Source organism: Pongo pygmaeus, chromosome 7, assembly GCF_028885625.2.
Source record: "Pongo pygmaeus isolate AG05252 chromosome 7, NHGRI_mPonPyg2-v2.0_pri, whole genome shotgun sequence".
Taxonomy (NCBI): domain Eukaryota; kingdom Metazoa; phylum Chordata; class Mammalia; order Primates; family Hominidae; genus Pongo; species Pongo pygmaeus.
Window position 1 is genome coordinate 156,723,232 of NC_072380.2, and position 136,512 is coordinate 156,859,743.

The following is a 136,512-nucleotide window of genomic DNA, read 5'->3' on the forward strand; positions in this document are numbered from 1 at the left end:
GAGGAAGCGGTGAGCCAGTCAGAGACCCAGCCCGGGGGCTTGTTTCCTGAGGGGACTGCCGAGGAAGCTGCTTGTTGAGCTTCAAAAACCCAAGGCGCAGGCCCAGGGTGCTGAACAAGCAGGACAGAGAGGCTGTGGGAGAGGAGGCTGCAGAAAGGCCAGGGGGCTGCAGGGTTGGAGGCTTGGCCTCAGGCTGGGCAGTGTGTGGTGGGGCTGCTGAGTGGAGAATCGCAGGTGGGCGGGCACCCAGGAGTGTGCCTGCACACGGGGCATCGGGGACAGGGACAGGAGAGCAGCGTGAAGTTGGGAGGGCCAAGGTGGCCCTTGGAAGTGGAGCTGGGGGGTCTTGAGTGCCCCCCACAGGGCTGGGTGGTGGGTCCACAGGGGAAATCCGGGAGGCCATGTGGTTAAAGGCTGCAGGATGTAACTGGGCGATTATACACACTGGGGAACGTGCTAGAATATTTTGTGTGTTGTGTTTTATTAACACCAAAATGTGCCACATCATGGTTTAGAAGAGGTGGAGGGTGCAGGCAGGAGGCTCCGAAGGCCCAGGCAGGGCCGCCAGCCTCTGGCCTCTCCATGGACTCCAGTTGGAGAGCCTGTCCGCTCAGTGATACCCCAGGCAGCACCAAGAATAACATGCCCACAAGAACATCATGGCCAAGAGATGCTCAGGCGCATCCCGCTTCCAGGCACCTTTTCCACCTGGCCAGAAGTCCCTGCTGTCATACCTACTTGGGCGGTGGTTTTGGTAACCAGTGGGCTGTCCAGCAGTGAAAGTGGGGTCACTTTCCTTCCTTTCCCAGCTGCTGGAGTCGGAACTGCTGCCTTTGTTTGGCGGCCTTGTTTCTTAAATCAGTTCCCTCTTAGGATTCATTACACACAAAAAAATTAGTTTTTGAAAAGAAATAGGAGAATACAGAAACATGAATTTCACAAGGCTAGCGTCTAACAGTGGGGGCTTTCCACACACGTAGTGCCAAAATGTGTCATTCTGAGTCAATTGCAATTTCTCTCTAGGGGTGAAAAGAGATAAAAGATAAGCCAAGAACCCTGGACAGATTCTTGGTGTTGGTGACAAAGAGGAAAGGACCTGAGAATGGGGCTGGTGGGGAGAGGGGGGTGTCTGCTGGATACCAGGAAGACAAGGACCACTCCCACCTGCAAGGGTGCCCAGGACCTAGCTGAGCTCAGCCTCAGCTGCACCTTGTCCCCTGCCCTCACCTGGCCCCATACTTGTCAAGGATAAGCACTCCACAACCAGCCCTTCTAGCGCCTGGCTTGGGCTGGGCCTGTGCAGGCGGTGCTCATGAGGGCGGGGCCACAGGTTGTCTGGACCATGTTTTATTGTGCTGCAAAGCCCAGTGCCCCCTCCCCACTCTCACCCAGTGCCGGCCAGAGCCTTGCTGGAGGAGACGGCAGACCTGGCCAAGGCGCCCCTTCGGGCTTCCCCGCGTCCGGTTCCCAGAGGCCTGCCCTGTCCAGCTTCCTTGCCACTCCAAGGGGCGTCTTCTGGTCCAGCTCCACCCCACACCCCCCCTTGCAAACTGCCCGCAGCCAGCCCAGTCTTCCCCCACAGCAAGAGACGGGCCTCCAAGAAGGATGCTGGGAGGCAGCAAGTGGGAGACTCCAAGTAGGAAAGGAAGTGAAGCCCTGAGAACGGGGGAGACCCTGAGAGAGGGAAGGAGCAGGGAGGGGGGAGGCCCTGAGAACAGGAGGCCCTGAGGAGGAAAAGGGCCCAGAGAATGGGGAGTTGAGGCACAGAGGCGAGACCCTTGCAAGAGGATAGGGGACTTAGCGGGGTGCACGGCTCATGCCTGTAATCCCCCCACTTTGGGAGGCTGAAGCGGGCGGATCATTTGAGGCCAGGAGTTGGAGACCAGCCTGGCCAACATAGTGAAACCCTGTCTCTACTAAAAATACAAAAACTACCTGGGCGTGGTAGCACACACCTGTAATCCCAGCTACTCAGGAGGCTGAGGCAGGAGAATCGCTGGAACCCGGGAGGCAGAGGTTGCAGTGAGCCCAGACCGCTCAACTGCACTCCAGCCCTAGGTCTCAAAAAAAAAAAAAAAAAAAGGTGGGGGTGGGGTGGGACTGAGGCACAAAGAGATGGTGGAGCCAGACGCTGCGCCACGCAAGGCTGACGGTGCAGAGATGAAGGTGCTGACGGGAGAAAGGCACTGGTGGCGACGGGATGGAGCCCCAGCGTCGGGGAGGCCAGTGGGCAGAGACGGCAGCTGCCAGGTGAGCCTCCAGTGGAGTGGAGCCGAGGTCTGGCGCACTCAGCCAAGCCCCAAGCGGCTGTGGCCTGACAGTCGCTGCTCAAGCACATGAGCAGTGCTCTCTGTTCCGCGGGGCTTCCGGATGACCGGGGCAGCGATGTGGGCACCCTGGCCAGGGCTGCTAGGCCAGAAGACTCACTTCTTGCCTTTGAACGTGCCCAGGATCTTGGGCACGAACTTGCCCACCTTGCTGTCCCTAGTGCCCTCCTCCGCGGGGCCTTCTCCTGCCCCAGGGCCGCTAGCCTCCTCTTTCTTGCAGAAGACCTCGAAGCGGCTGTACACGCGCTTCTCCTTGCGCATGCTCTCCATGCGGCGCAGCAGCCGATCGCGCTCCTCCGCGCTGGCTGGCAGCGTGCGGCTCAGCCGGCCCTGGGTCCCCAGGCTGTCCGAGCGAAAGATGGCTGAACACTTGTCCTTGTCGGACATATCTGGGGCTAGGACGCCAGCAGCCGGTGGACGGCCTAGCTCGGGGCTGCTGTGGGTCGGGCCGGGGCTCGGGGGAGGGACCGCACGGTGCTTCTGGCCGTGGGCGCTGATCTGCTCCAAAATGGCCTTCGTGTCATCCCGAAGGTTGCTGCTGTACAAGGCGTTGGCCGTGGCTGAGGACAGGCGCGCCCGCGGACCCCGCTCTTCTGTGGCAGCCTCCGTGCTGTCACCCCGGCCCAGTGACAGCCGCCGCGGGCTCTCGGGTTGGCCATTCTCCTGTGGCACTGGGAAGCCACTCTCATCCTCCATGCGCCGCTCGCCCTTGGGGCTCAGCAGCTGCCTAAGACGCAAGGAGCCTTTACGCAAGACTTCCATGGGGCCGCTCGGCCCCTCCTCCGCGGGCCCGGCCTTCGGGGACTCCCCGGAGAAGGTAAGGGTGAGGCTGCCCCTGCGCTCCGGCACGGGGGGCACCGGACTGCTTCTGCGCTCCGGCACGGGGGGCACTGGACTGCCCCTGCGCTCCGGCACGGGGGGCACCGGACTACCCCTGCGCTCGGGGTAGGCTGAGGTGGGGCTCCCTTTCTGCTCGATAAATCCTGTAGTTGGACTTCCTCTTCGAGTGGAAAACCCAGGCGTGGGGCTCCCCTTCCGCTCAGGGTAAGCCGAGGTGGGGCTTCCTTTTGGCTCATTATGGAGCACCTGGTGCGCCCCGGGCCCTTCCAGAGGCAGAGGGCTGTCCAGCCCTTGCGGGGAGGTTGAGTGGCCCTGGGCAGAGAGAAAGCGGGAGGGCAGGCGGTCGGAGCCGCTCCGGCCCAGCGTGTCGAGCAGCTGCGCCGCGGTGAGCGATGCGGCTCCCGGCTGCCGCTCCGCCTCCTGGTGCAGTTGCTGCGCAAAGGAGTCGCGCAGGTCCAGCAGGCAGCTCTCAAGGCTGCGGCGCTCGCCCCCCACGCCACCTGGGGCCGCCACCTCTTCCCGCCACGCCTGGGACACGACGGCCTTGCTGTGGCTGGCAACGGTGATGGCGCCCGCGCCGCCGCCGGGATCACGGGCTGGGCCCTTGTACTTCTCCAGCAGCTCCGACACCTTGGTGGAAGCCGCGGAGCGCACGGCCTCTCCGCCGGGCCCCAGCGTCTCGCTGACCGTCTGCTCCTTGTGCAGCAGCTGCACCTTCTCGGTGGTCGCCGCAGCCCCGGCAGCGCCCTCCGCCTGTGACGTGCTGAAGATGAGCGAGGAGCGCAGCCTGGAGCTGCGCTGGACCAGGGGGTTCAGGCGCGAGCGGAATGAGTCCTGCTTGGCCAGGCCAGGCTCGTCCGGGCCCTCGCGCTCTGGGCCGTTGCCGCCGCTGCCCGAGCCCGGCACCGGGACCTTGGTGGGGAAGGCTGCAGGGACGCGGAAGGCCGAGGGGAGCAGGTCGCCGGCAGGTGCCCGGCCCCCGGGAGCCAGCACGTCGTCTTCGTAAGCCTCCGCTTCCATGGGCGCCGGCAAGCCGTCGTCGCCCCCATCCTCGCCGTGGCAGCCGCTCAAGTAGGAGGCCAAGCGCCAGCGCCGCAGCCCCGCCCGCCCCTCGGGCCCGCCCCTGCGCTCCGGCTCTGCCTCGGGAGCGGGGTCTGGGCCGGGTCTCGCCGCTGCCTGGCATGGGAAGCGCTGGGTTAGGTTGGGGCGCAGGGCCCCGCTGGGCTCCAGGCCGCGGGGTCCGGGCCCGAAGGCGGGGTCCGAGCCGTGGCGCACCTCGCGGGACGCGCTGGACGGCACGTAGTCCAGCCGCTGGTGCCCGTCGGGTCCGAGCTCCGGGAAGCGCGGCCCGGCGCCCAGGGTGAAGTCATCCGGGTCCGCGAAACCCGCGCGGCCCCCGCGAAGCTTCTCGAACAGGCCCTGCGGGCGCGCCGGTGCGAGCTGCGGGTCCCACTGGTACTGCTGCTGGTAGAGCTGGTCGCGGTGGAAGTGGCTGGTCTGGAAGCGGAGGTCGTCGCCGTGGCTGAGGAACGTCTGTCGCGACACCTGCCGCGCGGCCGCGAAGTTCTCCACGGCGCCCGCGCCCTCGGTCGCGAAGCTGTGCCGCTTGAAGGCGTCCATCTCCAGGTGCCGCGCCTGGAAGAAGCCCCGCGCGCCCGCGAGCTCCCCAGCCGGCCCCGCCTCGGCCTCCAGGCGCCGTGAGAGCGGCCGCAGCCCCGCGTGCGGTTCCAGCGCGCCCCCCGGCATCCGCGGCGGCTCCTCCCGGCGGAAGGCCGATAGGAAGTGGCGGTCCGGGTCGAGGAAGGAGGGGAAGCCCAGGCCCTCTTCCCGGGGTGGCGGGAACAGGAGGTGCGCTCGTTTAGGGAAGGAGAAGGGGGTTGGCGTCCCGACCCCAGGGACGCCCACGAGAGGCCCGGCCCCGGCATACGGAGCCAGGGCATAGGCGTCCATGCGGGCCAGGGCCGCGGCCGAGGGCACAAGCGGCTCGGACTGCGCGAAGAGGATGCGGAACTCCTCGTCGAAGCTGGAGACCAGCTCTCCTTGGAACACGTGCGCCAGGCTGCGGTGGATCTTCTCAAAGGACCACATGAAGCTGTGGGGGGTCAGGGCCAGAGTCAAACCGAGCTGGAGCGAGGGCACTGCAGCCCCGTGGGCAGCGGGTGAGGCGGGGAGGACGCAGGGATGTGAGGTCTGCAAGGACCTGGGCCCGGCTAGGCTGTGCAGGGGTCTACAGGACAAGGGCTCCTGGCGAGGAGGGCCCTGGTGTGGAAAGGGGGTGTTGGGGCTACAGGAGGAGGCCCCAGAGAAGGGGGTGAGGGAACCCCGCGGGCGCACCTGTAGCTCCCACTCATCACCACGGCACAGTCCACCAACAGGAACTTCTCCTTGACGTGGCCCTTGAAGGACTTCCCAGTGCGGCAGTAGTAGGTGGGGCCCGCCACAGTCCGTACACGCAGGAACTGGGGAGGGAGGGGAGTCAGATCTCTCCCACGGGTCCTCCCCAATCTCCCACTCCCGGGAACTCACATCCACGTGGTGCAGGTTGACACGGCACTTGTCGGCCATGTCCAGGAAGTGCTGCGCATTCATCTCATCCAGCAGGATGTAGACTGGGACCCGACGGGCCGCGGCCTCCAGCACTTCGCTGAGTAGGTCCACATCAGTGAACATGTCCATCACCACGGCCACCACCTGCAGGGGCGGGTCAGGAAGGAGAGGAGAGGCCCCAGCTGTCCCCACACCATTGTCCAGCCTCCCCTCCACGCCCGGGAGGCGTCTGGATCACCCACAACCACTGTGAAACTAACTAGTCCATCCTAGGGAGTGGGACCACGTCTGGGAACATGGGCAGGAAGAAGAGACCAAACAGAAGAGGTGTGGAACGGCTGGCCATAAGAGGGAAACCGAGGCAGGTGTAGGGCAGAGAACCCTGGACGAGGGTGGGCCAGGTTGGGGCACGGCAAGGGCCCCTCAAAATCCCCTCCATCCTACAGACAGCTGAGCTGCCCCCATTCCAGGGCAGCTGTCAGGGCCGAGTCCCAGGCTCCAGTTCTGCCCTGGGACGGGGTTGTTGCCCTGGGCAGGGGAGAAAATCATGGGCCTTTAGCGTCTGGACCTGATGCTTCAGTCGCTATGGTTTAACAGCACCCTCCGCCGTCTGCTAGCTGTTTGGTGAGGGTTAGAAGCCCTCAGCTGGCCAAGGGCCACCGGGCAAGATGAGAGGTAATTATCTGAACAATGAACCCAGGCTGGTAGGGTGCCCACCCATCCCAGAGCCCCCGAGTTTCTGGGCACTGGCCATGACCACGTGCAAGCAGACCTGTGCAGAGCCTGCAGCCCCTGATGACCGAGACCTGGCAGCCCTGAAGATCTTTGCCAGGGACCCCCACTCCAGCTGGAGCTCAGGGCTCACCCCACAAGTTGATCATGCTCATGCATCTCCTCCACCCTCGTGCCTCTAGCCCAGGCCCCTCCCCCACTACCCTCAAGCCCAAGATGGCACCTGCTGGGCGGAACGGATCATCCTGCGGGCCTCATCCTTGATGCTGGGGCTGTCGGGGGGCGGTGGCTGCACCAAGGTGGTCACCTCGGTGCCCTGGAAGCCGAAGGTCAGAGGCCAGCCCAGATCAAGCTCAGGCACGGCCTGGTCTGAGTTCACCGGCCAGTATGTACCCGAGGAGCCATCCATGTCCACGTCGAGAAGGCTGCCTTCAGGTGGCTCTCGGGTAACATACTGCGGAGGCCGAAGGTGTCGGCTCACATGTTCCAGCTCTTCAGGGCACAGGAAGTCCGGTGCCCCCTCGGTAGCCAGGAAGCGGCTGTAGGCCTCCGAGCCACCCTCGGCCAGTGCATCCACCGCCAGGCGGTAGTACTCTTTGTAGTGAGGCGGCAGGTACCCGGGTGCCAGCGGGTTGTCCCCCTGCGAGGAGCTCTGAGAGCGACGGGCCATGTTGGGGCCAGGGGCCTGGAGGGGCAGGGAGACACATGACTAGGGGTGGGGCCACTGGGACCCCTCCTACCCTCAAGCATGGACACACTGTGGAAAGGGCTGTCAGTGACTTGGGTAGGCTGGAGTTTAGCCCATGCCCAGGAGGCCTTCCAGGGCACCAGCCGAGCCAGGCTCACAGAGGGCAACCCAGACCCTAGGATGCCCCTAGCTGAGGGGACACTGGCAGAGGGCTGGGGCACAGGTATCCCAGCTCTGTCTCTCCTTTCTCTGGGAGGCTGAGGCAGGAGGACTGCTTGAAGCCAGGAGTTTGAAACCAGCCTGGGCAACACAGCAAGACCCCATCTCTACAAAAAATTTTAAACATTAAGGCAGGCATGGTGGCGTGCACACGTAGTCCCAGCCACTTGGGAAGCTGAGACAGAAGGATTGTTTGAGCCCAGGAGTTGGAGGCTGCTGTGAATTATGATTGTGACACTGTACTCCTGCCTGCGTGACAGAGTGAGACCGCATTGCTACAAAAAATAAAAATAAAACGAACCCCCCCCCAAAATATTTTGACTGTTGGCTTAAAGACAAACAATCCAGGCTGCATTCATCATTATAATATTCACTTTTTTCTTATTTTAAGACATTCATGGACCCCTGGCACTGTGCCTACTGGACAAGCTGGTGCTGCCCATGCCGCCCATGTGTCTGTCTCTGACTGCCTGGGAGACCGTGGGTAGGTCACTGCACCTCTCTGGCCTACCTCTATTGCACGACAGCTGAGGGTCCGCATGACACCACGCCTAGCCCAAGGTAAGCGCAGCAAACAGGGCTGTGACTACCCTCCTCCTGGAATGGCAGCCTTAAGCCCCACACATAGTCCCGGGCCACACCTCCTCCCCATCCTCAGGGTTTCACAATTGGGTTCCCACAGCCCATTCTATGACTGCCCAGCCCTGGAACACTGACCCCTAGACTCTGTCCCTGTCTACCAGCTCCCCCTTCTTCTCTTGGCCCACCCTTGACCTCTTTCTTGTCACTGTCCCTCTCAGATAAAACCTCTCTGGGCCACAGTCCCTTGGTGCCCACAGGGCCCTGCAGGGCCTGCACTCCATATTGCCCAGATCTGGCTCTCCACTTGCTCAGAGTCCTGTCCCCACCAGCCCCCGTCCAGGGCAGCAGGGACCTTTCTAGGTCCTGGGCTCCCCACCACCATCCATGCTTGGCTGCCCCACGGCCCACTCTGTTCTCCAAAGGGTCCCTGCAGGGGGCCTGGCCTCTCCAGAAAGGTGTCAGATGGGGAGCGCCCAGGGCCCACGCACACAGGGCCACCGAGCTACCTGGGTACCTCTCCCTGGAAGGAGAGCCCTAGGGACCGCTCAGTCCATCCCACTGCTCCTCGGGTTGGGGAGGGAGGCAGGACACCTGTCCCTGCCTAGCACACAGGTTCCTGAATGTTGGCCCTGGCTAGGAAGGTGCCCAGACAGAGGAGCGTGCCCTTGGGCGCCGACAGCATGGATGCCGGCCAGCTGGACTGCAAGGGTGCTAGCCGGAGCCACTTGGCTGAGAATGTTGGGGTCAGAAGGCAGCCGTCCTGCCTGGTGCCCCTGGGGGTGACATAGAGTTGGGACGTGGGAAATACCTGGTGCCACTCAACGGCCCTAGATGCCAACCGGCTTGGGAGAAGCTGTCCCAACGTTTCTTTGTTGGGGCACTGTCCTCATGGTTGACATATGGGGCTGGTTAGGGCACACAGTTCTGGTTGTGCAGGGGCAAATCAAGGCCGACCACATGGGGGTGAGGTGTAGGCCTGTCTGGCTGGGCTGGGGCGCCCACTCACCATTGCCAGCCTGGCTGTAGGGGTGGTGTCTGACCATACAGGGCAGGGGAACAACCCTGCTGATGTTGTTTGAGGGCACTTCCCGACGCTGGGGGGACACTCTAGAAAGGACCCCCACTGTCCCTTTGGATTTCACAGTGTCCAGGCTCCAGGCTGTGTGTAATGGGGGCAGGGACCATCCAGACTGTGGAAGCCTCCGTGGCCAGGAGCCCTCCCAGCAGACACGCCTCGTCCTCACAGGATGATGCCCAGACCTCCAATGGCTTCATTCCTCACATCGTTTCCTTTCATGGGTACGTGTCTCCTGGGCCATGGACGGGGCCGCAGCCACTCCCGAGCCCAAGATGGAGCACCCCAGTGGCCTGCATGCCCACACATTTGCCTACCAAACGTCTGCCCAAGAGAGGGAGGGCGCGGAACCCACCCATGGCCAATGACTCAGCACGAATCCACTCTTCTGCTGCTGACCCCTGACCTCTGACTCGAAGTCAGGGCCCTCAGCTGGCCTTCAAGGACCCCATCCTCTCCACCCTGGCAGGAAGTGGGGTTCCTGAGTATGTGGAAGGAGGACCCCATGGAAGGATCCGGAGTTCCTACACAAAGTGGGGTGAACCTGCGCCAAGTTCTGATGGGCGCAGGAGGGCGCGGAGGCTCTAGGCGGCGGAAAGGTGGGGTGCGGGGGACGGGGCTCACAGACCGGAAGTCGCTCAGTGATAACTTGCGGAGTGGGCACCCCAGCCCCCAACGGGGTCAGTGCACCCTACGAGCTCGCGGCTGCGGCGGCTAGGTGCCCTATCCGCCCACCCCAGCCCAGGAACGTGGGCGCGAGGGGCAGCACTCCCATCACTCGCCCTGCTCGCCACGCGGGGATCCAGGCCGCACCCTGGCCACCCCAGTCCACGGCGGCCCGGGCGGGCGTCCCCAGGGAAGGGTCCAGGCCGTGCCCAGCACCCAGACTCCCGCTAGGCCGCGAGGGCGGGAGCGAGTCTGGACGGCCAGGCAGGCTCGACCCGGATCCCGGGCCCCTTCCCACTCGGCTCTTCTCGGGCCGGCGTCGTGCGGGGGCGCTCGCGTCCATATCCGCACAGCGGCGCCCCCTGTCCGAGCAGCCCCGCCGCCCCGGCCCCGCCCACGCGGCCGCGCTCCACTCCCACCGCCCCTCTCTGGGTCGCGCGGCCCCGGCCCAGGTGTGGGCGCAAGGGTAACCCAAGTGGGACCGCGCCAAGGGTCGCCCGCCCCCCGCCTCGCCCCGCCCCGCTCGGGCCGGGGGAGGGGGCCCTACCTGGCCAGGTGCGCGGGGTCTCGGCACAGGGGCAGCAGGAGCCGACCGCCGCCCAGCGGCCTCGCGGTCCGGTCGGTCCGGCAGCCACTCCCTGCCGCGGCCCGCCCGGCCTGATTCACGCGCCCGCCCCCGCCCCGCCCGTCGCTCCTGCCTCCTGCCTGCCCGGGCAGCACCTGGGGGCGGGGCAGCCCCACCCGCGGCGCGCCCGCATTCCTACGCCCCGCGCCCGCCGCCAGCCCCAGCCCGCACCCCCGGCCCGCGCCCCGACCCGCCCGTGCCCTGCGGCCGCGCGCCCGGAGACCCCGGCCCAGCGCCGCCGGAGACCGTGAGGCCCCCACTCAAAGACCCCGACCCCCGGGAGCCCAACTGTTGACCCAAGGCTCAAAGTTCCTAGCCTGACCCCTGACCCTCGCCCCGGAAGTCGGGGTGACTCGGAAGTTCCGGCTCAGTCGCTAGGAAACGAGCCAGCCCGACGCCAGGGGCGGAGCTCTGGCCTCCTCGCTGAGTTGGGGGAGGCAGGTGCGACAGGTGAGGACGGTGGGGCGGCATCGAGCCCCGGGCGGGGCCGGGTCTGGGAGCCCCGAGAGCACAGGGGATCCCCTCACCACACACCGGTCTCCCACCGCACCAGCGCCCCACACGTAGAGGGGACCCCGCCCACACAGAGGACCCCCAGACCCCAACCCTCACCACACACACTGATGCCCACAAGTACCTGGGGTCCCCCATCTTTCTCCCTCATCCCCTCATACCGATGCCCACACTTGTAGGGGACTCTGCCGCAGTGACCCCCCATGCACATGCGGACCCCGAATGACCTGTCCCTCATGTACACCAACCCCCAAGCACAGGAGACTCTTCAGGAAGACAGAAGCCACGAGCACACCGAGTCCTGCCCATGCCAGTCACCCACGAACACGCTGACATCCGCACACCTAGAGAACCCCACCTGCATATGAGATTTCTCAGACACCAACCCCACACACAAACAGGGGAAGCCATATTCACACTGACTCTGAGAGCACAGGTGACCTCCCTCACACATACGGAACCCTGTGTACACACAGGGACTCTGCAAAAAGCAAGCCCCAACGGACAAGGGACCCAGTGTGCACACCAAGCCTCACATACCAGACACCCCCCCATGTACACAGCAACCCCCACACACCACCCCGAGCTGCCCCTGGGTGCTCCAGTCCCCCAGGTCCCCCTCAGGCCCTCACTTAGGGCCCCTCCCCCTCTTAGGCCCTGCCCTACACTGGATCATCTGTCCAAACCACCACCCCTCGCTCCTGCCACTCCCACCCCAAGGACTGGCCCTGCCTCAACCCTTTCTGACGGTCATCAGTCGCCTTTCTCTTTGTCCCTCTTGCCATGTAATCCTATTTTCTGTTTTTCCCAGTTTCATTTGTTCTTTCCCCAAACACTCAGTGACACCCCACTGGTACCAGCATGCTGGAAACATGGGTGGGGGGGTCAGACCACTGCCCAGACAACTGTGCTGCAGCGGGCGAGGGGCATGGGGCACCGGGGAGGACCCCGACAGGCTGCGGCAGGCAGGAGGAGCCTCCCAGGGAAATGAACTTGGGGGTCAGCTGTGTGGACTAGGGAGAGGGGTATTGCTCCAGGGCCTGACACCACCATCTGCCAGGGCCGGGACCACATAAGGTCTGAGGGTGTGGAGGGGTGAGTGTCTTGGGTGGGCTGGGGAGCAGGCTCGGTTGGGCTGGGTTCCCAGGGCAGTGGAGAGGCATGGAGGCTTCAGCAGAGAGGGCCGTGCTCATGCTTACGGTGAGAACAAAGACTGGCCCACTGGCAACCCAGCAGCTTGGGGCAGTGAGAAGAGTGCTGGACTCCAGATCCTGCGCCCGGCAGGATGGGCTGAGCCTGGGGCGGAGGGGCAGGCAAGCCACGGCCCAGGGGATGGGATGTGGCCAAGTGCTCTTGCCAGGCGTCCCGGCTCAAGCTTCTGGGCACACACCCGGGGCGGGCAGGCAGACAGGACACCAGCTGGGAAGCCTCAGGGGAGCCAATATTCCTGCTATCATCCACTCAGTCCCCCATGGTGTGCCCTGTTCCCCACTGCCACTGCCCCTGCCCTCTGCCACTCTGAGCACCCTCTCCCTGGTCCTTCCCTACCCACCCCCCAGGAGAATGGACAGTAAGAAGGGGAGACCCAAAGCTGCAGCTGGGAAGTGGCAGATGCTCCACCCTGGGCCCAAGACGAGAGCTGCTGCTGGTGAGTGCACTCTCTGACCTCCAGAGCACTGTCACCCAGACACTGACCTGTGAGACCTTCTATGTAGCCGCCGAGAGACACCCTCTCTGAGGAGAGCCCTTCTTCCAAGAGTGGCTTTCAGGGGACCTCTGAGTTGGGATTAGGTGTGATTGACTGAGGGTTCAGAGCGCATTCATTCATCTCAGACTTTGAGCCTGAATCTATTTTTTTTTTTTTGAGACGGAGTCTCGCTCTTGTCACCCAGTCGAGTACAATGGCGCAATCCCTACTCACTGCAACCTCCGCCTCCTGGGTCCAAGTGAGTCTTGTGCTTCAGCCTCCCGAGTAGCTGGGATTATGGACGTGGGCCACCACACCCTGCTAATTTTTGTATTTTTGTTTTAGTAGAGACAGGGTTTCGCCATGTTGACCAGGCTGGTCTCGAATTCCTGACCTCAGGTGATCCGCCCGCCTCGGCCTCTCAAAGTGCTGGGATTACAGGCTTGAGCCACCATGCCCGGCCAAGCCTGAATCTTATACCCCTGGGGTTGGGGTGGGGGCCTAGGGGTAGCACTCAGATAAGCCCAGCTTTGGAACACATGGAGGTGGGAAGGGGGCAGGAGCCAGTGGGAGGGGCTTAGGTGGCCAGAAATGGATTTTGAAACAGGAGGGTTCAAGTCCAAGTTGGGGATTCTCAGTCTAAGGGGATTCTCAGTCTAAGCGTGTATTCTCTGACTCTCTGCTCCACCTGGGCCGCCCTGTGCTGCCCTCTGCCTGCGGCTTTGCTCCCAGTCACCTTCTCCATAGTCACTTCCAGGTTGGATGGTGACAACTCACCTGGGCTGGGTTTTCCTGTGGGTCAGGAAGGAGACTTCCCCCAGTACCCTCCCCCACCCGACCCCGCCTTCACTGTTGTCACTCCCTTGCCCCAACTCCCATTTATTCTTTGTGCTGGCTGTGAACACGTTCCAGGCTGCAAATCTGGGGTCCTTCAGCACCCAGGCCTGCACTGGGGTCTGTGATTGCTAAGAGAGCACCCCATCCTGCTCCCCAGACTGCTCCTCTGCTTAGAGTGGGCCTGGCCTAACACCCCTGGATGCCAGAGAGTTCCCAGATTCCTGGGAATCCTGGATTCCCAGGAGCAGGTGGGATGATGGTGACTGCTCCTCCACGCCAGGCTGGGGTTAGATCCTAGTTCCCCAGAATAGCCCCAGCTGCGTCTGAGGCCAGCAGCCCTCCTGGAATGAGGATAATGGGCACAGGCGCCGCATGCTGCTTCCGCAATCTCTAGCCCTGAGTACACTGCACTCCAATAAACAGGGGGCAGGGCAGGCGGACCAGCAAGGCAGCCAGGAAACTGGGTTGCGAGGGTAGGGGCTGTGCTCTTCAGTTCTGCTACCTACTGACTGCACACCCAGGCCTTCGCCCTGCACCGCAGCCCATACACTGCCCTGGACAGCTCTGGCCCAGCATGCCTGGGTCTGCTGCAGGGACACCTCTGTCCCTGAACAAGTATCTGCCCTCAGTGCCCGTTTCCACCAAGCACTGGGCCAGCCTGGGCAGGCTTGCTGTCCCTTGGTCTTGCAGTGCCCTGTGTGGTGGGCACCAGCTTCACTTGGCAGATGTGAAGATGGGCCCACAGATGCCCTGCATCCAGCCTGGCTTCCTGGGCCTCCACAGGCATCCCTAGGTTGCTGCAGTGGCCACCGCACCAACACAGCAGTCCAGGACCCCTCCCGCCACCCCATCCAGGCCTTACCTGGCTTTGGGTTTGCAGTTCTTCAAGGCCCTCACTCCGGAGCTGCTCCAGGGCCACGGCCAGCTGCAGCCCCTCCACATGTACCCAGGCCTGCTCCTCCTGTAGCTGCTGCAGCCACAGCTGCTCCTCCTGTAGCTGCTGCAGCCACAGCTGCTCCTCCCGCCACAGCTGCATCTGCAGCTGGACCTGCTGCCACCGGTCCTCCAGCAGCAGCTGCTCTTGGGCCAGGCACAGCTGGACCTCATGGAGCCTCAGCAGTTCGGGGCCCAGGGCCGGCATGGGGTCCCCTGCTCCACAGCCTTCCATGTGCCCAGCAAGGATCAGCACCAGCTCAGACCCCGGAGCAGCGGCCGGCACCGGTCTCGAGGCTGCCTGTGGCTGCTCTGGCCTGGCCACGCTGGGGTGTCCCTGAGGTGCTGGCTCGATGCTGGTCACGTGCCCTGTAGGGGCCACCCCCGCTTCGCCCTGAGGGCCCCCTGAGGTGGGGGGTGGGGGCTCTACCTCAGGGCCCTGCTGCCCAGCTGCCGGCTGGGCCCTGCCTGCCCTCCTGGCCCGGGGTTTGCGAACTCGACTTCGTTTCCCAGACATGGCCCTGGATCCAGTGCCTCCTTCACCAGGTGTCTGCTCCCCAGGGGCCCTGGCTTATGGACCAGCCGGCCTCAGGCCAGCTCAGAGGGCATCCCTGGAGGCCACAGTGGCTGTGTGCTCCCACGCCAGGCTCGGCCCCCTGTTCCAGGTCCTGCCCCTTGCTGGAGGCCGCAGCACCGCAGCTTGGGACTCTGGCTCTGCCTATGGGCCTCACTGACCCCACTCGGTGGGGCCGGGCCACACCAGGGAGTTTATAGGGACTCCGCGGCGTGGTGGCTCGCCTGGGCCGAGAGGCTGACTGACGCGCTGACACGGCGGCACAGGGCTTTACAGGCCACCGGCCCTGCTGGCGAGACTGGGAGGGAGGCTGAGAAGCCGGAGGAGGCAGCGCAGCAGCCAGAGCGCTGGCTGTGCGCTGTGCGCAGCAACGGGCGTGTCTAGTCCTGCCCTGGGCGGCACCAATGCCCCCTGCCCCCGCCCCCGCCCCATCCCGGCTCCCCCGGTCCCACAGCTGGTCGAGGGAAACTCAAACTGCAGGCCACAGGGCCAGGAGCTGCATCCTGGCTGCACTGACCCTCAGGGCCCAGACCCTCCCTGGCCACAGACAACCTGAGCCCAGCTGGCCACGGGAACCCCCAGCCCACGCACTCTGGAGGGCTCCAGGGCAGCTAGCACGCTCACAGGAGCCCCGCTGGGGTTTGGGCTTGCCCGTGGTGTTTGGTGGAGACAAAGGACCCAGGGACACAGTGGGAGCTAGGGCAGCGTTCGGGCCACTGCGCCGTGGCTGACTGGAGAGACTGGGCCTTCAAAGGTCTGCGTGGCGCTTTGTGAACTGATGTGGGGCCCCGAGAAAACTCCTGGCCGTCATGGAGGTGGGGCGGGGGTTCTTGGTGCCATCCTGGCTGGGGGCTGGCTGGCCTGCGCGCTGCAACAAGGGCCTGACTGGACCAGAGCTGCCTTTGGGTCTCGGGGCCGGAGGTGGGGGTGCAGGGCTAGCCCCAAATGCCGGCGTCCTCTGGGCTTCTTGTTGGGAGGGGTTTCCCCAGCCCGGGGCTGCTGACTCACACCCACGCCCAGGGCCCCATCCCAGCCGGCTCAGCCACACTGGCCAGACTGGTTTGCCTGGCGCAACCCTGCCTGGAGCAGTGCTTCCGCTCCTGTTCAGTCCTAGCCCCAGCAGCTCAGGAGCAGAGGGACAGCCACCTGCCAGGGGAGTGCCAAATTGGACACACAGAGACCGGAAGGGCCTGGGGGAGGGATGTGGCACAAAGTGGGGGACAGTGTCAGGGGTGGGGCAGGCAGCACTGCCAGCCCACAGGGTCCTTCTAGCAGAGGCACAACCTGCCCATCGTTGGGCCCACAAGAGCCCAGGTGCGTTCCTGCTGGCTGGCTCTCGCCTGTGCCTCCCTGAGACCCCCTGTGCAGTGGAGTATGTGCTGCTGGAGGAGCCCATGCTCCTTAAGGTTGTCCGTGTGCTTCCGTCGGGAGGAGGCCCGGGTGGGGGGCTCCCTATCTGCCAGGATGCACGGCCCTTTCGGTGCCCCGTAAGTGTCTCTTGAGACTAATGGGGATGGGGGCCTCTCCTCTCACCCCAAGCTCACTGACCGTCGTTTTCCCTTAGGGAAGCCCGGGGAGAACCGCCCGCCCCAGAGGAAAGCGGGCCGGCAGGCGAGGGAGCCCGCGCCGGCTGAGAGCCCACAGGCCCCCACAGGTGAGAGCCCGCACGTCCGGCGCTGCTGGGGGTGAGCGGGTGAGCTGTTGGCAGCGGGCTGCCCTGGGCCGGGACACGCTGGGTGTGGGCGCGCGCTTGCGTGTCATGTGCACATGTGCTTGTGCGCGTGTGCAGGTGCGTGCACGTGTGGGAGTGCGCGTGTACGCGCACCTGTGAGCGCTCGGCGCAGGCCCGCGACACGCCCGAGCTCCTCCCGCCGCGCCCTGCTCTCGCCCACCTCCTGGTGCTCCACCTGCCCGCCGCCCGGGTGCGTGGCCTCTCGGGAAGATCCTGCCCTGCGCCACTCGCCCTCGCGGGAGTCGGGGCCGCCTCCATCCCGGGTCCGCCGCCTCGTGCCCGCCCCGCGCGCGCCGCCCTCCGGTGGCAGGAAACGGGGCCCTGCGCGTCGCCTTGGGCCCGGATCGCCTTCTCAGGCTCTGCAGCTCCGACCCCTGCGCTGCTCCCGACTGGGGTCGGCAGCTCAAACCTTCCTCCGGGCCCGGTACCGCCCAGAGGCTCAGCGGCGCCTCCCAACGCGAACTCGTCGTCGGTCTCCACGCACTCGCTGCCCTCACTGCTCATTCTGTCGTCGCCGCTGCCCGCCCTCCTGCTTCTGCGCTGGTGCCACGGGCCTGCCTCACCCACGGATCCGCCTGCTTTTCCCTGGGCTCCTCTCCACGGAGCCGACCGGGCCTCGCGGCCACATCAGGTCTGACCCTGGTGCGCCCCTGCTGGGCATGGGCCATGCTGGCGGCAGCCTCCAGATGCAGGCCTGGCACCAGCAGCCACCTGTCCTCCCCTGCCCAGGCCCGGCACCGCCCATCGCCTGATCGCCTGTGTACCCCGCCACCCCACCCCAGGTGTCAGGATAAGGAGCCTGACCTTGTCCCGAGGACGGAAGTAGTGGCAGTTGTTTGATAGAGCCTCAGGGGTGCGGGAGCACCTCCGAGGAAGGCCTCCTGGTATGTCAGTGGTGGAGCGTGTCCAGTAGCTGGGGATTTGGCCTTGGCAAGAGGCAGCTATGAGAGGAAGCACGAAATACAAGCAAGGCCAGGCCCTAGGAAACTCTGGGGAGGATGTCCCTTCTGTCACTGAAGGCCAGCACCGAGGCTCTGCCTGGGTCCGTCTCCAATCATTCCTGTGTCTGGGTGTCACTTTCTCCAGGTGCAGGCTCCTGGTGGGAAACCAAGAGGCCGCTCTTCTGCTCTCAGTGTCAGGGAAAGGCAGGGACGCCCCCATTTTGCTTTCTGTAGTTTGAGGTGGACTCCTAGCCTTCCTCCAGGACAGCCCCACCTCACCGGCTAGGCGTCTTGGGGCCTCAGCCGCTCTGCGGGGTGTGGGGCAGACGGGACCAGGGAGCTCCATCTTGTCGAGGGACTCAAACTGCAGGCCACAGAGCCAGGAGCTGCATCCTGACCACACTGACCCTCAGGCCTTCCCATCAGGAGCCTGCACCTGGAGAAAGTGACACCAAGACACAGGGAGCCCCATGACCCCTGCCATGGTGCCTCTTTTTGTTACAAAGTGGGTTTCCAGCTCAGAAGCAGGGCTGCAGGGGGGTGCTGGAACCATACAGGTGGGGTTGGCAGGGGGGATTCTACACATCTGCTAGGAAGTCTATTTCAGCCAGAAGAGACTGTGTCCCCTTCAGAGCAGCAGGTGTCGAGTGAAACTGCCCTGCCTCCAGACGGTGGGCTCAGGGCTAGGCACTTAGCGTTGAGGACGTGCAAGGCTCCAGCCCACAGCTGTGGCCACCCAGCTCACGTGCCTTTGGAGGAGTCCATGCCGCTGACTCAGCGCTTTCTGTGCCGCGGGGACACCTGGTCACCATCACATGGACACGCTATTTTTGCACTCGGAGGCTATTCCAGGAAGTCCCTCCAGACAGAGCACGCCTTCCCCAGCCTCCTCCTCCTCGGCCTGCAGTCCTGCTCTCCCCACGTCTGTTGATCTGTAAAGAGGGCTTGTTGTGCGTGGGTGGGACCTGCTCTAGATCCGTCTTGGAAAATGAGCTCCTGCCGTTGGTGTAGCCACCATTCCTGCCCCCATGCCACTCTGCCCCAGGGCCTGCTGGCTGACATCCATGGTGCAGTTATGATGTCCACGAGCCTGTCTGTGCCCTCGCTGGGCCGACTCTCTCTAGGAGCGTCCCCACAGGATGCAGAGCCTCCCCTTGAGCTTGGTGTTCCCTGCTCCTCACAGACCCACCCCTTAGCCTTTCCCAGCTGTCCACATCACCACTGTCCGGGGCTTGTTCACTTCAGGCCCTGGAGAGCCAGCCCAGCCCTCACTGGTGTCCGGAGTCGGTGATACACAGCGCTTGAGTGACTCTTCCCACCCACAGGAAGTGGGTGATGAGGTGCCCCCCGGGGGCTGTCCCTTGCTGCTGCCCCCCAGGACCTCCCTGCATGGGACGACAGCGTGCGGGGGAGGTCAGGCTGGAGTTGGTGTGGGAGCCTTTCCCAGCCTTTCCTCTGCATCGGTGCCCTCCCCAGGAGGCATCTGAGCTGCAAAAGGGGCGAATGCGATGTAGACACTTGGGCCCCAGGAATCGCCTGTGTCGTCTGGGCTGGGCCCCGCAAACACCGCAAACACCTTTTCCACCACGCAATAGATGGCTACTGGGCTGCCCAAGGGTGTGACTGTGGAGCTGGGAAACCCAGCCTGGGAAGGCAGCATTCCAGGAGCTGCTTTCCAAAAGAAGAATAGCCTCCACCAGGAAGGTGTGACTGAGCCCCAAAGCCCCAGAAACCTGTGGGAGGCTCCACGGGGGGCCTGCCAGAGGATACACACCCACCCTACCTCCTGCACACAGGATCCTCCGACCAGACAGTGTGGTCCAAGCAGCCTGGCAACTTTCACCTTAGCCAGCAGCCCTAGGCCACACTGGGGATGGTCCCAAACATGGCCTGTGCTGCTGTCATGGTGCTAAGGGGCCTGGCAAGCACGGGGTCTTTCTTGCTGGATGGAGGCACAGGTGCCAGAATCTATCTTTTACCCTACAGTGTCCTGGCACAGCCTAGATCTATGGACCCCTTCACCGGGTCTTTATCCCCCACCCCCCAGAACTTCTGGAACCATTGAGATGCCCAGGAGATGGGGGGGGGTCCCTGTGCCTGTGTCCCCTTGCTGCTATAGCAGCCGCCACATCTCATCTACCAGCTCTGCAGGGTGGCCACCGGGCACGGCCTCGCCAGGCTGATGAGGAAAGCCAGCCGTGCTGTGGGTTTCCTTGCCTCTGGGTCTCCACTTCTGCCTCCCTCTTCCACTATTTTTGGTTTGGGTTTTTGTTTTGTTCTGTTTTGTTTTTTTGAGATGGGGTCAGCTGTCTTGCCCAGGCTGGAGTTCAGGGGCTATTCCCAGGTGTAACCCTAGCTCACTGCAGCCTCCAACTCCTGGGCTTAAGTGATCCTCCCGCCTCAGCCTGAGTAGCTGGGACTACAGGTGTGTGCTCCCACGTCCGGCAAGCCTCTTTCAGTGTAACTGTATGGGTTTTTCTCCATCTTTTTTTCGTCTTTACAATTTTTTTTCTCAAGGACTTGGGCTGTTTGACTTGAGTCTTCCAGTCTGGATTTTGCTGATAAGATGGAACACCTCGAGAATGCATCTTTGTTTAGCATTTAGACATGCATCCCCTCCTCGTTTGCTCAGTGGAATTGCAATTGCACTTGGAAATGTATCGTGTTGGGTGTGTTCTTTAAGCTGAACTTTTGTAGATCTGGCAGGACATTTAACACCAGGCCACGAAGCCTGCTTCAGAAGTGACTGAAGCGACATCTGCTTTATAGTGTATATTTAAAAAATGATTTTGTTGTGTGAATAATTATGTTGCCATTTACAGATAAGTGAGATCAGAAACATTAGTTTCATATATTGTAGTTTTTAGTTTCTGAATACCTATTGGATTCTTTTTCTTTTTTTTTTTTTTTTTTTGAGATGGCGTTTCGCTCTGTTGCCAGGCTGGAGTGCACTGGGGCTTGGCTCACTGCGACCTCCGCCTCCCAGGTTCAGGCAATTCTCCTGCCTCAGCCTCCCCAGTAGCTGAGACTATAGGCACCCACCACCACAGCCAGCTAGTTTTTGTGTTTTTAGTAGAGACAGGGTTTCACCACGTTGGCCAGGATGGTCTCGATCTCTTGACCTTGTGATCCGCCCGTCTCGGCCTCCCAAAGTGCTGGGATTACAGGCATGAGCCACCACTCCTGGCCGCTGGATTCACTTTTAATAAAGTTTAGTTCCTTTTTGAAAATTATCCATATTTGTGTCCATTTCATTAATATTTTCCTTAATATACTTACGATACCTATTTAAAGCTCTTTTCTGCTAAATTTCACATCTGGGCCACCCATTCATCTGCTTCCAATAGCCAGCTTTTTTCTTTTCTCTCTCTTTTTTTTTTCTTTGTTTTTTTGAGACAGCATCTTGCTATGTTGCCCAGGCTGGTCTCGAAATCCTAGGCCCAAGCTACCCTCCTGCCTTGGCCTCCCAAGTAGCTGGGATTACAGGCGTGAGCCACCAGGCCTGGCTCCTCTTCCACTTTTATGGACCCTTGTGATTGCATTGGATCTCCCCAGGTAATCTGGGGTGGTCTTCCTGACCTAAGGTCAGCCGATGAGCAACCTTAATTCATCTGCAGTCTCCATTCCCTTTGTGCTGCATCACCTCAAGTATTCACAAGTTCCAGGGGGCAGGAGGTGGACATCTTTGGGGGACATGATTCCGCCCACCAGGAAACCCAGGAGCAGCCACAGCCCCAAGACGAGGCAGGGAAGGAGTGCTGCTGTCTGCCGGTGAAGATGAACCGCTTCTGACCCTCCCAAGCGAGGATATTGAGAAGAAAGAATTTGCCAAGGTGCTAGTCACACAGCAAGTACAGAGGCTATGTTCATCTGCTGCGGCCAAAAGACCACTCACGGCGTGGCAGCTCTCACTGGCCCTGCTGCCTCTTCAAGTTTACTGCAGTCCGTCACCCACGGTCATTATTTATTTGTTTTTGCAAAGGCCAGGCAGGTGAATCTAATGGAGATGGAAACCACCACACCTGCTTCCCTGGTCTCTGATGTTGGTGTTAACTTCTGCAATTCCTCAAGCAAAGCACTCCTTCTATCAGGCTCACTGTCTTGCTGGAGGGAGGAAGTTCCACAGGCTTTCACATGGTTCTTTCTACTGTAACGACCCTTACTCCTCTGGCCAAGGAGCCAACGTGAGCATTCAGCTGGCAGGTAAGAATGTGTATCCCAATAAACAGGGCAGATCTACAGACCCACTGGACCCATTAGAGATGGACTCGGGCCACGGTGCCTTCCATGACTTCAGTAAACAGAGGGGCGTGGTGATCCTGTCAAAGTCCTGGCATCAATGTCAGTGTCCGGCTACACACCACGTTCCCGTCCTCGAAAAGCCTCTCTGTACACCTCTATGTTGGTGACACTTAACCCTGGCAAATGGCCACAGGCTCCTTCGGGGACAGAGTAGGAGCGTAACTGGTGGGAGTGGTTGGCATGCTTTGTATTGGGAGGGCCGCATGCCCTAGGGCTTCCAGCCTCCTCTTCAGTTTGGAAGCTGGGAGTCTGAATTTCACTCAAATCTGGAAACTGGGTGAGAGACTGTGGCAGCTGCTGTCTGGCTGGCAGAGCCTGACGTGTCTCTGATCATACTCACTGGGTCAGCAACACCCTACTGACCTTGTCCAGAATCCCACATCCCCGTTGATATTAGGGCAATAAGTTCCCTGGCTGTTTTCCCCAATATCAACCCGAGCTTACAGAAGACAGTCACTACAGAGCTCCTGCCAGGAGTTCACTCATTCGTGCATTTCTTCCTTTTTTTTTTTTTTTTTCCTTTTTGAGATGGAGTCTTGCTCTCTCGCCCAGGCTGGAGTGCAGTGGGGCAATCTCGGCTCATTGCAACCTCCGCCTCCCGGGTTCAAGTGATTCTCCTGCCTCAGCCTCCCAAGTAGCTGGGATAGCAGGTGTGTGCCACCACGCCCAGCTAATTTTTGTGTTTTTAGTAGAGATGGGGTTTTATCATGTTGCCCAGGCTGGTCTCAAATTCCTGACCTCAGGTGATCTGCCCTCAGCCTCCCAAAGTGCTGGGATTACAGGCTTCAGCCACCGCACCCAGCCTCATTCATACATTTCTTATTGTTGTTGTTTGAGACAGGGTCTTTCTCTGTCACCCAGGATGGAGTGCAGTGCTGTGATCACGCCTCAGTGCAGCGATCATGGCCCAGTGCAGCCTCAACCTCTTGGGCTCAAGCAGTCCTCCAACCTCAGCCTCCCGAGTAGCTAGGACTATAGGCACACAGCACCACGCCCCGGCTATTTTTTTTATTTTGTAGAGATGGGGTCTCACTATGTTGCCCAGGCTAGTCTTGAACTCCTGGCCTCAAGCGATCCTCCCACCTCAGCCTCCCAAAGTGCTGGGATTAAAGGCGTGAGCCACCGTGCCTGGCCCTTGGTGGAATCTTTAGGGTTTTCTATTCATACGTATAAAATCATATCATTGGCAAACAGAGATAATTTTACTTCCTCCTTTCCAATTTGGATGCCTTAGATTTCTTTTTCTTGCCTAACTGCTCTGTCTAGAACTTCCAGCACTATGCTGAATAGAGTGGAAAGAACAGGCATTTTTGCCTTGTTCCTAACCTTAGAGAAAAATCCTTCAGCCTTTTACCATTGAGGATGATGTTTGCTGTTAGTTTTTCGCAAATGCTCTATATCAAGCTGAATAAATTTCTGTTTCTAGTTTGTTGAGTGTTCTTTGTTTATTTTGGTTTTGGTTTCTCTCACTCTCTTTTTTTTTTGAGCAGAGGACAGGGGCACAGTCTGTCACCCAGGCTGGAGTGCAGTGGTGCAATCCCAGCTCACTGCAGCCTCGACCTCTGGAGCTCAAGCCATCCTTCCATCTCAGCCTCCCAAGTAGCTGGGACTACAGGTGTGTGCCATCATGTCTGGCTAAATTTTTAATTTTTTGTAGAGATGGGTTCTCACTATGTTGTCCAGACGGCTCTTGAACTCCTAGGCTCAGGTGATCCTCCCACCTTGGTTTCCCAAAGTGTTGAGATGACAGGTGTGAGCCACCATGCCCAGGCTTTGTTTGGAGATGTTTGATTACTGATTTAATCTCCTTGCTAGTTATATGTCTATTCAGATTTCCTATTCATGATTTAGTCTTGATAAGTTTTGTGTTTTTAGGTATTTGTCCACTTCGTCTAGGTCTCTCAATTTGTTGGCATATAATTGTTCAGAGTACTCTCTTATGATATTTTTTATTTATTTTATTTTATTTTATTTTATTTTATTTTATTTTATTTATTTATGAGATGGAGTCTCGCTCTGTTGCCCAGGCTGAAGTGCAGTGGCACTATCTCGGCTCACTGCACGCTCTGCCTCCCAGGTGTTCACGCCATTCTCCTGCCTCAGCCTCCCGAGTAGCTGGGATTACAGGTGCCCGCCACCACGCCCAGCTAATTTTTTGTATATTTTTAGTAGAGACAGGGTTTCACCCTTTTAGCCAGGATGGTCTCGATCTCCTGACCTCGTGATCCACCCGCCTTGGCCTCCCAAAGTGTTGGGATTACAGGCGTGAGCCACCACACCCAGCCTATATTTTTTATTTCTATAGAATCAGTAGTAATGTTCCCACTTCCATTTCTGGTCTTGGAAATTTTAACCTTCTCTCTTTTTTCCTTAGTCCATCTAGCTAAAAGTTTGTCAATTTTGTTGATCCTTCCAAAGAACCAACTTTTAGTTTCATTTGTGTTCTCTACGTTTTTATACTCTCTATTTTGTCTGTCTCTACTCTAATCTTTATTATTTCCTTTCTTCTGCTAGCTTTGGCTTTAGTTTGGTCTTCTTTGTGTATTTCCTTAAGTTATAAAGTTAGGTAGGTTATTGATTTGAAATCTTATGTATTAATTTCAGCATTTATAGCTGTAAGTTTCCCCCTTAGCACTGCTTTTGCTGCATCTCCTAAGTTTGGTATGTTGTGTCTTTGCTTCCATTTGTTCCTAAGTATTTCCTAATTTTCTTTGTGATTTCTTTTTTGATCCATTGACTGTTGAAGGGTGTATTTTTTTTTTTTTTAAAGAGTATATTGTTTAATTCCACCATTTTGTGAATTTTCCACTTTTACTTCTGTTATTGATTTCTAGCCTCATCCCACTGTGGTCAGAGAAGAAACTTTGCACAGCGTGATTTTAAAAAACCTATTGAGAATTAATTTGTGGCCTAACATATGGTCTACCCTTGAAAATATCCCATGTACACTTGAGAAGAATGTATATGCTGTTATTGGCTAGAGTGTTCTGTATGTCTGTTAGATCTAGTTGGTTGATTGTGTTAAGTCCCTTTCCTTTCCTTTCCCTTCCCTTCCCTCCCCTCCCCTCCCCTCCCCTCCCCTCCCCTTCCCTCCCCTTCCCTTCCCTTCCCTTCCATTCCCTTCCCTTTCTTCTCCTTTCTTTTATTTTCTTAGACAGGGTTTCACTCTTGTCACCCAGGCTGGAGTGCAACGGCACAATCTCGGCTCATTGCAACCTCTGCCTCCCAGGCTCAAGCGATTCTCCTGTCTCAGCCTCCCAAGTAGCTGGGACTACAGGCGCGCGCCACCACGCCTGGCTAATTTTTGTATTTTTTGTACAGACAGGGTTTTACCATGTTGCCCAGAGTGGTCTTGAACTCCTAAGCTCAAGTGATCTACCCGACTTGGCTTCCCAAATTGCTGGGATTACAGGTGTGAGCCACCATGCCCAGCAAGTCCTTTATTTCTTTACTTATCTTCTTATCTTCTGCCTGGTTGTTCTATCCATATGGGGGCGGGTATTATCTCCAACTATTATTGTAAAACTGTCTATTTCTCCCTTCAGTCCATTGTGTTGGCTTTTGCTTCGTATAAATATAAATATATACATAAATATATATATATATATTTTTTTTGAGACAGAATCTCACTCTGTTGCCCAGGCTGGAGTGCAGTGGCATGATCTCGGCTCACTGCAATCTTCACCTCCTGGTACCTGGGATTATAGGTGCTCACCACCATGCCTGGCTAATTTTTGTATTTTTTGTGGAGACGGGGTTTTGCCATGTTGGCCAGGGTGGTCTCAAACTCCTGACCTCAGGTGATCTGCCCACCTGAGCCTCTCAAAATGCTGGGATTACAAGTGTAAGCTACCATGCCTGGCCTGCTTCATATATTTTGATGATCAGACATTAGGTACATACATATTTATAGTTATTATATATTCTTGCTATATTGAACTTTTTTTTGATATATAATGTCCTTCTTTGTCTCTTGTGAACTTTTTTTAAATTTTATTTTTATTTTTATTTTTTATTTTTTTTGAGGTGGAGTTTCACTCTTGTTGCCCAGGCTGGAGTGCAATGGCACGTTCTCGGCTCACTGCAACCTCCGCCTCCTGGGTTCAAGCATTTCTCCTGCCTCAGCCTCTCAAGTAGCTGGGATTACAGGCACCCACCACCACACTCAACTAATTTTGTGTTTTTAGTAGAGACGAGGTTTCTCCATGTTGGTCAGGCTGGTCTCGAACCCCCGACCTCAGGTGACCCGCCCATCTCGGCCTCCCAAAGTGCTGAGATGACAGGTGTGAGTCACCCTGCCCAACCTCCCTTGTGAACTTTTTTGATTTAAAAATCTATTTTGTCTGATACGAGTACAGTCATTCCTGCTGTCTTTTGGTTTCTATTTGCATGGAATATCTTTTTCTATGTTTTCATTTTCAATGTTTGTGTTTTTTAATTTAAAGTGAATCTTTTGTAGACAGCATGTACTTGGATCAGGGGTTTTAATCCATCCTGCCAATCTCTGTCTTTTGATTGGAGAGTTTACATTTAAATTTTTTTAAACTACTTTAAATGTAAATTTAAATCCATTTACATTTAAAGTAATTAGTGATAAGGAGAGGCTGGGCACAGTGGTTCATTCCTGTAATCCCAGTGCTTTGGGAGGCTGAGATGAGAGGATTGCTTGAGACCTGGAGTTGGAGACCAGCCTGGGCCACATTCTACAGAAAATTAGCCAGGCATGGTGGCATGTGCCTGTAGTGCTAGCTACTCGGAAGGCTGAGATGAGAGGATCACTTGAACCCGGGAGTTTGAGGTTACAGTGAGCTATGATTGCACCGCTGCACTCCAGCCTTGGTGATACAGCAAGACCCCATCTCTAAAAAACAAAAAATAAAATAAAATAAATAATTACTGACAAGAAAAAACCTACTTTTGTCATTTTGCTATTTGTTTTATATATGCCATATAACTTTTTTTGTCCCTCATTTCCTGAATTACTGTCTTCTTTTGTGTTTAGTTTATTTTTTTGTAGTGAAATGGTTAAATTTCTTCCTCAATTCCTTTGGTATATATTCTATAGGTTTTCTTTGTGGTTACTATGGGATTTACGTTTAACACCCTAAAGTTCTAACTCTGCAATTTGAATTTATACCAGCTTAACTTCAATAACATAAAAAACTCTGTTCCTTTACAGCTTTGTCTCCACTCCTTTCAGTTGCTGATGTCACAAAATTACATCTTTATACATTGTGTACCCCAAAACATAAATAATTCTTATAAATGCACTGGTCTCTTAAATTATCTAGGAAAAAAAGTGGAGTTACAAACCAAAATTATAGTAATAGTAGCTTTTAAACTAATAATTTAAAAATATGGGCTGGGTGTGGTGGCTCTGGCCTGTAATCCCAGCACTTTGGGAGGCCGAGATGGGTGGATTATCTGAGGTCAGGAGTTCAAGACCAACCTGGCCAACATGGTGAAACCCCATCTCTACTAAAAATACAAAAATTAGTTGGGTGTGGTGGCAGGCACCTGTAATCCCAGCTACTTGGGAGGCTGAGGCAGGAGAATCACTTGAACCTGGGAGGCAGAGGTTTCAGTGAGCCAAGATCACGACATTGCACTCCAGCCTGGGCAATAGAGCGAGACTCCATCTCAAAAAAAAAAAAAAAATTTATATATCTTAAATCCTATAGAAAACAAACATAGACTTAGAAGTTACCCACATGTTTACCTTTATTGAGATCTTTATTTCTTCTTAACAGCTTTGAGTTACCATCTAGTGTCCTTTCATTTCAACCTGCAGGACCTCCTTGAGCATTCCTTGCAGAGCAGGTCTAGTGGTAACAAACTCCTTCAGCTTTTATTTATCTGGGAATGTCTTATTTTCTTCCTCACATGTGAAGGATAGTTTTGCTGGATATAGGATTCTTTGTTGCCAGTTTTTTTTCTTCTTTTAGCACTTTATTTATTCTTCTTATTATTTTTTTATTTTTAAGAGGGACCCTTGCTCTGTTGCCCAGGCTGGGGTGCAATGGCACAATCTCGGCTCACTGCAACCTCTGCCTCCTGGTTTCAAGTGATTCTTCTGCCTCAACCTCCCAAGTAGCTGAGATTACAGGCACCCTCCACCATACCCGGCTAATTTTTGTATTTTTAGTAGAGACGGAGGTTTCACCGTGTTGGCCAGGCTGGTCTCAAACTCCTGACCTCAGGTGATCTGCCCACCTCGCCCTCCCAAAGTGCTGGGATTATAGGCGTGAGCCACTGCACCCAGCCCTTCTTTTAGCCCTTTAAATATATTGGCCCTCTGCCTTCTGGCCTCCAAGTTTCTGATAAAAAATCTGCTTGTCATTTTATCGAGGATCCCTTGTATGTGACAAGTTGCTTCCCTCTTGCTACTTTCAGGATTCTCTCTAACTTTGCGTTTCAAAAGTTTGACTATAATGTGTCTCAGTGTGGGTCTCTTTGAGTTCATTTTACTTGGAGTTACTTGAGCTGCTTGGATGTTTATATGCATGTCTTTCATCAAATTTGGGAAGTTTTCAGCCATTATTTCTTCAAACATGGTCATAAGCTGCATAATGACATTTTGGTCATTGATGAACTGCATATATGATGGTGGTCCTCAAAGATTATAATACTGTATTTTTGCTGTACTTTCTATGTTTATATGTACTTAGATACACAAATACTTACCATTGTGTTATAATTGCCTAGGTATTAAATACAGTAACATACTGTACATATTTGTAGCCTTGGAGCAATAAGTTATATACCATATAGTTTAGGTATACAGTAGCTATACCATGTAGGCTTGTATAAGTCCTCTCTACGATGTTCACACGTGTTGAAATCACATGAGGATGTATTTCTCAGAACATATTTTTGTTGTTAAGTGATGCATGACTGTATTCTCTCTGCCCCTTTCTCTTTCTTCTCTTTCTGAGGTACCTAAAATATATATGTTGGCCCGTTTGATGGTGTCCCACAGGTCCCTTAGTCTCTGTTCATTTTTTTTTTTTTTTTTTTTTGAGACAGGGTCTCACTCTGTCACCCAGGCTGGAGTGCAGTGGCACAGTCGCAGCTCACTGCAACCTTGACCTTCTGGGCTTAAGCAATCCACCCTCCTCAGCCTCCTGAGTATCTGGGACTACAGGTGTGTGCCACCATGCCTGGCTAATTTTTGTTTTTGTTTTTGTTTTTATTTCTTGCAGAGACAGGGTTTTGCTATGTTGCCCAGGCTGGTCTTCAACTCCTGGGGTCAAGTGACCTACCTACCTCAGCCTCCCAAGGTGCTGGGATTACAGGTGTGAGCCACCACACCTGGCCTTTTTGTTAATATTTCCATTTCATTCATACATTATTTTCTTGACTTCTTCCATGTCTTCCTTTAGTGCTTGAGTTCTTTAAGGTAATTGTTTTAAAGTCTTTGTCTAGTAGCCATGCCATCAAGGTTATTTTTAGGGAAAGTTCCTTTTTTTTTTTTTTTTTGAGACGGAGTCTTGCTCTTTCTCCCAGGCTGGAGTGCAGTGGTGTGATCTCAGCTCACTGCAACCTCTGCCTCCCGGTTTCAAGTGATTCTTCTGCCTCAACCTCCCAAGTAGCTGAGATTACAGGCACCCTCCACCATACCCGGCTAATTTTTGTATTTTTAGTAGAGACGGGGGTTTCACCGTGTTGGCCAGGCTGGTCTCGAACTCCTGACCTCAGGTGATCTGCCTGCCTCGGCCTCCCAAAGTGCTGGGATTATAGGTGTGAGCCACCGCTCCCAGCTTTTCAGAGATAGTTTCTGTTGATTTATTTTTGTTTTGCTTTGAATTGGCTGTACTTTCCTGTTTCTTTGTATGCCTTGTGAACTTCTGTTGAAAACTGGACATTTGAATCTAATAATGTGGTAACTCTGGAAATCAGACTCTCCTCCTTCCCCAGGGTTTGCTGGGTTTTGTTTGTTTTCTTTTCTTTTCTACTGTTTGTTGTAGGCTGTCTCTTTCCAAGGCTCAGCTGGGGTATAAACTTAAGGTCTTTCTGGGACTCTTCTGAGCCTTTCTTTGGCATTTATGGTCACTTTCTAATTTCCCCAGTACATACAGTTGTTTCGAATGTCCTAGCCTTTCATGTTTGGCTCCTAAGAAGAGAAAAAGAGAAAAATTAAGAGGGAAAAAAGGCACCAGCTCTTTAAATCCCTGGAAGTCACTTCAGCCAGAGCGGGAGGGGCTTGCAACAGTGTGGGGAGGGGCCATGACAATGGCTGCTGCTGCTTTGTCTGCCCCTCAGGAGCCATTGTTGCTTAACAGGTAACCACAAACTTCATGACTATCTTATCATCCGGCCGTTTCTGTGGGTCAGGAGTCCTGGCACAGTCTAAATGGATCCTCTGGCTCAGCACCTCTCACAAGGCTAATGCCAAGGTGTTTCAGCCAGGGCTGCATTCTCATCTCAAGGATCGACTGGGGAAGGATGCGCCTGCAAGCTCCCGTGCATGTTGATGAAATTCAGTTCCTTGCAGGCGGTTGGGCTGAGGGGCCCCCATGTCTTGCTAGATGTCAGTTTTGCTACATGAGCCTCTGCCTAGGACATCTTGCAACATGGCAGCTTAATTCATCAAAGCCTGCAGGGGAGAGAGTCTGCCATCAAGACAAAGGTAGCAATCTTATTTTTTATTATTATTATTTTTTTGAGATGGAGTCTTGCTCTGTCGCCTAGGCTGGAGTGCAGTGGCCCGATCTCAGCTCACTGCAAGCTCCGCCTCCTGGGTTCAAGACATTCTCCTGCCTCAGCCTCCTGAGCAGCTTGGACTACAGGTGCCCACCACTATGCCCGGCTAATTTTTTTGTATTTTTAGTAGAGATGGGGTTTCACCGCATTAGCCAGGATGGTCTTGATCTCCTGACCTCATGATCCGCCTGCCTTGGCCTCCCAAAGTGCTGGGATTACAGGTGTGAGCCACCGTGCCCAGCCGGGTAGCAATCTTATGTAACGTAATTACAGGAATGATGGACATCACATCCCATTACCTTCGCTGTGTTCTCTTGGTTAGAAGCAAGTCACAGGTCCCACCCACACTCAAGGGGGAGGAATTACACAAGGCGTGAATACCAGGAGCAAGGATAGCCGGGACTATTATAGAGCTTTCCCCCATAGCACCATAAATCAGTCACTGATTCAAAGCATATATTGCATCCCATAAGATACAATGATATATTCTCAGGATACAATCTCCCAACTGGCACTGCGACCAGGTCTTAAGGCCACTAAACATTCTGTCACGCCAGCTCCTCTTGAGCCAGGATACCTAGCAAGACCAGTGCTTTCCATGGGAAAGAAGTTAGCTGGAAAATAAGTTCCTTAGCATCAACGTTGTATATGTTACCATGATGTGGAATAAATATTTTATTTTATTTATTTATTGAGATGGAGTCTTGCTCTGTCCCTAGACTGGAGTACAATGACGTGATCTTGGCTCACTGCAACCTCCGCCTCCCAGGTTCAAGCAATTCTTGTGCCTCAGCCTCCTAAGTAGCTGGGATTACAGGCGCCTGCCACCACGCCAGGCTAATTTTTGTATTTTTAGTAGAGATGGGGTTTCATCATGTTGGCCAGGCTGATCTCAAACTCTTTACCTCAAGTGATCTGCCCGCCTTGGCCTCCCAAAGTGCTGGGATTACAGGTGTGAGCCACTGTGCCTGGCCGGAATAAATATTTTATAAACTCATGGTGGCATGGGCAACATCATTGCAGTCGAGAACAAATTCATATCTAGAATCCATTCCTCCAGTGAGGACACACAGTGCCTCTTCATGATGGAAAGGGTTCAGTGTGGTCAGCCTGCTGGCAGGTGGCTGAGTCCCCAGAAGTGGAGCCATGCTGGGGGCTCAGTGTCCATCTCTGCTGCTGGAAGTTTCAGCATTCAGTGGTGGCAGCCTTGGGGGGAGGAAGATCTATGTTGTAGAGCCCATGCAAAGCCCCCATCTCTGCTGCTGCTCCTTGATAAAGCATGAAGGTGGCTGGAAAGCATGACTGCCATCCACAGTGCATGGCGTCATCCTCCTGATGATCCCTCTTGGTACGTCTCCCCAAAATGCATGACTCTGGTGGACATTTACAAAGGTGAACAACATCTTCACCTTCTGTGCTGTGCACCCACATCCTCTTTCCCAGATATGCTTCTTACCAATCTCCCAAGCCTGCTTTTTTTGTTATCTAGCCAAACCATTAACTACCACCAGGAACAAAGTCAATATTTTCTTCCATGGATCTCTTAGTCCCGACAAAGTGGACAACAAAATTCACAGCTCAAACTGCTTCTCATTGCCAGGCACACTCCTGACTTAAGGCTGAAGCTCAGTACACCACGAGGGACTGTCTAAGAACCAGGGCTGCTTTTCTTTCCTTGTCAGTCAGGTGACCATGAGGAGCTTCCCATGATGCCATTGGTGTGGATTAAGAGGGAGGAGGTGATGGAGGAGCACCCCGTGTCACAGGCATCTGAGCTGCCAGGACCTTTGCACATCCAGTTTCTTATGTTTCATCTTCATTCGATGATGAATTGCTGGTACACATGCCCAACCTCATGGCTTGGTGGGTCTGGTACCATCGGTTCATGATGACTATCGCAAATGGTGTAGTTATTGGGTGTCTTGTGGTTAGGCATCAGTGCTTGCCAGGGCCCCATAGCAAACCAGAGTTTTTTTCTCAAAAGAAGAATAGCTTAGGCTCACACCTGTAATCTCAGCACTTTGGGAAGCTGAGGCAGGAGGATTGCTTGAGCCCAGGAGTTTCAGACCAGCCTGGGCAACACAGTGAGACAGTGTCTCTACTAAAAAAATTAAAAAAAAAAAAATAGTTTTGGGTGTGGTGGTGCACACTTTTAGTCCTAGCCACTTGGGAGTCTGAGACAAGAGGACTGCTTGAGCCTTGGGAGGTCAAGGCTGCAGTGAGCTGTGATTGCAATACTGCCCTCCGGCCTGGGTGACAGAATAGGACCCTGTCTAAAAAAAAAAGTTTTATGCAGATGAGGGCATGACTTTGCTCTAAAACTCTAGGGTTGGCCGGGCGTGGTGGCTCACGCCTGTAATCCCAGCACTTTGGGAGGCTGAGGCAGGTGGATCATGAGGTCAGGAGATCGAGACCATCCTGGCTAACATGGTGAAACCCCGTCTCTACTGAAAATACAAAAAATTAGCTGGGCGTGGTGGCAGGCACCTGTAGTCCCAGCTACTCAGGAGGCTGAGGCGGGAGAATGGTGTGAACCCGGAAGGAGGAGCTTGCAGCGAGCTGAGATTGTGCCACTGTACTCCAGCCTGGGGGACAGAGCGAGACTCTGTCTCAAAACAAAACAAAACAAAAAAAAACCTCTGGGGTTCTGTGCTGTGATTTTCTTACTGGGTTTCTCCAGAAGCTTCAAACAGTATTCATATGTGCAACTGACAGTCTGAGTGTCACTGATCTATTGGGTCATAGGGCTCAAGTGGTGAAGCGGGTGGCATTGAGTGCTGGTCTTACTGCAGAGCCTTTTCTTGCCCGGGGGCCAACTCAAAGCCAGCAGACCATGAACTACTTGGTGAACGGGTTGCAGGGCTCCAGTGTCACCTGTGAAAAAGCACATAGGCCTGCAGATATGCCCGGTTTATAGTGGCAGGTAGTGTGAGGTACACAATGTGTCTTTGTTTTTTTTTTTTTTTTTTGAGACGGAGTCTCGCTCTGTCTCCCAGGCTGGAGTGCAGTGGCACGAGCTCAGCTCACTGCAAGCTCCGCCTCCCGGGTTCACGCCATTCTTCCGTCTCAGCCTCCCGAGTAGCTGGGACTACAGGCACACGCCACCACGCCCGGCTAATTTTTTGTATTTTTAGTAGAGACGGGGTTTCACCATGTTATCCAGGATGGTCTCGATCTCCTGACCTCGTGATCCGCCCACCTCGGCCTCCCAAAGTGCTGGGATTACAGGCGTGAGCCACTGCGCCTGGCCACAATGTGTCTTTCATCTTAAAATTTTTTTTTAGAGATGGTGTCTCACTGTGTCACGCACTCTGGAGTGGCATGATCATAGCTCACTGCAGCCTAGAACTCCTGGGCTCAAGCAATTCTCCCACCTCAGCCTTTTGAGTAGCCGGGATTTTACAGGCCATTGTGCCTGGTGTATTTCATCTTTTAGGCGATATTCTAACATGCCCCAGGCTATTGGATTCCTAGAAACTTCACTGACATTGTAGGACCCTGAATTTTCATGGCTTCATTAAAATGTCATTTCTTACTCAGGCATCCAAGGTATTTGCTACTCTGTGTTCATTTAGTCCAATCAGGATAAATTCACCAATATAGTGTATCAGTTCATGCTTGTGGAGGTGAAGACAATAAAGGTCTCTGGGTTAGATTACCTCAGAGAGAGGTAGCACTGACCCAGCAGTGAGATAAGAATGTGAGGGTGTTTCGTCAGCCCTATTATGTAAAAGTAAACTGTTTCTGGTTATCCTTGCAAATTATTATTTTTCATGTTCTACAAGACAAAACAGGTTGGGCGCAGTGGCTCACGCCTAAAATCCCAGCACTTTGGGAGGCCAAGGCAGGTGGATCACCTGAGGTCAAGAGTTCAAGGCCGGCCTGACCAACGTGGAGAAACTCCATCTCTACTAAAAATACAAAATTACCCAGGCATGGTGGCGCATGCCTGTAGTCCTAGCTACTCAGAAGCCTGAGGCAGGAGAACTGCTTGAACCTGGGAGGCGGAGGTTGTGGTGAGCCGAGAATGCGCCATTGCCCTCCAGCCTGGGCAACAAGAGCGAAACTCCATCTCAAAAAAAAAAAAAAAAAGATGAAACATTTTATCTGGGTGAAGGGATGATTTAACTCATGAAACTTGAGAACACAAGAACAACAAAAATACTTTCCTTGAACATTTTCAGCTGGAATGACAAGGCATTCTCCTACATAAAACATTATAATTTTCCCACTCCAAAGGAATCCAATAAATAATTTTACAGTGAAGGGGCCTGGATGAAAACTGGCAGTGACACCGGGCCCCCGACAAACATGAGTCACAGGTCCCTGTGCAGGTCCCAGCATCCAGTCCTCCAAGAACCAGCACTGCTGGAGCCTCACTGTGGTTTCTTCCTTCCCCGATGGGACCAGCTGGAGTTTCCAAGCTGCTTCACAGAGGCCAAAGATGACAACACGAGAGGTGGTCAAAGCCAAGGTTTCCCTGCGCTGCCTTTGTCTTCTTCCCATGGCCTGGCCTGAGTGCTGCAGCTGGGCCCCAGGAGACGAGCTCCTCGCCCAAGCTGGAGAGCAACCGCTGCACCCACCATGCCGGGAAGAGCTCCGGTGGGCTTTCTCCATAGCAATTCTTTGCGATGGGGTCCCGGTCGGTGGGATGAGGCCCTGGGATGAGGTCCTGCATTTGGCTGGACATGACTCAATACTGATCTTCGACTGCCATGAAGAGGTTCTGGAATACCACGATGCTCCAGGAGAAGCTCCTGGCTGGGCTGCAGGCAGCAAGAGACATGGCCAGCAGCCATCACAGCAGCACTGCTTCACACTAGGGATGCGGACGTTACAGCCCTGCACCAGCAAATCCCTCCTCTCACAAACATAGCCTGGTTCATCCACGATGAGGAGCTTCCCTTGCACAGAGTTCTGGCACTGATTCCTCAGGCGACTGCTACTGCCCAGGTTAACCTGCACTTTCCACTTGCTGGGCTGGTCATGGTCTTGAACCTGGAGGAGAGTCCTATGTCTCACTTCCACTCTTCCTGCCTGAAGGTGCTGCTGAGGACATGGATGAGGATAGCCTGGGCAAGGGCCCCACATGCCCAGCAGCCCCATCCTTGTGAATTATTATAGGGAGAAAAGCATTTTCCAGGCCAATGGCTCACTCCAGGTGCCAGGGGTCATGTTGATTTGCTCTGGAAAATATATCACATCTGTAGCAGCAGGTGCAGTTGTAATAGCCACCTGCTGAGCTTTGTGAAAATCCACAGACATTCTCCAAGGATGCCCGCCTTCCGCCTCGTCCAGCTAGGGAGTCAGGTGGGGGCTGTGCTGGAGATAACCAGCCCTGCATCGTTCACATCTTTTGGGTGTAGCACTAACCTCGGCATTTTCACCAGACATGCAGATTTGAGTTCATTAACCTGGTAGGAAAGAAAAATTGCAGGGCTTCCATTTAACTTTTAATACCATGACAGCCATAACCCTGTGGGTCGCAGGCCATAACCCTGTGAGAATGCCTCCGGTTTCTGGGATGTCTTTTTAGCTACACACTCAGGAGCTTGCAAAGTGACCACAGGCAGGCTCTGCAGAACTCCCAGGCCCAGCCTGAGATGAACTTGGACCACAGTTGCATGATCCCAGGCCCAGCCCGAGATGAACTTGGACCACAGTTGCATGATCCCAGGCCCAGCCCGAGATGAACTTGGACCACAGTTGCATGATCCCAGGCCCAGCCCGAGATGAACTTGGACCACAGTTGCATGATCCCTGACCCAGCCCGAGATGAACTTGGACCACAGTTGCATGATCCCTGACCCAGCCCGAGATGAACTTGGACCACAGTTGCATGATCCCTGACCCAGCCCGAGATGAATTTGGACTACAGTTGCATGATCCCAGGCCCAGCCCAAGATGAACTTGGACCACAGTTGCATGATCCCTGACCCAGCCCGAGATGAACCTGGACCACAGTTGCATGATCCCTGACCCAGCCCGAGATGAACTTGGACCACAGTTGCATGATCCCAGGCCCAGCCCGAGATGAACTTGGACCACAGTTGCATGATCCCTGACCCAGCCCGAGATGAACTTGGACCACAGTTGCATGATCCCAGGCCCAGCCCGAGATGAACTTGGACCACAGTTGCATGATCCCTGACCGTCAGCTGCCACTTTGACTGGTGGACCACCATGGTGTTTTGGGGCCCCAGAATTTGGCACTCACCAAAATCAGTGTTCTGTGGGCCCTGAAAGCGCATGATGTCGCCCTTGTCTGGAGCCACCCCAAGGGGCAGTGGCTCCCGTGGGGAAGGCTGGGAGGGCAAGTCCTGCGCACCTGAGAGCCCAGGGAGCCTGGCTTTCTTGTCAACCACAGGTGAGGACAAGGACAGGAACACAACCAAATCAGTGGCACAACTGTATCTTTTAGGGTCTGTCTCCTGGCACGTTCTGGTGCCAAGTACTGCATCTATCAGAGTACAGTCAGGAAACAGAAAACTTACTACATTTAAATATTTAAAATTGTAGGGATTGCATGGTGGCTCACGCCGCCCCGACGACCCAGCCTGAACCACTGCGTCAATGCGGGTTTCACCAGGAGCAGGAGAGCGCGAAGCGGAGACTCCTGGGGCGCAGAGCCGGGTGGGGCTAGAGGTGGAGCCGTCCCCGGGGCCGCGCGCCAGAGAAGGGACCCGGAGCATCTCCCGCGGGCGCCCTGCTCCTCCAGCTCCCCCCACCCCCCGCCACGCTTTACCCCCGGGGCCCCGCGCCAGCCTTGTGGCGGAACGGCCTCCCGTCTCCCCTGGGAGTCCCGGAGACGCCCGGCCCCTGCCCGCCGCTCCGGCCCCGGGAAGCTGCGCGCGGGCACCATGCCTCCGACTCAGACCCCGTCGGCTCCACTGCTTCTGCCTTTCTGACCCAACTTTTGTTTTTCATGTGTCCAAATCTTGTAATATATTTATCTGTTTTTGAACAATTACATACTGACAGCCATAATGACAACTCGGCCTGGCGGGGTAACTCACACCTGTAATCCCAGCACTTTAGGAGGCCTATGCGGGAGGATCGCTTCGGCCCAGGAGTTCGAGACCAACGTGGGCAACATAGTAAGACCCCAGCTCTACCAAAACCATTTTTGAAAAAGCATTAGCTGCCTGTAGTGCCAGCTACTCCGGAGGCTGAGGTAGGAGGATCGCTTGAGCCCAGGGAGGTCGAGGCTGCAGTGCTCTGAGATCATGCCACTACACTCCAGCCCATAAACATGGAGCCTTATAGCTATATGCAAGGTTTTAAAAATTAAATTTCAAAAGAAAATAAATCTCAGGTTTTTTTTGCAGGAAGTGTTAAAGGATCTGCAATAAAAAGCATAACATATATTAGGATAGAAATATATCCTAACATATATGATGTATACATTCTATAGGACAGATATAAAGAAGAGTGGGCTAGATATTGTATTTCAAGGAGAGTAACACAGTATATCATTTCTACTTATTGTAGAGCTTGTGTGTGTCTAAAAAGTGTGATTATGGGTGTCCAATCATTTATGGTATTTGTATCCCATTGGTAAAGTAAGAGTTTACTTTAAAATGTATCAATATACCAGAAATCTGATCCTTTGTAACTATTTAAACTTGTTAGGGAAAACTTTAGATGTCAGCATAGAAATACACCAGGCGTGGTGGCCGGCGCCTGTAATCCCAGCTACTCGGGAGGCTGAGGTGGGAGAATCGCTTGAACCCAGAAGGCAGTGGTTGCAGTGAGCCGAGATCACGCCATTGCACTCCAGCCTGGGCAACAGGAGTGGAACTCCATGTAAAGGAAGGAAGGAAGGAAGGGAGGGAGAGAGGGAGGGAGGGAGGGAAAAGAAACGAAAAGAAAGTTTGAGGACCACAGTGTAGACGGCTGGGTGTTCAGAGCTTTACTCAGGAGCCAGGCTCTGTGTGGCCAGCTGTGCCCATCTGCCAGGCATGCACATCTCACTAGGCAGCCAGGGCATCCACTGCTTCCAAAAGCTTCCCAGGTCCTATCCCTGTGCCCTCGTCAGCGTACTGCACTGTCAGGATCATCTCAGGGGTGTTGAGACCACCAAGCTCCCTGTGGACATGACAAAATGGGAAGATATGCTGATGCCACTTCCACGGAGGGGCAACTTGCTTCTGGTGAATGTTGATTGAGGAAGGAAAAAATATTTACCAGATCAGTCACTGCATAACAGGTGGTAAATTGTATTGATTTGTTTCATTAAGGAGAACACACTTGAAACAGCAGCTGCAAAGGGAGTCACCTTCTGATTAAGCTGACAATGACCTAGGCATTCCCCAAAACCACCATTTTCTATTGAAATAAAACTGGAGAATGAAGTCTCAGACTGTGCAATTAGTCTACGCAATCCCCTCATGATGCTGTATTTTCTCTGACAGCCTGTTGTGGTAGGAAGTTCATGACCCTCCCTCTTTTCTTTCCTTTCCTTTGTTTTCTTTTCCTTTTCCTTTTCCCTTTCTTTTCCTTTTCTTAAAACTGAGTCTTGCTCTGTCACCCAGACTGGAGTGCAGTGATGCGATCTCAGCTCACTGCAACCTCTGCCTCCTGGTTCAGTAGATTCTCCTGCCTCAGCCTCCCAAGTAGCTGGGATTACAGGCGCCCGCCACCATGCCTGGCTAATTTTTGTATTTTTAGTAGAGACAGGGTTTCACCATGTTAGCCAGGCTGGTCTCAAAGTCCTGACCTCGTGATCTGCCCGCCTCGGCCTCCCAAAGTGCTGGGATTACAGGCATGAGCCACTGTGCCCGGCCTGGCTTTTCTTATAATGATGGTAAGAATATGATAATGGTAGTTAACATCTGTTGAATGCTTATTGTGTGTGAGACCCTGCTCTAAGTATTTTATATTTATTAGCTGATATGGTTTGGTCCCCTCCAAATCTCATATTGAAATGTGATCCCCAGTGTCAAAAGTGGGGCCTGGTGGGAGATGTTTGCGTCATGGGGGCGGATCTCTCATGAATGGTTTGCTGCCCTCCTCACCGTAATGAGTTCTCTGTGAGCTCACAAGCTCGCACGAGAGCTGGTTGGTTAAACAGCCTGGCATCCATCTTGCTCTGCCACTTGCCATGTGGCACACCTGCTTCTCCTTTACCTTCTACCATGAGTAAAGGCTTCCTGAGGCCTCCCCAGAAGCTGAGCAGATGCAGGTGCCATGCTTGTGCAGCCTGCAGAACCGTGAGCCAAGTAAACCTCTTCTCTTTATAAATTACCCAGTCTCAGGTGTTCCGTTGTAGCAATGCAGAAACAGACTAACACATTAGCCAAGTGATCCTCCAAACAGAAACAAAATCCACAAGCCCTAGAGGCAGGCAGAGTGGTTATCCCTCTTTTAACATATGAATACAGTGGGGACTTAAACTGGTAATTTTTTGTTATACAAGATATGATAATTCATTTCAACAGAGTCACAGAAAGTCCCTCAAGCTTTGATTTGGGAATTTAAAAATATTTAGCTGATCTGGGAATAGAAGGGTGATTCTCCTTCAAGGGCCGTGCCTTTGTTTAAAGTTCTATGTTCCTCTGATACTCTCAGCAGTCAGAGAATGGAGACAGGAAACACGCACTTCTATGGAGGGCCCGCCAGAGGGACTCGGCGGCAGAGCATTCCACCTGCGCAGGAAAGGTGGACAGCTACTGGGTAGCAGAAAAAAAACGAACAAAACCTGACTCATACAACCTGTAAGCAACGCCCCCAAATCAAAGGAAAAAGCTGCAGATCACAAATCATCCAATATTCCAGTACTCCAGTATTCAGAAATAAATGTGCAGACCAGGCGCAGTGGCTCCCACCTTAAACCCCAGCACTCTGGGAAGTTGAGGTGGGAGGATCACTTGAGCCCAGGAGTTTGAGACCAGCCTGGGCAACATGGTGAGACTCCGTCTCTACAAAAAAAAAAAAAAAAAAAAAAAAAAAAAAAATTAGTGCCTGTAGTCCCAGCTCCTCAGGAGACTGAGGTGGGTGGATCACCTGAGCCTGGGGAGATCAAGGCTGCAGTGAGCGGTGATGGCACCACTGCAGTCCAGCCTCAGCAACAAAGCAAGACCCTGTTTCTAAAAAAAAAAAAACGAAACAAAACTGAAAAAAGAAATAACAAATGTGCAAACATTTGATGAATAATCCAAATATTTCTCTCTCCATTTTTACAGGGGTAAATTTCCATAATTATGAAGAGGCAGAAAGAGATGGAGAGAGAGAATGTTGTAACAGCAGAGATATTTTATACATTTCATTTTAAAAATAAAATGTTAAATTTAACAAATGAAAATAAACTAGTGAAGCTCAAGGAATTGCTGGATGCATAAAAATCTCTTTTAAAAATTGTGTACAAAAGAACATATGTAATATATATGCCTTAGGACAATAGAATGTAAGAGCTCGCATGTCACCAACACTATTGCATCCCCACCTAACTCCACTCCTCCCTGCAGATGAATCCACTCTTACAAATGTTTTCACCATTCCCTTACTTTTAAAATATAATTTTCAAAAAATAAAAAATAAAATAAAAATTTCAAGAATCATACATATAGCCGCGCCGGGTTTGTTGGCTCATGTCTGTAATCCCAGCACTTTGGGAGGCTAAGGCGGGCAGATCCCTTGAGGTCAGGAGTTCAAGACCAGCCTGGCCAACATGGTAAAACTCCGTCTCTAGCAAAAAATACAAAAGTTAGCCAGGCATGGTGGTGCACGCCTGTAATCCCAGCTACTTGGGAGGCTGAGGTGGGAGAATCACTTGAATCCTGGAGGCCGAGGTTGCAGTGAGCCAGGATCACACCACTGCACTCCAGCCTGGGAGACAGAGTAAGACCTTGTCTCAAAAAAAAAAAAAATCATATATTTATGATTATATATAATCCTGTCATCCTCACCCAATCTGAGAATGTCTATCTTTACATTTTGCAAAATTACTGGATATGAAATGGGCCTCTATGGTAATTTTAGTCTTCATTTCATGGAATATGTTTTCAAAGGTTTATCAGCCAATCCGTTTTCCTCTTCTGGGAAATGCCCGTTCATCTGTCTGCCCATTGCTGTATGGATTACTTACCTGTTTCTTTGACATATGCAGAAGTTCTTTAACAGGTTTATGTGTTGCAAATTTCTTTTCCAAGTTTATATGGTTTTTCACTTTTGGTATGTTATTTTTAGATAAGCAGAAGTTTCACATTTTGACATGCTTTAGTAGTCTTTTCCTTTGTGATATATAAAGTACATATTTTAAAAGTCATCCCTTGTTTTATGCAGCTGTGGTTCATGTTCATGGCTGTTTAGGTGTCTGTCATGTGCATATAACATTACTGATTCATTCTACTGCTGGTAGACGTTTGGATTATTTGTAGATTTTGGTTTTAAAAATAATACTAGCATGGATTTTCTTGCACATGTCTCCTGGTGCACACATCCATGCATTTTTGGGGGCACGTACCTGGGAGAAAGGTTGCTGAGGCACAGGTGTGCCAAGCCGTCCGCTGAAGTGGGTGTTCTGATTTCCCTCCCCACAGCAGTGTGGGGACCGGTGTTCTGCAAGCCTCCAGTGAGTAGTAGCAGCCTCTCTCTAGCCGTTGTGCGTGGTATTAGGTGAGGTTTTAGATTGGATTTCCCTGGTAACTAATGAGATTAATCACATTTCCATATATTTATTGGGCACCTGGGTAGGCTTTTGTGTGCATTCAGGTATGTTACTAGTTCTCTATCGTGCTGCTGCCTTTTTTCTTACGGCTTTGTAGTATTTCCCAATATATTCGGAATACAAACCTTTTGTCAGTTACATGGATTGCAGATACCTTCTCCCACTCACTGGCATTTTTACTTTCAATGGTGTCTTCTCGTGAATAGAACTAACGGATTTTTGCTGGGCACTGTGGCTCATGCCTGTAATCCCAGCACTTTGGGAGGCTTAGGTGGGTGGATCACCTGAGGTCAGGAGTTCAAGACAAGCCTGGCCAACGTGGCGAAACCCTATCTCTATTAAAAATACAAAAATTAGCCAGGCGTGGTGGTGGGCACTTGTAATCCCAGCTACTTGTGAGGCTGAGGCAGGAGGATCGCTTGAATCCGGGAGGTGGAGGTTGCAGTGAGCCAGGATCAAGCCACTGCACTCCAGCCTAGGCAATGGAGCAAGACTCTGTCTCACAAAAAAAGGAAAAAAAAAAAAAAAAAGAACTTACTGATTTTAACATGTTTTCTTTTGGGTATTTTTTTGTGGTGGTCTCTGAAATAAATCTTTCCAACTCCAAGTTCCTGAAGCTGTTCTCCCATGTGATCTTCTACAAGCTTTATGGTTTTGCCTTCCCGTGCGATCACCAGTCCATCTGGAATTGCCTGTTGTGAATGGGGTAAAGTAGCAGACACCTGTCCTCCCTCTCCTCATACAGGTTTCTGATTGGACCCCACCACTGACTGAAATCTCTATTTCCCATGGCTCTGTAGGCCCCCTGGCCAGGAAGCGCCCACATGCCTGGGGGCTGTTTCTGAACCCACGGCCACTGGTCTCCGTGTGAGAACATCGCACTGTCTTCACCGACATGAGGTCCTAATATCAAGAAGAGCAAGTCCTCTCACCGAATTCTTCTTTGAATTATTTGCCATTCTTGGCTCTTTCGCAGATATATTCCAGAATCCCTTGGTCAATTTTCGTACAAACAAAGCAAAACAGCCCTGCTGGGTGACCTTCATTAGGATTTCGTTGACCCTATAGCTCAATGTGCGGAGAGTGTCACCTCTACAGCAGTGTCCACTCAATCTATGAATATGGTATATCTCTCCTTTTGTTTTGTTTTGTCTTAGTGCTCTTCAGAAATGTTTTATGGGTGTGTGTGTGTGTTCGCTCATGTGTATAGAGATCTTGTGTGCATCTTTGTCAGATTTAATCCTAGTATTTGACAATTGTTTCCCTTTTTATTTTCAAGTAGTTTTGGTCTCGCAGAAAAGTAACAGAATTAGTATGGGGATTTTCCATAGATGTGTAACTTACCCAGCTTCCTCTAAGGTTAACGTCTTACATAGGGACAGTACAAGGATCAGAATCAGGAGGTCAACACTAGCATAAAAACATTAACTAAAGACCTTCTCAAATTTCACCGGTTTTTCCAGGATGCCATATTGCATTTATTTGCTGTTTCTGCATAGTTACCTGCAGTCTGTGACTGTTCCTATAGTCATGACTTTTCTTTCGTGACCTTGACTATTGGAAGAATGAATCTGGATGTGGTGGTGTGGACCTGTGGTCTTGGCTACTCAGGAGGCTGAGGCTACAGCGAGCCAAGATCGAGCCACTGCACTCCAGCCTGGAGGACGGAGCGAGACCCTTTTTTTTTTTTTTTTTTTTTTGTGAGACGGAGTCTTGCTCTGTCGCCCAGGCTGGAGTGCAGTGGCGCCATCTTGGCTCACTGCAAGCTCTGCCTCCCGGGTTCACGCCATTCTCCTGCCTCAGCCTCTTGAGTAGCTGGGACTACAGGCGCCCACCACCATGCCTGCCTAATTTTTTCTTGTATGTTTAGTAGAGACGGGGTTTCACCATGTTATCCAGGATGGTCTCGATCTCCTGACCTCGTGATCCGCCCGCCTTGGCCTCCCAAAGTGCTGGGATTACAGGTGTGAGACACCGTGCCTGGCATTTTTTTTTTTTTTTTTTTTTTTTTGAGACAGTGTCTTGCTCTGTCACCCCGCTGGAGTGCAGTGGCTCGATCTTGGCTCACTGCAACCTCCACCTCCCGGGTTCAAGTGATTCTTCATGCCTCAGCCTCCCATGTAGCTGGATTACAGGCGCCGCCACCACACCCAGCTAATTTTTGTACTTTTAGTAGAGACAGGGTTTCACCATGTCAGCCAGGTTGGTCTCAAACTCCTGACATCAGGTGACCCACCTGCCTCGGACTCCCAAAGTGCTGGGGTTACAGGTGTGAGCCACTGTGCCCGGCTGAGACTCTGTTTCTAAAAATTAAAAATAAAATAAAGCAGAAATGATGTTGTGTTTTTGACGTACATCATGTCATGGGGCTTACGGTGCGGGAACGTCTCACTGCTTGTGACGTTGCCCTCGATCACTTCGTGGGGGGGTTTCCGCCAGGTTTCTCCTTTGTAAATGTACTATGTTTTCCTTTCGTGGTTGATACTTACCTTGGGAGAGATATATTGAAACAAGAGAAATTCTGCTTCTCTTCAAACCCCTGCCCACTGAAACATGCGTCGGTGGACATACGTCGGCAGCTGTCAGCTGCAGCCGCTGCACTTCTTGTGTGCCCAATGGGAATCTGCTCCTTCCCTGCCCCCTCCTGCACCCATTGATGGGATTCTACTTTCCCTCCACTCCCTCTAGTGTGTATTTAATCCTTTATTTCTATCACTATGGACTCACTGACGTTTATTTTGTGGGCTTAATCCAAGTATATGATAGTTTTTTGATGCTAATTAAATATATTAAATTTTCTTTTTGTTGCTTGTGTACAGAAATACACTTTGTGAGTATGAGGTTATATTCAGAACCTTCCCAAGATTGCTTATTGATGATAATCATTTGTGATGAGTTCTTTTGGATTTTTATGTGCATCATCTGCAAATGAAGATGACTTTGACTGTTTGCTGTCACTCTTTGGAGCTGGGCCCCCCCCTGTTCCCATAAGGGTTATTTTATTTTGTGAAGGTTGTGATTCTGACCCAAATAGGGCTACCAGATAAAACAGGGCTCCCAGAAACCGGGACATCCATTTAAATTTGAATTTCTCATATATACATATTCTATATGTATAATATAAAAATATATATATTTTACTGAGACAGGGTCTTGCTCTGTTGTCCAGGCTGGAGTGCAGTGGCATGATCATGGCCCACTGCAGCATTGACCTGGGCTCAAGCCATCTTCCCATCTCAGCCTCCTGAGTAACTGGGACTACAGATGCGTGCCACCGCACCCAGCTAATTTTTAGTTATTTGTAGAGACAGGGATCTCCCTACGTGGCCCAGGCTGGTCTTGAATTTCTGGACTCAAGTGATCCTCCCACCTTAGCCTCTCAAAGTGTTGGGATTACAGATGTGAGCCATTGCACTTGGCCCTATATATATATTTTAAAAGAGAGACAGGGTCTCACCACGTTGTCCAGGCTGGCCTCAAACTCCTGGGCTCAAGTGATCCTCCCATCTCAGCCTCCCAATTTGCTGGGATCACAAGGCCACCGCACTTGGCCTAGATTTGAATTTCAGATAAACAGGAATAATTTATTCAGTGTATGTCCCCCAAATTGCATCCTGTTTATTAGCTAAATCTGGCAACCCTAAACCCAAGCCATACCCAGTGCTCTAAATGCAGGTCTGTCCCTTGGCCCGTCCTCTGCTGAGCAGCTGACCCTTTGCTCCGAGCCAGGCCAGGCCCACCTGCCTGGTGTTGGGACCACCCTGCTGTACTGTTCTGGAGACCGCATTCTTCATTTCCTCAGTAGCTTTGAATGCCGTCAGACACGTGTTTAAAAAACACTTTGATTTCGTCTGTCTTCTCTCTTGCTGTCACTGGGAAGGCTGCACCTCCTGCCCTGCCATCTCTGCTGCAGAACCAAATACTCTTCCTGGCCTACTGTTTTCCCTGCAGAATTTTGTGGACACTGCTTCATTTTCTTCTAACATTTAGTGTTTCTGTAAAAAGCCTTAGGAGGTGGGCGTGGTGCACAGGCGTGTGCCTGTGGTCCCAGCTACTCCGAGTTTGAGGTGGGAGGACTGCCGGAACGGGGGAAGTGGGAGCAGCAGTGAGCAGAGATTGTGCCACTGTGCTGCATCCTGGGTGAGAGTGAGACCCTGTCTCAAAAAGAAAAAAGCCTCAGGAGAGCCGGACTTTCCTGTCATAGGTGCTTTGCTTTTTCTCCTCGGGTGCTTGAAAAACATTTTGTTTTGAGGCTCAACTTCACCGAGTTGTGTCTGATGCCCTTTGTTTTCTGGGATTTTCCCCCCTTTTGTCTTAAGATTCATTTCAGGATTTCCTGGGTTTTATCGTGAGTGTTTGCTCTTTGTATTGTCAGTCTCTGCATCCTAGACGCACGTTATTGTTATGACTGTATTATCTCTGTCCACTGCCACTCGGTGTCCCGCCCTCCTGACGGCGACTCTCCCTTTATTCTCCTTCGCTGTGATTTTCCCACATGCACTCAGCTCTCCACCCTGCCCCGCTGGCTGCTCCGGTCCGTGCCCTGGGCCTGCAGGGCCTTCCTCGTCTCCCAGTCTCGCCTTATCCCGCCATTCTGTCCTTGCTCCCGGGGAGCCTGGTTGTGGGAATCATAGTACTTGGCTCCCCAGCGGGCGCACCTGTGGAGACCCAGCTGAGCTGCCTGCTTGCTTCTGGCCTGGGTTCCCGTGGCCTTCTGCACAGCTGTGGCTTCCTGCTGGGTACCCGCGTGGCCCGACAGTCTCGCCTGGCCACCCGTGCCCTGGTACAAGTCACACCCACGGGGCGCACGCTGAGCCTTCACTGTGGCAGAAGCGCCACAGGCGCCCCATTGCTAGACTCTTAGAAAGCTGCCAGTATCGTTCCACGTTAGAGCATGGGGCTCAGGCCGGGGAGGCTGAGTGGTGCCCGGACTTCCCCAGGCCACTAAGGGCAGGGCTGGGCCCGACGACCTCTCCTCCGCCCCCTCCTCCCTGCGAGGCGGCTCCAGGCTCGGGCTCAGCGCTCTGTTGCAGCCGCGGTGGGGCGAGGGCGAGGCCGAGCCGGAGAGGACGGAGCTCCCTCTGGGACCCTGGGCTCCGCGCCCTCTTCTGAGTTCAGCGGGGCTGTGATGAGCCCTCCCAGGCCTGGGGCCTCCCCGCTCAGCCCAGCCTTCGCTCGCTGGGGCCTGGATGCAGGAGGGGCCTTCGGCTTTCGGGGAAGGGAGTCCCGCGGGGCACAGCACCGCTTCCTCACCGTTCCTCCCGGCTCCCGAGCTGCGGGCTCGGCGGGGCTCGCAGGATCCCCGGAGGCGTGGGGCGGGGGAGGTTCCCGCAGACCCGCGTCCTCTCCGCGTCCCGGGCTTTCGCGCAGCCTCCTCGTGCGGCCTCTGCGGGCGGGAACCCCGGCTCGGCCGCGCTGGGGGCTTTGAGAGCCGTTTGGGTCCTTCTGTGGGGGCGGGGGCGCGGCAGGCGCGGCTGGAGGCGAGAACGCGCCCCCGTGAGCCTCTCCCCATCCCAGGGCCGGCCGAGGACCGAGCGGCCAGAGCGATCCAGGGCGCCTTCCGGCAGCTCCGGGCCAGGAGGGAGCTCGCCCGCCGCCGGGAGGAGCGCCGGGAGTACCTGGAGCAGATGGAGAAGCTGCAGAGGGAGGTGAGGACGGGCGGCCGCCACCCCCGGGGGCCAGGGCGGGAGGCAGGAGGAGGAAATGGCGAAGCAGGGTGCGTGGGGTGGGGGGTGAAGCTCGGGCTGGGCTCCGACCTCAGAGGCGTGGACCGTGGCCTCGGGGCTCGGGGCGGTGGCGCGGAGCGGGCGGTGACTTCGGCGGGCGCCTCCCAGGCCCACCTGGCTCTGGTGCGCCGGGAGCGGGAGGCCGCGCGGCGGCTGCGCGAGCAGGAGGAGGCGGCGCAGCGGGAGCGGCGGGAGGAGCTGCAGCGTCGCCGCCGCCTGCTGGACGCCGCCTTCGACGGGGACGTGGGAGAGATCCGGGCGGTGCTGAAGGAGGTCAGCGGGGCCGGGAGGAGGGCGAGGGCGGGGGGTGGGGTTGGGGTGGGAGGAGCGGGGAGCGGTGACCGCGGCGGGCGGCGCAGGTGGAGCAGCTGCTGACCCGCGAGGGCGTGGGCCATGACGAGGCGGGCAAGGCGCGGCGGCTGCAGCGACGCGTGGCTCTGGTGGAGTGCGAGGACGGCCACGGGAACACGCCGCTGTCGGAGGCGGCCGCGGGCGGGCAGCCCCTGGCCATCCAGCTGCTGGCCGAGCTCGGCGCCAGCCCCAACAGCAAGGTGGGCGCCGTGGGCTGCGCGCCGCAGCGCTGAGGGGCGAGGTCCAGGGCCCTCGGGGGCCTCCTTCCCCCAGGGGCAAGGCCTGGATCTTGCTCAGGGGGCCCGTCTTGCAGGGCGCTTTCGGTCGGACGCCGCTGTACCGTGCAGCCTTTGGGGGCCACCTGGCAGCTGTGGAGGTGCTTCTGAAGCTCGGAGCAGACCCCCGGGTGTACGCAGAGGACGGGAGCACCCCTGAGCAGGTGTGGACCCCGGAGGTGTGGACCCCGGGAGGTGTGGGCCCGGGAGTTGTGGGCCAGGCAGGTGTGAGTCTGGCAGGTGCACACCCAGGCAGGGAAGGCTCACCCGACCGGCTCTGTCTCTGAAAGCTGTCAGAAGCCTGAGTGGCCTGCTAGAGCGGTTTCCTAGCCCTGCCGTGCCCCATTCCCTTCCTGGAAGTCCTGACTTTAAAACCTTGTCAGTCTGCAATGGAAGTGGCAGCGACTCCTATTTTGTGAATGCCTTTGGTGTCAGGTTTTGTGTCATTTCCTTCCATGCTTTGCCTGAGGAAGTGGTATTACTGATGGAGAAACTGAGGCTGGTGATTCCAGGGTTGGCAGAGCTCACAGCACTGGGGGCAGCACGGGGCCCACCCATCGGTCCCCTCACTGTCAGCACATCGGTTTTCCGGAGAACTTGAGCCACACAGCCCAGCCACAGAGCTCCTGCCTAGAGCCTTTGGGCTATGTTAGAAAGGACAGTCCGGCTGTCTGGCCAGGCCTGATGGCTCACGCCTGTAATCTCAGCACTTTGGGCGACTGAGGCGGGTGGATCACTTCAGCTCAGGAGTTTGAGACCATCCTGGCCAACATGGTGAAACACCATCTCTACTGAAAATACAAAAATTAGGTGGGCGTCGTGGCGCACGCCTGTAGTCCCAGCTACTTGGGAGGCTGAGGCAGGAGAATCGTTTGAACCTGGGAGGCGGAGATTGCAGTGAACCTAGATTGAGCCACTGCACTCCAGCCTGGGCAACAGAGTGAGACTCAAAAAAAAAAAAAAAAGGGTCTGCCCTGGGCCAGGCTGGAGACACAATGCCTGGACTTGTCCTAGGCCCAGAAGTGGGGTGGGGTGAGGCTGACTCCGCCTGTTGGAGCAGTGGCTGGAAAACCAGACCACGAACCTCGCCTGCCTTAGTTTCATTTAAATCAACTTAATTTGAACCCCAGTCCCTCTCCCATCTCAGTAACCCCACTCCTAACCTCACCCCACATCCCACACAAATCTGGAGGTGCTGCCTGGAGTCTGGGTTCTGCCTCGGGCCCACGGCAGACACCTGGGAGGTGCATCCACTGGACTGCTGCCAGAGTCTTTGCCCAGCTAGGGACCAACCCCCAGACTCTCCTCCTGTAGGTGCTGCCTGGGAGCCTGTCCTGCCCCTCTGTTCTTTCTCCTTGTCTGCAAAAGGGTCCTTCTTCCTGGGCTGGAGGGGAGGGGCAGGGCCGACATGGTGGGCTTAGGGAGGGGCTGAGGATACGGTGAGGCGTCCAGAGGTGCAAGTGGGAGTCAGCGGTGCTGGGGTGTCCAGCAGACCTGCTGCCTGGGGCATGGTGGCCCGGAGAGCTGAGAAGGGCAGCAGCTGGGGGTGCTGTGGGAGCCCTTGGGTGCCAGGGGACCGTGTGTTCACTCCATGGTGCTGGAGCATTGGCCATCCACAGGCAAAGGGGTTAGTGTGGACCTGAACCACACACCTGTAAAAAATTAACTCAAAGTGGATTATAGATTTAAATGTAAAGGGTAAAACTACAAAAGTTTTAGAACACATAGGAGAAAAATCTTTGGGGCCTAGGACTTGGAGGGATTCTTGGACATGACACAAAAAGCACAATCCAAAAAACAAACAAACAAAAAAACCACATTGATAAACGGCACTTCATCAGAATGTAAAATGTTTGCTTTGTAAAAGATCTGTCAAGAAGAAAATAAGGCACAGGCAGGAGCAAACGTTTGTGAACCACGCATCTGACAAGGGACATGTATCTAGAACATAGAAAAAACTCACATCACAACGATAAAACATACAATCTAGGTATAAAATGAGCAAAGACATGAAGAGAAATTTCACCAAAGAGGATCTAATGATGGCAGATGAACACCTGAGGAGGTGTTGCATACCAGCTCACACCTCCCAGGACAGCCCAGGTCAAACTAGTGCTGGGGCCGAACGAGGGCAGGGATGTGGGGAAGCTGGCCCTGCCACACCTCGCTGGGGGGACACAGCACAGTATAGCCGCTCTTGCAAATAGGCAGGTGGTTTCTTAAAAAGCGAACACATTTACCATGTAACACAGCATCAGACTCCTAGACATTTGCTCCAGTAAAAGGAAAACTAGGTCCACACAAAAATGTGTACACAAATGTTCACAGCAGCTTTATTTACAATAGCCAAAAAGGGGAAACGACTCAGATATCCTCCAGGAAGCGAGTGGCTCCACTAGCTTGGTGCATTCCTGCCACGAAACATGCTTGGCAATAAAACGGTGTGAACACATGATCCATGCAACAACTAGCAACGTGGAGAAACTGGAAGGGAGCTTCATAGAGTGGGGGAGAACGGCACAGACTGCGTGCTCCATTCATGTAACACATTCACATGACAACACTGTGGAGACGGAGGACAGATCCGAGGGCTGCAGGGGTTACAAATGGGAGTGGGGACAGGAAAATGGGGGAGAGATGGGGCCGACTGGGCAGGAGTAGCACAAGAGACCCTTGGGGTGCCAGGACAGTCCTGTATCTTGATTACGATGGTTGTTAACACAAAACTGCACATGTGAGAAAATTGTAATGATACACACACACACACGAGTAGATGTGAAGTAGTTGAAATCCACTGTGAGCCCTGTAGATTGTACTATGTCAGTATCATAGTTTGTATGTTGTACTGTAATTATGTAAGAAATCATCATTGGGGGAGCTTGTTAAGGGTATATGGGAACTCTACTATTTTTGTAATTTCATGTAAATCAAAATAAAAATTCAAAATAAAAATTTAGTTAAATTATCAGGCATGCTAAAACACACACACACACACACACACACACACACACACACACACACGAAAAATGACCCAGAGTGAAGAGGAAAATCAATCAAAACAGACTCAGGGATGACAGAGGAGATGGAATTAGTAGACAAGAACATTAAAAGTTATTATAGCTGAGGCCAGGCGCTCTGGCTCACACCTGTCATCCCAGCACTTTGGGAGGCCGAGGCGGGCAGATCACAAGGTCAGGAGTTCGAGACCAGCCTGGCCAACATGGTGAAACCCCATCTCTACTAAAAATACAAAAATTAGCTGCTGGGCGTGGTGGTGGGCACCTGTAATCCCAGCTATTTAGGAGGCTGAGGAAGGAGAAGTGCTTGAACTCGGGAGGCAGAGGTTGCAGTGAGCTGAGATCGCGCCAACTGGGCTTCAGCCTGGCTGGCAGAGTGAGATTCCACCTCAAAAATAAAAAACTATAGCTGTATTACACACACACACACACACACACACACACACACACATTCCTAAACTTCTAGAGATGAAAACTGCAACGTCTGAGATGAAAAATACATTGATACACTGGATGGGATTAATGGAAGATGCAGATTAGACACTGAAGAAAATTAGTTAATCTGAAGATATAGCAATAGAAACTATCCAAAATGAAACAGAGAAAAAGAAGGTTGAAAAAAATTGAGCAGGGCTGGGCACGGTGGCTCACACCTGTAATCCCAGCACTTTGGGAGGCTGAGGCGGGCGGATCACGAGGTCAGGAGATCGAGACCATCCTGGCTAACACAGTGAAACCCCGTCTCTACTAAAAATACAAAAAAAATTAGCCAGGTGTCGTGGCGGGCGCATGTAGTTTCAGCTGCTTCGGAGGCTGAGGCAGGAGAATGGCGTGAACCCGGGAGGCGGAGCTTGCAGTGAGCCAATATCCCGCCACTGCACTCCAGCCTGGGTGACAGAGCGAGACTCCGTCTCAAAAAAAAATAAAAAATAAAAAGATGGATTGTCATTTTGGATTAAAAAAAATGTAGCTAACTATGTTCTACCTATAAGAAACAAACTTTAAATGTAAAAGCACAAATAGGTGAAAATTAAAATGATAAAAACAAATATGCCAAGATAACACTAAACAGGACGCTGAAGTAACTGTATTAACATCAAGTAGATTTCAGAAAAAAAGTATGTTACTAAGGATAAAAGAATCATTTAATAATGACAAATGTAGGAATTCATCATGAGGACATAAAAATCCTAAATGTTTATGCAGCTACTAACAGGGCTTCAAAATGCATGAAGCAAAAACTATGAGAACTACAAGGAGAAATAAAGAGAACCACAATGGTAGCAGGCGATTTTGCCATCTCTCTCTCTCAATAATTGATGAGACAAGTAGACGGAATATCAGCGATGATACAGAAGAGCTGAACCACGTTGTCCCATCGCCATCTCTCCATCATTCATCGATCATTGTTTCCATACATTCACCCACTTCACCCATCTCACCCCAGTATTGGTTTGTGCTTTCATCAATTCATAATTATCTTATTAACTTATAAGTCATTTATTTATTTATTTAGAGATGGAGTCTTGCTCTGTCGCCCAGGCTGGAGGGCAGTGGCGCAGTCTCACTGCAACCTCTGCCTCCCGGGTTTATGCGGTTCTCCTGCCTCAGCCTCCAGAGTAGCTGGGACTACAGGCATGCGCCACCAAGCCCACCTAATTCGTTTTTTTGTATGCTAAGTAGAGACGGGGTTTTGCCATGTTGGCCAGCTGGTTTCGAACTCCTGACCTCAGGTGAGCTGCCTGCCTCGGCCTCCCAAAGTGCTGGGATTACAGGTGTGAGCCACCATGCCCAGCCATGAGTCATTTATTTATAAACTTATAGATAAATTTATAAGCTTATATATAAATTTATGAACTTACAAACTTATATATAAACTTATAAACTATCCACTCATTAATGTGCCCATTCCACCCTTACACCATGTTTAAATAATTATTCACTTATTTATCTACTATTCATTCAGACATCCATTCATCCATTCATCCATTCATACACACATTCATGCAGTTTACTTGACAGAAATTATGAGAAAGCAAAGAAGGACTGTGTCTCGTTCACCCCTTAATCGTATGCCCCAATACTGGTTGACCATGATAGGCACTGAAACATTTTGTTGAACAATGAATTCGTCCATCAATTCATCCATCCAGTTGCTCAACTAACCATTTGCTTATCTCATTTATCCATTCTTTACACTCATTCATCTATTAATTTTTCATGTATCAGTTCATCATTTAATCAGTTCATTCAATTAATCTAATCTTCATTCTCTTATAGTTTAATTCATTAATTTACTCATTCATTCTTTATTGCCTATTCATTAAGACACTGGTAAGTTCACTCATTATATTATCCTTTTATTTTCTCTCTTCATTCATTTTCCATCTACTCCAGTTCTTCCACTTACAGACAGAACTTTGGCAAGTTCTGAAGCTTATTTGAACCTGTTTCCATATATTCAGAAATGGGACTAATAACAGCTTTTTGAAGATTCATGAGATAATGAATGAAATTCCTTGGCACAATTCCTGGCGCAGAGTCAGTTCTCAAGAAATGGTAGCTATTATTATTTTAAATGAGTATCACAATTTCTTTTAAGTTACAAAATCATTGCCTCATTCATATGTCTGTTCATTCTTCCATCCTATTTATCTAGTTATCCATTCATCCCTTCTCCCATTTTAGCCACTCCTTGATTTTATACATCTTCAGACTTTCCTTTTTAATTACAAATGACATACAGAATATTGCACAAATCAAAGTGTGGCTCAATTATTTACCACAAAGGAAATACTCATGTAGTAACTACCTGACTCAAGAAATAAAATATCACCAGAACACCACACCTCTCCCCAGATAATCATATCCTGAATTTTATAGTGCTTGCTTCCTTCTTTTTTTCAAGTTACAAAACTTTACTGAAATATGTATAAAGTTCCCAGTTTAATCCTCTCAACAAACCTGATTGTAGTATTATTAATATTCCTACATTATATACAAAGACTTTATTATATACAAAGAAACTTAAGCACAGAGATGTTAAGTCATCTTTTTTTAACTTTTCTTTTAGGTTCGGGGGTACATGTGAAGGTTTGTTATGTAGGTGAGATAGTCATGGGGATTTGTCGTACAGATTATTTCCTCACCAGGAATTAAGCCCAGTACCCAATAGTTTTCTGCTCCTCTCCCTCCTCCCACCCTCCACCCTCAAGTAGACCCTAGTATCTGTTGTTTCCTTCTTTGTGTTCCTAAGTTCTCATCCTTTAGCTCCCATTTACAACTGAGAACATGCGGTGTTTGGTTTTCTGTTCCTGTGATAGCTTGCTGAGGATAATGGCCTCCAGCTGCATCCATGTTCCTGCAAAGGACATGATCTCATTCTTTTTTTATGGCTGCATAGTATTCCACAGTGTGCATGTACCACATTTTCTTTATCCTGTCTGTCACTGATGGGCATTTAGGTTGAGTTCATGTCTTTGCTATTGTGAATAGTGCTGCAGTCAACATATGTGTGCATGTGTCTTTATGGTACACTGCTTTATATTCCTCTGGGTATATACCCAGTAATGGGATTGCTGAGTCGAATGGTAGTTCTGCTTTTAGGTCTTTGAGGAATTGCCATACTGCTTTCCACAGTGGCTGAACTAATTCACACTCCCACCAACAGTGTGTGTGTGTTCCCTTTTCTCCGCAACCTCACCAGCATCTGTTATTTTTTGACTTTTTAAAAGTAGCCATTCTGGCTGGTGTGAGATGGTATCCTCATTGTGGTTTTGATTTGCATTTCTCTAATGATCAGTAATGTTGAGCTTTTCTTCATATGCTTGCTGGCCACGTGCATGTCTTATTTTGAAAAGCGTCTGTTCATTTTCTTTGTTCAGTTTTTAATGGGGTTTTCTCTTGTAAGTTTGTATAAGATCCTTATAAATGCTGGATGTTAGACTTTTGTCAGATGCATAGTTTGCAGATATGCTCTTCCATTCTGTAGGTGGTCTGTTTACTCTGCTGATAGTTTCTTTTGCTATGCAGAAGCTCTTATGTTTAATTAGATCCCACTTGTCAATTTTTGCTTTTGTTGTGATTGCTTTTGGTGTCTTTGTCATGAAATTTTTGCCCGTTCTTATGTCCAGGATGGTATTTGCCTACATTGTCTTCCACAGTTTTTATAGTTTTGGGTTTTACATTTAAGTCTTTAATCCATCTTGAGTTGATTTTTATGTATGATGTAAGGAAGGGGTCCAGCTTCAATCTTCTGCATATGGCTAGCCAGTTATTCCAGCATGGTTTATTGAATATGGAGTCTTTTCCCCATTGCTTGTTTTTGTCAGCTTTGTTGAAGATCAGGTGGTTGTAGGTATGCAACTTTGTTTCTGGGCTCTCTATTCTGTTCCATTGATCTATGTCCTTGTGTAGTACCATACTGTTTTGGTTACTGTAGCCCTGTAGTATAGTTTGAAGCCAGGTAACGCAATGCCTCCAGCTTTGTTCTTTTTGCTTAGGATTGCCTTGGCTATTTGGGCTTTTTAGTTCCATATGAATTTTAAAATAGTATTTTCTAGTTCTGTGAATAATATGCTTGGTATAATAGTTTGATAGGAATAGCGTTGAATCTGTAAATTGCTTTGGGCAATATGGCCATTTTAATGGTATTGATTCTTCCTATCCATGAGCATGGGATGTTTTTCTGTTTGTGTCTTTTCTGATTTCTTTGAGCAGTGTTTTGTAATTCTCATTGTAGAGATCTTCTACCTCCCTGGTTAGCTGTATTCCTAGGTATTTTATTCTTTTTGTGGCAATTGTGAATGGGATTGCCTTTCTGATTTGGCATTCAGCTTGGCTGTTGCTGGTGTATAGGGATGCTAGTGATTTTTGTACATTTATTTTGTATCCTGAAACTTTTCTGAAGTTGTTTAGCAGCTGAAGGAGCTTTTGGGCTAAGACTATGGGGTTTTCTAGATATAGAATCATGTTGTCTGCAAACAGAAACGGTTTGACTTCCTCTCATTCTATTTGGATGCCTTTTCTTTCTCTTGCCTGATTGCTCTGGCTAGGACTTCCAATGCTATGTTGAATAAGAGTGGTGGGAGAGAGCATCCTTGTCTTGTGCCAGTTTTCAAGGGGAATGCTTCCAGCTTTTGCCCATTCAGTATAATGTTGGCTATGGGCTTGTCAGTGCTTACTTTCTTGCTTTTTTTTTTTTTTGAGACAGAGTTTAGACAGAGTTTTGCTCTTGTTGCCCAGGCTCTGGAGTGCAATGGTACGATCTTGGCTCACTGCAACCTCCGCCTCCCAGGTTCAAGCAATTCTCCTGCCTCAGCCTCCTGAGTAGCTGGGATTACAGGCAGGTGCCACCACACCCGGCTAATTTTGTATTAGTAGAGACAGGGTTTCTTCATGTTGGACAGGCTGGTCTCGAACTCCTGACCTCAGTTCATCTGCCCACCTCGGTCTCCCAAAGAGCTGGGATTACAGACGTGAGCCACTGTGCCCGGCCTCTTGCTTTTATCTATTCTTTTCTTTATTACATCATTAAATCATCCCTCATTTATTCATTCATTTTGTCATCCACTTACTCATTCATCCATTCATTCCTAAACATGAGTGCCTAAATAATATAGCTTTGTTTCACTGTGTTTGAGCTTTGTGTAAATGAATTTATATGGCAGCTGTTCTTTGGTATCTGGCTTCTTCTATCACAGGCTATATTTGTGAGATTCAGTCTTGTTGCCTGTAGCTATAGTTCATTCACTTTCATTGTTATGGAGACTTTAATTATATAAATGTCTGCAGTATATTTATCCATTTTACTGCTGATGAACGTTCAGTTTGTTTCCAGGCTTTGGTTATAATGATGCTGCTATGAACATTCTTGTATGTGTCTCTTGGTACACATGTGCAGAGTTTTCCAAAATGGTTGTACCAGTTTATCCACTCCCACTGACAATATGTTACAGTCCCACTGCCCCATGTTCTCCCAGACATTGTGATTACCAGTGTTTTTTAATGCAGACTCATGGTGGATGTGCCGTGGTGTCTCACTGCAGTTTTACCTTGCATTTCCCTGCCAATTAATGAAGTTGAGAACTCTTGCATATTAGCCACTTAGCTATCTTTTTAAAAGTAGTACCTGTTAGCATTAGCGACCACTTTTCTCTGGGTTGCCTGACTTATTTTCCTTATTGCTCTGTGGACCTTATTTATATATTCTAGATCAAACTCCTTATCAATTATATGTATTATAGGTGTCTTCTTACTTGCCTTTTCACTCTCTTAATGTTATAATTTGATGGAAAATTTTGTTTTACTGTAGTAAATTTTATCATTCTTTTCCTTTATGGTTGGTGCTTTTCATGTCAGTTTAAGAAGTCTCTCCATTCTCCCAAGGACATAAAAATATTTTCTGGTGCAGTCTTCTACATCTTTCACATTTAGAGCCATCATCCACTAGAATAGACTTCTGTGCATTGCTTTGGTCCGCCTTGTGCAAGGTCATGTTCAAGCTTGTTTATTTCTCATACGGATGCACAATTGTCCTGAGAGCACCCACAGTCTTTGTGAAAGACTGCCCTCCTCACTCTACACCATCACCTGTGCCCTAAGTCAAGTGTCTATATACTTATAGCTCTGTTCTGGGATCACTGTTCTGTTCCATAGGTCTATTGATCTATCCTGTGTCAATACCCATGTCTTGACTACAGCAGCTTTATAACAAGTCTTGTACCAGATAAAAGCAAGTCTTCCCACCTTGTTTTTCTTCATGCGTGAGTTTTGGAAAGTTCTCAGTCATTACCTCTGTTTCTGCCTTTATTCTCACTCTCCAAATATACAGATGGTAGATCTCACCATAGCCTCTACATTTCTGTATCAACCAGGATAGACTAGGATGTTGATATGTTTTGGATCTATGTCCCCACCCAAATCTCATGTCAAATTGTAATCCTCAGTGTTGCAGGAGGGGCCTGGGGGGAGGTGATTGGACCATGGGGGCTGATTTCCCCACAGTCTTCTCACAATAGTGAGTTCTCATGAGATCTGGTTGTTTAGAAATGTGTAGCACCTCCCCCTGCTCTCTCTTCCTCCTTCTCTAGCCATGTAAAATGTGCCTGCTTCCCCTTGGCCTTCTGTCATGATTGTAAGTTTCCTGAGGTCTTCCTAGCCATACTTCCTGTACAGCCTGCAGAACCATGAGTCAATTAAACCTCTTTTCTTTATAAATTACCCAGTCTCAGGTAGTTCTTTTTAGCCATGTCAGAATGGACTAATACAGATGTGCTGTGGAACATGCAGTCTCCAAATCTCAATGGCATAAAACAAAATGAGTTTATTTTTTACTTATGCTACATGTCCATTGAGGGTTAACAGGGGGCTTCTGCTAACTGTAGTCTTTTAGGGACCCAGGCTGACAGAGCAACCACCATCTTGAATATTGCTGGTCAGTATACCAGAGGGAAAGAGCTGAGGAGGGTCTAGCACAAACACTTCTACTTATAGCTCATTGGTCAGATCTAGTCATTTGGCTCCACTGAAACCACAAATTGGTCAGGAAGTGTAATCCTATACTATGTCTAGAAGGTGGAAGGATGGACATGTTTGATGATCAGCACTAGTAACTACCACGGTTTTTTTACCCTCTTTTCTATATTTTCCATCCTTTTGTTTTGAGTTTATTCTGGATATTTTCTTGTGATATGTCTTTCAGTTTACTAATTCTCTCTTCAGCTCCATCTAACTAGTTATTAAATCTATGCACTTTGTTCTTAATTTTGATTATTTTAATTTTCATGTCTAAAATTTTATTTGGTTCCAGCTCTCTGCTAAAATCAATCTAGTCTCTCTTTGAGCACAGTAAATACAGTTATTTGAAAATCTGTAGCTAACTCTAATATCCTGATCCCTTGTGGAGCTATTTCTATCATTTGTAGTTTCTGTAGATTTTTGTTTATATTGCCTTGCATTTCCTGTGCCTTTTTACTGTATCTCTTTTTTTTTTTTTTTTTGAGACAGAGTCTTCCTCTGTCACCCAGGCTGGAGTGCAGTGGCGTGATCTCAGCTCACTGCAACCTCTGCCTCCCAGGTTCAAGCGATTCTCATGCCTCAGCCTCCTGAGTAGCTGGTACTACCAGTGTGCAGCACCACATCAGCTCATTTTTGTATTTTCAGTAGAGATGGGGTTTTGCCATGTTGGCTAGGCTGGCCTTGAACTCCTGACCTCAAGTGATTTGCCCATCTCAGCTTCCCAAAGTGCTGAGATTATAGCGTGAGCTACCAGACCCAGCCTTTTTTATTTTTTATTTTCTTTGAGACAGGGTCTTGCTCTGTCACCCAGGCTGGAGTGCAGTGGTGTGATCACAGTTAATTGCAGCCTTGACCCCCTGGGTTCAAATGATCCTCCTGCCCCAGCTTCCCAAGTAGCTAAGACTACAGGCTTGAGCCACCATGCCCAGCTATTTTTTTTTTTCTCTGAGATGAAGTCTTGCTCTGTCACCCAGGCTGGAATGCAGTGGCACAATCTCAGCTCACTGCAACCTCTGTCTCCCGGGTTCAAGCAATTCTCCTGCCTCAGCCTCACAAGTAGCTGGGATTACAGGCACGCACCACCACACCTGGCTAATTTTTGTATTTTTAGTAGAGATGGGGTTTCACCACGTTGGCCAGGCTGGTCTCAAACTCCTGACCTTGTGATCTGCCCACCTCAGCCTTCCAAAGTGCTGAGATCACAGGCGTCAGCCACCGCGCCCGGCCTAATTTTTTTTATTTGTTTGTAGAGACAGGATTTTGCCATGTTGCGCAGGCTGGTCTTGAACTTCTGGGCTCAAGCAATCTGCATGGCTCTGCCTCCAAAGTGCTGGGATTACAGGCATGAGCCACCGCGCCTGGCCATGTCATATGTTTTATTGGTAGGAATCATTTGAAGCCTAGAAAGGTATTTTTCACTCTTTTTTCACTGAGGATTTAGGTGTTGCCATGTATTGGGGGTACCAGCAGTCTGGTCACTTCACCAACTTCAGGGATTAAGAAGATTTGAAGCTAAGCTGAAGTCAACCTTACTCTGAGGTTATTGTCCTTACGACCCCAAAGTGAGGATTAAATTTGCATATTCATAAATTCCTTCACTCACCCACCCACGTTTACATTTGCAAATTTATATTTACAAATATAGACAGAATCATTGATAAATAAATGTGCAGAAGAATGTGCATAAATGAATATGTCTATATAATCATCTCTCCTATTTATTTACCAATTTATCTGTGCAAACAATCAGGTATATGCTAATGTATGAATTAACTCATCCGTTCATGAATAGCCCAGCCATCGGACCAGTTGACAGAACACCTGAGTTGGGTGCTGTTCTAGGTCCTTAGGGCACATCCTTGAACGAAACAAAGTCCCTTCTGTCACAACTCATAGTGTAGTGGAGATACCAGGCTACCAGGGCGGGCAGGGCTGGGCTGGAATTTTAAGAAAGGTGGCCAAGGTGGGCTTTGCTGAGAAGGTGACATACAAGGGAAAACTTGGAGGGGGTGGAATGAGAGCTGTGAACATCTGAGGAGCTTCCAGACAGGAGGACTGGCCAGTGTAAGATCCCGAGGGGCACAAGGAAGGAGCCCCTGCGGCTGCCGGGGAATGAGGCACAGAGGCTGGAGGATTTGGGGGCTGATCGAGGAACATAGGACCAGGAGAGGGCAGTAGCATGCAGTGAGCTTTATTCTGGTGGCACTTGGACAGGTTTTCACAGAGGGCTTGACACCTAGGGGAAACTGCTCAGAAGCAGGACGGGGCACCAGAGAGCTCCAGAGGGCAGCCCAGCCTGAAGGCTTTTGTAGCCCCAGGGTTTGTCTCATCCACCACTGGCAGATGTGGGTTCAGTTTTGCAGGGTATGCAAAGGAAGCAGGGTCTAAATGTCTAGAAATATGCATATTTGGGCTCTATTTAAAGCAAATGTCTGTGTGAAATTTTGATTTTGGCCCTGGTGGGCTTTGAACTTTTGGTCCTAGCTGCTGGGAAGCAGATAGCACAGGGCCAGTCCTCAGGCCGTGGTTAGCCTGTGGATCCATCAGGTGGCCGTGGAGGTGAGTTTACCACGTGTCTGCATGTCCCTGGCCCCCCACAGACCTGCAGGCCCCCTATACTGCCCCTTCTCTCCGTCTCTGCCCCCTCCATCTGTAGACAAATGCTTAAGTCAGCACCGGCTCAGCCAGGATGGCAGCTACCCGAGGCCACGCCGCGCCACTGCTTCTCTCCCTCTCGTCTGCTCTGTCTCCCTCCCTCCCGTGCATCTGTGAGTTCTTCCCGGTTCTGCCCACATTCAGTCTCCCTGTCTGCACTTGTCTGTGGCCAGTCTCCTGGAAGAGCTACAGGGAACTCATCCTTCCCCACCTCCTTCCCCTCATCCTGTCTTCATCCTTCCCACGCCACGAACCCCTTGCTCCGTGGGAACGCCAGCGGCTCACCCGCGCACCCCACCTCCTTCCCCTCATCCTGTCTTCATCCTTCCCACGCCACGAACCCCTTGCTCTGTGGCAACGCCGGCTGCTCACCCGCGTACCCCTAACGCAGTGCCTTCCGCCTGCTCCATGGCCTGTGTCTGTCCACCTCCACCTTGCCCCGTCGCCAGGCCTGCCACACCTTCTCGGTCTGTTCTTGGTTGTGGCGCCCACCTTCAGCCACCTGCTCTCCTTCTCCCAGGCCTCTGCTCTCCAGCCAGCAGCTCCTCAGGCCCTGACTGTTTCCCAGGCCTAATTCCGAGTATGAGAGTCTCCCTGCCCCACCTGGCCCTTCTCAGCGACCGCCTTGCCTCCTTCTGCTGTCATCCAGCTATTAGGGAGCTGGCCACACTAGACAACAGGCCCTGGTCACCCCTGCTTCCCAGAGCAGGAAAGGGCAAGTGGCATTCACACACGGAGCCACCCACGAACAGCTTCCTGGTCAAGCGTGAGGCCGGGACTGGCCCGCCGCCAGGCGCATGTGGACCTGCTCTGAGCTCCTGCTCTTCCTTCCTCCTGGCTGTGACCCCTCCAAGCATCACCCCTGCTCCATAGACAAGGAGGGCCGGGCACAGGAAGTCAGGGGCTCACCCGGGGCAGCTGGGCTTTGAGCTCGGCTCTCTGCACCCACTCCTTGCTCCTGGAGTGCTGGGGACTCAGGAGGGTGAGAGGCAGCGGCGGCCCCAGGGATTGTGTCCTGCAGGCAGAGATGTGCGGGAAACCACAGGGGAGGGAGCTCCAGTGTGCATATCCTGCGGGCCAGGCTCCTACTCAGGAAGCAGCAGCGGCAGCCGAGGCCTCAGGCGTGCACTTGAGTCTGACAGCGGCAGGAAGCCTGGGCCAGGTCCTGGGGGAGTGAAGGGGAAGGAAGCCCTTGGAGGCCCAGCCACAGGAACAGGTTCCTGCTTGGACTTGGTCAGGGAGCCCAGGAGAATTCCCAGCAGCCTGGGTGGCCTGGGCTTTGGGGACAGCAACCCCACAGGGGCTCATGCTTTGGGGCCCACCATGCACCAGCTGTGAGCCCTGAGGCCTTTCTCCCAAATGGGAGAGCAGCAGTTCCTCTCCAGGCTGGGAAGACTTGGAACACGCACCGAGTACCCGACAAATGTCATCTGTCACTAGGTGGCCTCGCTGGACACAGTGGTGAGCGTGCTGCGCTCGTGGGACCTGAGCCTCACAGAGGCCATGCTCCAGAACATGGAGGCAGAGCAGCAGCGCCGGGCCCAGGAGGCCCAGAGGCACAAGGAGGCCGAGGCTGAGCGGTGTGGCAGGCAGGAGGGGTGTGGGAGGTGCTGGCGAGGGGCGCTGGCGAGGGGTGCTGGCAAGGGGCGCTGGCAGGGAGCGCGGGCGGGGGGTGCTGGTGGGGGCGCTGGCGGAAGCCTCTGCCCCAGCTCATTCCTGCTCCCTAGTATGACCCTCAAGGTCCAACAGCTGGCCAGGGAGCAGCAGCAGTGTCACGAGGAGGTGAGTGTGACCTCAAGGAGGAGCCAGGAAAAGAGGAGGGAGAGCTGGGTGGGGAGGAGGGGGAGCCGAGGGAGGGCCAGGAAGCTGGGGGAAACGTCAGGAGTGGAGGTGCCCTCAGGCCCCTGGGCCAGGAGTGACCTGGTCGGAGGGTACTGGCCAGCCTTGCCAGGGCCTGCCCATATGCCCACGCAGCTGCAACAGGCCTACTGTGAGCTGAGCCGGAGGATCTCAGAGCACGACCAGTGTGAGTGGAGGTGCATGGACAAGACCAAGCTCACGCTGCAGGTGGGGCCCGTGGTGGACTTGCTGTGACAGTGTGTCCTCAACACCCCTCCTTGTTCCAAACCAGCCCAGAGCTCCCCCCTCCCAGGCCTGGGGTTTTTCCCTCTCAAACATGGGGCGTCACCAGCCGACAGTGGCCTGCTTGGGGTGGGGTGGGGAGGAGGCTCGGGCAGGTGCCCTCTCCAGCCAGACCATGGCGCAGGGCAAGTGACAGTCAGCGTGGCCTCCTCCTCCAGGCCATCAAGGACGCAGAGGCCCAGGTGGACAGGCTGCGGCAGGAGGCCCAGAAGGCTGAGGAGGCGCTGGCTATGGCCAGGCTGGAGCTGCGGGAGCAGACGCAGGCGGGTGGGCCTGGCGTGGGGCGCCGGCTGGGGGCTGGGAGATGCGGCCCGGGGCGGGGTCCGGTGCAGGAGGGTGGGCCTGGCGTGGGGCGCCGGCTGGGGGCTGGGACATACAGCCCAGGGCGGGGTCCAGCGTTGGGCTTGCCTGTCAGCTTCACTCTGCTACCCCGACAGAGGAGGAAGAGGAGCCCGGGCTGAAGTGCCAGGTCACCGAGCTGCATGACGTGCTGATGAAAGATGTAGGCAACCGCATCCGTGCCGATGGCCGGTCAGTGCTCCGGGTCAGACGTGGGCGATTTGGGGTTTGGACAAACAGCAGTGACCTGATGGGTGTCCCCAGGTGGCCTCTTGTCATTGACCCTTCGGGCCAGGCGGCCACCTTCCTGCGCTACCAGGACACCAACTATGTGGACACGGTGAACCCGGAACACCTGAGACCAGAGAGGATGCGGCTGGCTCTGCTGGGGGCTCTGCGGTGAGGCACGCAGGGTGTGAGGTACACCCCACCTCCCTAGCCCCACCCTGGCCTCACCAGCCTCATGGGGCAGGTATGGGAAGCCGCTGGTGTTCGACCTGCGAGAGGTAGACCTGTTCCCAGTCGTGCAGCGGCAGCTGGAGGCGGTGCAGCCTGGCCTGGCGCAGGCGCTGCTGAGCCGCGGCCTGCTGGAGCGGGAGAGGTACCTGTCGCTGCTGCGGCCCACGGACGGGCCCGAGTACAGCCCCACGCAGTTCCAGGAGCAGCGGCTGGAGCACTTCCGCCTCTTTTTCGTCACCAAGGTCCAGTGGCCGCCAGCTGAGCAGCTGCAGGTGCTGCTCCCGGTGCGTGTGCAGCTGCTGGGCACAGGCCTCTAGTGCTGGCCCCAATCCCAATAAAACGTGTGCCCCGGGGCACGGTGCTGCATCTGTGCTGTGTGCATGAGGGGCAGCGGTGGCGTGTGCGAGTCCAGGGCCCCGGCAGTCCCGAGCCCCGGCCGGCGGACACGGGTTTGCAGGCACTTGGTGGGGGGCCCTGCTGGGGATGGGCAGCCCGCCCAGCCCGGCCGACCCGTGCGTAGTGGGCGCAGCGGGAGACGTGGGAGGGATGGTGAGAGTGCAGCCCTCGGAGCTCAGCCTGGCCTCAGAGGGCAGGAAGGTCTGTGCTAGTGGGTGGGGGGTGGACAGGCAGACGGGAGGTAAAATGTAGTCAACTTTATTCTCCTTAAACCACAAAATAGAGTCTTTGGTTGTACAAACATCACTAGTTACAGTCTCGCCGAGGTCTCGGCTGGGGTGGGGCAGTTAGTCAGAGGCCAGAACTCCTGTGGGGTCTCTTTAAAATGCTAACACCCAGGTTAAAAGACTTGGGGCAAGGGTGGTGCTGGAGCTGGCAGGGCCCCCACCCCAAGTCTGGGGGAGGCGCCTGCTCCTCTAGGAGGGCACAGGGCCCAGACCACGGCGCCTTACGGGGCGGCGGCTGCTGCACAGCGCCACATCTTCAGGGCCCACGGCGCCGGGTGAGGGCCTGCCCAGAAGCACCAGAGCCACTTCTCCATCCTCCTCCTGCGGGCCTGGCGGGCAGGGACAGGTGGGCAGTGAGCTGAGGGCACCTGGGCTCCTGGGAGCTCACCCCAGCCCGGCCCCCACTCACCAGGGCTGGGAGATGGTTCCAGGGACCTCAACTCCTCAGCAAAGTCCGGCGACTGTGATGGGGAGAGTGTTGGTCAGGCGGGTGCCATACCTGCCCCAAACCACCCACGTGGACGGGTGGGCTCCCAGCCCTGAGGCCCACACAGCCCGGCTGAAGGGGGAGGGGGGGTGAAGAGGCAGGGCCACAGCAGAGTGCGGGGAGGCCCTGCGGGAGCGGATGGAGGCAGTGGCAGGCACGGACAGGGTGGCAGGCATGCAGAGGCCTGGAGGCCAGGTACCTGGATGTCATAGACAGGTCTGGAAGAAGGCAGGGCCGCAAAGGCCCTGTAGTCAAACTTCTTTCCAGACAAGGGCTTGAAAGGACAGCGTGAGGGGAGAGGCAGAGAGTGAGAGGAAGGGGGGGTGAGGGCCACGGGGGTGGGGGCAGGCCAGACCCCCCCCATGCCTCGGGGGTGAAGGGAAGGCATAGCCACCGGCTCCTCACCAGGCGTCCCGGGGAGGTGCTGGTCTGGGGGCCGAGGTCTGGGGGGACAAGAAGCGGGCATTGGAAGCAGCCCATGCAGCAGGCTGACCCCCCACCTGCCCTGACGCACGGACCTTCCACAGGGGTGGGTGACGGGGTGGGTGCAGGGGAAGGGGCCTCGGCCAGTCGCTCCAGGGGCCCCCGCGTGCCCCGGCCCTCCTGGGACCTGCTGAGGACCATCTGTGCTCGGAGAGCGTCCTGTTCCAATGACTTCATCCTGCACAGAACAGCGTGCAGGGGTGACTCGGGGCAGGAGCAGGGACAGGCGGCAGGGTGGGGCGGGGACCCCAATCAGGGGCTCACCTGGCTGCCCTCCACAGAGCACGCTTCTCGGCCTCCAGGGCCCGGCGCTCGGCAGGGGACAGGGCACGCTCGGGTGCTGGTGGCTCCGGACTCTGCACGCGCAGCCGTTCCTGGTGGCGCCGTTCAGCTTTGGCCGTCCGCACCGGGGCGCCGCCTCCCAGGGGTGGGGGGGACGCTGGGCTCTGCCTGGGGAAGGCACAGAACGTGCTGTGGGGGGCGGGGGCACGCGGGGTGAGTAGGGGCATCTGGTGGGCGGGTGCTCACCTTGAGGTGGGGCTCAGGCCGGCCCAGGGTGGCTCCTCATCCTCCTGCTCCTCCTCGCCCAGCGTCTCCCCGTCCAAGGCGAGCCTCGCTTCGGCCCCGGCCTCTGCTCCCTCCCGCAGCATCTGCGCTCTCTTCTGCTGTAGTTTTCTGGCTGCCGGAGGGCAGGGTGGGTCAGGCCAGGCCAGCCTAGACCCAGCCCCCACCCCACTTCCGTGCCCCTCACCTTCCTCCTCCTGCATCTTCCGCAGGTCGTCAGCACCCACCAGCGACACGCGCTTAGGGGGGCCCTCGACCTGGGGCACGCGCACCTCCAGCTCAAAGTACTTCTGCCGCTCCCGGAAGGACAGCTGCTCCGGGGAGGCTGCAGGCCCAGGCGTGGGGGGCTGGGGGGAGCGGACCTTGAGGTTTGGCTGGCATTCCTCCGGGATACTAGGGCCCCCGGGCACCCACCCCAACCACACGCAGCAGGCAGGGGTGCTGCCCCCACACACCTGGGCAGGGGCATCCTCAGGAGGATGAGAAATGGGCACGGCCGCGAAGGCCCTGTAGGCCTGCTTCACATTGGCGGGCAGCTCATCCGGGGAAGGCGGGGAGGGCGGCTGGGGGGTGGGGCTCTTGTGAGCTATGCTGGGGCAGCTGTCGGGGCTGCAGCTGTGCTCAACTTGCCACCGGCTGTCCCCCCGCCTGCCTTTGATCCCCACCCACCATCCTGCTGGGGAAGGAGGCTCTGCCACCCCCACCCATGGGACAGAGCACTCACGGAGTGGGGACAACCTCTGCCCCTGGGGGCTGGGGAGCCCCTTGGCCAGGCCTGAGCCAATGGCTGGATCACCCCTGGTTTTGTCTAAAAAAGGCAGGTGGGGGCAGCGGGGGCAGAGGAGAGCAGGATCAGGGGTTTAAGGCAAGGGATGGGGGTAGAGAGGGGGGTGGGAGAGACAGAGAGAGAGAGACCGACCAACCTGGCTGGGGCTGACATCTTGCCTGTGAGGGGCTGAGCTGGGGCTGGGTCTCATGGGTGCTGCCACCTCCACCCCCACGTGGCAGTGTGTTGAAGGGTGCCAATAGTGGGGGGGCAAGGACCCCAGACAAAAGGCAAGCGTGGGTAAGGGGGTCCTGGGAGGCGTTGGGCCCGAGACACTGACTGGGGTCTCAGGAGCTTGAGCCCCTCCAGGAACAGCACGCTCAGGCCCCCCACCCCATCGCCAGGCAGCTCTGGCCAGGAAAGCGTCCCTGGCTGTCCTCACACAGGAGGCCCCATGGTAGCAGAGGGAAGACCAGAGTCAACAGCACCCCGCGCCGGCCCCTGACCCCCCATCCCTGGAGGAGGGATCCTGTGCACAGCGGCCATCTGCCCTACCCTCCACCCATCATGGGGCGCACCCGTTAACTTGGGACACTCACCTTCTGGCCACTAGGGGAGCAGGGAGATTCAGCCATCTTCCCTCCAGCTGCTCCAGACGGTACCTGGAGGAGTAGGCAGTGGGTGGGGTGAGGCTGGGCAGGGCTGTGGCCCCCGAGCAGGAGGGACTGGGGAGCCTGGCGCTTGCCTAAAAGGCACAGCAGCTCTTCAGTTCCCCAACCTGACTATAGCCCAGGGGACGCCCCAGACACTCGGTCAGCATGGAGGGGCTCGTCCCCGTTCCCGCAGGATGCGGGGGCCTGGGCTGGGCAGCTGCTGTCTCCACGGCAGTGTGCTGGCCGGAGCTTTGCAGGAGAGACGGGAGCAGACAGGACAGCCGGAGAAGACAGCAGGGAGGGCTCAGGGGAGGGGCCAGGGACAGAGGTGATGGTGGGGAGCCCCTACTTGCGGTGTGCGGCCCTCAGGGCTCAGTGACGCCCTGACTGCTGCCCCCATGGCCGTGCTGTTGTTCATGAGGATGAAGGGCCTCCTGGAAGCCTCCCTCTCAGTGCTGCCCATGGCCAGAGGACGCAGGGTCGGTACCCAAGAGCCCCTGAATGGGCTGCCTCAGACCCAGGCCCTGCCTGGCCCCTCACCACCACCCCACCGCTTGGGCAAGGGTCTGGCGGAGCCCACCCCTCAGCACTCACTTTCCTGTGGAGTCCACCCCTCAGCACTCACGTTCGGTGGGGCTAGTGGGGCACATCCTCTGGGAGGATTATTTGTATCTCTAAGGGGAGGGATGGGCCTGCATATCCTCCTGCCTGTCCCCAGCACCCGCCCCCTCCAGCTGTCCCTTGGTGACATGTGCCTGCCCAATCCCCCAGGAGCCTCCGCCTCCAGCCCGCACCCTCTGGGGCTGGGCAGCCCCAGCAGCAGCAGGTGAAGCTCTCACACCGCCACTAGAGGGATGCCTTGGTCTGTGTCACCCATCCACAGCTCAGGGTGTGGGTGGGGCAGCACCAACATGGCTTGGGTCGAGAATGAGGGTGATAAGCATGTGCCAGGCTGGGGTAGCCTGCAGGTCAGACGTGGCCTCCTCCCACCCCAGCCCCTGCCCAAAGGTTCCCTCCCGGATGGCTCTGGTGTCTGTCCTGGGGTGGCCGAGGAACAGGACAACAGGACGAAGGTGGGGGGCACTGCACACTGGGCACTGACCCTCTGCACGCTGCCAGCGCTGGGCACGGCGGCCAGGGCACGGTAGTCCAGCTTCAGGGGCTGCAGACCCCGACCCTGGGGGCAGAGTGAACACAGCACTAGCAGGGGCAGCTCCATGGCGGCACCTGGCCAGCACAGGGCATGAGAGGGGGTCCTGGGGGTTACTACCCAGCACCCCACAGGCAATGTGCACTCCGCTCCAGTGCCCTGATGGGAGGGGGCGGGGCGACCACACTCACCGCGGCTCCTGTGGCCTCGGGCCCCCAGTGCAGGGTCTGTCCAGGCGGCTCCTTCTCCTGCGAGCAGAGCAGACCCGTCAGGCACCACCGGCCTTGGGCTCCCTGGCCCTGGGGCTGCCGGCTGCAGGCACCTCTGACCTTGCCTGGGCCCTCAGGGCTCAGCTCCCGGTCGATGGAAGAGATGCTCTCCAGGCTGTTCCGGTGGCCGATGCCTGCCGCAAAGGGGTTGGCAATGACACCTGGGGACACCTGAGAAGAGGGGTGTTGGCTGAGAAGGGGGGGACTGCAACCCAGGGTCCCACCTCTGGGGCAGGCTGGGGCCCCAGCCCAGAATAGTCAGCAACGGTGAACACAGGAGCCGCGTCCCTGGGCAGGGCTGACCGCGTGGCTGGGGCAGCCTTGGAGGGCACTCTGCTGGGCCCCCCAGGACGCTGCAGCACTGTCCCCGGCCCGTCCCCATCACAGCTCACAGGGCTGCCGTGGACGTGGTCATGTCTGCACTAGGCGAGACTGTGAAGTAGCATGATGCCTGCCAGTTTGCTGTGTAAAGTCACCCCCAGGAAGAGCTGACAGCCACCAAGATGCGGGAAGGAGGGGCGTGAGTAGCAGGCGCTAGAACTGATGGCGCAGAACGACCCCCTCGGGTGGAAAGGCTGGCTCCAGACCCCGGCGTGAGTGCTGGGCAGGGATTCTGAAACAACGGACACCATGCAGGAGGCCCGGCCAGCTCTGCACGCCCCAGAGCTCAATCACCTGTCCCAAGCCAGAGACTGGCAGGGCGGAGGGGGAGTCTAGAAAAGAAAGGTACCCAGGAAGCTCAGGCAGGGCACTGGGGGGCAAGGAGACAGGGCCAGGACAGGCAGGGGCTTCTGGCTGGGCACAAGATGTACTTGAATCCTGAGCCCGGGGTTAACACGGGCAGACGGAACCATGGGAAGAGCTGACTTCCAAGCTCGCGGTGGGCAATGGGACTGCTTCAAACCCTCACCCCCAGCAGCTGCCAGAAGAAGCGGAGGAGGCAGCACAGTGGAGAGAGGCATTGCTCATCGCCCTCATCACAGACGGGGTCCCTGCGAAATCGAGGAGCTCTCAGTGTGGCCTCAAGGACAAACCCAGCCCTGTACTGTTGGTTAAAACCACAACTGAAATGGTAAGTAAGGGACAGGCAAAGAGATGCCAGACAAACACTCGGGAGGCACAGGGAGGGGCTCCTCAGGCCAGGGGAGAAAGGATGTGAGGTCAGAGCTGTCAAGCAGGCAGACGGATGCTGTCACCACAGAAGATGCTATTTACAATGATGATACAATCATCATCAACTGTAAGCACTCAACAAGGAAGCAGCTAAACACATAAAGCAAAGACGACTAGAAACGCGAGGGTGTCGTAAAAGCACATTTACACAGGGAGACTTAGCTACGTCTCTTTCAGACTCACAGAACTAGCGGGACAAACAACAAACAAGGTGCCTGTCTTGTCAATTTCTGAAATAACAAGTCAAAAAGCCACTGGACAGGTCCCAGAGAGGCAGGGGGCCTGGTAGAGTGGGAATAAGGTCACAGGCAGTCCGGCCTCTCATGTCAGAGAGAGCTGTTCAAACACAGAAAAGGCAGACCAGGTTGCTGACTCTGACAGCCACTGGTGAGCTCATCCTCTTCTATCGTTCCAAGAATAACCTTGGGAATGACTGGCATGCCCCCTAGCTGTGGCCCCTGGGAGGTCCTGAGATGACACCCCAAGAACGCTGGGTCCAGGGCCAGACCGCAGCTTCTAAATGCTACTCTCCACCAAAAGGATCCAGCGCTCCTGAGAGAAATGGCCGACTCCAGGGCTGGGCAGGGTAAGGCGAGAAGCCCAGCACATCCTGGAGGCAGAAGGTGAGGGGGTGCTGAGAGGGGGAGGTCGTATCAGAATGCCTCAGGTCCTCAAGCCCCTTCCGTGGGCCAAGGCTGGGACAATCTGAGCATCAAAATAAATAACAATGGTAAAAGGCTGTCGCCCATGAAATAAAATGGAAGCTCACTTGTTAATGAAATGGACTCCCTTGTGAGCCCATGTGAACAGGTAAGCAGACACACATAAACGGGAGAAGGGGAGGCTCGGTGGCAGGAAGCTGCCTGATGAGCATGGGAGCGGTGGGTCAGGAACGTCGCCAACCCCCTCAGGGCCCACTCAGAACCATCAAGGTGCTGAAGCTCACCGGCGAAGCTGGATGAGAAACAGCCTGTTATATGCTCTCCAAGCACCTCCCACACTTGCTGATTTCAAGAGGCAGGAGTAATTGCAGGGGGAAACCTGGCTGACCCCACGGTTCAGAGCATCACCAGTTAGCCCTGGTAGCAGGCACAGAGACACATGGTAGCTCCGTGATAATCCTGGCCAAGATGCACACGCTGAAGCCTGTGAAGACGTCAGACCCAGCGTGGGGGCAATCACTGCAGGCAGGGCCTATGCCCAGCAGAAGCCTCAAGGTCAGAGGAATCAGCAAAGACAGAGGCACGCTCCGACCGAAGGAGACTAGAGGGATGCGGTGGCCAAGCCCCACAGGGACCGGGCCACGCCCTTCCACGACGGAGCACGTCCCCGGCGCAGTGGGTGAGCCATGAATAGGGCTGAGTGTCAGAGGTTCTTTGTCCTGTTTTTGCAACTTTTCTCTAAGTTTAAAATTCATTTTCGTATGTGCTTATATTTTTCAAAAAGAAACAAATGGCAGAATAAACCAAAATTAATAAAGATGGTGGTCTCAGAGCAGAGATGGAGGCCGGTCTTCTGAAGTGACTCTATATAATTTCAACTTTGGAACCATGTGAAGATTTACACAATTAAGAAACAGATTTTTTTGGTGGCAGACGCCTGTAATCCCAGCTACTCGGGAGGCTGAGGCAGGAGAATCACTTGAACCCGGGAGGTGGAGGTTGCAATGAGCTGAGATCGTGCCACTGCACTCCAGCTTGGGAAACAGAGTGAGACTCCGTCTCAAAAAAAACACAAAAAACAGATTTTTAAAAAGTTACTCTAAAAGCTAAAATGAGTCAGCCCAACTGTGCTATCAAGTTGGTAGCAAAACCACAGAAAGACCTCAAGTAGCTGAGAGCACGGGATGCGGACCGCACATCCCAGCAGAGTGAGCGCTCGGGAAGCAGCCACCAGGAACTCGGCCCCTCTCCGCACTCCTGCTCTCAGTCATACCACTGGTGTCGCTGTTTTTGCTTTTTAGTGTCTGTCTTGCTCAGGCTGGACTCAGATTCCTGGGTTCCAGCGATCCTCCTGTTTCAGCCTCTTGAGTACCTGGAACTATAGGCACGTGCCACCACACTCAGCTAATTTTGAAATTAAGGAATTAGGGAAAGATTTTATGAGAAAAAGTATAAAATTACAAAAGTCAGTAAAAACCCTGTAATCTTAAATGAGTTAAATATAAATAACAGTAAAAACTCATGATTTTTTCTCTTTCTAAAAACATCCACCTCTCAGCCTCCATCTGCTGCAGAGGCCACAGAGCAGCACAGGCAGTGCCTGAGTCCTGAGCACGCTTGGCCCACAGCTATAGGAGCTCTACACCCAGCTCCCACCCAGCTCCCACCAAGAGTGGCCAGGTTCACGGCTAAGAGCCCTACACCCAGCTCCCACCGAGAGGGGCCAGGTCCCACAGCTAGGAGCCCTACACCCAGCTCCCACCAAGAGGGGCCAGGTCCCACAGCTAGGAGCCCTACACCCAGCTCCCACCAAGAGGGGCCAGGTCCCACAGCTAGGAGCCCTACACCTAGCTCCCACAAAGAGGGACCAGGTCCCATGGCTAGGAGCCCTACACCCAGCTCCCACCAAGAGGGGCCAGGTCCCACAGCTAGGAGCCCTACACCCAGCTCCCACAAAGAGGGGCCAGGTCCACAGCTAGGAGCCCTACACCCAGCTCCACCGAGAGGGGCCAGGTCCCATGGCTAGGAGGATCTCTACACCTAACTCCCACAAAGAGCGGCCAGGTCCACGGCTAGGAGGATCTCTACACCTAACTCCCACGAAGAGGGGCCAGGTCCACGGCTAGGAGCCCTACACCCAGCTCCACGGAGAGGGGCCAGGTCTCACACAAAAATGTTGGAATCCAGGGCCGGGGCAGGAAATACAAAGAATGCCTTGTCAAAGCAGCTGGGGAATGACGGGGTCATGCCACAGGGATGTGGGGTCTCGCTGCCTGATCAAGGGACATCAAGGGAACACTGTGTTGAAACCCATCAGGAAAATAAAGACTCATAAGTTCACGAAAACCCTAAAAACAGAAAGACACCTCAGGAACCACCTTTGGAAGATTCCAGGGCCCCAGCCTGTTATTCTAAAAACTAACAAATGAAAGAACCAAGCATTTCATCTTCCTAGGTCTTTCCTGCAGGAGCTCACATCAGGACAGAAACAGAGCTAGTGATCTCTTCTTTACAGACATATCTACAGAAAAGTTAACAGCCAGAGATGCAGAGGGAAAGACTGAAGGATTCTTCCTGAGAGCGTAAATCGAGGAAATGCTAAAAGAAAGGGCAGTCTCTTCTGAAGTTTAATTAATGGTGATGACGACAAGAGAGAGGTGGTCCTGACCAGTAGTCAGAAGCTGGCTCTGACAAGGCCATCAACACACAGGACCCTGGTCACCGTGACCAGGAGGAAGAGGATGCGGACAGCAGGGCCGAGGGGGAGGTGACTGCGGAGGAGGGGCCCAGTGGGAGAGGACTTGCGTCCTCATGCCAAACACGCAGGGTAGCGGGCGAGTCCTCTCAGACAGCGCACACCCACCTAGGTTTGCGCAGGGGCTGGCGCCGACCATGGCGAGGCAGGTCGTTACTGAATCAATCCTCTCGACCCCGAGAAGCAGGCACTGCGGGTGACCCATTGTACAGACAAGGAGACTGAGGAGTAAAGTCAAGGCCCGACAGTAAGTGAGGGCCAGGCTTAGATGAACTGTGCACGACCCCTAAAAATGCACCAGTCCTAGAAAGCAGGAGACGTAAGCTCTGACAAACATGGGCCATAGAAAGCAGGAGACGTAAGCTCTGACAGACAAACATGGACCACTGCTCCAGAGTGCTAGGGACATGCAGGCAGCTCCTGAGCCAATGCCAAGATGGGCTCGCACAGTGAGAAGAAAGTTACAGAACCCAGTGGGCAAACCGATGCCCACAGGGCCAGGCAGACAAACACAGATGAGTCCAGTGGCCTGAGTTTCAGAAAAATGGGGAAGGGTCATGAATTGAAGCTCCCCCAACCCCACCCATGCTCCGGAGTCAGAAACACAGATGGTCCTGTGGGTGCACCGGCCTGGCTGCGCCACGTCCTCTGAGCTTTTTGTGAGAAGCCAGGCAGCCAGACATGGCGTGGACTCCTATGTGTGAGACCCCGGCTCCTCTCTCTCAAGCCCCAAGCCCGCTGATGAAACCTCCATGGGCTGAACCAACCCCACTTAGCAGATAAGAGGACTTCAGAAAACTCAACATCTGCTTCAGATAACAATTCTCACAGGTTATAAATAGAAACAGCCCCCCCACCGCCCAATTTAAAAAATGTTAGAGAGTCTACAGCAAACGTTACAGTACAAGATGAAAGTCCCTTAGAGCTGAGCACAAGACAAGCCCACCTCCACAGGACCAGGGGCTCTGCGGGAGGGAAAAAGGAGAGGCCCGAAGGCGGAAGGGCGACCAGGCTTCTGCCAGGGGGTGAGGCAGATTTATAAATCCAGGTGAGGATTTATAAGAATTACTAGGAAAGCAAGAGCCACCTGGGGACACCCTAGAGAAAAACTCAACATAAAGATAACCCCAAGGCTGGGCGCAGGGCTCACGCCTGGAAGCCCAGCACTTTGGGAGGTCAAGGCAGGCAGGTCACTTGAGCCCAGGAGCTCAAGACCAGCCTAGGCAACATGACAAAACCCCGTTTCTACAGAAAACTTTGAAACAACGAGCCAGGTGCGGTGGCGCAGCTGTAGTCCCAGCTACTTGGGAGGCTGAGGTGGGAGGATCGCTTGAGCCCGGCAGGTTGAGCCTGCGGTGTGCAGCGACTGCACCACTACTCCAGCCTGGGTGACAGAGCGAGACCCTTTCTCAAAATATATACACACACACACCTATGTGAAATCCCAGAATTCCAGTCGGTTTTTGCACAGAACTTGGCAGGTTCATTTGTAAGAGAAAACACATGACAATAGAAACTTTCCAAGACAAGAAAAAGAGTGACTTTGCCGATTAGGATTAGGCATGAAACCTGCTACAAAGTGAGGCATTTGAGCGTGTGGCACTGGCCCAGAAGTAGCTCACAACTCACTGGGACCAAGTCCAGAAACAGAGCTTGGAGCCTACAGGAACTGAACACAATGGGGCCACATTTCCCCCAAATCATTGGGGAAGCGACAGACTATTCAGTCAATACTGTGGGGACAGCTACGCATCCAGTTACTTGCAAAGCGATTCCAGGGCTGGGCATGGGGACATGGCTTGAGCGCGGGAGGCGGAGGCTGCAGTGAGCTGTGATTGTGTCACCACACTCCACCCCAGGCAACAAGCGAGACCTCGTCAAAGCAATTCCAGGTGGACCATGGAGCTATGTGTTGTTAAAACTTCCAGAAATACTAGAAGAAAACATGACAATGTTTTTGTAATCTTGCAGTAGGGAAGATCTTCCCAAGGAAAAAACCAGAATCCAGAAGTCATAAAAGAGTCAGAAAACTTAATTTAAAAATGTAGATTTTTGTAACTCAAAAGATCCCATTTTTTAAAGGAAAAGATAAGCAACAGCTGGAGAAAAACACACCTGTACCCACAGAACAAAGATGAGCAACCAGGGTGCTGGACGGCAGCCAGGGTGACAACGGAGGGCAAGGGCACTGCTGGGGCGGACAGCGAGCCCGCGGGAAGACAGACGGACGTGGGAAAGAGGTAGCGGTGACCGGGAAGGGGAGCTGGATCGCAGCTCTCAGCCCCACTGCTCGGGGCCCCTGGCCTGCCTGACGCGGCAGAAACGGTATCTGCCCCCAACACCAGGGAGGGTGTGGAGGTGGCTCTGTCCATGGCTGGCCAGAGTGTGAGGTCTGAGACCCCTGCCCCTCCTATACCGACGTGTCACAGCAGGCTCATGGGGGACCCAGCCAGATGCAAGGACAACCTGTGGCCGACAGCAGCGCCACACACCAGCTGCAGACATGGCGCTAGCCCTGCCTTCTGCATACCTAGCTCTTCCCTGAGGGAGCTCTCTCTCTCTCTCTCTCTCTCTCTCTAATAAAAACTTCATGAGTAAATATATCGAATGAAACACGTTTAGATACACATTTAAAATAATAAAAGGCAAGGCCCTCTCTGAGAACCAGATGGTCCAGGGCTCGAGTCCTCAGATAAATCCTTCCCCAGAAACCACCAGGACTCCCTCAAGGACAGGAGGGGAGGTGGGTGAGGGCTGGCTCGGGGCCAGCCCCAAGCCCAACGTCCAGCTGTGGAGAAAAACAACGAATGCAGACGCACTTCCCGCCAGGGAGCCCCCACGCTGGCTGTGGATCAGGACACTCTGTGACTGTCAGCCTGGCAGAAAGCCACCATCCCAGAGATCCCTTGCAAGACAAAACCAATGTGAGGGGCCGCCCCATCCCAGAGGCTGTTACGGAGAGGAAGCCGTGTGTGTGCCGGTGGGGAGTGGTGACAGCCACCTGCCCCTGTGGACCTGTGTGACCAGCAGGGACACCCTCTGGGAGGAGCAGATGGCCCCTCCAGGTGAAGGCCCAGGCATCCACCCAGCTTCAGCCATGGCGCCAGCCCTCCCGGGACCCACCCTCTTGTGGCCCTGCAGCCCACTCCAGTGGGAAGCCAGCCTACATGCCCTGGCAAAGGTGAAGAACCCCTGGAAGCTGCAGGGCCCCTGGGATGGCATGAGGAAGAAGATGGAAGGGAGATGGGAGCCCCCTGAGACAGGCCAGGCTTGTCCAGGATCCAGGCCGTGCTGGTGGGGAGGACTCCTGGGGCCCCACCTTGCATCCCAACTCCCGGTCTGGGCTTCTGCTCTGGAGTCCAGGAAGTGACGGACCAGCAGTTGGGCAGGAGGTCTTAGGGAGGGAGTTCTCTGTTGAGGGGTCACCAGAGGGGCTCCCTGGAGTCAGGCATGGCCCAGGGATGGGCTGAGGGGAGCAAGGTGCCACTAGGCACAGGAGCGGGGACCCTCAGAGTCCCGAGGAGTCTGCCTGGCTGGTGGGCTCTGGGCAGGGCTTGGAGCCATCCCTTAGCAGCCTGGTGGGACTCTGTAGGAGTCGCCAGTGCTCAGCTTCTTTTAGGACCAGACCACGCGCCCCAAACACACGCCCCTCCCCCCATCTGTTCACGTGCCTCATCCTACTTGGACTGGGCCTCCGGACGGTTCGATTAGCCAGAGCTCAGCAGAAAGGGAAGGCAGGGCCCTCCACCCACAGCTCCCCACCCCTCACGGCTGATGCAGAGCCGCAGAGCACCTCCCAGACCCAGAGGCACAGAGGACCCGTTGCCTGACCCGAGAGGTGTCAGCGGCTCACGACACCTTGGGCTGGGCCAGAGGGAGGCCTGGTTCCCGGGGCGGGATTGCTAACCTCCAGGGCTGCGGTGGTGCTGGCATCGAAGCCGTCACAGACCAGCACGGTGAGGGTGTCGCCCACACCGCGCAGCAGCTGCACCGCCTCGCCGTGCGTCAGGCCCAGCAGGCTCTGCTGGTTCACCTCCAACAGCCGCAAACCCACACGCAGCCGACCATCGCGCCCGGCCGCCCCTGTGGGGCTCACCTGTGGGGAGACGTGGTATGGGAGAGACCTGTCGGGGGGCGGGGCCCACGACGGGCTAGGGTGGCGGGGCTCACCTTGGAGATGAAAATGCCCTCGTCTGTGGGGTCGCGGGGGTTGCCAGCGTGGCCCCTGGCACCCCCGCGGATGCTGATGCCCAGCCTCTCCCCGGGCGCCTTCTGGATGCACAGCTCCCGTAGGCCCGGGGGTGCCGGGTCCCTCCGCACCAGCAGCGACAGCTCCAGGCAGGGCCGGAGCAGGGCACTGACTGCTTCTTGGTGCGTGGCGTCCCGCACGTCTTGCCCGTTCACTGCCAGGATGCGGTCCCCAACCCGCAGGCCGCTGCGAGCGGCCAGGCCCCGCGGGAGCACCTGTCAGGGAGGAGAGTGGCAGCTGGTGGCTGAGGCCACGCTGACCTGCGCTGGTACCTGGGATGGGTGCGCCTCTCACAGAACCGCCTGGATGGGCCGCCCTACCTTGGAGATGAACACACCAGGCTCCTGGACACCAAACGGGTGGCTGGAATGGTCGGAGCCTCCGACAATGCTAAGCCCCAGAGGACCCCCAGCTCTTGGCAGACGGATCTCCTAGGGATTTGGGGCGGGACAAGCACAGGCCTCGGTCAGGACAGGGAAAGGGTGTGGGAGGGCTCCCAAGAGTCTGTCCCGGTCCCTGGGGATGGCGGGCAGGGGCCGTCCTAATGCCCACAGGGATTTCTGCGCCACCAGTGTTCTGCTGCCCAGGCAGGCACGCAGTGTGAGGACAATATCCTTGCTGACTGTGGCCATCTGGCCAGCCAGGAGACTGTGTCAAGGGGACCATACTGAGGAGTCTGGCTGTGGGGCAGAGCCCCAGCCTCAAGGGGCCGCAGGGGAAAGGGCGAGCAGGCCGGCTTCCCACCCGAAGCAGGCTGCAAGACCATAACAGAGCAGGTCCTGGGAGGGCCAGTGCCCATGGCTGAAGCTGGGTGGGTGCCTGGGTGGGGGCTTGTATCTCACCTCCACTGGGTATGGCCCTTCCAAGGCGGCGGCCAGCAGGCTGGGGGCCAGGCTCAGCAACCCAGGCTCCCCGGGGGTGGCAGTGGTTATGCTGGTGGTGGTGGTGGTGCTGGTGGTGGCAACAGCAGCGGTGGGGGGTGAGGAATGTGGCGGAGAGCTGGGAGGAAGAGGGCCCCCAGCCTCCCGCTCCAACAGCAGGGCGATGGTGGGGGAGGCAGCGGTCAGCAGGGAGACGGCGTGGTCATGCCTGGCCTCAGTCACGTCCACTCCGTTAATCTGTGAGAGCGCGCCCGAATCAGGGAGGCCCAAGGGCAGGAGGGAACAGAGGGCGCGGGGCGGGGCAGGGGGCATGGGGGGGCGGGGTGGGGCCCCATCCCCACTCACAGAGAGGACGCGGTCGCCAACCTGCAGTGTGCCCGCGCGGTGAGCAGCACCGCCCTCGGCAATGCGGGAAATGAAGATGCCCTGCAGGGGAGGGTGAGGGAGGCAGGGCTGCCGGTGAGGCTGGAGTGCGGCTGTCAGCTCTGGAGCAGCCCTCCCGGGCCCTGGGCCCCAGCCTCACCGCATCACCAGCCCGGTAGGGTGTCGAGCCTTTCCCACCAGCAATGCTGAAGCCCAGCCCCCTCTCGCTGCGTGCCAGGCAGGCCACGTGGCGCTGACGGAGGGGCCCAGGGCTCTCAGGCAGGAGCAGGGGCAGGCGCAGCCCCCCTCCCCGCCGCTCTCGGGGGCTGTAATCATCCTCAGGTCGCAGAGGCGTGATGGTGACCGCGTTCTCGGGCTCCACCATGCGCTCCCGCCACACTCGCATCTGCACGGCAGTGCCGGCCCCCCGGAGCGCCTCCACGGCCTCATGGTGCTCGGCGCCCTGCAGAGCCACACCATTCACCTGCGGGCCAGAGGCCACGTGCATGTCAGGACCCAGTGCAGCCACTGACAGACACGTGCTGGGGGCTCCACACGCTCCCTCCAGGATGGGGAGACTGAGGCACAGGGCGAGGAGAAAGGCCCCAGGCTCGGACATCACCCTAGACCTTTAGCCACAAGGTTCCTCATGGGCACCGACCCCTCCCCTACCAGGTCCTCAAAAACCTGGTGCGGGAAGCCCTAGGGCCAGGACACAGATTGGCCACGGGAGGCAAGCAGATGCCCCCACGGCCAGGCCACACATGGCCCCGCTCCTGGATACCTCCTGCCCATCTGCGCAGCCAAACACACACCTGAGGTCGCTGGGTTACTGACCCACACCCCCACCCCAACACCCAGGAATAGCAGTTCCCACGCAAAGGTCAGGAGGAGAGCTGAGCAGCAGACGCAGCATCTGAGCCCTGGGCAGATGCCTCCTGGCTGGGCTTCAGGGCCCTCACCTGCCCTCAGCGTGTCTCTACAAGAAAGGCACATGCCTCTTCAGAGCCCCCTGATGCCCGTGCCCCGGCTGAACAGCTAGGTGTCCAGGCGGGGGCTCCAGGGCTCCCGTACGGGGTCCAAACCCCACCAGACCTGCCAGCAGCCTGACCCCTCTCAGTCAGCCCAGGAGCGGCCCCTCCTGGAGAGGCCACTGTGCCAGGTGCAGCTGCTGCCCTACCCGCTGGTAGAAAAACACACCTGTACCCACAGAACAAAGCTGAGCAACCAGGGCGCTGGACAGGAACCAGGGTGACAATGGAGGGCCCAGGTGGCTCTTGCCCAAGTGACTCTCCTGGGGTTTACAGGTTCCGTGGCTTCACCCAGAAGGCTGGGTGTCTTGTGCTTGGAACTCTTGGGGAGGCCAGGAGAAAGCAGCCAAGCACCCTAATACCAGGGACCATGTACCTCCAAAGGGCACAGCTGCCACTCGGGGCTGAGAGGTTCCCGACTCACCTCAAGGAGCTTGTCACCCACACGGACTCCAGCCCGGGCCGCAGGGCCTTCCTCGGACACCCGAGAGATGAATATGCCCTAGGGCACAGACACGAGCTTGGCAGGGGCCAGGGAGACGGGCCCGCATTCCTGCTCCTTCTGCAGAAGACCCAGGAGGGGAAGACCCACTCCCAGCAGCCCCTAGCCCTGGCCAGCAGGAGGGCTGAGCTCTGGCCACTGTGGGATCCTGAGTGCCAGGGGGCTAGAAGCAACAGGTCAGCCCCGAGAAAGGGCTCGTGGCCCCAGGCCTGGTGCACAGGCACCTGGTGAGAGAAGGGGGGCTGCGAAGGGAAGACAGACCCAGGCACCCTTAGGTTGCTCTTGGACTTCGGAATCCCACAATAGTTGGTGCCTTGGGCCCAGCCCGTGTCCCCGGAGCGTGAGTGTTCTCAGGGCAAGGGGCCTGTGTGCCATCAGTGTGAACTGTGGTGGGGCAGGCCAGTGGCAGTGGAAAGGCCCTCCTAGGCAGTGCTCACCTCGTCGTCCCCCTTATAGGGTGTGGAGCCCTTGCCGCCCGCAATGCTGATGCCCAGGCCCCCAGTCTGCCGCAGGATGGTGAGGGTCAGCTGGAAACAGAACAGACAAGGTGTCCAGGAAGGGCCGCAGTGGGGCTGCCTGTGCTCTCTGCAGGAGAACCCACCAGCACGCAGATGCCATTTCTGGCTTTTCCCTGGGCAGCTGAATGGGGCCTCACGCCACTCACTAGCCAGGGCCGGCCCAGACGCCAGCTGGAGAAGCCCCGAGACCCCAGCAGGAGGGCACTGCTCTGCAGAGCGTGGTGGGCTGGGGCTTGCCCACCTCTGGGTGATGGAGGCCCGAGGCCCCCCTGCCACCCTCCAGAGAGTGAGGACTGCGCTGCCTCTGCAGGCAGGTAAAGCTCAGAGTGCCACAGGCGGCTGACGGGAGCTACACCAGCCTCTCCGCTCACCCCTGCCAAGATGGGCTGCCCCAGGCAGGAGGTGTCCTGATCCTGGAGCCCAGCTGGATCTGAGAGCTCTTTTGGGAGGGATCTGCGCTCAAGCAACAGGGGCGGGGAGAGGCGTGAGCCCACAGCCCGGGAAGCAAGGCCAGCAGCGGCCCGGCCAGAGCGCAGAGCGAGCAGTACAGACCTCTTCCTCCTCAATGCGAGCAGGCTCTATCAGCAGGTTATTGGCCTGGTCAAACGACACCCCCTGTTAGGACAGGACCAGCGAAGCATGCAGGTTAGCCACCGCCAAGACCACCACCACCGCCTCACCCAGCCCCCGCCACGAGCAGAAAGGACAGAGGAGACCACACCAAGCTCCCTCGACTGCCCTGGCACGGGCGCCTCCATCCTGGAGGCGTGAGTGACACCGCACACCTGGGGACAAGCGGGGCTCCAGAGCTGAGTAGAGTCCCACCCGGCTGTCCCTGCTGTGGCCCCTCCAGGCCCCCTCAGCTATCATGCCACTGCCCACCCTCAGGGGCGGAGTGTCATCAAGGGCAGGGAGAGTAGGACCCGGGGACTCCCCCTGGAATCTTGAGTTTGCCTAGAGAGTAGGTGAGACCCTTTGTGAGCCACGGAGACGAGACCTGAGGACCAGGGAGGGACACACTGGTGCCCCGAAGGCCTGTGTGGCACCTCAGGGGGGCCCGACAAGGCAGAACAGAGCCGGCAGGGCCTCGGGCCTGCAGCGCCCAACGCAGGGAGGATCCCAGGAGAGCCCAGTGATCTTGCAGGAAGAACAGACCCTGCCCTGGGACCACCACACGTGCAGACAGGCCCTGGAGGCCCACAAAGAGTGGGCAGCCATGCTTGGCTTCTGTGAACTCTGTGCCCGCCAGCAGGTCAGGCAAATACTGGCCAGCAGAGCTGCCTCTGGCAGTGAGACCAATGCCAAGGCAGGCCTGGGCCCCAAGCACGGACTGAGACCAATGCCAGGGCAGGCCTGGGGTCTGGTGAGAGTGGTCACAATGCTGACTGTGGAGCACACGCGTCCACCACCTTCTCCGGGTGGCCAGGGGCCAGCGGGTCAGGCCTCAGCCCTGCTCCTGCCGCAGCCCTGGGTGCCCAGGAGGGCCAGGGGAATCTGGGTCAGGCAGGGGTGAGGCTGACACCAACCTTGACAGAGGGTGCAGAAGCCACGGCCCCCTCCTTGTCCTCCTCCTCAGTGCTGGCCTCCTCCTCTTCAGCCCTGTTTTCCTCCTCCTCCTCTTCCTCCTCCTCCCGAGGACTACCCTCTTCCTCCTCTTCCTCCTCCTTCTGGGCCCGAGGAGCCCAGGGTGCATGGGGGCCATTGTGCCAGCCCCCGGGAGCCACAGGGCCCTCCCCATCGGGCTGCATGCCCTGCAGCAGGGCCACAACAGCCTCGGGCTGGGGCAGCTTGGAGATCTTGAAGTGCTTTTTGTAGTGAGGCGTGTCCTTGCGGATGAGCCGCTGCCTCCCGCCCGGCAGGGTCCAGGGGGCCTCAGGCTGCCCCTCCTCGCTCTCCCTGTCGTCCCCAGGCAGCAGTGCGTCCTCTGAGAAATGCACTGTGGGCTGTGCAGACAAAAGGGTGAGGGTGGCCCCAGCTCCGTGACTGTGCTTCCACAGGAAGACCCTGCTAAGCAGTGTGGCCACGGTCAGGGGCTCCGAAAGCCTCCCTGCCACACAAAGACTCAGCGTTAACTGCCCAGTGAGAGGCACGTGTCTCAGTCCTGAGAAAGGCTGAGGAGCAGGGGCTCAACCTGGAGACACACAGCGCCCCAGGTGGAAACGAAGGGGTGCGCCAAGGCCTGACACCAGGGAGCCCACAGGGGGTGAGAAGGGAGTCCAGGGTGGGGGTGGGGTCTGTGAGCCCAGCTGTCAGGGGAGACCTTCACCCCACCTAGGGTGGCAGCCCTCCAGGGCACCCCCAGCAGCACGGCCCTGCACCACCTGCAGCCACTCTGTACAGGGCAGCTCCCCGAAGCATCAGCAGGGCCCAGCCACTGCCTGCACCAAAACTGATTCCAGCTGAGGCCCTGCAGGGGAGGCAGCCCCCACCCAGCAGGCCCAGCCTCCTGCCTCCTTCCCGCCAATCCACACCTCCTCGTAGTCCTCTTCGGCGTCTTCCTCCCCAACAGCAGTCATGGCTTCCTGCTGGCTCCCACCCTGTGCCTCAGCCGATGGGCCCTCGGGCTCAGCCTCAGAGACTGTACTGGCAGACGGGCGAGAGTCTTCACTCAGGCCAGACTCGGCACTCAGCCGTTTCTCCTGCAGTGGGAAGTGGAGTCAGGCTTCGAGGGAGCTCCCATCTCACACGCTGGCCACCTGGGATGCCCACCATGCCCCAGGCCTTCCTTGAGCTTCCCACTGCCCCGACCAGGCACCGTTAACAGGCTCACACCCTCGCAGCTGCTCCCTGTCCCAGCCTGCAAGGCAGCCACATGCCTCCAAAGCCTAGGGTGGGCAAAGCCATGGTTCCACAGCCCAGCCCCAAGGAAAGCCTTTCCTAAAACGAATAAGGACCACACAAGTTCCCAGGACAATCCCAGCCTGATATGAGCCTCCTCCTCTCCCATGCATGGCCCCACACGCCCTACCCCAGCCCAGATCACTGGTTCTACTGCACCCAAAAACCCACAGCACGCATGTCACAGCTCTGAGTGAGAACAGTCAGGCCTGCTCTGTCCCAGTCCCAGACCCCTTCCCAGGTGCCGATGATACCCATGGCAGTTCCACCAGAGGCCCTACCCCACAACCAAACCCCATTTCCTGTGCTCCCAGGCACACCCACCACTGGTTCTCCCCATACTCCAGCCGCACAGACCCGCCCTGCACGACCCGCACGTCCACCCTGGCACCCTTCACCCAGCTGGCCCTCCAGCTCCATGTCCCCGAAATCTGTCACCAGCCTCATCTCCTGCTTCTTCTCTGTGCTGCCCTGGCCCTCACAGCCCCACTCCCAGGATGGACCGGACCACCACAGCTCCCGAGGGCAGCGGCCCGCCAGGTTGCCATGCCTCCAGGCCCACCTCCTCCACAGGCAAGGGTGACCCAGGGTCTGGCTGGCAAGGGCAGGCCTCGCTCCGCCGCCCCTCGATGCTCCTCTTCATCACCTTGAGCTCGCTGGGGTGAGGTGTGGCCCGGCGCTGTAGGCCCTGTGGTGGGGACAGGGATGAGCAGCAGCCACAGGGCAGCGGTCAGGCAGAGGTTCGCCCCCTAGATCCCCACCCTCATACCCGCTTCTCGGCTGCAGCTTCCTCAGCGTCCTCATCACCTGTGGGGGCCTCCAGGAACTGGATGACGCTGACGCGGCTCGGGGGGGCATCGCTCCAGGTCTCCGAGAGGCTCCCCTGCTGCCCAGCATCCTCTGCAGCAGGTGAGCGTCAGGACCCAGGCTAGTCCCCAAGCCCTACCTGAGAGCCACCCCGCGCTAAGCACCAGTTGCCAACAACCTACCGAGGCTGGGTGGGGGCTGCTGGGGCAGCAAGTAGCAGGTGAGCACCTTCTCGCCGGTCCGGGCATCATCCTCCGTCTGGAACCGGAGCATGGGCTGCGCCTGGTTCTCTGCCAGCCACAAGGCCTTGAGATTGAGGTGGGTGAGCGCGAATGGCAGACTCTGCAGCCTGCGGGCCGAGCGGGCACAGTCAGCAGGCGTTGGGGCCACAGTTGGGCCCGCGGGGCAAGGCTGGCACTCACCGGTTCCCCGCCACGTCCAGCACGTGCAGCTCTGCCGTGTGGGCCAGCTCTGGTGGCAGGACGGCCAGGCGGTTGTCCCTCAAGGAGAGGACGCTGAGTGCCACACAGCCCCCGATCTCGGGCGGCAGTGCCTCGAGGTGGTTCCGATCCACGTTGAGGTTGGTCAGCTTAGTCAGCTTTCCCAGGGAGCGGGGCAGGGCCTGGCCAGGAAGAGGAGGTCAGAGGACGCTAGGAGCTTGCTGGGGGTGGGAAGGAGATGACAGCCCCTGGGGGGAGGGCACAGACACCCCAGGCCAGCTCCAGCCAGGGTCCCTCGCAGCCCTTGGAGACCAGGACAAGGACTTGACCACAGAAGCTGTGTCCACCCCACTCCGTGCCCTCTGCTCCCCAAGCTCTGCCCACTGCACTCAGCCTTCAGTCCCCACCACCAAAACACCCCACCAGATCATCCCTGACCCTCTCCCATGGGTACCCTGGACTGACCTGCGAGGCTGCGCCATGTGAGCCTGTCTGGTGCTCCACTGGTCTGCCCTGTCATCCCTAGGGCTCCCTAGGCCCCCAGTTCCAGCCTGCCTGCTCAGGGCCAGCCCCTTCCCAGGGCCCTGAACCCCACAGTCCCTTTCTCCATCTCCCCAGTGAGGAACACCCCCCACCAGAAACTCCCACGAACACCCTCCCCACGGCTAGCTCCTGTTTTCCAGCCTGGGGATGGCAACACCACCGTCCCGAACCCTGGCCTGGGGCCTCAGCTTGCCCTGCTTTGTGAGGGGCAGGCAGATGCCCCTGGGAAGCAGCCTGCTCCCCATCTGTCTGCCCTACAGACAAGTAAGTTCCCATCCCTGCTTCTTCTGCAAGCACTCCCCAGTGTTACAACATGTGCCGAAAAAAACGAGACCTAGATTCTTCACAGCAAGTGGCAAAGGCCGCTACTCTGGCCTCACTGCCTCGCCTCACCTCCGGCCAGCATACTCCCTCTCTGATAAGAGAAGGGCCCTTCCTGAGTGGCTCCACGAGTCAGGCTGCACCAGCACACCCCAGCAGCACACACAGGCTGATGCCCTGCCCTTATTCTGCACGCCCGACGGCCCCATCCTTTCTACCTCCCAAGCCAGACCCTACCATCAGCAGGTTCTCCGTGAGGATCAGCTCAGAGAGGTTCTCACAGTCCCCGATGGCCTCAGTCACCTCGCACAGCCGGTTCTGGTCTACCTTTAGGATGGACAGCTGCTTCAGCTGACCTGGTGTCGGGGAGACAGAGGGACAAGGCTGAGCAAGATCCCCAGACGTGCCTTACCCACCTGGCCAGAAGCGCTCTCAAGACAAATAGCAAGGCCCCCAGCCCCTCTTGCCGCCGCCGTACTTCGGGAGGACCCTACCTACCTTGCCCCCACAAGCCTGACTCAACCTCCTTCGAGAAAACACCAGGCCCCAGTGGCACTGCCACCCTTCACCCTTCTGCCCTCACAGGCTCCACCGTCCCCTCCAGCACCACCAGTTGCCTCCTCAGCTTTCTGGGCTGCCCCAGGGTCCCACCTCCCCTCCCCAGGGACAGCTCCCAGGACCTGGGCACACTCAGGATCCTCCCCTGTGTTCCATACCACACACAGCCCCGATGCCCCATGCTCCTCCCAGGGCCAGGCTCCGTGTGCCCCACCCAGGCACCCCCAGGCACACTAACCGATGCCGTCGGGCAGCCTCCGCAGCAGGTTCTGGGACAGCAGCAGGTCAGTGAGCAGCACCAGCCCGCCGAGCTCAGCAGGCAGCTCCTCCAGCCGGTTTTCCGACACGTCCAGGCACACCAGGCGCCGCAGGTTCCCGAGCTCCTGCAGGCGGGCAGAGAGTCAGAGCGCGGAAGGGCACGAAGCAGGGGGCCAGCCCCACCCTGACTCACCGGGGGCAGTGCTGACAGCTGGTTGCGGTCAAGCCACAGCTCCCGAAGATTGGGCAGAGCCCCCAGAGTGTCTGGCTGCAAGAAGGAACAGAGAAAATGGTGACTATGGCGCAACGCCTCCTGCTGTGCCATGCCCAAGAGACTGTACGCCCCCACACCCAGCTCCCACCCGCCTGCCCTCCCGATGTGCCCCTTGCTGTTGGATCTGCTCGCTGTCCCTCTTTCTTTGCCCTTGCTTCTCGTGGCCCGCCCTCCGGTCTCTGCCCTGTCAGGCCTCCGCGCACCAGCACTTCCAGGTCGTTGCCTCCCAGATCCAGCTGTTCCAGCTTGACCAGAAAAGACAGGGACCTGCAGAGAAAGCAGGGTGGAGGTGTGGCCATGCAGCCCTGGTCCCTAAGCTGTGGCCCTGCCCCGGCTGTTGGGAGAATGCCCGTCATACTCACGCTGGCAGGGATTTGAGCAGGTTCTCCCGGAGCTCCAGGGTCACCAGGTTGGCGAGGCTGAAAGAGAGACCAGGCACTGGGGCAAGAGGAAGGAAAGCAGTGGCGGCAAGGGCAGGGCCAAATCCAAGCCCCCCACCCCACCCTGGCTCCACCTGAGAAGGCACTCACTTGCCCACGTCCCCGGGCAGTGCCTGCAGAGACACATCATTCAGGGCCAGGTGAGCCAGGCTGCGCAGCTGAGTGAAGCCATCAGGGAGCCTGGACGGGAGGAAGCAGAGGCCCTCGGATGACCAGTCCAGGGCTGTGGGACCCATAGCCCCTACCGACCCCACCACAGGCTGCCACCCACCTGGAGAGGGGGTTCCCGCTAAAGTCCGCGATCTCTAGAGCCTTGCAGAACTTGATGCTCTCCGGGATCTCAGGGATATCTGTTACAGAGGGTCACAGTGAACAGATGCCATGGCCTGCAGGACGTCTGCAGCCCCAGTGGACACTCCCCAGACTCCACCCAGCCCCTGCCCAGGCTCCCCACCGTTCCGGGACACGTCCAGCTCCACCAGCTGCATGAAGTTGGCCACCTCGGGAGGCAACCGCTGGATCTCGTTGTCGCTCAGGCCCAGCTTGCGCAAGTTCAGCAGCCGGAAAAAGGGCTGTGGGCAGGCAGGACACAGACTCTGTGGCAGAGACCACTCCAGAACAGAGAAGAGCTCCTGGACATGTGGGTGTCACAAGTCAACGGTCCCTAGACCTCTGCCTGCTCCAGGTCACACCGGGTCCTGATGTCTAACCACGACACCCCATTTGTGGCAAGAAAAGCAAAGAAACACACGGTGCACACGCCCACTATGGCTGCCTCCCTCCACTCTTCACACCAGCCTCCCCTCTGAGAAGTCACCTGCTGGCAACCAGACAAGGCCCCAATCCCCTGCCCTGTGTCTTACCTCAGGGCCCACCCAAGCCCCTGAACCACTTCTGCCACCTTCCAGGGGCCCACACTGGCCTCTACCTCTGCATCCCAACAAGAAGCCTGGCCTGGTTCTGCAGCAAGAACTCAGTAAACGCTCCCCGCAAAAACAGTAACAAAAACAGAGTACCACAAGCACAGTCCTACACACGAGACCTGCAGGTGGCCACAGAAGACCGAGCTGTCACTGCCAGGGCCAGAACAGGGTCACATTCTTTGGGACATCCAATTCCTAGGTATTGGCCACTCAGCACCCCATCTCCAGAAAAGAGATACTTCTTAATCTGCTTTCTCCCACCTCCTTTTTTGGAGCAGCTTTAGGAGAGCAGCTTGTCCACGAAAAACAAAGGCAAAGAAAGGGGGACAGCGAGCAGATCCGAGAGCAAAGGGCACATCAGGAGGGCTCCCCCACTCATCCCTGCACCCAACAAGAAAAGGAGAGGAGGACTGGACCCCACCTCCAGAGCAGCCCAACAAGCTAGTACTCATCAGCCACCTGAATCCAAGTTCCACCCTAACCCCATCGACCTCCCTGAATCCCCACGGGTTTCACTCTGAGGCTCCGCCTCCAGGCTCGGTGACAATCGCTATCCCCAGGCAAGCACCTGATGACCGCTGCCACCTGCGCCAGCCAGGGCGGCTGGGAGAGGAGGGTGGGGCTGGCTGGGGTGGGGACCTGGCCAGTGCAAACCGGCAGGGCCGGCTGGAGTCTGCAGTGGCTCGCCCAGGCAGATTCTGCCGCCGGGGGAATCAGGGGCTGGGGGCGCGCCTTTGGGCGGCAGGTGCGGGCGGCCGCTCACCTTGGGCAGCTCGCGCAGTTGGTTGGCGTCGAGCAGCAGTTCCTCCAGGCTGCGACTGTAGCGGTAGATTTCCTCGGGCACGGCCTGCAGCGAACAGTGCCGCTTGTCCACCGACTCCACGTGCCGGTTGCAGCGCCACAGCGGGATGCACTTGAGCATGGTGCGGGTGGGCGGCTCGGGCTCCGGCGGCGGCGCTCGGCGGGCTCGGGGCCGGGGGGCGGGGCTCAGTCCGCATGGGCGCCGCGCATGGGGAAGGGGCGCAGGCAGGGGGCGGGCCGCCCGAGACTGGACGGGGACGCGGCCGCAGCCGGCGCTGGGCCGGGCCCGCGCTCGGAACGCGCGGAACGCTCGGACTGCGGGCCTGGGCAGGGGGCGGGTCTCAGACTCTTAAGAAGCGGGGGGAGCGGCGGCGGCGGCTCCGCATCCCGCTTGGTCCCGCTCAGCTCGTCCCGCCCGCTCGTCCGCCCGCTGTGCCGCACCGGAACCGCCGCTGCCCGCCGGACTGCCCCGCCGACACCCACCCGGCCGCCGCGCAGCCCGTCGGGAAGCCGAGTCCGGCCCTTGCCGCCCAGCACGCCCGGACTGCGGCCCCCAGAAGGCCCCGCGCGCCGCCGCCTCTGAGGACCCGTAGCGGCACCGCGCAAAGCCTGCCGGGAAGCCGGACCCGCCCCGCGCACGGGATACTGGGAGCTACAGTCCACGAGAGGCGGCGCCCTCCACCCTCCAGCCCGGCCCCTGGCCCCGCGGCACTTGGCCACGAATCTCTACGCATGGCCTCCTCCCGGGAAGCGACCACGCCCGCCCACCCGCTCCCTCGCCTTGGACGGCCGGCTCTGCAGCACAAAAGCACTGGCAGCGCGCGCTGTCCAGCGGGTCGCGGTGTCCCGGGGCCCAGCCTTCTCTCAGCACCACCCTGCGGGGACAGCTGCGAGCCCCGCCCACCCAGCCGCCGCCACCAGCGGGACGGAGCCCGGGGCGCCAACCCCCTACCCAGGTCTCGCCCACGGCGGGCCCCTCCTGCCAACACGGAACAGATCCAGAGACCACCCCCCGACCCCTACCTCCTCACCCTAGACCCCCTAAAGAGACACCCCCAGGATGGGTGACAGGACCGACGGCAGACACAGGGACGTTCAGGGCCAGCAGCATCCGCACCTTTATCCGCACTATAGACTGGGCTGGGCAGAGTGCGCCTGGCCCCGGGGACACCACCGTATCACTATAAAACCCAGAGGAAACAAGGAACAAGTGCAAGTCCGGGGAGAGGGGCCACTGTCACGCAGAGAGGTCACTGTTATCAAAACGCTCCTGGTCGTACACTTCAGCCACCACCTTGCGGCCAGCAAACCAGCGGCCATTGAGGGCCTGGATGGCCTTATGAGTCTCGGAGGCTATGGAAAACTCCACAAAGATCTTGACAATGATTTCCGCATCCTCCTCCTCGCCTTGTTTCTCTTGGTAGATGATGACGCGGTTCACCGCCCCGAACTTGCCACACTCCTCTGTCACCTCCCCTTCCAGGTCATCATCGATGTCCTTGGGGTCCACCATGTTGCGCAGAACCATCACAGTAGACTGTGGGGCAGGGCCGAGGGGAAGACAGCTGAGCACTGCGGCCCTGCCCCCTACCCTCCCCCACCACCACCCCGCCCCTCTGCCCACCTCCTGCTTGCGGAGCAGCTTCTGCATCACCATGTGGCGGGCGCTACTGCCCGAGATGCTCATATGCTCCTGCTCGCTCAGCATCTCTGGCCGCTCTGACTCGGGAAACAGCTCCTCTTCTTCCTTCTCCTTCTTGGGCTCCAGGAGACCCAGCGTCGGAGGGCTGGCCAGGATGGGGTTCACCACTCCCACCGAGGGGATGGTGACCGGGATAGGAGGACGGGCTGGGGTCACACCTGCAGGAAAACCAACCAGGTCCATCAGTCACTCCCTACCACCCCCCTTCCCAGAAAGGCACAGAGCTGGCCCGCCCTGGGCTCAGAGGGTTGTGCCCAGACCAAAAGGGCCAGGCAGCTGAGGGCAGCGAGCCTAGAGATGCCAGGACAGGAGAGGAGAGGATCTGGTACCACTTAGACTCACCTGTGATGACTCCAGGTGCCTGGGCAGCCATGACGGCCTGGGGCAAAGTGCCCAGGGGCTGGGCCAGGGTCAACGCTGGGGACACTAGTCCAGGTGTACCCAGGGTACCCAGCACCGCTGCTCCGGCCACTGCTTCCTGCAACCCAAAAAGTCACCGTGCTCAGTCCCTGGTCTGGCTACTCAAGACCACCTTGAATCAGTCTCCAAGGAATCAGGGGCCAGCCCGCCCACCCTCAAGCCGACACAGCTGTGTGGGCCCTCACCTGAGCTGTGATCTTGGCAGTGGCTGCAGCAGCTGCCACAGCAGCGGCAGGTGGGAGGCCTCCAGGTGTGGCGGGTGTGAGTAGGGGCATGGGCGGTGTGACGGCCTTGCCCACCCGCAAGTACTGGCCACCCAGGTCAAAGAGGTTCATGGAGGACACAGCATCTTGGGACGACTGGGCCTTCTCATACTCTGTGGGCAGGAGCAGCAGTGAGCAGGGCCAGCCCCAGCCTCAGGTGGCCCCCATCCCGCCTCAGCCGCCCCAGCTCACCAATGAAGCCGTAGCCCTTGTGCTTGCCCGTTGTGGGGTCCCGGGCCAGTGTGCAGGACTTGATCTTGCCAAAGGCCTCAAACACACTCTTGATGTCATCGTCTGAGAGGTCCTGGTGCACAGAGGCCACGTAGATGCGGTTGAAGGCCCGTGCCTCCTCAGCCAGCTGGTCTATGATGGGCTGGGCCTGCCCTATGTTGCTGGGTCTGCCCACCTGGGGAAGAGGTGGCGAGATGGAAAGACCGGTCAACCCAGGCCCAGCCACAAAAGGCTTCTGTGGAGGAGCAGCCCTGCACGCCTGCGGGATCAAGGCCTTGGCTCCCTGCCTCACCTTGATGTTCCTGCCCCCCAGCATCACCGAGTTCATCTGCTCCAAGGCCAGCTGTGCAGCTTCGGGGACCTCATACTCCACGAAGGCAAAGCCCTAGACACAGGGACACACCTGTCAGGCTGCACGAGCCCAGGGGTGGGGGCGAGCCCAAAGTGGCCGGGGTGGACCAAGCCTGCTGACCTTGTGCTTCATGGTGACGGAATCCCAGGACATGTCGATGCTCTTGATGGGGCCAAAGGGTGCAAAGGCCTGGCGGATGGTGTCCTCCCCCAGCTCGTAGTAGATAGAGCCCACGTAGACACGGCACATGATGGCCAGCGCCCGCTGCCGCTGAGCCGCCATCTGCAGCAGGACAGAGGGGAGAGAACCGCTGGCTCGTCAGGGGTGGCAGGAGGCTGGGCAGCCCACTCCCCTCCTGGCCCACCCACTCAGCCCTGCTGTGGGGAGGGCTCCCCACATGACAGGGAAGTGCGGGCTCCATCCCTGCAGTCAGGGTGTGGGGGTCGCAGGACCCCGCCACCCAAAGAAGGAAGGCCAGGCCCAGCGGCAGGACAGGACGCACCCCAGCCCGCCAAAGTCCCAGGCAGACTGTGGCAGCAAAGCCGACAGATGGTCAGGAGGCAGGGCTGTGCGCCCTCCCACCCAGACCACCCCTCCAGTCTGGGGGCTGGGTATCCCAGGCCGGGCTGGGAGATCCTCCCACTGTCCCAGCCAAGGACCACGACAGACGAGGGAAGGAGGAGCCATCCAAGCTGGAGGGACCCACTGGTTTGGTGGCCAGAAGACAGGAGGTCAGAAGACAGGGCAGCCACTGCCCAGAAGAGACCCCAGGGGAGGAGCTCAGGAGCCAGATGGGGGCTCCCTGAAGAGAGAACGAGGAGCAGCTGCTCATGCGGGGCCAACTCAGGTGGGGGCTCATGCTGTGCCTTCCCAGTGCCCTGCAACTCCTCACAAAGGAGCTGCCTGGAGCCCGTGCCCGCAGCCGAGAGAGCGGGCCCAGGCGAGACCACTGGCCTGGCCCCCGGGGGCACCATGAGGTAGCAGAGACCCTACGAGAAGCCCCCAGGCTCCTTAGAGCTGGTGACAGGCCTGGCCAGTCCAGGGCCTTGGCTGTGAGCTTGGCTACTGCGCTGAGGGACCTCCCCACACCCTCAGGGACGGGTTCTCGCCCCTGCCACCTCACAGGAGATGTGCCAGGCAGGGGACTTTCAGAGCCACACGCAGTGGGCCACAGGGAGACTGTGGGCCAGGGCAGGCAAAGCAGACAGCTGGAGCCAGGCCCTGCCCCTCTCCACAAAAGGCCTTGTGGCCAGAGACCAGTTTCCCTCTTTAGACATCAGCTGGCCTAATGCAGGCCAAACCTCCCCATCCCGTGGAGGGGGCCTGGAAGCATCTCTCCACATCAAGGGACTTCCCAAGGTGAGGTATCTTCCTTCAAACTAGGCATTCCCTGAAAACAAAGACTGTGTTCTCCTCAAACTGGGCCCCCTGACAGACCTCAGGCTCCCCACTCAGAGCAAGGCCCCCCCAAAGGTGGAATCACATCCCCCTCACGCAGCAGGCTCCCCAAACACGAGACCAGGCCTGTCCCTCAGGTCATGGTTCCCCCAAGACAGGGCCATGTCTCCTTTTCAGTGTGGGGCCCCACCCCCAGGCGGGCCAAGAGCTCTCTCCCTGACCAGACCCCCAGCCCAGGCTCCCATTCAGATGCTTCCCAGAGAGAACAACGCGTGTGTTGCCCCATGGGAGCCACACACAGGGATGACCCCTCTGAACAGAGGCTCCCAGAGAAGGGGCCACATCTTCCCCTCAGAATCCCCGAGATGGGACCTGGCCTCCTCCTGAGCCTGCCTCTGGGGGAAGGGAGGGACACCTCCTTCCCAGACTCCTCTGCCCACCACAGCCAAGGCCATAGCCGTGGCCCCTGCCTCCTCCGCCCTGGCTGCGTGGCCTCTGCCCCTTGCTGACAGCCAGGCACGAGGCCCTGCTTGCCCTTCCCTTGCTCGCTTGGGTCCCCCCACCCCCACCCCATCCAACCATCCTCCCTCCAGGGTCTGATGGGGCCATGAGTTAGGACCCCTCTCTCCTCAGGGGCCTGACCCCAACCCAAGAGCCAGGCAGCCTGGAGACTGACGGGGCTGGAGGCCGTGGGCGCACCCCGTGCGTGCAGGCGGCGTGGGCGCAGACGGGCCTGGTGCCGGCAGCTACCCGCCCTGGCCGGCTGCCCTCCGCAGTTACCTGGCCGATTAGTTTTAAGGTGGGCCCTCAGAGCAGATGGAGGCCTCCCCAGGGGCGGTCCCGGGTGGGTGCCCACACCACTGGCCCCACCACGCCTGGCGCTCTGCTGCGCTCGTCCAGAGCTGGCGGGCAGGGCCGGCCAGGGGAGCAAGGTCCCCAGCACGTGGGCTGCACTGCCCCCCTCTAGCCCTGACTAAGGACATGAGCCCCGGAAGAAGTGAGCATTTCTATTGACCGATTGCAAAGGTGAGAGAGGATCTCCAAAGCCCATTGTCACTGCTGCCATCTGAAAGACAGTAAAGACAGAGTTCAGTCTGTTGGAGCCGAGCAGTCTCCCGCTCTCGTCAACACCTCACGCAGACAGCGGCAAGGCCCGGAGTCCCCGCCCTGCCAGGGAGGCCGCCTGCCTTCCCACACTGCCGGCCGCCGGCACCTGCCCAGGGGGGCCGCAGCGCCCCATGTGCCCCGCCCTGCAGCCTTGCAGCTGGGCCGGCTGGGGCAGAAAGGAAGGGAGGGAGGGAGGGAGGAAGGGAGGGAGGGAGGAGGGCAGTGGAGCGCAGTGAATGGCCAGGACATCTCCTGGCAGCGTGAATGTCTGAGGGCTGGGCGGGGGGTGCGTGAGGCTCGAGGCCCAGGAACCTGTTGGCCTCATACCGGCCTCTTCCCATGAAGGTATCGCAGCCTCCGGCCACAGGCCTGGAGCAGGGCCCCAGGGGAGGTGCCTCCAGACTGTCCCCTCAGTCCTGGGGCTGAGCCCAGGTGGTCTGGACTCACTGCAGGGGTGAGGGCCTGAGCAATCTTATCCAGGCCACGGGGGCAGGGAGGCCCGCGCCCCGCATGCTGCCACCATCGGCTGTGCACAGCTGGGGCGGGGAGCACGGGGGAGACCAGAGGCCACAGTGGGAAGACCAGGAAGGGGAAAAGGGTAGAGCTACAGCCAAGCAGCCAAGAAAGGGGCTGCGGCGCTTTCGGGGCTCCAGCGAGCAACAGGTGGGAAAGGCTGGGCCACTCGTGCCTCAGAGAGGACCCTGGGGGTCCCGAGCATGAGTCTTTGAGAATCGGAGCACTGTAACAGCTTGCGGGGACGGCCGCAGGCACAGGAGGAGGAAGAGCGTGAAGAGGAGGAGATGGTGGTGGTGGTGGGGAGGGTGGTGGAGGCTCCGGCTGGGGCTCACCTGCAGATTGGTGAGCTGCTGCTGCTGGTGCGCGATGGTCTGCTTCACCAGCACGCTCTTGATGCTCTGCTCCATGGCGTACTTCTTGGCCTGAGAGAGGTGGCAGTGAGGAGCACTGGGGGCCCAGCCCATGGGAGACAGGCCTGCCCCGCACCCTGCCCCTGCCCCTGCCCCCAGTTGACTGTCCCACACCTGCAGTGCCCTGGGAGGTCCATGCTCACCTTCTGAAGGGCCTCCTGCTGCTCGGGCGTCAGGGGCGGCAGCCCCAGCTTGGCGGCTGTGCTCTGCCCGTTCTCCATCTTGATGGAGTCTGTGCCCTGGTAGGGGAGCAGGGGAATCCGTCAGCAGCAAGCTCAAGTTCTCCTTCACATGGCCCCAGGAGTGCCACCCCACCTGTGTCCCAAACACTGCACATGGGCTCTGGCCCAGCCCCTTCCCAGAGAGACAGGGCCCTAGCACAGACTGTCCCCTGCCTGGCCTGGACTCAGGCCAGCCCTTCTGACATTGCTGTCCCCAGCCCAGGCCACTGTCTCCCCCGGGACCCATGGGGTAGAACACAGACTGAGGCAGGCAGGTGCCCTGGAGGCCCTGGGCCAACCCAAGCAGTTGTGGGGCCCAGGCCACAGTGGCCTCCTCGGGAACCACCAAGATAAACAGCTGGAGGCAGGAAAAGGGTCCAGCCCCTTGTTGTCAGTCTGACCCCAGAGCTGCTATCACATGCCCTGCAGGAGAGCCAGCCTCAGCTGTCCTCCAAGGCAGGAGAAAAGGGCCACGGCTCTCTGGACGTTCTGGGACTCCTTGCTCCCAGGCTCCTCCGGGCTTCCTCACAGTCCCTGCCACAGACACAGGCTCAGCTTCCCTGGAGTTTCAAGGGGCCCACCCAAGGAGCAAATACAAGGACCTCTCTCCCAACAGTGCTCCCCCCCACCGTCCCCGCAGGCACTGTGCACACCTCCCAGAGAACACAGGCCTCTCTCGGGCCACACGAGCCCTGCAGAGGGCTCCAGCTCGCTTCCACACACTCTTGCATGGGCTGTGCCTGGCCCACTGGGAGAAGCCAGGAGCAGACCCACTGGCACCGTAGCCAGGTGGGCCTGGGGACCAAGAGGCCCTTGGGCAGTCACAGCCACTGCAGACCCAAACTGATGCCAACCAGGATTATGTTTACGTCCCTTCTGTCAAAATCCATCTCTAAGCTTTTTGCAGAGAGAACGCAGCTGTGTGAGCAGGGAGGCATGGCCAACAGGCCCATCAGAGTGTGGGGTGGGCAGACAGCATGCCTGCGCCTGTCCTCCAGCTCAGCAAGCACAAAGATCACTGGCCCACCAACTGGGCTCTCCGAGACTTCCAGACACAGCCTTGAGGGACAGCAGAGAAGAAAGAAGGGTCCCCAGCACAGAAGTGATGAGCAAGGACAGAGGAACACAGGAGGCAGGAAGGGACAGGCTGGCCCAAGCCCCAAGAACCCCCTCCTGCCTGCCAAGTGCTGGGATGCTGGCCCAAGCTCAAAGGGCAGGAAGCCCTGGAGACCCCTCCCCAGGCAACCAGAGCCCCAACCCGTCCCTGAAGGTCAAAGGCTGGCTGTGGGTGGCACCAGGTGCCCCAGTCCGGCTCACACCAGGCCTGTCCTCATCACCCTCAGCACCAGGTGCCCCAGTCCAGCTCACACTAGGCCTGTCCTCACCACCCTCAGCACCAGGTGCCCCAGTCCGGCTCACACTAGCCCTGTCCTCACCACCCTCACAGCTGGCCCCAAGCCCATTCCTCCTTAGTGGGAAAGAGGGCCCAAGAACCAGAGGCTGGGACTTGAGAGCAGGCTGTCACCATGGTAATCAATGCCAACCCCCTCAGCCCCCAGACACTTTTCAATCTCCTCTTTGTCTTGGTAAACAAAAGGCCCTTCTCCCACCAACCAATGGCCGGCTGGGCGCCAGCCAAGGGCCAGGGAGCACCAGCCCCCACATCTCCCAGGATCCAGGCTGCATACCATGTCCCAGTCCCACCCCCTGAACGTGCCTAGGGGACCAAGAGGAGGGCCCAGCCCCAAGAGGCCGCCAGGCCACCTTGCTGAGGCCCCGCTGGAATGCTCTGGAGGCGGGCACTACCATGGAGAAGCACAAAGAACCCGACTACCCAGCCACAGGCCCAGCTCCACCTCCGAGAGGACCTGCTCCCAAGGCTGGGCCATCAAACAGACCAAGACCCACCTGCACCCACTCTGGAGCCTGGGGCCAAAAAAAAATGGGGAGGGCTGAGTCCCAACCAGACCTGTGCTTTGATTTGCGCATTGCTTCATTGTTTTATTTAAATTAAAACACAGAGGTCTGAAATGAAATCTGTACTTCTGGCTCCTAAAGCACTGCACGTTCTGGAAACCTTGGCCCCCCCTTCCAGCAAGACGCTGATGCCTAAGAATGCGTGAGCTCCAGGCCCCGGCGTCCCCGCCCAGCCAGACTGTCAACAGGCCCCGCCTGGTGCTTGGAGCAGGGCAGATGCAGAGGGCAAAGGCCAGCTCAGTGGCTGGGTGGGGAGGGTGCAGGGCTGGCGCGGGGAGAGGGCCGTGGTCCTGCGGGCAGTTGTCTGCCCAAAGGGTTCCCGAGGTTCCTCCCGCCCCGCCCCCAGCCAGCCCTCTCTGGGCCCAGGGACGCACAGGCAGGCGGGCGGGCGGGCAGGCGGGCGGGCCTGAGGGAGAGGATGCTTAAGGTCAGTACCTGTGGAGGTTTCCATTTGTCTCCCGCTGCCACCACTGCCGCCGCCGCCGGCTCGGACCCCCCTCCTTGCTGGCCATTGACCTGCTGCAGGCAGGAAGGAGATGTTGTAACGGACAGGCACATCACCCCACCGCCCAGGCCTGCTCTCCTCCCGAGCTAAGGGCTGAGCTCCTCACGGATAAGGGAGGCCGGGCAGGGAGGCATTCCCGACACGACCCCCCAGCCCAAACTGCCCTCTCTTTACACCCACCAGCACGCCCAGGGACCCGGTCAGAAGCAGAGCGGAGCCTGGGCTGGGCCAGGGCTGCCAGCGAGTCCCAGCGGGGACGGGGAGGAGGGTAGAGAGAGCTGTGCTCCTGCCCCAGGCCAAAGAAAGCCATCCTCTCCTGCCGGCAGGCTGGACGGCCAAAGAAATCAGCTGGGTGTCCCCCATGCCCTCCTGAGGCAGCAGCGGTGCCTTCCTGGCAACCTGTACACACCTTGGCCAGCCCACAACTCAGCCCCAGCCCCAGTGCCTTCCACAGGCTCTGGCCAAGCCCAGGTCCCAGTTCTCTCCTGAAGACACTTTTAAGCAGCATGGTGGGCAGGGGTCTGGATGCGCAGGCCTCCCTTCCCTGGCAACAGAACCATCCAGAGCTGTCTCGCAGGAGGACGGCCAAGAGCTTGGCCCTTTGCACTCGGTAAGACCCACACCTAAGGGGGCACAGGAAGGAGGAGCAGCTCCACAATGGTCTTGAGGGATGGCAGGGCAAAGACAGGCCACGGGCAGGAGACGGGTAATGCTGTGGGGGTCGGGAGATGGTGGAAGGGCCTTGAGACCTACTCTACTTTCTCAGAGGCTGCACAACGAGAACCAAGGCAGCATGCAGTCACCCCGCTCCCAGCTCAAGGATGAGACCCACAATATCTAAGGACAGAAGAGATCAGGGCGCCCACCCTTGGAGCCATGTGCACAAAGCCAGAGGCTGGGCTGACCCACCAGAGTGTCCCAGGTCCTCCAGCCTCCAGAGGAGGAGCAGCACCACCAGCCCAGCTGCACTGGGGAAGGCCAACCCAGCCCGTGCCTGGAGCTGCTCCCAATGCTGCCGGCATGGGTGTGCTCTAGCTGCCCAACTCAGCCCCACGCTGCCTAGACACTGCACCCCGGAAAGACTGAAAGGAAACAAGGGCCCCTCCCACTGCATGCACAGCCAGAGCAGAGGCTGCCTCTTTTTTTTTTTGAGACAGGGTCTGGCTCTGTTGCCCAAGCTGGAGTGCGGTGGTGCAACCACGGCTCACTGCAACCTCCGCCTCCTGGGACTACAGGCACGCGCCACCACACCCGGCTAATTTTTGTATTTTTGGTAGAGATGGGAGTCTCCATGTTGCCCAAGCTGGTCTCAAACAATCCACCTATCTCAACCTCCAAAGTGCTGGTACTACAGGCGTGGACCACTGTGACCAGCCAAGGCTGCCTCTCACTGCCCACAGCAAGAGATCACTTCACGACCAGTCTCCAGATACCCGTGAACAGGGTGAACTGAGGGGCACTTTTGTAACTTCCTGCTCCCCCAAATCACTGCACTAACCAACAAGTGAACCACAACAGTGTTGACAGTGGGATGTGGCTCAGAAAAAATTTTCTTGGGAAAAGCCGGCCCACTGGTGCATTCTACACAGGACACCCCACGCCATTCCTGGCAGATGGAAGTTCCCAGCTGCATGGAGCTTAGGGTTCTGTGCTAACCAGATGCTGAGAGAGCCTGGAGGAAACTGGTGTTTACAATCGCAGCTAGTCACGTACTGCCATCTTTAGGCAATTAAAATGGCATCTTTATGGTCAGGATGCCCCCCAGCACCAGGCAGCAGTGCTTGGAGGGATGGGAAGCCCCTCTGAGGGGCAGCACAGCAGAGGGGCTCTGGGGTGCCAACTCTGGGACTGCCTTTCCTCAGCCCAGAGCAAAGAGGAGCATTTCCATCAGAAAGCAAGAAGAGCAATGTAGGGGCTGGGCGTGGTGGCTCACACCTGTAACTCCAGCACTTTGGGAGACCAATATAGCACTTAAGACCAGCCTGGACAACACAGCAGGATGCTGTCTCTATGAAAAAACAGTTTTTTTAAAGTAATGTGGCCAGACACAGTGGCTCACGCCTGTAATCCCAGCACTTTGGGAGGCCAAGGCAGGTGGATTGCTTGAGGTCAGCAGTTGGAGACCAGCCTGGCCAACATGGTGAAACCCCACCTCTACTAAAAATACAAAAATTAGCTGGGCATGGTGGCAGGCGCCTGTAATCCCAGCTACTTGGGAGGCTGAGGTGCTACCATGAATTGCCTGAACCCAGGAGACAGAGGTTGCAGTGAGCCGGGATCACTCCACTGCACTCCAGCCTGGGCGATAAAGCAAAACTCTGTCTCACACACACACACAAAAGTAATGTGGAGCGAATGACTGAAGGTCCCAAGGTCTCAAGGCTTCAGGCTCCTCAGCTGGGAATGGGGACGGCCTGTCTCCTAGGGGTACTGTGAAGATTCAGTGAAATCCCAGCACCACCCCCCAACCCCACAACCTGCAGTCCCTGCACATGGAAAGCAGCAAAGCAAGCCACAGGTTCCAGCACTCATCAGTATTGTTAACAACATCCAGTGTCAGATACCCAGGGCAGAGCTGGCTGCAGGACACTGCCTTCTATCTGTCAGTTCCCTTCACACAATGAACACTGCTTACTGCGTGCCCAGGCTCCACACTGAGCGCTGCAGAGGCAGCAGAAACGAGAGACAAGAGAGAAAGACGTCTCTCTCAGGAGCCTGGTGTCAGCTGCCAACAAAGAATGCCAAAATCAAAGATGACTTCTGTGGTTTACCAGCATTACGAAGAAAGCACAGGATAAGAAAGGAGTGGCTATGAGGTGTGCCAGGCCATGGCAGCCAGGGGGCCTCTCTATGAGGTGACATTGCAGGCTGGGGCCTACAGGAGAAAGCAACTGGGACCCCAAGGGTGATGACCCCAAATGAGAGCTGGTCCAGCTGTCAGTGAAGAGAAGAACGGAGCCACGCATCAAAGTGAAAAGATGCATCCAGAAGACCTACCCTTGCTGCGAAGAGGCAGCCGGCCTCATTCTGCAGCCACCAGGCAGAAGGCATGCCCACGGGAGGGGAGGCCCTTCTGCATCTTCTGGCTTCCTTCCCCACCAGGCCACTGTCAGCCAAGTTCAGCTGCTCCATTCAACCTCCCATGAGAGCTGAAGCAGCATGAGACAGGGGACAGGCTCTCATCACTGTGCCCAACCAGGACGGTGGGGAACAGACAACCCTTCTAGAAGCCTTTCCATCCCAATGATTAAAAGAGGAATGGTTAGAGCACAGGCTACAGCTCACTCCTGGAACCTGATGCAAGCCTGAACCCTGACAATAAAAAAACATGTATTAAACCGAACAGAATTTGGATGGCAACAAACACCCCAACAGAGAACCCGTTCATGGGGTCAGTTATGGCCCACGTCCACCTCAACAATGACACCACCTATCTGGCACCACGCCACAGGAGACCTGAGCCCCCATTTAACCCTCATGAGCACAGGGCGCTGTTCCGCGGGTGCTTGGGGAGTGAGGCATCCACTCTCCTCCTCCACCTTCCCGTGTCCAGTCCTTGTCTCTGAGCCTCCTCCTCCTTCACCATCAACTCTCTGACTGCTGCCTAAAGACAGTCACCAGGTCCTCAACCCTTACATCCTTTCTTTCTGGAGTGCCCCTCAGAGGTCACTTATTCCTGTGGCTTCAAGAGAAAGAACATGGTAGAAAGCGTGGAGTCAGCCAGCCCTGTGAATCACACACTGGGCTGCCCTCGCAAGCTAGGTATCTTGTGCAAATGCCTCTCTCCCCCTAGTAACTGGTTTCTGCCTCAGTGGGACATGGGACCAGCCCGCCCGCTGGGGGCCTGGCAATGGCAGTCTAAGGACACTCCCTGGTCCTGTCAGTCCAGCCTTCAGCCATTTGCCCAAACTGTCTTCTCAAACAGACCTTATCCCATCCCGCTGGGTGTGGGCTGGGGGGAGGGTGACAAGTAATACAGGGATAAACTGCGGCTGAGAAAGGTCCAAAAGGGGATTAGGTCCTATAAGCTAAGTGGTGAGGAGGAAAGACCAGACTTCATCGCACGTGTGTTGTGTGCATGGGTGTTCTCCCTCTATGTTAATAACGCCTGCCCTGCCAGGGGAGGTGTGCACTGAGCAGAGCAGGGGGCGACTCACTCCTCTGGATGCCCACACAGCTCCCTAGGGCGCCCAGCAAATGGCACCCTGGGTGGGAACTGGCCTCTGGTGCGCACTAGACCTCCAACTGCCTGTCTGGTTCCCCATTGCGTCCCAAATCCTCCCGTAGAGCTTGGGACAATGCGATTTCTCGAAACACGTAGGATGAGAACGCACGTTCTTCTTTCCCAAGTGGAGACAAGAGAATGGAGATAACCAGATCCCTCTACAGCACCGGAGAACGAATTCACAGCTGCAGGCGTAGTGAGCCAAGGCCACCCCATGCTCTGACATGGAGACCCCTTTCTACAGGCCCCGTCCCCTTCTGATCCCATCAACCCGAAGGCCCACGCATCACCCCCAGGACCCCCCTTCCGTCGTGACCACGGCGCACACCCCTGTCGGCAAAGGGAGGACGACGACCCCCGCCTGCCGGACCTAGCGGACAGGAACACGACCCCGTCAGGTTCGCCCGCAAGGGCCACACGCCGCGCCCAGGTCCCCGCCCCGCCCCGCCGGAAGCTGGGGTCCACAGGCCGGAAGCTGAGGTCGCGAGCCGGCCGCCGGCGCGCGCCCGCCCCGCCCCCGCCTCACGCGACGCGGGGACACAAGGGACTCCGCGTGGGACCTGGGAAGACCGCCGCGTTCTTGGGAGGCCCTCCGCGCCCAGGCTGGGTCGACGACCCGGCCCCGCAAGCCGAGGGCCGCCCGCGGTCATGGGGGGCTCACTTACGAGAGCTATGGTCGCCGTCGCCATCTTGCGTCCGTCGCGGCCGCCGCGCGCACCACCCACTCTTGCTCCTTCCGCTGTCTCGCGCAATCTGGGCGCCGGCGCATGGAACTCTCGCGAGGAAGGAGATAAGAACGCGCTTCCGGAACGGGGAGGAACGGTTAACGCCCTCGGGAGGGGCGACGGAAGGGGCGTGCTCTTGGGCGGGCGAGGGGCGTGGCCCGCGCACCTTGGGCGTCTGGGGCCGTGCGCCGCGGGACTCGAGTTGGGCGTGTCTCTCCGCGTGGTACCCTTCGCCGCCCGTCGCCCTTGCGGCCACTGCTACGCTTCTCTTTTCTGCCTTTTTTGGAGAAAACGCCGTCGCGGGCGTCGTCCAGAGGCTCTCCCCCAGGAGGCAGGGGAAAGAGCGGGGCCCTCCTGGGCTGGAGGAGTCTCGGGTGATGAAAGTCCCGCGTGTTTCAGGCTCACGTCGTGAGATGCGTCGTCCCCGCGTCGCGACATCCTTGGGGCCGGGAGGCCTCGCTCAATTGGCAGCCTTTTCTCCTTCCAGGGAACCGATGACCGTAGTTTGGCTGACGTCAGTCGCTAGGCCCGCAGCCCGCAGGCCCCCTTAGTCCCCGAACTGGCATTCATGGCCCAAGGTGTCTATCAGTACTGCTGGGAAAGCTGCCTGTCCTGGACATTTGCCATCTGCTGCACCCGGTCCCGAGACCCCAACTCGGTCATCCGAAGAAGCCACATCTGTAAGCTCAGGCACCTTCAGCTGCCTGAGGCCACAGGGCATCCCGGGCAGGCCTCCTTTCAACCCTGGGAACGTTCAGAATTTAATACAGACACCTCTACTTAAGTAGGGCAGAATATTCCCCGCCTACCTCCTGAAACCCCCTGAAATTATAGGAAAGGGGTTTTATAAAGACAAACACTGCAAGGGCAAAGAGCTGGGATATTGTAGAGCTGGAGGAAGGTGGACAGCGAGAGCTACTCCAGCCCACCCGGCTATGGAGGCCAGTGTCTTGAGGGTCGTGGGTGAAAGCACAGCTACAGAAAGGAATCCCCAGACCTCTGTCCCTACCCACCGGGGCTGGCAGGCACTGCAGTGTCTGAGATGGGAACTCCGGGAGAGGAGCTCTGAGGCCCCGCTCAAGCAAGGCCCTGTCTGAAAGCCTGGGAGTAAGTGAGACTCTGGGTCCTATCCCTGCCTCCACCCCTGGGCTGGGTCTGACCACCCGCATGCCATCAGGCTTCTCAGAGGGGAGGGCTCCTCTCTGCAACAGCTCCTAGCTCAAAAGAAAAGACTGGCAGGGCAGCTAGGGGCAGAGTGTTGCCCAGTAGAATGGCCCAGCCAGATCTCTGGCCTCGAAGCTCACCAGGTCATAAGCCCCAGCCACTAAAAGTATCTCACTCTTAAATGCAACTGGACAGCCCAGGATCACCAGACACCTGAGAAAGAAAAGGGACTCAGAAGAAACAGAGACAATAAAGGAAGCCGAAGAAAAATGAAAACTAAAATGCCATTCTCAGAGATATTACAGTCAATAAAAAGGAACTGGGGGCTGTAGAGAAAGAAACCTCAGGATGAGAAAGAGCTCTTAGAAATAAAACATGAGGGGAAAGTGAGCAATTCAATAGGCTTTTAAGATGAAGTCTTCCAGAATGTATAATGACAGAACCAGATAGCTGGAAAACAGAATAGCAGTAACACAGGTGGGTGCTCTTAGGGCCAGCCTGGCACACAAGGCCTCCACAATGGAGGGGGTGGATGGGAGGTGGGGGTGCTGGTCTGCCACCACCACCAGAGGAAGCCACAGGCACCACCCTCTGGGGACACCTTCCCTTGGCAATAATGTGCACGCAAGATGCATGGTGCCCAGCACTGTTCTTACACACATTCACTCATGGGATCCTCACAACCCAGTGCAATGCAGTGGATACAGCTGTTATCCCCGTTTTCACTGATGGGCAATATCACAAGGCAGGGAGCAGCAGTAGAATGGCTCCAGAGCCTGTGTTCTTGCCGCCACCATGACTGCATCTCAAAAGAGAAGTCCAGGTCAGGCACAGTGGCTCATGCCTGCCTTCCCAGCACTTCAGGAGGCTGAGGTAGGAGGATCACTTGGACCCAGGGGTTCAAGACCAGCTTGGGCAATATAGCGAGGCCATGTCTCTACAAAAAATAATTTTAAAAAACCAGCTGGGCATGGTGGCACACGCCTGTAGTCCTAGCTACTAGAGAGGCTAAGGTGGGAGGATTGCTGGAGCCCAGAAGATGGAGGTTGCAGTGCTGTGTGATCACACCACTGCACTCCAGCCTGGGTGACAGAGCCAGACCCTGTCTCAAAAAAACAAAAAACAGAAACAAAAACTCAAAAAACAGAAGTCGAACATCTAAATAAATTGTCCAGAAAATAAGGAAATGAGAGAAATCAACAGAGATAAATCAAGAAAATTTCCTAGAACCAGTCATGTTTTCTGAACAGTGGGTGAAAGGGAAGTTGTATATCAAGACACATCATTGAGAATTGCCAAAGTAACGGGGCAAAGGAAAAGAAGAGATCATAGGTAGAGTCAGAATTCAGAAAGGCACAAGAGTTCTTGGAACTAGAAGAAAATGACACGATACCCTCGAAATCCTGGGAATAAATGGTTTTCAACCAAGCCAAGCTTTTTGTAGCTAGTTACACTGTCAAGCATATGTGAGGTTAGCATAAAGACAAACAGGTAAAGACTCCGCAACTTCCTGTGCACCCTCTCAGGAAACTTGGAGGATGGTCCTTCTCAAACAGGGCAAATGAAGGAAGAGGAAAGCATTCCAGGACACTGGTGAAGAGTTAACCCATGCTGACAGCTGGGCTGTAAGTCCAAGAACAAGTAGCCTGGGCAGGGGGCTTGTATGGTGGGGGCTCCATGAAAAGAAACTGAGCAGTCAGTTATGTGATGAGTCCTCAGCTGTGACAGGATCCTCATGCTTCTTCAGGAAAGTCTAAAGATGAATCAATGACAAACACATATAGAAAACTAGGCAAACAAAAAATAGGCAATTATTAACTCCAGGGAAAACAAAAAGTTGTGCAAGAAATGCCATCCTAGAACACCCTGTTCTCTCCTGAGACGTGTGGTAATGAAGCTGTAATAACACCCATGCAGCTGTGATGCCCATAACACTGGAAAGATGCCACCAGGAGATTGAGGCAGGTGACTGCCCTCCTCCCAGAGGATGCCGGCTGGGGACATCTAATGTAGAAAAACTAATAAACAGGACTAAAAGCATGCTCATGATTTTGAAAAACATGGATTTCAAATGCCCGAAGAAACAGTTAAGAGAATTGAATTTGGAGAGGATCAGAGTAGGAGCCTGCATTTGTTATTTATTATTGGCCTCAAAAAAAGAAAACCATTCTACTTTAAAAACAATACACATATAATTCTGAAAAGATAAAACTTAGGAAAAATTCAACAGAGACATGATTAAGTGCAACAATGGTAGTATTGATGCTTTTAAGTTCAGTTTAATCAGTAGTACAATGTTATGTATTTGCCACTGAAACCATTTAGGACCATGCATAATCAGACAGTTTAGCATGAGGGTTTCCATCTAGGATATGGAAATTACTTTAGATTGCTAATTTTGAGTTGGAAGGCGTGAGAATTTGAATAATTTTGTGAATAGTATTGGAATATTTAAGATAACTGAGATTCACTATTTTGTACATTTAATTTATTTGATATGCGTTAGTAAGTCTTGCTTTGGTTTTTGGCTTTTGGTTGGAGTGCTGTGGTCAGCAGAATGCCACCCTTCCCCAACAAAAGAGGTTCATTCCTTAATCCCTGGAACCAGTGAATGTTAGTTTACGTGGCAAAATGTGTCCTGCAGATGTGTTTAATATTAAAAACCTTGAGGAGAGAGATTATCCTGTATTATCTGGCTGGGCCCAACCTAATCTCATGAGTCCTTAGGGACAACCTTTCCTGTCTGCAGAGAACCAGAGAAATGGTTCGTGACACAGACTGAACCTGCTAGCTTTGAAGATGGAGGAGGGGGCCAAGAGCCAAGGAATGTAGGCAGCTTCTACAAGCTGGAAGTGGCCTTAGTTTACAATCAGCAAGAAAGTGGGGACCTTGGCCCTGCAACCGAAAGGATGTGGATTCTGCCAGCAGCCTGAAGGAGCAGGAGACGGAGTCTCCCCTAGAACCTCCAGGAAGGAAGGCAGCCTGCCAGCCTTGATTCTAGTCCAGTGAGACCCGTAGTCAGACTTCCAGCCTACAGAATTGCAATAAATTTGTGTTAAGCCACTAAGTTTGTGGTAAATTTTACAGCGGCAGTATAGAACTAATACAGTGGTGTGGCTTCCTAGTTGACATTTGAAATGCTTTTAAAAAGGCATGAATGCGCTATATTTATACATACAGTTTAAAATGCTTAAGGCCATTTCACTAAGTTTGGAATTGGAGGAGTGGCAAGCCGAGAATCAAGAGGCCAGAAAGGCAGGGGTAGAAGGCATGAGGGCATAGACATCTCTCAGACTGAGCCCGGAGTGCAGTGGGAGACAGGCAGGGAGCCAGGAGCTGACATCCTCAGAGGTCCAGGGAGCAGCTGCCCCAGGGAGGAGGTGCGGGAGGTAACATGGAGGGGGTGTGAGTCTGAGGAGCAGAGAGGATGTGGGGTCCCTGACCCCTCCAGGCCAGGGAGTGCATCAGAGAAAAAGCCCACTGGAGGGGTGCAGTGGCCAGAGGAGATCTGCAGAGGGGCTGCGGGTTCTGGTCTCCGGGTGGGTAAAGGGTCAAAGAGGTGGCTCTAGGGCAGAGCTGTGTGGGACCAGGGGCTTTGCTGACGACAGCCTCAACTCCAGACCTCTCTGTGGTCTGTTTCTCCTGCCAGGTCCCTGTTGTGCCCAGTGCCATGCCTGACACCTGCAGGTGTGTCACCGCTGGCTTGCTGTGCAGGCTCCTTGTGTGGGTCTGTGGTGCCAGCCGGGGATGGCTGCTCTCCCAGACCCCATGGAGCAGTTCCCTGGGCAGAGGTCTGTCCAGGGCTGACCCTCACCCCCAAGCCTCAGAGCTGGGGTTCCCTACAGGGCAGCCTCCTGCATGCTGATGAGGCAGTGGCCCTGGCCAGGCAGCCTGGGTAGGAACTCAGGGTGGAGAATGGAGGATATGGGAAGGGGTTCCGGGGGCAACCCTGATCCTAAGGACCTGGGAGGCCTAACGGCTCCCCCACACCCACCCCCCAACCCCTCGGCGCCTGAGGCAGGGTCAGCCCCACTCTCAGGAGGCGGGGGTTCCTTCACTACCGGGGCCTTTGTGCTCCCAGGCACATGAAGGAGGGCAGCCCCGCGGTGCTGGGGTCTCCCTAACATTGCCTGCCCAGGCAGCACCCCGGCATGGTCCCCTGGGGCTGGGGCTCCGGGTCAGGCCTGGGTCCCACGGTACTTGAGGAAGGTGCTCTCCAGGAAGGCGGCCAGCTTCATCCGGTCGTCCTGCGGAAGGAGGGAGGCATGGGGGATGGAGGGGCACGGCCTGCCCCGCGCGCCCCCTCCGCCAGGCCGCGCCGCACCGCCCAGCACACCTCGTGGAGGAAGCCGTAGTGCACGAGCTCCGAGGCGAGGTCCTGGGCGCTGTCCGCTGCGGCAACGGCGTAAGGCGAGGCATGAGGCCAATGTGCCACCCGCCGCCTGGGGTCACCGCCCGCCGCCCAGGTCCCCTGCCCAGCCTACTTGGGAGCAGGTCGTAGGTCAGCTGCCGGTGCAGCCGGTCCTCCAGCACCAGAAGCAGAGTGAGCTGGGGAGGCGGGGGGGCGTGGTCAGCTGGGGGTTCGGGGGTCCGCCACGCTCCCGCCTTCCCCAGGGCAGCGCCGCCCTCCCAGGCCCCGCTCACATGCCAGCGCGCCTTGTCCTCGCTTCTCTCCAGGTTGCACTGCATCTGGATGACCTGCAGCGGGGGAAGGCTGGGACTCACATACCCAGCAGCAAGACCACATGCCGCGGCCCCAAAGGGGCCGGGAAGGGACAGCAAAGATTGGAAAGGGGGGAATCTCTAAGAGGAGCCCATCTCACTGCTAGTGGCTTGGCGAGCTAAGGAAAGCTTCGAGAAGAGTCGACATTAGGGGCTGGGTACTGAAGGCTGAATAGGAGCTTTCACCGCGGAGAGAACAACTTGAACAAAGAGGGAACTGTGAGCATGGGGAAAGGGAGATTGGGCGGGACAGGACCGCACCGAAGTGCACAGTGCCTGCGGGACCAGGCCTCCCAGAGCCTGGGCGTCAGCTGAGGACTCCCATGATCTCTGCCGGCAGCCAGGAGCAGGCAGTTTGCCTGTTAGGACATTAATTCTGGCTGCACTGCACCGAGAGAGGCCCCTGGCCAGGAGGGAGCGCTGCAGGAAAAGTCTGGGGAGACACCAGGACATAGATGTCTGGGAATCAGCACAAGGTGGGGGATGGGAGGGGTGGGGGTGGGGGGGCGGGAGGGGTGGGGGTGGGAGGGGTGGGGGGTGGGAGGGGTGGGGGGGTGGGGGATGGGAGGGGTGGGGGATGGGAGGGGTGGGGGGGGTGGGGGGGGTGGGGGAAGTTTGCTAGCAGGGTGGAAGAGCCCGGGTGAGTTCTGGAAGAAGGATGCTTGGAGTAGGTTCAGGGCAGGCAGCAGGATGCAGGGGAAGGATCTGAAGGGACAGGGAGCCTCCCGGAAAAGGAGTGTCCAGCCTGTCCTATAACCTCCATGACCCCACAAGGGGGTCAGCCTGGATCTGGTCTCTGGCAGCCAGGAGGAGAGCTGGGCTATGGGGATGCAGGCCCTGAGAGAAGGAGGGGCACCTCTTATCTGGCTGCTAGAAGGTCTGAGGGATGGCACTGAGCAGCAGGAGAGGGGACTCACCTTTCTGGTCTCAGAGTCAAAGGGCTCTGGCGTCGGGGTCTTGGCCTTTTGGACCTCCTCTGGGGGTGGGGCCAGCACACGGGGCAGCCCCAGGGGCCGAGTAACTGCAAAGTTCATCAGTGGGTAGATCCCATTCCTGGGGACACACCAGGGTGGCTGGGGGTTCAGGCCTGACAGCTGCCTGGCCCCCAACCTTACATCAGTTCTCACCTGACATCCTCCAGGAATTTGTCCAGTTCCATGAAGGAGACTTCCGAGTACCTGGCATGGAGGCGGGAGGCACACGAGGGGCTGGCCAAGGGCGCGGGGAGGGGAGGTGCGGGGAGGGGAGGCTTCTGGGTGCTGACTGCTCACCGCCACTGCAGCGGGGGCCTGCGGGGCCGGGGAAGCTCCGCCAAGACCGCGTGCAGGTCCATGGCCTTGGTCTTCTCCTCCACCACATTCTCAGGCATGAGGTCTGCGGCCACAGGAGCATCAAGGTGGTGTGCTCAGGCCGTGGGTCCTGCAGGGCCCCTTCCACGTCCCAACCTCAGCCTCCCCGGCCACCCCCTGGGCTGGCCTGCTGCTTACACTGGTGCTGGATAAAGCAGTGGGCTGCCAGGAGCTTCAGCGAGTGCACCTCGAAGAGCACGCGGTGGAAGAGGAGGCTGTGGGCAGAAGGCCGGTGGGCAGGGTCCCGGGCCAGGCAGCAAAGGATGAACTCCTGGGGCATGGGGAGGACAGGCTGGTGGTGTGCAGAGGCTCTCTGCTCTGGCCCCACAGTTGGAGGAGAGGTGGCCCCTGAGTTCCCCATGTCCCTCCTCAGGGACACACAGGACGTGCAGGGATGCCCATAGGGAGGAGTCCCAGCAGCAGCCAGGCCAGGACCTGGTCCTCTGAGCTTGAGGACAGCTGGGTTCTGGGATTGGAGCACCATGCTCTGCTTCCCTCGACCCCCAAAAAATCGTGGGGAGAAGCCATGATCCTAAAGTCACACCTGCAAGCCTCCTACCCATGGCCTTTTGATTAGCTCAGCTCAGGCCCAACACTGGAGACGACCTTGATGGGTCCCCACACTGTCCACATCTGTGCCCAGCCCGGCTCCAGCTCCCCACCAGCCCCATGCAGGTACCCCCATCTCCTGAGGCCATGGAGTTAAGTCTAGACTCCGAGCAGAGGGGGCTGGGGATGCAGCTTCCATCCCACACCTCTTTTTGCCTGCTTGGCACCCGCCGTGTCCCCCCACAAGCTGGAGCCTCATCACCTCCTGGAAGCTTAAAGTCAAGGACTTGGAGTGAAGCAGACCCAGGTGCAGATGTTGGCTCCACCACTTACACTAAAGCCTTGGGCAAAGGACTCATCTCCTCTGAGCCTCGGTTTCTTTATAAAACGGGCATGGTGATGGCAGCCACAGAGGGAGGGTCTCTCTTGCCTTCTTGTCCTTAGAATGTGCTGACCCCTTAGGGCCTTCAGGCCTGGAACCAGTATGTGCTCCCACTGAGGTCCTCTTTGGGAGGGGTGCAGACAGCTGTTATACCCCTCAACTGCACAAACTGTGATGTTCTCCCAGGTCTGCCTGGAGCACCTTGCTAGCCCTAGCTGAGCACGGTGAGCCAGCTGGGGAGGGGCAGGGCAAGCTGCTTACCCGCATGTTGGGGTCACTCAGCGAGTGCCTGGCGCGAGCAATGGCCTCCTCTGTGACCCGGGTGTCCCCGTTGGTCTGGATTTCCAGTACAGCCATCTGGGGCACAGAGCCAGATCAGGCATGGGGAAAGGACCACACAGGTGACCCAGGCAGGGCACAGGAGGACGGCAGAGCACAAGGTGGAGGGCGGGGGCAGTACCTCCAGCGCACACATCCCAAAGGAGAAGATGTCCACAGCGGTCCCATCGGCCACCTCTGAACAGGAGAGAGCACAGGACAGGTAGGAGAGAAGCGCAGGGCAGGCACGGGGCACCCGGACCCAGTGCCACTCACCGCCGTACTCTGGGGGGAAGAAGTGCAGGTTCCGAAGTTCCTCTCGCTCAGCGCGGATGGGGCTTCGGAGATTATCTGGAAGCGCTGTGGAAGGGCGCAGAGGCTCAGCCGGTGGGGACTTCTCCAGGACCCCATCCCCCCAGAGTCCGCACCTACCATTGGAGAAGATTCGATGCCACACTGCCAAGGGGCGGGAGAAAGAGCGGAGTTAGCTGCTGGGGCATCAGAACTCCTCTGCCCTTGGCTCCAGGCACCTTCACCTGCCCCGTTCCCCCACCCAGCCCTGCCCCGCCAGCACCGGAGCCGATCTTGATGAGGCCGTTGTGCTGAATGAAGATGGTGTCGCTGGTCAGGTTCCCGTGGATGATCGGGGGGCTGCAGGCGTGCAGGAAGCTGCAGACGTTGGGGAGGGGAGAGTAGGAGGAGCCGGTCAGGAGGCTCTGGAGAGATGGGGGCTCGGCGGCGCCGCGCCCAGGCCAGCCCAGGCCCTCACCTGAGCGCAGACAGGATCTGCGTGCACCAGCGCTTCCAGGCCTGGCGGCGGACGCACGACTCCGTCGGGTGGGCGCAGGAGAGGCGGCTGGGCCTGCGGAGCCCGCCCCGCATCCTCGCCCAGCCCCTGTCCGAGGCCGCCGGGCACCCCCTCACCATCCCAGTCCCCGAGGCTGCCCCAACCCCGTCCTGTCCCCGTGGCTGCCCCAGCCGGCTCCCCATACCCGGGCGTTCATGGCCTTGTGGTTCTTCTTGGTCTTTTTGAGGAATTGCTTGAGGCTGCCTGATGACACGTACTCTGTGATGAAGATGACCTGCAGGGTGCGAGCTCAGGATTTCCACCAGCTGCGGGTTCGTCCCCATGCCCGCCCCACCTAGCTGTGGTCTCTGCCTGCCCGGGGCCTTGCCCGTGCTCACCCTCGCGCAGGCCTCAGAAGTATCCAGCCAGTACTTGTGCAACTTCACGATGTTGGGGTGGTCCACCAGCACCAGCTGCTCGAACACGGTCTGGATCTTCTCCTGGGGAGGGAGGGTGGTCGCTGGGTGGTCAGCAGGTGGTCACCCAGGCAGGATGAGGAGGGGGCAGCTGTCTCACCTCGTGCGCGGCAAAGGCCTTCCTGTCTCCGAAGTGGAGCTCGTTCCACACCACCTCTACCCCCTCCTCCGTGTCCATGGCTAGGAAGGTGCTCTGAAGCCCTGGCATGTTCCCCTGGTTTACCTGGGGGTGAATAAAGGGTTATGTGTGCCCTGGTGTGTGTCAGGGTTGTGGGTGAGGATTTGGTCCCTGTCCACACCTTTCCAGTGGGCCCAAGCGTGGGCTGCAGGCCCTGAGCCACTCTGCGGGAAGGTGGGGCTTGGAGGGTAGCTGCCCGCAGAAGCCAAGGGCTCCTATCCAAGGGCTGGGCTAAGGGGATTTGGAGCAGGTTTCGGGGGTCGAGGGGGATCCCCAGGGAGCTAGTGGCTGAGTCCAGAGGCATGGAGAGCTGGTCCTGGGAGGAGACTGGCCCTCAGGGAATCCCAGGGCGGGCGCCAGGCCAAAGGGGTCCAGGGGTGGCTGATTCGCAGGCCGCGAGGGGCCGCGGAGAGGTTTCCAGGCGCCGCGCTCTCCCAGCGCCCCCATGCCCCGCGCAGCCCCCAGGCCCCTCTGGCTCTGGGAGGGCGGTGTCACCCCGTGCCCCAACCCCCGCGCCCACCTGCTCCCGTCGCTTTTGCCAGCGACCACACGGGCTCTCCTCCAGGATGTCGCTCTCGTCCTCGCTCTCGTCCTCCCGCTCCCGCTCCCGTTCCCGGGCCCGCCTCGGCGCCGGCTCCGGGGCCGCCATGGTTCGGCCGGCCCAGGCCACCGCCCTCTGCGCGATCCGCCGCCGGCGTAGCCTCTCCCGGCCCGCCCTGGCCCCGCGCCCAGCAGCCCAGCCTAGAGCCGCCGCCGCAGCCTAGAGCCCCAGCCCCGGCTCTGGGAACTGGGAGGCGCGGGCGCGCGGCGGACGGGCGGGGGCCGGGGGCGGAGCCGGCGAGCACCTCCCGAGCCGCCTGTGCCTGCCGGAGCCAGAGCAGAGGTTCCCCGCGAGCTGCCGAGCCCGGGCCGCGCCCAGGCCCCGCCCCTCCGGTGGCCCCGCCCCGCGAAGCCCCGCCCCAGTCCCTGTTTGCTTCTCGTCCCCTAGGCCTCCTCCGCGAAGCCCCTCCCCAGGCCCTGTCCCCTCCTCGTCCCCCAAGCCTCCTCCGCGAAGCCCCGCCCCAGGACCCGCCCCACTCCCGCGAATCCCCGCCCCGTTTTAGTCCCCGCCCCCGCCCGTTCCCAGGGTCCTCCGCGAAGCCTCACCCCCAGGCCGCGCCTCACCTCCTCGAAGCCCCGCCTCTATGAGGCCCCGCCCCGCGTAGAGGGACCGCCCCCAAGTCCCCGCCCCCTCGGAGGCCCCGCCCTGCGGACTCCCGGAGCCCGGAGCGGCCCACTTCTCTCGCGGTTGCTCCCCTAGGATCTGGGGGAAGGCCCGCGGCATCTGGGGACCCCCAAGCCCACGGCACCCTCCAGCTGCAGAAGTCCCCGCGGGCTCGAAAGCGGGGCCCGCTCTCCTGGACACGCACTCATTCCCCGGCCGACCCCCAAAGGACAGGTGGAAGGGACACCGAGGACGAGGGAAAGGCCCACCAGCAGGCTGACCCAGGCTGACTTTGATTGGTGGCCACGAATCTCTCCCTGGCCCGCCCGCCGGTGCCTCCTCCCGCCCACAAGCCCATCTTCTCACCTTCCAGGATGGCGATTTTCTGTTTTCTCCTCAAACGCGCCTCTCCTTTCCGCGGTTGGTTCCCCTGGGACAGTGAAACCACGAGGGGGGAGCCCACCCGGCTCACACGGCCTCTCCCTCCGGAGGCCGCTCTGAGCACACCCTCCAGCCACGCCGACCACCGGGGCTGTCCCCGATCCTCACCTAAAACCCCCTTCAGCCCTCAGCCCCCGCAGCCTTCCCGTGGTCTCCTCCCTCTTTCACAGCGGGTCCTCATCCTTCACCTTCTCTCTCTGGAGCCCAAATTGGAACTCCGCTCCTCCCCTCCGCGCGGCTCTGTGCGCTGGCCCTTTGGGACGCTTCTTTCTTGCTTTGGCAGAGCTGCATCTGGCCCTGCTGCGTCCCCTGTGGTCTCTCTTTCCTGACCAGCCTTGGTCACCAGGCCCCCTGTGTGTGGTTTCCACCAACGCCAGGTGATCCTGCTGAGGCCCTCTGCAGTAAAGGTTTGGGGTGTTCAAATCCTCCACCCTGAAACTGGCCCTGACCAGCTCCTGGGAGACACCCTCTAAGCCCTTGGAACGTTCTGCCTGATTTGAATGTCTGTGTTTACCTGGGCCACACCAGAGTCTATGCTAAGCTTGTCCAACCCGCAGCCCAGAGGGTGCATTCGGCCCAGGACAGCTTTGAATATGGCCCAACACAAATTCATAAACTTTCTTGTTGAGATTTTTTTTAAAGCTCATCAGCTTTTGTTAGGGTTAAGTGTATTTTATTTAAGGTTATTGCCCAGGACAGTTCTTCCAATGTGTGCCAGGAAAGCCCAAAGATTGGGCACCCCTGGTCTGTGCTAACAATATGGTCTACAGGGGGACCTTGGGCCATGTGGCATCAGCCTGACCTCTTCAGGGGCTGGAGGCCAAAGTCAGCCAGTTGGGAGGTCAGCCATGCCTGTGTGACCAACCCAATAAAAACCCTGGACACTGAGGTGCGGAGGGCTTCCCTGGCTGCTGGCATGCTGTGCTCATTGTCACACCTCAGTTCTGGGAGGTTGAGCACTGTCCGCATGCCTGCAGTGGGTGGGGACACCTGCAGACCCATGCTGGTCTGTCCTGGGTTCTGTTCTGTGAGTCCTTGCCACTGCTGATTTTAACGCATCCATTGCTGTAATAAATAGTACCCTTTCTGAGTTCTGTGAGTCCTTCTAGTGAACCATTGAACCTAAGGGTGGTTTTGGGGAGCCCCCAGTGGTCCCTTCTTACTTGGCATGAGGGCCTAAACATGAAGGCCCAGTAATTGGTCCCATTACCCTACCTTATGTCTCCTGCCTTCTTCAGCTGAGCCCACCCCAAGTACACAGCCCTGTGCCATCGGACATGACAGGCACTTCCCCTCAGGGTCTCTTCCCTGGTTATACCTTTGCCCAGGATGCCCTTCCCAAACATCCTCTGAGGTCACTTCCTGAGAGGCCTGTCCTGGCCACGAATCCTGACATCACAGTCCCCACCCCCTTTCCCCTGCTTGACTTGACTTTTCCCAGGGCATTCACCCCACCTGACTTGCATCTGGGTTTTTCTCATCTCTCTTCTTCACTGTCTGTGTCCAGGTTGCGATTTGAGCTCCCACAGGGCAGGAGTGTCTGCTCTTTGTCCCTGCTCTTTCTTTGGTGCAAGGACGGTACCTGGCACACAGCAGGCCCTCAGCAAACACTTGTTGAATGGATCTGTGGGTGGGCAGGGGTGCATTTTGGTGGGTGTGGTCCAGAGAAGCCCCTTAGGAGGTAACGCTTGAGCAGAAGAATCTCAATGAATTTCCTCCCTTTTCTCCACCCCCATAACCAGACACACATGTTCTGTGGTAGGTCACATAGCATCCCCCAAAAGTCTACATCCTGATCCCCAGTACCTAGGGGCACAGCCTTATGTGAAAAAAAAAAGGTCTTTGCAGATGTAAATAAGTTTAGGATCTTGAGATGCTGGGGTGGGCCCTAAATCCAATATTTGATGTCCTTATCAGAGAAAGAAAAGGGATACTTGGGGTGCAGAGAAATAAGGTAGACAGTCACGTGAACATGGAGGTCAGTATTGGGGGGATGTGCCCACAGGTCAAGGCGTGCCTAGGACTGTGGGTGGCAAGCCACCCAGGTGCCGAGGCAAGAGACCGAGAACACGAGCTGTTCCAGTATAATAAAATATATAAAATAAGAATAGTTATACAGATATAGATCTTAGATATGATTATATATGAATATCATTAATCATTAGTTGGTAGCAATTACTCTTTATTCCAATATTATAATAATCCTCACTCTATAATCATAACCTAGGAAAAACCAGGCCATACAGAAATAGGATCTGAGGGGACATGGTAAGAAGTGACCAGAAGACAAGAGTGCAAGCCTTCTGTTATGCCCAGACAGGGCCACCAGAGGGCTCCTTGGCCTAGCGGTAATGCCAGCGTCTGGGAAGACGCCCGTTGCCAAGCGGACCGTGGTCTAGCGGTAGCATCAGTGTCAAGGAAAAACACCCGCTACTTAGCAGACCGGAAAAGGGAGTCTCCCTTTCCCCGGAGGAGTTTAGAGAAGACTCTACTCCTCCACCTCTTGTGGAGGGCCTGACATTAGTCAGGCTCACCTGCAGTTATCCAGGGGCCTAACCGTCTCCCTGTGATGCTGTGCTTCAGTGGTCACGCTCCTAGTCCGCCTTCATGTTCCATCCTGTACACCTGGCTCTGCCTTCTAGATAGCAGTAGTAAATTAGTGAAAGTACTGAAAGTCTCTGATATGCAGAAATAATGGCATAAGCTGTCTGTCTCTCTCTGTCTCCTCTCTCTCTCTGCCTCAGCTGCCAGGCAGGGAAGGGCCCCCCTGTCCAGTGGACATGCGATCCACGTGACCTTACCTATCATTGGAGATGGTTCACTCTCCTTATCCTGCCGCTTTGTCTTGTATCCAATAAATATCAGAGCAGCCTGGCATTCGGGGCCACTACTGGTCTCCGCGACTTGGTGGTAGTGGTCCCCCGGGCCCAGCTGCCTTTTCTTTTATCTCTTTGTCTTGTGTCTTTATTTCTACACTCTCTCGTCTCCACACATGGGGAGAGACCCACTGACCCCGTGGGGCTGGACCCTACATGGGACTGCCAGGGCCATGAGTGGTGAGGAGAGAGTCCTAGGATAGATTCTCCCTCGGAGCCTCCGGAAGCAATCAGCCCTGCTGATACCTTGATTTTGCACTTCCAGCCTCCAGCACAGTGAGCGAATCTGTTTGTGCTGTTTTAAGCCACTCCTCCATCTCTGGTGCTGCTCCAGCAGCCCAAGGGGAGCAGCACGTGCTCTGGGCACGACCCCCACAGTAAGAACAGTAATGTGACAACAGCTATGTGTTCGCGTGCAAGGATGCTTCTCAGCATTTATTCCCATGTATCCACAGAGTGGGTCGTCCCACTGCCCGCCCACGCACAGAAGCGGTGGCTGCTGCTGCGGCACACCCTCCCTGGCCTCACTCAGGCCGTGCCCCAGGGCGGGGGCCTACCCTCCCTTCTGCTCCGCCTCTGAGCTTCTCCACCCCTTGATCCTGCCAGGTCATTTCAATTTATTGGAAGTTCTCCAGGGCTGCTCTTGGCCATTGAGACATCCACCCGCCCTCTTAGCCTAATCTGTGAATTGGCTTTATTTTTTATTTTAATTTTTTTTAGAGACAGGGTCTCACTCTGTTACCCTGGAGTGCAGTGGTGCAATCACAGCTCACTGCAGCCTCAAATTCCTGGGCTCAAGGGATCCTCCCACCTCAGCCTCCTGAATAACTGGGACTATAGGCACATGCCACTGCACCCAGCCATTTTTAAAAAATTTTGTAGAGCCAGTCTTGCTATATTGCCCAAGCTCGTCTTGAACTGCTGGGCTCCGTGGATCCTCCTGCCTCAGCCTCCTGAGTAGCTGGGAGGGCAGGCGTGAGCTGCTGCGCCTGGCCCCCTGTGCAATGCCTTGTGATGCCAACTGCAGGTTCACTGCTCATTGCCTCCTCCTCTTCCACCTTGCAGATCTACTGGGGCTCCATGGTTGTCGCCTTAGAGTCTTCCCAAGCCTCTCCCTCCTGTGAGGCACGCAGGTGAGCTGCTCTCTGAATTCCTGCAGATTTCTTTCCCCTTGGCAGGTGGACGATCCCCTGGCTTGCAGGGCTCAGGACTGCTGTCCTGGATGCCAGGAATCCTGGGGTGGGAGAAAGCCAGGGGGTCCCAACTCTGGGAGGTCAGAGGAGCACCAGAAGACCCCTCCCACTGTCTGTCCTGGTGACCCTGCCTCCTGGTCTCCTGCCTCATGTGCAATCCCCTCCCAGGAGTGTGGACTGGACTGGGTGACTTGCTTCCAGGGCTAGAACACAGCAGAGGCACTGAGCTAGTGCCTCCCAGATTGGGTGGTGGAGACAGTGGCTTGCTGGCTTCCCAGCTTACTCCAAGCAAGCCTGTGAAGGGTACACACAGCCAGAAACAGCCGTTTCCAGACAGCAGCCACGAAGGCCTGTGGCGGCCAGCAACAAGCTTGGAAGCTGGTATGTGCGCACGTGTGTGTATGTGAAGTACTGATTAGGAATAATTATTTCCAAAATGATTTCAGCAGGATAGCAATATATTTAGTCATAACTCAATCCTAAGGAATAGAGGCATCTATTCAGCATACAGATATGGCAAAGTCCAAGTTGGAGATAATTGACACCTATGGTGAGCTCTTCTCAGTGTCAACAGCCCTCACTGGTGGGATCTTAGCATATGCACCAAATTGCTTTAAAGGACTATTTGCGTAACAGTGAGACCGCACAACAACTCTCATCACTCACTCCTTTTTAGTTTAAGGGGTCTTTATCCACTCTTGCACATAGGTTAGGATAATTATAGAGCACTGAGATAAAATGCAAGGACAGTAGTTTTCATGTAGTTTTTGAAACTAATTCGAGGATTGAAGGGAAAGCATGTAAACAGCTAACTATGTTTTGTTGAAGATTTACAGGAGCATTGTGACCTGAAAAGGAAGAGGAAGTTCCCAACCTCCTCGGAGCCTCATTGGCACCCAGTTGTCATCCATCACCCCTTGACCCCAAGCCCTCCTCTTTCCCCTGCCCTGAACTTGAAAAGGGCCTGAACCTCATACTGGCGTGAGATGGTTCCTCAGGACGCTCATTCGCATCTGCTGGGCTTGCTGCTCTCCAAAATGAAGTTGCCTTCTCGGCTTCAACTCCTTGTCTCGACTGATTGGCTGTCGTGCAGCAGCAGCACAAGTTTGGATTTGTTAACCTTTGGACATTTTTAGTTACTTACGAAACTTGCTGGCCGGGCACGGTGGCTCATGCCTGTAATCCCAGCACTTTGGGAGGCTGAGGCGGGCAGATCACCTGAGGTCAGGAGTTCGAGACCAGCCTGGCCAACGTGGTAAAACCCTGTCTCTACTAAAAACACAAAAATGAGCTGGGCATGGTGGCGCATGCCTGTAATCCCAGCACTTTGGGAGGCTGAGGCGGGCAGATCACCTGAAGTCAGGAGTTTGAGACCAGCCTGGCCAACATAGCCAAACCCCGTCTCTACTAAAAATACAAAAATGAGCTGGGCGTGGTGGCGCGTGCCGGTAATCCTAGCTACTCAGGAGGCTGAGGCAGGAGAATCACTAGAACCCGGGAGGCAGAGGTTGCAGTCAGCTGAGATTGTGCTGATGTACTCCAGCCTGGGCAACAGAGTGAGACTCCGCCTCAAAAAAAAAAAAAAAAAAAAAAAGAATTGCATTTTGTCAGAAGAGCAGCACCAACAAGTAAATACAAAGTTGTCTGACAGGTAATCCTTTTAACAGCCCAACATTCCTCACCCTCTCTTCTCTCTGCACCTGTGATACTGTACAGCAGAAGGAAAGACCCTTCTGTAACTGACCCGACCCTACACATGAGCCTCACCATAGACCAGGAGGGACAAAAGCTAGGTTTGATTCTGTTCCTTGCAGTAATTAAATCAGGCCCCGTCAGGTGAAGCTCAGTGTCTCCAAGCTGAGGGTCAGGCCTCTCAGAGGGCTCAGTCTTCCACAACATGCTCCCTTTCCAGGGTTGGTGTCTGGACATGTTGGGAGGGGCTCTTATGACCTTGGGGTTGGGGAAGAGTCTGGTTCTTTGGCTCTCTCTGGTCTTGCTTTGTTGCTACTTTTGGGAGATCAGTTGTTAGTCTACCTTCTTGTTCACAGGCAATCTGACTTTCCTTTCTGGCTGCCTTTCAGACCTTCTCTTAGCCTTTGGATGTCTGCAGTATCACTAAAATATAGATAGGGGCCAGGCGCAGTGGCTCAAGCCTGTAATCCCAGCACTTTGGGAGGCCGAGGCGGGCGGATCACGAGGTCAGGACATCAAGACCATCCTGGCTAACACAGTGAAACCCCGTCCCTACTAAAAATACAAAAAATTAGCTGGGCGTGGTGGCGGGCACCTGTAGTCCCAGCTACTCGGGGGGCTGAGGAAGGAGAATGGCATGAACCTGGGAGGCAGAGCTTGCAGTGAGCCGAGATTGCACCACTGCACTCCAGCCTGGGCGACAGAGCAAGACTCCATCTCAAAAAAAAAAAAAGAAAGAAAGAAAGATAGGGATTGGTTGGGGACACTAATTTAGACATGAATGTCTTTGATCTGGAAAATTCTAAACCTTTATCCTTTCCGATGTTTCCTCTGCCCCATTCTCTATCTTCTGACCTTCAAGGACTTCAACATTTGACGTATGTTGGACCATCTTACTGTTCTCTTTGCACCTTAGCTTCTCTCCTGCTCTTCCCAGCTTTTATCTCTGTGTGCTATATTCTCCAAAATTCCTTCTACTCTGTCTTCTATTTCACCGACTCCCTCAGTGATTTGTCTGACATGCTGGTTAAATCTGCCCATTGAATTCTTAACTTCAGTTATTGCTGTTTACAGTTGACCAGGGCTATTTTTTGGTCTTTGTGGGTTTGTTCTGTCATTTCTGTGGGTTCTCACTCATGGAGTCTTCATTCCTGATGTGCTCTGGTTTCTTCACTTGTGTGCAGACCATTTTGAGACGTATTTATAGGAATAAGCTGAAGGCACCACATGATGCATCCTCTTCCAGAGAATTTTGTCCACTTGTGACAAGGTCTGGGTGTTGCTGGTCTGGAGCTGCCTTATCCCAAACTCAGGGCTTTAAGATCTTCAGACCACCCTAGTAGGCAGAAGTCTGTGCAAGGGCTGGTTGACCCTTAGGTTGTGACCCCTCAGGAGTTTCTGTAAAGTAGGAGGGTCTTTTGAGTTTCTCACCTTTGGTGGATCCTGGTTGGTCTGATGTCTCAGCAGCACCAGCTCCCTCTCTGGATTGTAGAGCTGTGTCCACAGGCCACAGCTGGTTGAAGTTGGGGCAGATGTGAGTCCCCATCAGTGCCCTGGGCTGGGCACGGCTTAGCGTGCATTCTGACTCTAGGTTGTTGCCCACACGTCTGCTGTGAGGCCACCTGTCCTCACTGTGGGCCCCATGGCATAGATGTAAGCTCAACCTCAGCCTCTGCATTACCTGGGACGCATGAGGGTCTCACCATACTCTAATGGTGCTACTCCTCTCTCTCAACCACAGGAGCCCCTCCTGTCAGCACTGGAGTGGCCTGCCCTTGGTGTTCGCCCACTTGTCAGTATGTCTTTTTTTTTTTTTTTTTTGAGATGGAGTCTTGCTCTGTCACCGAGGCTGGAGTGCAGTGGCGCAATCTCCGCTCACTGCAACCTCCACCTCCCAGGTTCACCCCATTCTCCTGCCTCAGCCTCCCGAGTAGCTGGGACTACAGGTGCCCGCCACCACACCTGGCTAATTTTTTGTATTTTTAGTAGAGACGGGGTTTCACTGTGTTAGCCAGGTCTCGATCTCCTGACCTCATGATCCACCCTCCTCGGCCTCCCAAAGTGCTGGGATTACAGGCGTGAGCCACCGCACCCAACCAGGATGTCTTTTTATTTATTTATTTATTTTTTTTTTTTGAGATGGAGTTTTGCTCTTGTTGCCCAGGCTGGAATGCAGTGGTGTGTGGGGAAAAGCAAGAGAGATCAGATTGTTAATATGTCTGTGTAGAAAGAAGTAGACAAAGAGACTCCATTTTGTTCTGTACTAAGAAAAATTCTTGTGCCTTGAGATGCTGTTAATCTGTGACCTCACCCCCAACCCCATGCTCTCTGAAACATGTGCTGTGTCAAACTCAGGGTTAAATGGATTAAGGGTTGTGCAAGATGTGCTTTGTTAAACAAATGCTTGAAGGCAGCATGCTCCTTAAGAGTCATCACCACTCCCTAATCTCAAGTACCCAGGGACACAAAAACTGCGGAAGGCTGCAGGGACCCCTGCCTAGGAAAGCCAGGTATTGTCCAAGGTTTCTCCCCATGTGATAGTCTGAAATATGGCCTCGTAGGAAGGGAAAGGCCTGACCGTCCCCCAGCCCGACACCCATAAAGGGTCTGTGCTGAGGAGGATTAGTATAAGAGGAAGGCATGCCTCTTGCAATTGAGACAAGAGGAAGGCATCTGTCTCCTGCCCGTCCCTGGGCAATGGAATGTCTCGGTATAAAACCCGATTGTACGTTCCATCTACTGAGATAGGGAAAAAACCGCCTTAGGGCTGGAGGTGACACATGCGGGCAGCAATACTGCTTTGTAAAGCACTGAGATGTTTATGTGTATGCATATCTAAAGCACAGCACTTGATTCTTTACCTTGTCTATGATGCAAAGACCTTTGTTCACGCGTTTGTCTGCTGACCCTCTCCCCACTAGTGTCTTGTGACCATGACACATCCCCCTCTCTGAGAAACACCGACAAATAATCAATAAATACTAAGGGAACTCAGAAGCCAGGGGAATCCTCCATATGCGGAACGCTGGTCCCCTGGGTCTCCTTATTTCTTTCTCTATACTTTGTCTCTGTGTCTTTTTCTTTTCCAAGTCGCTCGTTCCACCTAACGAGAAACACCCACAGGTGTGGAGGGGCGACCCACCCCTTCAGTGGTGCGATCTCAGCTCACTGCAACCTCTGCCTCCGCATTCAAGTGATTCTCCTACCTCAGCCTCTTGAGTAGCTGGGATTACAGGTGCCTGCCACTATGCCTGGCTAATTTTTTTTTTTTTTTTTTTTTTTTTTTTTAAGTAGAGACAGGGTTTCACCATGTTGGATGTTAGTCAGGCTGGTCTCAAACTCCTGAGCTCAAGTGATCTACCCGCCTCGGCCTCCCAAACTGCTGCGATTGCAGATGTGAGCCACCACGCCTGGCCTGTCCAGATGTCTTTGAAACAACCCCCACCAGCATTGGAGAGAGTCAAGGGAAGACAAGCCAGGCATCTGACCTCCTCCGTCTCTGCCTTTCCTTCTCACTGTCTCCAGGGTAACCCATCACCACCCCCATCACGAACCCCATCGCCAACCCCATGGCCAGCCTCATCGCGAACCCCATTGTGAACCCTATCACCAACCCCATTGTGCGTCACTAACCGCATCACTAACCCCATCATGAACCCCGTCACCAATCCTATCACAAACGCCATCTCGATCCTCATCACCAGCCCCTTTGCGAACCCCATCACAAACTGTGTCACAAACCTGTCTTCCAAGCCTATTGTCTTGCTGCAAAGTCTACTTTGAATATAAATCAGAATATAGGCCGGGCGTGCTGGCTCATGTCTGTAATTCCAGCACTTTGGGAGGCCGAGGCAGGTGGATTGCTTGAGCTCAAGAGTTCAAGACCAGCCTAGGCAACATGGTGAAACTCCATCTCTACAAAATCTGCTGGGCATTTGTCTTTGACTTTCTAGTCCTTAAAAAAAAAATCAGCTGGGCACGGTGGCACACACCTGTAGTCCCAGCTACTTGGGAGGCTAAGGCGGGAGGATCGCTTGAGCCCAGGAGTTCGAGGCTGTAGTGAGCTGTTGTACCACTGCACTCCAGCCTGCGTGACAGAGCGAGACCCTGTCTCAAAAAAGAAAAAAAAAAGAAAAGAAAAAAGAAAAATGTGAATCTGAATATTAACTCATTTTTTCTTTTGGGATTCTTTCCATAACAGTCCTAATTTTCTTGCCACTAGAAGGATGACTTGGGCTGATTGGGGAGAAAATCTCTTTTTCGGATAGGAAGAAAAAAGCCACATGAGCGTTAAAAATAATAAAAACAACAGCGTGCTACTCCTTTCTGTCATTCTTGTGGATGTTTTTCAAACACTTCCAGGATTTGAATTTTATTTGTACTCACAACTGCTGAGTGAATTAGGTGTTATTATGATGACCTTTTTTTTTTTTTTTTTTTTTTTGAGACAGACTCGCTTTGTCGCCCAGTCTGGAGTGCAGTGGCTGGATCTTGGTTCGCTGCAAGCTCTGCCTCCCGGGTTCAAGCGATTCTCCTGCCTCAGCCTCCTGAGTAGCTGGGATTACAGGCGCCTACCACACCCAGCTAATTTTTGTATTTTTAGTAGAGACAGGGTTTCACCATGTTGTTCAGGTTGGTCTTGAACTCCTGACCTTGTGATCCGCCCGCCTCGGCCTCCCAAAGTGCTGGGATTACAGGCCTGAGCCACCGCGCCCAGCCACGATGACCATTTTACAAAAAGGGAAACTGAGGCACTGAGCCATGATGTCACTTTCGGAAGAGCCCACAGTTATGAAAGAGCAGTGGTGGCACCGAGGGCAGGGGTTCCATCCCAGGGCTTGCCATCTGGCCCTTTATAGGAGCATCCTTTGTACTTAGAGATTGGAGAGAAATTTTGTCAAAAGATCCCAGGAGTCTCCAAATCTACCCTGGTTCTAAATGTGAGGCGCAAGTACCTGGAGCATGGTGACTGAGGGATTCCTCTGGGGCGTGTCTGCCTCCTGTCACCACATGCCCCAGAGAGTGCCACGTGTGAGTCTGGCTGGGAGGCCCCTGCGTCCTGCTGCCCTGCAGCGCGTGCTGCTTAGCGCCCCAGCCTCCTGCACCCAGGCCACCTCCCAGTCTCCAGCCGGCTGCTGTCCATCCAGATGCCACTCCAGTGCAGCCAGTGGAGCAGGGCCAGGAGTGTAGGTGGCCTGGCCATCCCCTTCCCCAGGGCTCTCAGAAAGGCTTCTCCTCCAGCAGTGTTTCTATCCGGGGGGCACAGGGCAGCAGTGATCAGCACAAGCTTGCGGGGCGAAGACACAGCTTGGAGTTGGGCGCTCGTGAGTTCCCACCCTTGCCTTGAGGACATGGGCTTGTTACACCCCCAGGACTCCGGTTCTTCACCTGTAAAATCAGAAGAGCACTTCTGGAAACTTCTGGGCTGGCAGAGATGGAGCACAGCCACTACAGCTCCTCTCTCCCTTTGGACAGAATATAAAAAGCGACTCCTGGAGGACTGTGAAACGCTAACAGTAGCAGCTGGCTGGGGAGGAAGCTCAAAACTTACCAACAACTGGCATGGAGGTTTACTGTTTTTGTTTTTTTTTTGTTTTTTTTTTTTTCCCCCAGCTGTATGTGAGGCTTTGATCTGAGGACGGGGGTGTCTCACAACTGTGCCATGGGTGCAGAGACTGACAACCCCAATACAAACCCGCCTTTCCCTCTGCAAACAGAGTGCTTAGGAGAAACCCCCACTTCCCTCTCCTTTCTCTCCTAACCCTGTCCCGGCCTGCTCTTTGGTGGCATCATGGACCCCTGAGATCCTGCACGAGATTCTACCTGTATTGACAGAGGAGCTGGGCACAGGGCTCTGTGGTCCAGAGTGTGTGCGTGCAAGGTCCCTCTCTTATTTTCCCTGTCTCTTCTCTTGTCGTGTTGCCCTGAGCAGGGCCCAAGTCGTGTGAAATGGATGACAGCACAAGCAACTAAGACTCTAAGAAAAACCCTGGCTTTCTAAATGGAGGACTCCTAGGGGCCTGAGTGTATGGGAACCCCACAGAGCAGAGACTTGGAGGAGGGGCCTCCACGCTGAGCATGAAACAACACAAGCTCGGTGCTTGCCTGAGCTGAGCAGCATGTGTGGGGAACATGCCGCACAGCAAAAGCCTTGAGAATGGAGCCAACATGGATCCACTGCACACAGAGGCTGGGATGAGGCTTGTGGCCTGACCCAGCCGGGATGAGTGCCCGCCAAAGTGAAAATGCCAACGTTCTCAAGCGTGTTCTCGCAGGGCTCAGAGCCTCGCATCTGATTATTTAAAATATCCAGGATACAACCCCAAATTACCCAACATGCCAAGGACTGGAAATTGGATCCGGTCTCAGGGGAAAAGACAGACAGTTGCTGGCAGAACCCCAGGACTCAGATGCTGGAGGGACCAGGAAAAGATTTCACAGCAGCAATTCCAGCCCGATGCTCCCCGAGGCAAGAGTGGACACCCCAAGAATGAGTGAAAAGACAGACGTTCTCAGCACGTGGAAATGGTAGAAGTGAAAAACATATTACCTGAAGTAAAAAATCACCTGAAGTAAAAAAGCTGGCCAGGCACAGTGGCTCATGCCTGTAATCCCAGCACTTCGGGAGGCCGAGGCGGGCAGATCGCTTGAGTCTAGGCGTTTGAGACCAGCCTGGGCAACATGGAGAAACCCTGTCTCTACTAATAATACAAAAATTAGCCAGGCGTGGTGGCACACACCTGTAGTCCCAGCTATTCAGGAGGCTGAGGCATGAGAATCACTTGAACCTGGGAGGCGGACTCTGCAGTGAGCCGAGATCACGCCCCACTGCACTCCAACCTGGGCAGCAGAGTGAGACTCCATCTCAAAGTAAAAAAAAAAAAAAAAAAAAAAAAGGCTCACTGAGTGTCTCAATAGCAAAAGGGGGATTACAGAGGAAGGAGTCAGTAAACTTACAAAGAGATCAATAGAAATGATCTAATCTGAAAAACAGGAGAAAAGATTTTTTAAAAAAATGAACAAAGTTTCAGAGAGCTGTGAACACTATCAAAACATCTATCATTTTTGTATTTGAAGTTCCAGAAGGGGAATGGAAAGATATTAGTACATAAAACATTTATTTTGAAGAAATAATGGCAGAAAAGTTCTCCAATTTAGTGAAAGATATAAACTTATGAAAATCAAAAAGTTTGGCCAACTCCAGATGGGATAAACTCAATCAAATATTTTATGTATTTATATGTGTAAAATTCCTCACCAGCAGAATTTATTTACTTTTTTTGAGATGGACACTCACTCTCTTACTTAGGCTGGAATGCAATGGTGCAATCTCGGCTCACTGCAACCTCTACCTCTTGGGTTTGAGTGATTCTCCCATCTCAGCCTCCTGTGATTATAGGCAACACCATGCCCAGCTAATTTTTTTGTTTTTAGTAGAGACAGGGGTTTACCATGTTGGCTATACTGGTCTTGAACTCCTGACCTCAAGTCATCTGCCCGCCTTGGCCTCCCAAAGTGCTTCACCTGCCGACTTTAAAAGAAAATGCTAAAGAAAGGTATTTAGCCTGGAAAGATATCGGAAGGAACCTGGAACTTCAGGAATGCAGAAAGAGCAATGGAAATAGTATATATTTAGAGAACCATAATATGCTGTTTTCACTTTTTAAAAGAAAATGCTAAAGAAAGGTATTTAGCCTGAAAGGAAAGATACCAGAGGGAACCTGGAACTTCAGGAATGCAGAAAGAGCAATGGAAATGGTATATATTTAGAGAACCATAATATGCTGTTTTCACTTTTTAAATCATTAAAAATATCTGGTAGTTCACGCCTGTAATCCTAGCACTTTGGGAAGCCGAGGCGGGTGGATCATGAGGTCAGGAGATTGAGACCATCCTGGCTAACATGGTGAAACCCCGTGTCTACTAAAAATACAAAAAATTAGCCGGGCGTGGTGGCGGGTGCCTGTAGTCCCAGCTACTCAGGAGGCTGAGGCAGGAGAATGGCGTGAACCCAGGAAGTGGAGCTTGCAGTGAGCCGAGATCGTGCCACTGCACTCCAGCCTGGGCGACAGATCGAGACTCCATCTCAAAAAAATATATCTATATATCTATCTATGTCTATATCTACATATCTATATATCTATATCTATATCTATATATCTATTACTGTTGAGGCTGGGTATGGTGGCTCACGCCTATAATCCTAGCACTTTGGGAGGCCAAGGTGGGCAGACTGCCTGAGCTGAGTTTGAGACCAGCCTGGGAAACATGATGAAACACCATTGAGTAGAGACTAAAATACAGAAAAGCCGGGCATGGTGGTGTGCACCTGTAGTCCCAGCTGCTTGGTAAGCTGAGGCACGAAAATCGCTTGAACCTGGGAGGGAGGCAGAGGTTGCAGTGAGCCAAGATTGCACCACTGCACTCCAGCCTGGGCAACAGAGCAAGACTGTATCTCCAAAAAGAAAAAAAAAATCTATACTGTTGAAAACAAAATTGCCACATTACCTGGTAGGATTTTCAATGCATGTAGATGTGATAACATGATAAAGATAGAATGGGGGGTACGGGATGTGGAGGAAGAGATCACATCTCACATGAAGTGGCAGAGCGGAGACTCTAAGAAGACTGTCAAAAATCCTAAGTATACTGTAATCTCCAGGGCGACCAATAAAAAATTGGAAAACAATAGCCCAAAGCCAGTAAATTTAAATGGAACACTAAAAAATATTCCAATAATCCAAAAGAAGGTAGCTGAGGGAGGGGAAATGAACAAAAAAACAGAGGGAAAGGAAACAAAGAATAAGTCCAAACACATAAATAATTACATAAAATGTAATGGTATAAACGTGCCAATTCAAACATAGAAATTGTGAACTTGGATAAAGATAACCCCACCCATTAATATGCTGCCTAAAGAGGCTCACTTCAAATATAATGAGAAAGGTAAAGGTAAAAGGACAGAAGAACGTGGGTCCCATCACCACTAATCAGGCATGCTCATTCCTGCTTCAGCATTGCTGTGAAGTTCACAGCGAGAACTTCTGCAACACAGGCATCGGGCACACACACAGGACTTGCTCAAGAACAATAGGAAGAATGTGGTTGAAAGCACCCTGCTGATGCCTTTCCTCCACTTGTCTTTGAAGGTTCTCCCTGTCCCCCTTTTCAAGGCTAGTGCTCTGACTGCATCCCCCATCCTAGCCTTCATCATTGGTTGTACGCGGTCTTATTCAGACAGCCATAAAACCTGGACAAGAGCTATTAAGTGGATTGTGCTGAGTGACTACTCTGACATCTGTGAATGTTAGCACATGTGAATAAAACCCGGACAAGAGCTATTAAGTGGATTGTGCTGAGTGACTACTCTGACATCTGTGAATGTTAGCACATGTGAACCTCACTACCGTTTCTATTTTCTGGTGATCCCCTGCCCCATCAAGCCCACCTGCAGATGGGCCAAATGCTCCTGCAAAGGCCGCACAGACCCTAGCAGGGATTTTCTAGAGCCTGGGAGACACATTTGGATGAGTTACCCTGGTGTCATTTCTGCCCTGAGGCCAGTGGCTCTTCACCCAGAATGTCCAAGCCCTGTCCACTCTATCGGTCCTCGCTCCAGCCAGTCCAGCACAGGCAGTGTCCTCCACGGCATCCATGCCCAGCCCGCGGGCCCCGAGGAGGCCAGCCACACACAGCCACCAGGCAGAACACATGGATTCTTGCTGTGTTCTGCTACCACTGGAGACCAAGCGGCCCAGACGCCACAGGCAACCCATGTGTGGAGTGAATGAAGGGGGGACTAGCAAGGGCTTGTGCTTTGTCACCTGCTCCAATTGCCACACTTCCATTAACAACGAAAGTTCTTGGTTCTCCCAGAAATCTTAGAGCAAGACTTAACTGCAACCTATGTGCATACGATTCTGAGATACGGCTCTAGGAACCCTGGATTTTGGACGGCTTGCTTCCCTTGTTTAATCTACTATCTCTATATTAAGGGTATAAAGATTGGTGATTGAACCTTCAAAAACCTGAAACCAAAAACAAAAGTTTCCTTCACATTTTACTTGTTCAGAATTTTTCCTAGTAAATTACTACCAAAGGTACTTCTCCACAACAGACTCGCTCAGTCAGCGCTGGTGAGGTCACACCTCTAAGGTGGAGCAGCAGCCAATGGAGAGAATAAAGCCCATGCTTTTGGCCAGCACAGCAGCGAGAGAAAGGCCGGGGAAGAGGACCGAAATTGAGCCAGAGCAGTAAATAGTAGACATTGGCTGATGGAAAATGAGTTCGACGATGAACATGAATAGCACATCATTAGGGAAATAACCGCATGTAATAAAAATTACACTGCAACAAGAGTACCCGATGGCATGGTGGAGTGAGAGTCCAAAGAGTCACATTCCGTAAAATGGAAGCAGTGAATCCAAAACGGACAGAAAAACGTACTGAAAACGAAAAAGGAGTGAAAAGTAAAACCATATGACACATAGAGGACCCAGAAAACACACCAAAACAATTATGAAACACGTTGATGGACAACGAAAGAGTGACTGTCACATGACAACTTAAGACATTTTCCACAGATAACGAATGGGTAAAACAACAAAATCACAGAATGACAAAAAAAAAAAAAAAAAAAAAAAACCAGACACACAAGTATGCCTCAACTTCTCCAGAGTTGCAGAAAACTGCACAGAGGAAGCCCAGTCACTGTGGAGAGAGAGTAAGAAATAGGAGCCCCGTATCAGGGTCCAGGGTGGCCCTCTGCAGCAGCTGCAGGTACGTGAGGTTCTCGTGCGTGTTGGGGTCGAAGAAGCCCTTGGTGTCGTCGCTGGGGTCCGCCAGGACGCGGTTCATCTCCTCGTCGAAGTAGCCGCGCCGGTAGGCCACGTCCACGGGCACGCGGTGGCTGTGCACGGGGTCGATGACGCCGCCCGTGGCGATCTGGGCCTCCAGCAGGCGGATGCCGTGCTCCCGGACGATGAGGTCCTTCTGCATGGCCTGGAAGAGGGAGATCTGCTGCCCGGTGTAGGGGTCGGTGTAGCCGGTGACGGCGCGCTCGGCCGACAGCAGCTTCTCCTGGATCTCGCCGCCCACCACGCCCGCGGCCACGGCCTCCTCCACGGACAGCCTCAGGTTGCGCACGGGGTCGACGACGAAGCCGGTGGCCGCCTGCGCCTCCAGCAGCACCAGGGCCGTGCCGGGCCGCAGCACGCCCTTCCACATGGCCTGGTAGATGCTCATCTTCTCCTGGCGGCCGGGCTCGTCCTTGGCGGGCACCAGGACGCCCGCGATGCAGCTGGTGCCCTCCAGGTAGCGCTTGACCGAGTCCATCTCCGTCACCTCCTGCAGCGTCTTAGTGCCCTGGGCCAGGTCCCGCAGGGTCTCGGGGCCCAGGATCCCGGACGTGTGCAGCTCGGAGGCGGACACCTGGCGCCTCAGGCCGCGGAAGGACACCTTGCTGAGCCGCTCCTCGGTCTCCTCGATGACCCGGGTGAGGACGGCGACGAGGTCGGGCAGGCCCAGGGCGCCGGCCGCGTGCCGGGCCAGGAGCTCGTCTCGGCGGGCCTCGCTCAGGTACGAGGAGAAGAGGACGTCCCACACGGAGACCGGCCGCCCCTGGAACTGCCCGCGCTGCACCTCCATGGTGGCACCACGCAGGGTCTGCTCCTGGCGGCGGGCGGCGGCGGCAGCGGCCTCCCCGGCCTCGGCCTCCCCCTCGCCCTCTGCCTGGGAGCGCCCCGAGTCGCCGTCCCCTCGCCCGGCTGGCCCCGGCTCCCGCGGGCCGCGCGAGGCGTCCTGGAGCTGCGGCCGGGCCCCGGGGGCCTCCTCGGCCTCCTCGATCATGGCGGTCAGCCGGCGGGTCAGTGCGGGCAAGGCCAGAGTCCCCGAGCCAAACTCGGCCAGCAGCTCCTCCCGGGCGGCCCCGCTCACGTAGCCGGACGCCAGCACGTCCCACACGGGCACCGCGCGCCCCCGGAGGCGGCCCACCTTGACCTCCATGGTGGCCGCACGCAGGGCCTCCCGGGGGTCTGGGCGCGGGCTCCCGGCCTCGGCCTGGTCCTGGGCCAGCAGCGAGGTGAGGGTGGCGCCCAGCTCCTCCACGGTCAGCGTGCCCGCCCGGTATCTGCTCAGCAGCTCCTGGCGCCGGTCCTCGGACACCTCGCGGTAGAAGAGGAGCTCCCAGACGGAGACGCTCTGGCCCTGGAGGGCGCCCGAGCCTGGCGTCACGCGGGCGTCGCGCAGGGCGCAGCGCAGCTCCTCGCTCAGCTGGTGCACGGCGGAGCCCCGGCCTGCCAGCTGCAGCATGTAGAGCCCCGTGTCCGGGTCGCGCACGCAGCGGCGCAGCAGCTGCACGTACGTGAGGTTCTCGTGCGTGTTGGGGTCGAAGAAGCCCTTGGTGTCGTCGCTGGGGTCCGCCAGGACGCGGTTCATCTCCTCGTCGAAGTAGCCGCGCCGGTAGGCCACGTCCACGGGCACGCGGTGGCTGTGCACGGGGTCGATGACGCCGCCCGTGGCGATCTGGGCCTCCAGCAGGCGGATGCCGTGCTCCCGGACGATGAGGTCCTTCTGCATGGCCTGGAAGAGGGAGATCTGCTGCCCGGTGTAGGGGTCGGTGTAGCCGGTGACGGCGCGCTCGGCCGACAGCAGCTTCTCCTGGATCTCGCCGCCCACCACGCCCGCGGCCACGGCCTCCTCCACGGACAGCCTCAGGTTGCGCACGGGGTCGACGACGAAGCCGGTGGCCGCCTGCGCCTCCAGCAGCACCAGGGCCGTGCCGGGCCGCAGCACGCCCTTCCACATGGCCTGGTAGATGCTCATCTTCTCCTGGCGGCCGGGCTCGTCCTTGGCGGGCACCAGGACGCCCGCGATGCAGCTGGTGCCCTCCAGGTAGCGCTTGACCGAGTCCATCTCCGTCACCTCCTGCAGCGTCTTAGTGCCCTGGGCCAGGTCCCGCAGGGTCTCGGGGCCCAGGATCCCGGACGTGTGCAGCTCGGAGGCGGACACCTGGCGCCTCAGGCCGCGGAAGGACACCTTGCTGAGCCGCTCCTCGGTCTCCTCGATGACCCGGGTGAGGACGGCGACGAGGTCGGGCAGGCCCAGGGCGCCGGCCGCGTGCCGGGCCAGGAGCTCGTCTCGGCGGGCCTCGCTCAGGTACGAGGAGAAGAGGACGTCCCACACGGAGACCGGCCGCCCCTGGAACTGCCCGCGCTGCACCTCCATGGTGGCACCACGCAGGGTCTGCTCCTGGCGGCGGGCGGCGGCGGCAGCGGCCTCCTCGGCCTCGGCCTCCCCCTCGCCCTCTGCCTGGGAGCGCCCCGAGTCGCCGTCCCCTCGCCCGGCTGGCCCCGGCTCCCGCGGGCCGCGCGAGGCGTCCTGGAGCTGCGGCCGGGCCCCGGGGGCCTCCTCGGCCTCCTCGATCATGGCGGTCAGCCGGCGGGTCAGTGCGGGCAAGGCCAGAGTCCCCGAGCCAAACTCGGCCAGCAGCTCCTCCCGGGCGGCCCCGCTCACGTAGCCGGACGCCAGCACGTCCCACACGGGCACCGCGCGCCCCCGGAGGCGGCCCACCTTGACCTCCATGGTGGCCGCACGCAGGGCCTCCCGGGGGTCTGGGCGCGGGCTCCCGGCCTCGGCCTGGTCCTGGGCCAGCAGCGAGGTGAGGGTGGCGCCCAGCTCCTCCACGGTCAGCGTGCCCGCCCGGTATCTGCTCAGCAGCTCCTGGCGCCGGTCCTCGGACACCTCGCGGTAGAAGAGGAGCTCCCAGACGGAGACGCTCTGGCCCTGGAGGGCGCCCGAGCCTGGCGTCACGCGGGCGTCGCGCAGGGCGCAGCGCAGCTCCTCGCTCAGCTGGTGCACGGCGGAGCCCCGGCCTGCCAGCTGCAGCATGTAGAGCCCCGTGTCCGGGTCGCGCACGCAGCGGCGCAGCAGCTGCACGTACGTGAGGTTCTCGTGCGTGTTGGGGTCGAAGAAGCCCTTGGTGTCGTCGCTGGGGTCCGCCAGGACGCGGTTCATCTCCTCGTCGAAGTAGCCGCGCCGGTAGGCCACGTCCACGGGCACGCGGTGGCTGTGCACGGGGTCGATGACGCCGCCCGTGGCGATCTGGGCCTCCAGCAGGCGGATGCCGTGCTCCCGGACGATGAGGTCCTTCTGCATGGCCTGGAAGAGGGAGATCTGCTGCCCGGTGTAGGGGTCGGTGTAGCCGGTGACGGCGCGCTCGGCCGACAGCAGCTTCTCCTGGATCTCGCCGCCCACCACGCCCGCGGCCACGGCCTCCTCCACGGACAGCCTCAGGTTGCGCACGGGGTCGACGACGAAGCCGGTGGCCGCCTGCGCCTCCAGCAGCACCAGGGCCGTGCCGGGCCGCAGCACGCCCTTCCACATGGCCTGGTAGATGCTCATCTTCTCCTGGCGGCCGGGCTCGTCCTTGGCGGGCACCAGGACGCCCGCGATGCAGCTGGTGCCCTCCAGGTAGCGCTTGACGCGGTCGTCCTCCCTGAGCTGTTGCGTCGTTCTCCGTCCCGTTTCCAGGTCTTGGAGCATTTCTTTTGTGATTATGGCTGAGCTGAGGAGTTCAGAGGCTGTGATCTGTCGTCTAATTCCTTGGAACCACAGCTGTTTGTTGCTGTTTTCCTGCTTCTCAATCATCTCTAAGACGAGCTGCGCTACCTTCTGAAGTGCCCATCTCGTGTCGGTTCTATACATCCTCACCAGCTGGAGCTTCTTCTCCTCTGTCACATATTCAGAATTCAGCAGTGCCCACAGTGTTGGTTTCTGGCCTCTGAACCTTCCCATTGTTATTTCCACTTGCTCTGCCTCCAGGGCCCTTCTCGTCTCGTCATCGATGTACTCAGAGTCCTGTGCATCCTTGTTCACTGGGAAGAGCAGCCAGCCAGTGTCCTCTTGCGGGCGGCACCTCTCCTGCAGCTCTCGGTACGAGACCTTCTCTTGTGTGTTCGGGTCCACAAACCGTTTCCTCATTTGCTTCTGGTCAGAAATGAGCGCATAGATGTCCTTGTGCAGACAGCCACGTCTGTAGGCTGTTTCCAGTGGGAGCCGGTGGTGG

At 56.3% G+C, this 136,512-nt stretch overlaps 6 protein-coding genes and 1 pseudogene across 50 annotated transcripts in view; 1 reads left to right on the forward strand and 6 right to left on the reverse strand.

Moving 5' to 3' along the window:
• Positions 1 to 1,533: 1,533 nt before the first annotated feature.
• On the reverse strand, positions 1,534 to 14,277 carry FAM83H (family with sequence similarity 83 member H). 3 transcript variants are annotated; one of them, XM_054497878.2, is made up of 5 exons: positions 14,201 to 14,277; positions 6,670 to 7,131; positions 5,694 to 5,858; positions 5,502 to 5,626; positions 1,534 to 5,259 (listed from the first exon to the last, which is right to left on the reverse strand). In XM_054497878.2, exons 2-5 carry the CDS (start codon positions 7,114 to 7,116, stop codon positions 2,424 to 2,426), a joined length of 3,573 nt encoding a protein of 1,190 aa, XP_054353853.2. In that variant the 5' UTR covers positions 7,117 to 7,131; positions 14,201 to 14,277; the 3' UTR covers positions 1,534 to 2,423. The 3 variants fall into 3 exon arrangements, with proteins under 3 accessions (XP_054353853.2, XP_054353854.2, XP_063525269.1); XM_054497879.2 differs by lacking the exon at positions 14,201 to 14,277 and adding an exon at positions 10,224 to 10,326; XM_063669199.1 differs by lacking the exon at positions 14,201 to 14,277 and adding an exon at positions 8,942 to 10,059.
• On the forward strand, positions 10,648 to 65,026 carry IQANK1 (IQ motif and ankyrin repeat containing 1). Of its 9 annotated transcripts, XM_063669206.1 has the most exons (14): positions 10,648 to 10,751; positions 12,374 to 12,462; positions 16,410 to 16,499; positions 47,709 to 47,839; positions 48,026 to 48,190; positions 48,277 to 48,468; positions 48,582 to 48,707; positions 63,174 to 63,322; positions 63,461 to 63,515; positions 63,708 to 63,800; positions 64,034 to 64,142; positions 64,313 to 64,406; positions 64,479 to 64,613; positions 64,687 to 65,026. In XM_063669206.1, the coding sequence occupies exons 2-14, from the start codon at positions 12,378 to 12,380 to the stop codon at positions 64,988 to 64,990; spliced, it is 1,728 nt and encodes a 575-aa protein (XP_063525276.1). In that variant the 5' UTR covers positions 10,648 to 10,751; positions 12,374 to 12,377; the 3' UTR covers positions 64,991 to 65,026. The 9 variants fall into 9 exon arrangements, 8 of the variants coding, with proteins under 8 accessions (XP_063525276.1, XP_054353855.2, XP_063525270.1 ...); XR_010127314.1 differs by lacking the exons at positions 10,648 to 10,751; positions 12,374 to 12,462; positions 16,410 to 16,499 and having other exon boundaries at positions 47,246 to 47,839; positions 63,174 to 63,313; positions 64,510 to 64,613; positions 64,687 to 64,813; XM_054497880.2 differs by lacking the exons at positions 10,648 to 10,751; positions 12,374 to 12,462; positions 16,410 to 16,499 and having other exon boundaries at positions 47,246 to 47,839; positions 63,174 to 63,313.
• Positions 34,953 to 36,774, reverse strand: LOC129042886 (SREBP regulating gene protein-like; annotated as a pseudogene).
• A 285-nt stretch (positions 65,027 to 65,311) lies between the features above and the next one.
• SCRIB (scribble planar cell polarity protein) lies at positions 65,312 to 90,619 on the reverse strand. 14 transcript variants are annotated; one of them, XM_054497867.2, is made up of 38 exons: positions 90,028 to 90,611; positions 88,796 to 88,913; positions 88,613 to 88,691; positions 88,432 to 88,521; positions 88,264 to 88,320; positions 88,105 to 88,168; positions 87,821 to 87,895; positions 87,608 to 87,752; positions 87,049 to 87,167; positions 85,930 to 86,129; positions 85,690 to 85,856; positions 85,470 to 85,600; positions 85,263 to 85,388; positions 84,334 to 84,501; positions 83,389 to 83,805; positions 82,415 to 82,477; positions 81,782 to 81,871; positions 81,267 to 81,344; positions 79,972 to 80,295; positions 79,794 to 79,874; positions 79,410 to 79,685; positions 78,888 to 78,998; positions 78,489 to 78,782; positions 78,226 to 78,414; positions 69,789 to 69,899; positions 69,651 to 69,707; positions 69,412 to 69,486; positions 68,256 to 68,318; positions 67,814 to 67,879; positions 67,346 to 67,453; positions 67,078 to 67,237; positions 66,855 to 67,005; positions 66,591 to 66,776; positions 66,362 to 66,504; positions 66,249 to 66,286; positions 66,043 to 66,117; positions 65,766 to 65,817; positions 65,312 to 65,685 (listed from the first exon to the last, which is right to left on the reverse strand). In XM_054497867.2, exons 1-38 carry the CDS (start codon positions 90,184 to 90,186, stop codon positions 65,546 to 65,548), a joined length of 5,046 nt encoding a protein of 1,681 aa, XP_054353842.2. In that variant the 5' UTR covers positions 90,187 to 90,611; the 3' UTR covers positions 65,312 to 65,545. The 14 variants fall into 14 exon arrangements, with proteins under 14 accessions (XP_054353842.2, XP_054353848.2, XP_054353847.2 ...); XM_054497873.2 differs by lacking the exon at positions 66,043 to 66,117 and having other exon boundaries at positions 90,028 to 90,609; XM_054497872.2 differs by lacking the exon at positions 67,814 to 67,879 and having other exon boundaries at positions 90,028 to 90,608.
• A 540-nt stretch (positions 90,620 to 91,159) lies between these two features.
• Positions 91,160 to 109,200, reverse strand: PUF60 (poly(U) binding splicing factor 60). 17 transcript variants are annotated; one of them, XM_063669214.1, is made up of 13 exons: positions 103,763 to 103,845; positions 102,165 to 102,316; positions 99,098 to 99,181; positions 96,608 to 96,703; positions 96,387 to 96,476; positions 95,447 to 95,497; positions 93,154 to 93,315; positions 92,974 to 93,066; positions 92,643 to 92,856; positions 92,373 to 92,563; positions 92,110 to 92,245; positions 91,690 to 91,925; positions 91,160 to 91,602 (listed from the first exon to the last, which is right to left on the reverse strand). In XM_063669214.1, the coding sequence occupies exons 2-13, from the start codon at positions 102,297 to 102,299 to the stop codon at positions 91,303 to 91,305; spliced, it is 1,788 nt and encodes a 595-aa protein (XP_063525284.1). In that variant the 5' UTR covers positions 102,300 to 102,316; positions 103,763 to 103,845; the 3' UTR covers positions 91,160 to 91,302. The 17 variants fall into 17 exon arrangements, with proteins under 17 accessions (XP_063525284.1, XP_063525279.1, XP_063525285.1 ...); XM_063669209.1 differs by having other exon boundaries at positions 102,165 to 102,479; positions 103,763 to 103,820; XM_063669215.1 differs by having other exon boundaries at positions 103,502 to 103,766.
• Positions 107,541 to 114,943, reverse strand: NRBP2 (nuclear receptor binding protein 2). 4 transcript variants are annotated; one of them, XM_054497820.2, is made up of 18 exons: positions 114,563 to 114,940; positions 113,965 to 114,087; positions 113,787 to 113,888; positions 113,594 to 113,683; positions 113,371 to 113,411; positions 113,176 to 113,270; positions 113,034 to 113,057; positions 112,878 to 112,961; positions 112,744 to 112,799; positions 112,545 to 112,640; positions 111,491 to 111,623; positions 111,275 to 111,377; positions 111,131 to 111,181; positions 110,921 to 111,056; positions 109,926 to 109,979; positions 109,766 to 109,829; positions 109,618 to 109,673; positions 107,541 to 109,528 (listed from the first exon to the last, which is right to left on the reverse strand). In XM_054497820.2, the coding sequence occupies exons 1-18, from the start codon at positions 114,689 to 114,691 to the stop codon at positions 109,460 to 109,462; spliced, it is 1,506 nt and encodes a 501-aa protein (XP_054353795.1). In that variant the 5' UTR covers positions 114,692 to 114,940; the 3' UTR covers positions 107,541 to 109,459. The 4 variants fall into 4 exon arrangements, 3 of the variants coding, with proteins under 3 accessions (XP_054353795.1, XP_054353793.1, XP_063525278.1); XM_054497818.2 differs by lacking the exon at positions 109,618 to 109,673 and having other exon boundaries at positions 114,563 to 114,941; XM_063669208.1 differs by having other exon boundaries at positions 107,541 to 109,829; positions 114,563 to 114,943.
• A 17,016-nt stretch (positions 114,944 to 131,959) lies between these two features.
• EPPK1 (epiplakin 1) overlaps positions 131,960 to 136,512 on the reverse strand; it is a 15,897-nt gene continuing 11,344 nt past the window's right edge. For all 3 annotated transcript variants that reach the window (XM_054498832.2, XM_054498831.2, XM_063669220.1), the window contains exon 2: positions 131,960 to 136,512. This exon is cut by the window's right edge and continues 6,107 nt beyond it. In XM_054498832.2, coding sequence (XP_054354807.2) covers positions 132,156 to 136,512 — 4,357 coding nt within the window. In that variant the 3' untranslated portion in view covers positions 131,960 to 132,155.

Bases quoted from the DNA above. Each gene is read 5' to 3' on its own strand.
- NRBP2 (XM_063669208.1), bottom strand. From the start codon at position 114,691: ATGGCGGCCCCGGAGCCGGCGCCGAGGCGGGCCCGGGAACGGGAGCGG. The intron at 111,624-112,544 runs GTAAGCAGCTTG...CCCATGCCCCAG, and splicing joins TGAGTGACCCCAACATGCGG to GAGTTCATCCTTTGCTGCCT. The intron at 111,378-111,490 runs GTAAGCAGCAGG...CTGTGGCCGCAG, and splicing joins CTGCTTTATCCAGCACCAGT to ACCTCATGCCTGAGAATGTG.
- PUF60 (XM_063669214.1), bottom strand. From the start codon at position 102,299: ATGGAGCAGCTGAACTTGGCTGACAGTGGCCTGGTGGGGAAGGAAGCC. The intron at 93,067-93,153 runs GTCAGCAGGCTT...CCCTGTGTCTAG, and splicing joins CCGTCACCATGAAGCACAAG to GGCTTTGCCTTCGTGGAGTA. The intron at 91,926-92,109 runs GTGAGTCTAAGT...GTTTTCCTGCAG, and splicing joins GGCACCTGGAGTCATCACAG to GTGTGACCCCAGCCCGTCCT.
- FAM83H (XM_063669199.1), bottom strand. The intron at 5,627-5,693 runs GTGAGTTCCCGG...CTCCCTCCCCAG, and splicing joins TCAACCTGCACCACGTGGAT to TTCCTGCGTGTACGGACTGT. The intron at 5,260-5,501 runs GTGCGCCCGCGG...GACCCCCCACAG, and splicing joins GTGATGAGTGGGAGCTACAG to CTTCATGTGGTCCTTTGAGA.
- SCRIB (XM_063669192.1), bottom strand. From the start codon at position 90,186: ATGCTCAAGTGCATCCCGCTGTGGCGCTGCAACCGGCACGTGGAGTCG. The intron at 67,454-67,813 runs GTTGGTCGGTCT...CCCACCCCCCAG, and splicing joins AAGATGTCAGCCCCAGCCAG to CCGCCCTCCCCGCCTTCCCC. The intron at 66,777-66,854 runs GTGAGCACCCGC...TGCCTTCCCCAG, and splicing joins GGCCTGAGCCCCACCTCAAG to GCAGAGCCCAGCGTCCCCCC.
- IQANK1 (XM_063669200.1), top strand. From the start codon at position 47,381: ATGCAGGAGGGGCCTTCGGCTTTCGGGGAAGGGAGTCCCGCGGGGCAC. The intron at 48,469-48,581 runs GTGGGCGCCGTG...CCCGTCTTGCAG, and splicing joins GCGCCAGCCCCAACAGCAAG to GGCGCTTTCGGTCGGACGCC. The intron at 48,708-63,173 runs GTGTGGACCCCG...ATCTGTCACTAG, and splicing joins ACGGGAGCACCCCTGAGCAG to GTGGCCTCGCTGGACACAGT.